The 144,179-nt window shown below is 39.9% G+C and overlaps 7 protein-coding genes and 1 long non-coding RNA gene across 11 annotated transcripts; 5 read left to right on the top strand and 3 right to left on the bottom strand.

Moving 5' to 3' along the window:
• Window positions 1-5,528: 5,528 nt before the first annotated feature.
• On the bottom strand, window positions 5,529-9,074 carry LOC124285316 (ankyrin repeat domain-containing protein 63-like). The gene is made up of 2 exons (XM_046721526.1): window positions 9,023-9,074; window positions 5,529-6,187 (listed from the first exon to the last, which is right to left on the bottom strand). The coding sequence occupies exons 1-2, from the start codon at window positions 9,072-9,074 to the stop codon at window positions 5,529-5,531; spliced, it is 711 nt and encodes a 236-aa protein (XP_046577482.1).
• Window positions 9,075-17,933: 8,859 nt separating this feature from the next.
• On the top strand, window positions 17,934-27,503 carry LOC124285329. Of its 2 annotated transcripts, none has more exons than XM_046721536.1 (6): window positions 17,934-20,417; window positions 21,082-21,201; window positions 22,169-22,251; window positions 22,799-22,918; window positions 24,177-24,237; window positions 24,662-27,503. In XM_046721536.1, the coding sequence occupies exons 1-6, from the start codon at window positions 18,707-18,709 to the stop codon at window positions 27,187-27,189; spliced, it is 4,623 nt and encodes a 1,540-aa protein (XP_046577492.1). In that variant the 5' UTR covers window positions 17,934-18,706; the 3' UTR covers window positions 27,190-27,503. The 2 variants fall into 2 exon arrangements, with proteins under 2 accessions (XP_046577492.1, XP_046577491.1); XM_046721535.1 differs by having other exon boundaries at window positions 18,051-20,417; window positions 22,172-22,251.
• A 3,541-nt stretch (window positions 27,504-31,044) lies between these two features.
• On the top strand, window positions 31,045-43,237 carry LOC124285328 (ras-related GTP-binding protein A). The gene is made up of 8 exons (XM_046721534.1): window positions 31,045-31,210; window positions 34,584-34,683; window positions 36,446-36,512; window positions 37,328-37,550; window positions 39,606-39,701; window positions 40,899-41,021; window positions 41,807-42,014; window positions 42,611-43,237. The coding sequence occupies exons 1-8, from the start codon at window positions 31,199-31,201 to the stop codon at window positions 42,703-42,705; spliced, it is 924 nt and encodes a 307-aa protein (XP_046577490.1). The 5' UTR covers window positions 31,045-31,198; the 3' UTR covers window positions 42,706-43,237.
• Window positions 43,238-51,926: 8,689 nt separating this feature from the next.
• On the top strand, window positions 51,927-52,809 carry LOC124285327. Its single transcript, XR_006900790.1, has 3 exons — window positions 51,927-52,104; window positions 52,181-52,321; window positions 52,738-52,809. It is a non-coding gene; the product is annotated as an uncharacterized LOC124285327 (long non-coding RNA).
• Window positions 52,810-53,002: 193 nt separating this feature from the next.
• LOC124285325 (G2/mitotic-specific cyclin-B3-like) lies at window positions 53,003-65,335 on the bottom strand. Its single transcript, XM_046721533.1, is given in 11 exon segments — window positions 53,003-54,441; window positions 55,892-56,022; window positions 56,204-56,353; window positions 57,216-57,371; window positions 57,827-58,057; window positions 59,387-59,488; window positions 60,341-60,414; window positions 61,933-61,998; window positions 62,000-62,153; window positions 63,804-63,914; window positions 65,101-65,335. Coding segments are annotated over 11 exon segments (1,242 nt in total). The 5' UTR covers window positions 65,116-65,335; the 3' UTR covers window positions 53,003-54,389.
• Window positions 65,336-78,771: 13,436 nt separating this feature from the next.
• On the top strand, window positions 78,772-101,878 carry LOC124285315. Its single transcript, XM_046721525.1, has 11 exons — window positions 78,772-78,837; window positions 82,286-82,384; window positions 86,332-86,496; window positions 87,860-88,129; window positions 89,075-89,142; window positions 89,685-89,819; window positions 90,947-91,124; window positions 91,811-91,910; window positions 97,727-97,833; window positions 99,422-99,553; window positions 101,252-101,878. Exons 1-11 carry the CDS (start codon window positions 78,778-78,780, stop codon window positions 101,372-101,374), a joined length of 1,437 nt encoding a protein of 478 aa, XP_046577481.1. The 5' UTR covers window positions 78,772-78,777; the 3' UTR covers window positions 101,375-101,878.
• A 4,192-nt stretch (window positions 101,879-106,070) lies between these two features.
• On the bottom strand, window positions 106,071-115,263 carry LOC124285331 (vacuolar protein sorting-associated protein 4-like). Of its 3 annotated transcripts, none has more exons than XM_046721538.1 (11): window positions 115,177-115,263; window positions 114,240-114,252; window positions 113,445-113,574; window positions 112,970-113,114; window positions 112,234-112,431; window positions 111,240-111,393; window positions 110,962-111,010; window positions 110,240-110,466; window positions 108,570-108,760; window positions 107,596-107,672; window positions 106,071-106,260 (listed from the first exon to the last, which is right to left on the bottom strand). In XM_046721538.1, exons 1-11 carry the CDS (start codon window positions 115,199-115,201, stop codon window positions 106,135-106,137), a joined length of 1,335 nt encoding a protein of 444 aa, XP_046577494.1. In that variant the 5' UTR covers window positions 115,202-115,263; the 3' UTR covers window positions 106,071-106,134. The 3 variants fall into 3 exon arrangements, with proteins under 3 accessions (XP_046577494.1, XP_046577495.1, XP_046577496.1); XM_046721539.1 differs by having other exon boundaries at window positions 112,234-112,419; XM_046721540.1 differs by having other exon boundaries at window positions 112,234-112,410.
• A 12,865-nt stretch (window positions 115,264-128,128) lies between these two features.
• On the top strand, window positions 128,129-137,838 carry LOC124285332. Its single transcript, XM_046721541.1, has 4 exons — window positions 128,129-128,261; window positions 131,131-131,247; window positions 136,157-136,276; window positions 137,206-137,838. The coding sequence occupies exons 1-4, from the start codon at window positions 128,190-128,192 to the stop codon at window positions 137,521-137,523; spliced, it is 627 nt and encodes a 208-aa protein (XP_046577497.1). The 5' UTR covers window positions 128,129-128,189; the 3' UTR covers window positions 137,524-137,838.
• Window positions 137,839-144,179: the final 6,341 nt, after the last annotated feature.

Here is a 144,179-nt window from a genome sequence, read left to right as displayed (position 1 = left end):
GTTTATTGCAGATGGTCGAGTCGATTGGCAATTTCACACATCATATGCGTTGAAGTATGTAAGATATTTGGACGCCTTTCGATTCATATTGAGAGATTTCACCATAGCGAGATTTGAGCGAGATTTGACCCAGCAGACCGTCACAACTTATGGCACATTTTACGACATCAAACTGTCTGGACGTCACACTCGACGGCACTCTTTGCGACATTGACCTTGATGGCCTCAACAAATCCCAACACAAATTGGGTAAAACTGAAGCAATTACAACCCGCTGATAGATGTCAATTTTCATCACGAGGCCAGTCATTTGTGACAGTTTTCTGCCGAAGTGATCTTTTCACGTCAATCCAGCGCCGATTACCCTCCTCTGCACAAGAACACGAGGCCACTTGAACTGTAGACGGTAAATTAATAACCGCCGACGAGCGGTTTCATCCAAAAATTGGATTCACTTTTCTGGATGCGGAAACGGCAAAGGAGTGCTGAGGGGAACGGCAATTTCCATGCAGGGGTGAGAAGGTTGCCTTAATGTCGACGGAATTAAACTCCACGCGCTTCCAGCCAGACTTGATGGCACTTCACATGGCGTTTCAACTAGATGGATTTTATTTTCAAGTTGTTTTGATTACTAGTAATTGCAGCTACTAGTCGTCCTCTGGTAGATTTAGAGGAAGTCGAGTCAAGTTCGTACAAAGAAACAAAAAATCCTTGAGTGTCGGTACTCAGATGATTTCAACACAGTGCAAACTGCTCGCTAGTTCTTGCCGTGTTTATATTTGTAAAGTCACATTTCGAAACATCATGTTAATATTATCATGTTATGTTTTTCGGACGTTTGAGAAACATTCGTCCTTTTATACTAATCACAAATGTAAAACAAGTCATTAACTTATATAAGACAGCATTATCTTAAACTCCAGCCAACATCAGTATTTATATTACTTGTTCGACCTAGCACACGTGGTTGTAGTCCATGTAAACACCACCGTTCTGAAACGCGTGCTGTCCGGCACCTATCCGGTAATAGAGATATTATTTGATCATAGAGAATGGCGAAAGTTCTTGTATATATTTCTCAGTGAGCATGAAGTTTGAATACGCAACAATAGGACCTACTTCTTCTTCTACCGTAATATTATACCGTTTTTCGTGGCGGTTTTTTTTCCGATATGTTCTATCATGTTAATTCATGTTTTAGTAAAAACTGAAGAAAGGGTGCAATTTTCAACTATTAAACGATTACTTCCAAACATGTGCCTGATTATAAATATTCAGTAGTACACGAACTTTTGTAAAAAGAGGTGCAGCAGGGCAATGTTTCAGCTTGGCTCTGTCGGGACCTATGCAGGAAGCAAGAACATAGACCGTCGCCTAAATTATTTTAATAGGTGAGTTATCACCCTTTAGGACAAACGATCGCTCATTCTGGGCAATTTTGTCCAAGACGGAATACGTTTTTGATTCCTGTCGAGATATTCTTTTCACTGAAAGGAAGCTTGAGCCATTAATTTCTAAAATGAGTGAGTTTGGTTTCATAATAATGATGAGACTATTTACCGGAATAACACGCCATTTCCAGGCTGGATATCCTGCTCAAAGCGCACAGAATTATTACCCCGGATAACCCAAGCTGCCTGTTAGGCGCTAGAAGGTTATGGTCTCACGTCTTTTTCACCGGTACCCATTTTCTGCTGGGTGGACACAGGCAATTTTGAACAAAATCACTTGAGACCATAGGGTGCTCCGTTGTGGGGCAGGAATGAAGTGCTAGAAACTCTCATGAGCCAAGCTGCCAAACACGGTCACCCATCCAAGGATTCTCCGCGCCCACCGTTGCTTAACGTCAACTGATTATGGCCAGAGCGCTATGCGCAGGACCACACGCTACCAGCTGGATTAACTCAGCTTTGAGCAGTATATCACTACGTGTCTGCTTAATGATGGAGGAAACCCCGAAGTGATGCAGTCTCAGACCTTTACCACTTTTGTGAAACCAAAAGCACGGGAATAATGATAAGAGCCTTAAGCAGAATCTATGCAAACAAGGATTCGAAGTCATAGGTTTCTGGCCGAGGGGACGCAACTCTTCACATGGGAGGATATCCCAGGATGTGTATCTAAGACGTTTTTGTTGTTAAACATGAGGCAAAATTTATATATATATTTTTTGTGTTGTTTTTTTTTTTTTTCTTTTTGTATTCTTCAGAATATTCGTGAGCAATGTATCCCCTTCACGCACGCGCGCACACACACACACATACACACACGTAGTTCAGCAGGTCAGATAGGCAACAAACATAAAATATAAGGTTATTATTCTGTACAAACACGGCAATATGTCATGTTATCTACAAAGCTTCCTAAACATTTCATTTCATCATATGTCATATAACTGCTCTGTGAAACTACGGTACCAGAACGTGTGTTTTCTAATCAATTTTTGACCAATGCAGAACTTAATCAAACCCTTATAGGTGCTCAGTCCTTAACAGAACGTCGGGCATTCATCAAAGTGTCAAATTATTTCACCGACACTAATATTACAGTTTTGAAATAACATTTTTTCAAAGTGTTCCTCTTCCTAACTGATGAGCACTTCACAAATAAAAACATCCCATAGAGCAATCGAGTAGAACATTTCTTCGCCATTTTGCCCTAACCCTTCTGAAGAAAAGCATGTTCTAAAATATATTTTATAGTGTAAAATGTGTATAATTCAGCTGGTCATTCAATGATAACAGTGCAAATTAAATATATAATTTATTACATTCATCGAAAATATTTATACAAAGTTTGGTTGAGGTCAGCAGAGCAACAGTAAAGGTTTACCCCAAAACAAGTTACTCATGATTAGATTAGAAATTATCAGTGCCAGTTAATTCCTCATGAATATGATATTTAGAGCCCCGGCCAAAGCACCACAAAAACACTAAAAATATTAATCAGCTTATTAAACCGCCAGGTTTGTGGCGTTATTGTATAATATATGCAATAACTAGTATTATCTTATCTTCATGTAAAATATTTTAATTTCATTGGTCAGTGACGCTTTAACAAGTTTCCGTGGGAGGGGTGACAACTGGAAAAAATATTACCCGCTGCCACGGTACTCGCCAAACTCTCCGCCGATAAGGTGCATCGCTAACAATCGTATGACGTCATAATATGACGTATGCACTGCCCGGAGTTCGAAAACCGTTCGATTAGCTGTTTTTGAGTTCATTATGTACAGATTTATTTGACCGACTTTCACTGCTTTATTTAAACTATTTTATACATTGAATCGTTTTCACACTCAACTTGAAGATAATTAACCATTTTTATAGCGGTTTTAAGCTTGTCAGAATATGTTTAACCGATTTTAAAAATCCAGTCGAGAGGCAGACGCCATTTTGTTTACATGTCATATAGTCGGTAGTTTGTAAAACCTACTTTATTAAGCACAAACAGTGATACTTAAGTTGAAAACGTTTAATAAAATTTGAAACAAGCATTTACACGCATTACATCCAGCCATAAGCTCGCGCTACAGATCAGCACGAAATATTGTTATATGAACCTGTATAGCTATATATGAAATGTATGAACCTCAAGTGACAGAAGTAACAGACAAAGCAGGAGTGATATGTTTAGTTTCGTATTTTTAGTTTCGTATCATATTTTTAGTTTCGTGTCACTGGGCTGTGCTTATAACTACTGTGATCTTCAAAATGAAATAATTCACATTCTTATGGCAAAATGAATGGGAGAAGCGCCACAGTGTTCTTCAACTATGACGTCATTCTGTGGTGTCCTTGGGATGGGTGTCTGTGGTGTCTTCAATGGGAAGTCGTTTCATATTGAAAATTGAGGAAACTACTTAAATCCGCACGTTTTTATTAACTTGCATTAAAATCGGCACATTAACATATGAAGAGTATGGCGTTTTCACAAGTGAATTAGCCATGCGTGATAATAATATTTAAAATTGTTCAATATTATATCATTGTCCGATATTAATTTTAAATCATTGCAAACATGTAACGGAGGAGGGTTATGTCGTTAAAAGCTTACATAGCATGAACTGAGATATGGTATGAACTCTACATGATAACTGGGCCAAGCTCAAGAGAATACACACGTGCAATGGGCAGTTTTTTAGTTGAAAAGTTATAAGAAATAAAATTAGAATTCCTTGAATAAAGATCACTAGACTTCTATAATGTGTGGAAACGAACACCCGGATCTTCAAGTATACAGGGGTGCCTGAGATGTAGATTGTGTCTCCATCTTCCAGGAGCTGTGAAGGCAAGCGGTAATTAATATATAGTAATACTGCATTTATCATTATATTTCCTCGTCGCCCCGGGTAAACAATCTGTCTATGAAAACAAAAACGTATATCTTTTTCTTGGCACAAAATATCAAATTGGCATCATTTTTAATCGACCCTTTCGACAAGCGTTTACTGTGAGGTTTATACAACCCAAATAGTTGTTTAAGGAAACACCAGCACCCAAAACCAGCTTTATGTAAAGTAAGACCATGTCAAGGAAGTCCATCCTCAGAGAGAAGCATGTAGTATGTCTAATACGTCGAGTGTGTGCGTGAATATGTCTTTATGATAAACCTGTGATCCTGCTTTAACTCTCCACGGTTATAGGTATAATATCTTTTCGCTTTATGACCTATGACAATCATTTGTGGATATCCTGTCGAAAAGCTTGGTATAAGATGAAAGCACTCTTGTGTCAGACAAGAGTGAGCGAGAATGTTTTTTCGCCGCTTTTAGCAATATTCCAGCAATATCACGAGAGGGGCACCAGAAATGAGTTTCACACATCGTACCCATGTGGAAAAACGAACACGGGTCTCCGGTGTGACGAGCGAACGATTTAACCACTAGGCTACCCCGCCGCCGTGTCAGACAAGACTACGGGTATGCTGAAGAAGTTAAGGGGGTGAGAGATTTCATGCATGTGGAAAGGGTTTTGTCACTTTTTTTTGCTGATGTATTTCAACTCGACCTGTCGTGTACGTATCAGGAGTCCCTTTGAGACATATTTTAAGTCAGTCAGTTGCCATAATAATCACAGACTAAATGTCAAATCGTCAAAACGTTCGCATCTCAAAATGAATGAGAGTAGCGCCCAGCGTTCTTCAACTACGACGTCATTTTGTGACGTCTTTGGAATGCACGGTGTCTTCAGTGGAGAAGTAGGTAACGGTATCCATCACGCGCCTATTCCAAGAGCAGATTATCCCAGAACGAGGCCTGCATTAATGTGTTAATTCATAGCGTCACTGGTGTTTCTACACATTCTTCCTATCGGGTTTAGAGAAAGAATGTCATTGTGGTGTAATTGGGTCCGTTACTTTCGGACTTGTGACCTAATCGTATCACTTGATGGCTTCCTTTAACGCTGTTCCACCACACTCCATATGATCACACACCATATGATCCGTATGATTACACGCCATATGATCCGTAATGGGCATACAACCACACATCAACGATACAGAGTTCATGTTTCAATGCATATATGTCATACTGAAGACTCCGACGTCACTCCGTTAGTTCCAAGAAGGGCAGACAAACCTTCCTCGTCTTTGAAAGAGGTTATTTTATGGCCTGCCTGATCGACAAGAAGCTTGCAACATTCTTTCGACTTGAGCGATATTGCCATGTCCAGAGCGGTCAGTCCTTTGGAGTTAGTGATGTTCACATTCAATTTATGACGTACCTTTCTGTGTTTCAGAAGTATATAAACAGCAGTTACGGCATCAGCTGCCACGGCAAACATCAACGCCGTGTTGCCTTCGCAGTCTGCAAGGTTCGGGTCACATGATGGCTGCCTTATCAGGTGACGCACTGCGTCATCATTGTGACGGTCTGCGCATGCGTACATGAGAGCAGTGCGTCCGTAAACGTCCTGTACGTTGATATCACTGTTGGCTTGTATGAGCATGCGCACGAGCTGGCTGCAGAGATTCCCGGATGTGGAATGTGTGGCGTGTATCAGTAGCGTCTGCATGTCGTGGTTTCTCATGTTGATGTTGTCAACTTCCGGTAAGGCGGCAGCAACTCGATGGATCTTCCCGAAGGATATCGCTAAGAAAACATTGTGATCCTGCTCAGAGAGGTCACACATGATGGCGTCGCCCTTCACAGATTTCCTGTCCTTCAGCCTCACGTCTCTCGACCCTGAAAGTGAAATATGTACAAATAAAGTGTTCTTCAACTGAGAATGATGACAGAGCAAAGCACAACTTAATTACACTCGGGCTGTCAGTATAGGAAGTTCACAGAAGTCATAATTGTTCAATGAAATGAAGATATATAGGCATACACTTCAGTGCGTACCCGTGAAGATCCGGGTTAGAATTGATCTTCATGAACCCATGCTTGTCGTAAAAGGCGACTAACGGGATCTGGTGGTCAGGCTCGCTGACGTGGTTGACACATGTCATCGTATCCCACTTGCGTAGATAGAGATGCTCATGTTTTGATCATTGTATTGTCTGGTCCAGACTCGATTATTTACAGACCGACGCTATATAGATGGAATATTGCTGAGTGCGGTGTTAAACAATAAACAAACAAACCAGTCAACAACGCGTTTCTGAAATATAGTTTTCTGTAGAAAGCAGACATATAGGTCATATGTATTTTTGTGAGTGAGTGAGTGAGTGTGTCCGTGTTTGTACATAGTGCTAATAAAGGTGCGACAGGCATTCAACACAGATACATTAGTGACAATGGTTCTCACTCTCCGGAGTTTCAATGCCACCCAGATAGGAAGATCTTCTGTTGTACCCATTGTAGGGACATACAAACCCAGCCTTGTTAACGCGAGTCTGTCTTTGTCCCTGTTCGTGTTCCGTTCCAGAAAGCATGATTTATCTGCACTCGAATGCTTTCTCCCGTCCTTGTATGCTGGCTTAATTAAAATAACCAATAACTGTGTGCAGCATACCACGTGGAAGAATATTTGGGATATTCACATGTCACCCATGAAAGGGTGTTTGAGGTACGCATGTACGACGTTTGGAAAGTCGTTCTGGTGAGTTCAGAATGACTTGCAGGAGGTAGTAGGGTATACACGAACGACACTTGGAATTGCATTCTGGTGTGTTCGGCATGACACGTAGACGGGTTAGGTATACACATACGACACATGGTGGGGTATGCTGTGGTATTCATCTCGACACGTAGAACGTGTTTGAGGTATTTGCACATGTCACATAGAAGGGCATGCTGAGGTGTTCAGTTTGACACATAGAATTGTATTCTGTGGTGTTCAGCATACCACATGGAAGGTTATTCCGAGGTGTTCAGTATGACACATACAAGGTATTCTGAGGTGTTCAGTATGACACATAGAACGGTATTCTGTTGTGTTCAGTATGATTGATAGAAGAGTTTTCTGGGGTGTTCAGAATGATAGATAGAAGGGTTTTCTGGGGTGTTCAGTATGATAGATAGAAGGGTTTTCTGGGGTGTTCAGTATGATTGATAGAAGAGTTTTCTGGGGTGTTCAGAATGATAGATAGAAGGGTTTTCTGGGGTGTTCAGTATGATAGATAGAAGGGTTTTCTGGGGTGTTCAGAATGATACATAGAAGGGTGTTCTGTTGTGTTCAGCCTGACCAAGGAAGGGTGTCCCAGGTATACACCAAAGGGACACAACTCTGTTCGGAGACAGATGTGTGAAAGGTATTCTGAGGTTTTCAGCATGGTACACAGAAGGGTGTTCCGTTGTGTTCAGCATGATATATAGAAGGGTGTTCTGAGGTGTTCAGAAAGACACATAGAAGGATGTTCTGAGGTGTTTATTATGACATACAGAAAGGTATTCTGACGTGTTCAGCATGACACATAATAGGTATTCTGAGGTGTTCACCGTGACATATACGGGTTTTTTCTGAGGTGTTGAGCATGATATTTAGAAGTTATTCTGAGGTTTCCAGCATGACACATAGATGAGTATTTAGAGGTATTCTGCATGATATATAACGGGTATTCTGAAGTGTTCAGTATGACATAAGAAGGGTATTCTGAGGTGTTCAGCATGACACATGGAAGGTTATTCCGAGGTGTTCAGTATGACACAAAGAAGGGTATTCTGAGGTGTTCAGCATGATACATAGAAGTTATTCTGAGGTGTTCAACATGATAGATAGAAGGGTGTTCTGAAGTGTTCAGTATGACACATAAAAGGTATTCTGTTGTGTTCAGCATGATACATAGAAGGGTGTTCTGAAGTGTTCAGTATGAGACATGGAAGGTTATTCTGAGGTGTTCAGCATGACACATGGAAGGGTATTCTGAGGTGTTCAGTATTACACAAAAAAGGGTATTCTGAGGTGTTCAGCATGATAGATAGAAGGGTGTTCTGAAGTGTTCAGTATGACACATAAAAGGTATTCTGAGGTGTTCAGCATGATACATAGAAGGGTGTTCTGAAGTGTTCAGTATGAGACAAGAAGGGTATTTTGAGGTGTTCAGCATGACACATGGAAGGTTATTCTGAGGTGTTCAGTATGACACAAAGAAGGGTATTCTGAGGTGTTCAGCATGATACATAGATGGGTGTTCTGTTGTGTTCAACATAATAGATAGAAGGATTTTCCTATGTGTTCAGCATGATAGATAGAGGGGTTTTCTGAAGTGTTCAGTATGACACATAAAAGGTATTCTGAAATGTTCAGTATGACACAAAGAAGAGTATTCTGTTGTGTTCAGCATGATCGATAGAAGGGTGTTCTGTTGTGTTCAGCATGACCAAGGGAGGGTGTCCCAGGTATACACCAAAGGGACACAACTCTGTTCGGAGACAGATGTGTGACTGGTACCTCCCCCTGTATCTAAGGAGCTCCCTTTCCAAAACACATTTTAAATTCACTACAGCTAAATAAATCCCTTGACAACATACAAATGACAACACATTCGTTACGAGGGCCCGTCAGTTGGAGCCCTAAGTTAACACAGCTGGTGTCCAAGCGCCATTTTGTCTTTTAAAACACATGTGTTTGCTTACCTTCAGCCATTGCTGGCTTGGGATCCGTGTTTTGAAGGCCTGCTGACGTCATGGCGTTTATTGATTCCCCTATCCTATGCCCACTGTAGATATGATTCTGTGAAACTTAAATCCCCCGCAGGAATAGATGCTCCCGGAACAAGAGCATCCCGACTTTGGTTCTCCCGAATAGATTACACTAGAACAGTGTACAGAGCTTCACAAAATGTCTCGCAGACTTATTCAGCTCACGTATAAATCCGGAATGTTCAGACCACAATAACTGCCTCTTTTCTTGGAACATATGTGGTCAGAAATTGCCATATATACCCTCGTGTAACGTATTGTATACAAGTACGAATCTTACGTCCGGGCAACCGCCTGACCGCTGAACATCGCCTGAACATCTGCCATTATACCACCTCAAGTCCTGTATTCTCCGTCATGGCCATAACGAACCATGCACCAATTATGCATAAGATCCCTTTCGTCTTCTTCACCTGTCGTTTCCAAAGCAAGTCCCAGTGAGTCAGAAGTCCAACTCCCAGTCAATTCACTTAAAAGACGGGGGTTCCCTTCACAGAGGTGAATACATTCAGGTGGTGTTGTAACTATGTTGCGCCAACAATGAAACGTTAACCCTTAACACTCAACCACACCACCTGCATACCCGTTGCTCCAAATACCATTGCAGTGAAAGGGTTATCTGCATGAATACCTGGCAGACGTGTACGTCATCAACTGTTGGTACTACGATCTTTTCAGGACAAATTAGGTGAATACCCCTTACGATGAGGTTTCAATCAACCATTATGATGGTAAACATTGTCCAACACCTCTGACTTATATGTGTTTAAACACATCCTTTGTCTTCGTGAAAGGACTTCTTCTAAAGAATATTCTTAACTTGGTTTAACAAAGCCATAAATCCATTCACGTATTGTCAATACTGGCTGGATATGTTGCCATAATGTGGCCGTATATCTCCTGTAGACAGATTGCCGTTCTATTAATGCAGTAATCTCTTTTAATAGAGGAACCATCATGACAGATCCTTTGGTTACAGGTATGTCGTGAGGGGTAGGAGGGGTCAGTGGGAGGGTGGGGGTACGTTCGAGAGGAGAGGGGGAGAGGTTAAGTCTATCATCAAAGATCTACCGTATTCCGTCTAATAAGCGCCGGAGGTAAAGCAGCTCACTAACAATTCCAGTAAGAGCAAAAGCGCCGGGCATTTGATAAACGCCGGGTCTAGATATCCATTGAAAAAATAAGCGCGGGCGCTTATTAGAAGAAATACGGTGCCTTACTTTGGTCAAGGGTTACACGCGGACTGAAAACGTTACGACATTAACTCCAAATATCACCATGGGCTGGGATGGGGAAGGTGGTATATGGCGTAGCTGAGGTCGTTTAATGCTGGCTTGAATGGAAGCCAAATGTTCGGATCAACCACGGGACCACGCATCTCAAGCATGAAGCCTGTGTAACGAACCCGCTATTCAGGACGTGGTAACGTTACACGCCGTTACCGACGCTGGTGACGCACGAGCCCTGTGAAGGGTCATTGAACCGTATTGTTGAGTGACGGGTATTTCAGGTAAAGAATATTGATATCTTTGTTAGAATGAGAACATATAGGTGACGGTGCTACCGTGGGTTGGACAACGCGTGTGGGTAATGAGTATTCTATGCAGGAGGGAAATTAATTGTTCGGGGTATGAACAGTGTGATAAAAGAGAAATCGGGATGGTCCATGTGGGCGATCTTTTTGGGGAGGTAGACGGATTGGAGCGTTTGTTCATACTATCGGCCATTGGTTCGCGTATCCTTGGTTAATTAGTGGGAGTGAGTGAGTTTTACGCCGCTTTTAGCAATATTCCAGCACTATCAATGCTTGGGACACCAGAAATGGGCTTCACACATTGGGGAATCGAACCCGGATCTTCAGCGTGACGAGCGAACGCTTTAACCACTAGGCTACCCCACCCACACATCCCTGATTAGTTAAATGGGTCATGATAACATTGGAAAAGTTGCTGTCTTCGGAGTTAAACAACAAAACAACAACAAAGACTCTAAACAACTGATGCCGGTACGCCTGTCCATCAAACATACCATGTTATTTTGCATCAGTTTTGGTTAGGGGTGCTTGTTGTTTAACGTAGCTCTCCATTCCAGCTAAATGGCGGCAGCCTGTAAATAATCAAGTCTAGACCAAACAATCCAGTGATCAACAGCATCAACATCGATCTACGGAACTGGGATACGATCACATCTGTCACATCTGACCACCGTTAGTCGATATTTTGTATCAATGATATATGGTACTTACATGTATCAAGAATACCATCATATACTGTATGAATGATATATGCTACAGAAGTAGGAATACCATGTCATACTGTATGAATGATATATGCTACAGAAGTGTATCAGGAATACCATCATATACTGTATGAATGATATATGCTACAGAAGTAGGAATGCCATGTCATACTGCATGAATGATATATGCTACAGAAGTGTATCAGGAATATCATGTCATGAATGATATATGCTACAGAATGATATATACTACAGAATGATATATACAGAAGTGTATCAGGAATACCATGTCATACTGCATGAATGATATATGCTACAGAAGTGTATCATGAATACTGTATGAATGTATATGCTACAGAAAGTGTATCAGGAATGATCATATGCTGCATGAATGATATATGCTACAGAAGTATATCAGGAATACCATCATATACTGCATGAATGATATATGCTACAGAAGTGTATCAGGAATACCATGTCATGCTGCATGAATGATATATGCTACAGAAGTGTATCAGGAATACCATGTCATGGTACATGAATGATATATGCTACAGAAGTGTATGAGGAATACCATGGCATAGTACATGAATGATATATACTACAGAAGTGTATCAGGAATACCATGTCATGGTACATAAATGATATATGCTACAGAAGTGTATCAGGAATACCATGTCATAGTACATGAATGATATATACTACAGAAGTGTATCAGGAATACCATGTCATAGTACATGAATGATATATGCTACAGAAGTGTATCAGGAATACCATGTCATGCTGCATGAGTGATATATGCTACAGAAGTGTATCAGGGATACCATGGCATAGTACATAAATGATATATGCTACAGAAGTGTATCAGGAATACCATGTCATGCTACATGAATGATATATGCTACAGAAGTGTATCAGGAATACCATGTCATGCTGCATGAATGATATATGCTACAGAAGTGTATCAGGAATACCATGTCATAGTACATGAATGATATATGCTACAGAAGTGTATCAGGAATACCATGTCATAGTACATGAATGATATATGCTACAGAAGTGTATCAGGAATACCATGTCATGGTACATGAATGATATATGCTACAGAAGTGTATCAGGAATACCATGTCATAGTACATGAATGATATATGCTACAGAAGTGTATCAGGAATACCATGTCATGCTGCATGAATGATATATGCTACAGAAGTGTATCAGGAATACCATGTCATAGTACATGAATGATATATGCTACAGAAGTGTATCAGGAATACCATGTCATACTGCATGAATGATATATGCTACAGAAGTATATCAGGAATACCATCATATACTGCATGAATGATATATGCTACAGAAGTGTATCAGGAATACCATGTCATGCTACATGAATGATATATGCTACAGAAGTGTATCAGGAATACCATGTCATGGTACATGAATGATATATGCTACAGAAGTGTATCAGGAATACCATGTCATAGTACATGAATGATATATGCTACAGAAAGGTATCAGGAATACCATGTCATGCTGCATCATGTACATACCTGCAAGATTTGGGGGGCCCAGTGGGATGAATACCATGTCATGATGCATCATTTACATGTGTGTGTGTGTGTGTGTGTGTGTGTGTGATGGGCCCAGTGGAATGAGGGTAGGAATGTTACCCCTGTCCTCTGTTGATTGTCGTAAGTAACGACTGCGGTGAGTCGGGGGGTCAGGTACGGTAAGCTGGTTGACTGCTGGCAGTACCCTGACGGCGTGGATATTTGTTCACATTACCAATAACTAGATCGTCTGGTCCAGACTCGAATATTTACAGACCGCCAATGCAGCAGCGTTTAACATCAAACAATCACAAATGACCTACGAAACACGCAACTTCATTACCTCTATTTCCCATTGACACACGCAGAAGTAAATCTCCACCTGGCTCCCCTCATGAAATGGACATTGGTATTTTGGTCATACCCAACTCAGTGGACACAGCTCTTTCTGTCCAGCCTTACAACTATCTGGATCGGAAAGACGGCGTTCTTGGTGAACATGAATAATTATGCACCTTCGTGTTAATAATGAGATTAACCGATAATCCGTCGTAAGTACGCTACGTAATCAGTTTATTTCTGTGTGTAACTATATAGCAGAAACGACATTGACACCAGCGAGTCGATCGATTATAGTATCGCGGTTCGTTTTTTTGATAAACACTGAGTCCGGTTTGTGAGCGAGTTGTGTTTCGAGACATGATTTGAGTCATATGATTGAGTTTTAACTGAATGAAAGCTGGTAATGATGCAACAGTAGACATCTGTCAGTCGTGGAACCAGAGATCGGGTAGAAAGTCCACAAACCAAGGATTTGAATCCGGGTACACCTAAGGGACGCAACTCTGCAGAACATTTTGTTCTCGATAAGTGTCATTCGGGGCCAAGTCGTGTTATTCAAGGACAAGCGGCGATCTTCTTGCAGGTTACGGAAAGGGGCGAGTGGTCACGAACGGAGTACGGTACTCTGCGCCATTTAAGGTTATTGCAACGTTAAAAAATAGTATTGTATTTATCATAAACACAGATCCAAATAATGACAGACATTCACAGAGTCGGTGAAATAATGCTTTCAACAGACGTTAAGATTGACCCGTAATAACAAGCTATATGAACAAACATATTTATTGATAAACATGGACTTCAAGTCCTGAACATGTACATCAACAAACATATATTCAAATTCTATAAAAGCAATTACTCTAGGCGATATGGATCTAATGTCACGCTAAATCTAGCGTCATGCATGTTCGTGCATGTACGTGCATGTGTTGCTGTCTTGACTTATGCCAGCTTTACAGTTCTAGCCGACTGAGATACAAGGATCGGGTTAACGCTGATACCCTGATCAGACACATGTACATACTGACTCCTAGCCGACCAGTCTGTTTCATCCGCCTAATTCCGGGCGCCAGGTCGGTTAACAGCGAGTACCGTATTAGTCGTATTAAGTGCCCCTTTCCAATTACCGATCCTGACCATCGTGTACATCAACCAGTAATGAATGGGATGGTTTTGTAAAATATTATTTAGAAATATCCCAACAATTTCGAGGCAGCGAAACCAGAAATGAGAAACACACGTTGTAGCCATGTGGGAGAATCGAACCTATCACCTGAGTGCGTGAATGAATGAGTTGAATTTTACGCCGCTTTGAGCAATATTCCAGCAATATCACGGCGAGGGACACCAGAAATGGGCTTCACAAGTTGTACCAATGTGGGGAATCGAACCCGGGGCTTCGGCGTGACGAGCAAACGCTTTAACAGGGCTCTCCATTCCATCCTGAATTATTGCTAAAAGCGACGTGAAATTATATTCATTTACTACTCGATCTGGAACAAGACTATTCTCATCCCTCCGTACGCGTCGGTCAAATCGAGACTGGACATCACTCAATAAGCCACCATTGTCAATTTATGGGTTCATGATTGCTCTAACCTAGATACAGGTCAGTAATTTTATCGCGGAATACAGCGTGAATTCTTGAACGGTCCCCAAGTGTTAGGTTTTATGGTGGAATTCGAGTGATCTTTGTCTGCAAATTGAACCATATTCCCATAAATTGGATTGCCTCGCCGTAGTATCAGATCAAGGATAGGGATCACATGTCCCCGTAACGGGGTTGAGTGTGTATGCTGTCCAAAATGTGAGATAAATGTTCAGTATATTGTATTTCAGGTACATTACACATAGGTTATACGAATTGCGTAAGTACAATAGCCTCGATTATAGTATATACTGTAGACCGCCTCCGTGGTGTAGTGGTTAGAGCGTCCGCCCGGAGAGCGGAAGGTCGCGGGTTCGATCCCCGACCGCGTCATACCAAAAAGACGTTAAAATATGGTACTTGTTGGTCCCTGCCTGGCGCTCGGCATTAATGGGTACAACAAGGACTGGTCGGCTCGGAGTCAGTATAATGTGTCTGAGTGGGGTATTCATGCTTCACTGCGGCATGGTATCTCAGTGGGCTAGCACTATAAAACCAGCTTCAGTCTGGGCTAGTACAAGCAGCCGCACATACACATACACATGCATGCACGTCGTCATATGAGCGAAATATTCTCAAGCACGACGTAAAACCCAATTTCACCTCACCTCAGCATCAGGTACGGGTGAAGTGACAGTCAAACATGCCTGGAGCGTCTTGGGTTAAATCATTGTTTATGTGTGTTGGTTTTGTTTATTTGTTATTTAACGCCGCACTCCGCAATTTTCTAGCGGTTTGTAAAAAATCGAATCTGGGCCAGACAATCGTGTGCTTGACATCATGAGCATAGATCAACGCAACTGGGACACGATGTCCGACATCAACCATAGCAGCGAGCCTGACAACCCGATTCCGTTAGTCGTATGACAAGCATGGGCTACTGGAGGCCAATTCTAACCCGTACATTAATCATCCAGATCGGTCGAGAAATCAGTTCACTAATTCAATTCATTCGACGCGGACCGTGGCTCACAATTCAAATCACTGGATTGTCTAGTCCCGGGTTGTCTATTTGCAGACATCCAGCATATCAAATGAACACTACTGAGTGCGGCGTTAAACAAAAAATAAAACAAACAACATGTCAAAATCTAAAATATGACATACGATGATCGGCATTGGTTGCCGACAGTGAGTGAGTGAGTATGGTTTCACGCCGTTTTTAGCAATATTCCAGCAACATCACTGCGGGGGACACCAGAAATGGGCTTCACACATTGTACCCATGTGGGGAATCGAACCCGGGTCTTCGGCGTGACGAGCCAACGCTTTATAACCACTTGGCTACCTCACCGCCCCTGGTTGTTGACAGAGTTTTGCTGGGATATGCCGTATCAGGAACACGCGCTTGATAAATGGATTGATATTCTTGTCATCAATTCACCTTAAATCACTGAATAAATGCTGGATGTATAGAGATTATTACACGAGCATGTGTGTCATACGAAACGAGTGTGAAATTTTGTATTTTTTATTACGTATGTGGTGAAACATAACTAGTGTCATATATACATATCATATGTGCACATGTGCACATATCACTTTTGCCTCGCAACCATTGTTTCTGTAATTCGTAGTCTGTGACGTCATTAAACAATTCGACGTGATGTCAATGAAGAGGGCCGTCACACTTGTTTATCGTGTTTTAATGTAAATGAATAAGCTCTCGCTCGGGCAATACAAAATTTCACACTCGTTTCGTATACTTGCTCATGTACCAATAATCTGTATGTATTTTATATTATTTTATTCGGAAATTCTTTTTATTCCGTTTATTTCATCATAAGTTCATCTCAAATCTTTCCGTTCCTTTATAGCAATAGTAGAGAGGCGTTAATTGAAATAATTAAAGGGAAGGGGTGGCCCAGTAGTCTATATAGCCTCAATTCAATGTGTACACTTTCCTTCGCCCACCAGAAACGTACGATTGTGAGTTCGAATCCCGGTACGCCCCCAGTGTTTTGCAAGGTTTGTCCGCGCGATACCCTATGAGTAGCGTAGGGGCGGTGGGATAGCCCAGTGGTTAACGCGTTCGCTCGTCACGCCGAAGACCCGGGTTTGATTCCGCCGCCGTGATATGTCAACCGCCGTGATATTGCTGGAATATTACTAAAAGCGACGAAAAACTAAACTCAGTAGCATAGCCTGAAATACAACTGTAGTTAAACGTCTAACGTCTTTGACTTTCTGAAGTCACTTTAGGGTTTCATTCTGCATATATTTAGAGCCACACCTCGTTAAACGGCAACCACATACAGCTGACATACCCTGATTGATAACGGGTCCCTCTATAATGGTAATGCAATGGTAACGAGATTGTTCTACTTTAAGCGACGACCTAGTGTGGCAAAGCAAGTTCATAGCGATTACTCTTTACATAGTGAACCCCTGTTATTCTGGAAACTCTTATTTCCGGACAATCAGTATGACAAATGCATATACAGTGACTACAACACAATGTCTTTGTTCCTTAAAATAGGTTAACGCGGATAACATAGGTTTCAATTATGCCAATATCTTAAGGTTCTAATTTTAATGTTTTTAACGAATTTATATGTTTATAATTCAAACAATTTCCCAGATTTTTTCATAAGTATCAGCATATATTAAAGTCACTCATTATATATTATGGCGATGTCCATGTGCATTAAGTAAAAGGAATTTTGATGTTAGTTTGTGAGGACACCTTTGTATAAATACACCGATCTAAAATGTTCATGTTGCGTCACAATGAATGGTCCCTCTCATAAAGCGAAACATGTCATAACTGGTAGTCGTTATCTGTTGCGAAAAGAGAGCATCATGTGTGTTACAGAACGGAACATCGACAGGGAACTAGTTTACACTGGACAAGGAATCTGCACAGCGACTCCTGGCGGTGATGTTCCTCAAAGTGTAAACCGACGATGCCTATTTATACAATTTGACAACAAAGGAGACTGTTATTTATGTCTATAGAAAGTTGTGTATATACTAGGTGTTGCATACTGTCAACAAACCTTTCACGAATAAAATCAATGTAAAAGCACAAGGGTAATCGTGTTCATACGTTTTTCTTTAGCGGACGTTGTATTTAGAGTTATCTTTTCCTGATAAGTGCAGACTGCTTCCTGTGATGGCGGTAACGCTCCGTGTTTCTGTCAGAAGTGTACATGGTGGAATTTAAGAAGTTAGTGACAACAGCGCTTCAGTCATGAATATTCAAGAACTGAAACTATCGTTCCCCTACGATTTCTTGAACACTTAATCAAGACTCGTTATGATTCAAAGTCGCAATATTTCACTGCAAGCACGGGGGCAAAGGGAGAATCCATTAATTTGAATCGGACAACGACACCGATTTCAGTGATAGTCACGTCTGAGTTTGAAAACGTCAGTGTATCGATAACCAGAGACATATTTCAGTGTCAACATGGCATCTTACGCTGTGCATTTAAAGAATGGGAAGAATCAAATAAAAAATTAAAAACAAAAACAAATGTTGAACATCTGTCAGATTCACCTACGTTTGAAGTTAAAAAGTGCCATGTGGTTCTTCATGATGTACTTGACAACACATCAAAGAAACAGTTAGATCAGTCTAGCAGCTGTCACATAACACCCAGAAGAAAAAATGTCAAGAAGGAACTTTCTCAACTGATAAGAAACAAACATGTGAAAGGGTTAAAGTCAAGGAAAAGGGGATCAGAAACCAGATGTACAGGGCCTGCAATTAAGAAAGACAAAGTATCACCTACATTGAAAACAAGACAGGTGAATGTTGAACAGAAAATTTTAACACCCAAAGTCAGAAATTATGCAACAAGAAACAAACAGCTCTCCACAACAAGCAAAGAAGACATGAGTGCTGATGAATGTGAAAAACAACATTTAATGAAAAGCATAAATCTTCGTCCAAGCAGAAATATAGTAGATTGGTCATCTTTAGTTGAAAGTGAAAGTGATTCTCATGATGTCTGTGATGATCCAGGAGAGGTTAGTCCAGATACTTCTCCATTAAACCTGGATGTAAACAACACGTCTGCACCAAGGGACCCTGATAAGTTGCCCGGGGGACAGGATGAGGTTCAGATGCCAGTCCTTCCAATTATTATCACTGTATCCCCATCAGATGTTCCACTCATGCAATCTAAATCCCATCTTTCTCAAGCACCAGTGAAAACATCCACTGCACAAACTGGTCTGATTCCTCAACCAACTTCAGCAAAGCTGGCCCCAAGCATTCCACAGAAGACCTTTCCATCACCAACAGTTGGGAACCCACCAGATCATCCACAATCAGCAACACCTTCTGCATCAACACCAGCAAAGACTGTGCTAACTCCATCAACACCAACAACATGTCTTTCTGATACAATCCTAAAGACAACTCTGCTTTCAACACCATTAAAGCCGCTACTCTCTCAGCCAAATGAAACTGAGGTACTTCTTGAGACACCGACTTCAATGCATCCACCACTCCAGGCAACCCCAGCACAGACGCTTCATCCTCTGGATAACAATGGCAGTGCACAACTCTCTCAACCTGACCAAGACAATACAAGTCTTCCTCCACCTTCCCGAAAAAAACAACCTCTTCTTCAAGGAAAGAAATACAAGACAATTCTCCCTAAAATGGGAAAGAACATAGCAAAAGCCATTAAACCAATAGACAGAAAGGTTAACACAAAGGTTCAGACAAACTTGCTGGACCCTCACATGTCTATGTCTAAGGTATTTCCAGTACAAGTTGTTCCAGGAGAAATTCAGGTGACTGAAGGTCAAGAAGGGCAGTTAACTCTCACAGCCCAAAGTGAAACTAAATCTGATACATTCGAAAGCGTGGAAGACACAAAAGTGTCATTTTATACCAATATTTCCAAGGGTATTGAAAAGAAGCCACTTAATTATCCCAAAGAGTTCAAACCCGTCATGATGCAAGATGACATCTCTATTCCCATCGTCATCATTATTAAAGAGGTAAAGAAAAAAGCTTCGAAAGGAAGAAAACCGGTAACAGTACAGGAAAAAGTAGAACTTGTGTCAGAACTTCAAGATACATCAGAAACTGTTTATTCAGCTAATGTATCTGACGAGACGAACAGCTCCAGAGGAGCTATTGAACATGGTTCTCTGAAGGAGAAAATGACATCAGACACACTGAAAACATTCATCCTCTTCCTCCCGGGTGACATTTCATCTGAAGACTCAACCGAAGATTATTCTGATGAGACAGAATTACAAAAACGTTCAAGATTGTCAGTGGTGTACACACACAGTGCTAATATGACAGACCTGAACTCCAGCCTGTACACCAGACTAGGTGTCGGAAACGTCATTCCTGGGATAGACTTTCTTATCACCTCCTCTGTGTTACTGAAGACTGTTTCTGATGAGTGGTACTACATTCAAGGTGGAGTGGATGGTGTTGAGGGAACTGTTTTACTTGGGCCCTTTGCACTAATCTTTCATCCAGTACCATACCTAAACTTCATCAAGGTGACTGAGCCAGCTACAAGAGTACCTCGACACATCTATGAGAGACAGAGAAAGAGGTGGCTGGAGAAACATGGTAGGGGCTTTTGAATTTTGTTTCAATTTGTTAAGACCTAACTAAGGATATGCAGTCCATTTCCAACAATAAACTTCTTGACATAAAAATTATTGTCAATGCATGTGAGTTTTACCAAAATGGTAAATGTCTGAGAACTGCATCATTTGAGCCTTCATCCCACATGTCTTGATCTGACTGAAATACTGAGTTGTGACAAACCCTCATTCACTCACTCACTCACTCTCACAAATCTATAGACCGCCTCCGTGGTGTAGTGGTTACAGCGTCCGCCCGGAGAGCGGAAGGTCGCGGGTTCGATCCCCGACCGCGTCATACTAAAAGACGTTAAAATATGGTACTTGTTGGTCCCTGCCTGGCACTCGGCATTAATGGGTACAACAAGGACTGGTCGGCTTGGAGTCAGTATAATGTGTCTGAGTGGGGTATTCATGCTTCACTGCGGCATGGTATCTCAGTGGGCTAGCACTATAAAACCAGCTTCAGTCTGGGCTAGTACAAGCAGCCGCACTTACACATACACATATCAGCGAAAAAATTTCAAGTACGACGTTAAACCCAATTTCACCTCACCTCACTCTCACAAATCTATATATAAATGAAAATTGTATCGACTATGCACTTAATCCCAATCTGTTCCTAAGTTTATATTTTGTCTTTTCAGACAGGAGGCGCTTTTCCCGCCCAAGAGGTGGTGCTCTTGCTGACCAAAACCTTGTCAGTAAGGATCATGACTACTTCACTAACCAGTCAGACAGGAGACAGAAGATGGAAACAACAGAAGGTATCTTAGCCCTGATGGCAGTAGTTCCAGCAAGTGCACTGACCAGCAAGCTTTTTAAATCTTTGTCACTTTGCAAAATGTTCAACATGTCACAGAGCTAGCACTCCCGGCTGAGCCTAATTAGATTTCCAATTCATTCTTGTATGCTGCCAAATACTACTGGTATATTTTGTAGAGGACAGTTAAATATATTCCAAAGATGATTGTCCCCAGTACACTCAATGACATCAGAGGGGCGGTGGGGTAGCCTATTTGAGAGTAATTCTTAAAACGTCCACTTGTTACACTGAAGAACCGGATGCAATTCCCCACATGGGTACAATGTGTGAAGCCCATATCTGGTGTCCCCCACTGTGATATTGCTGGAATATTGCTAAATGCCGCGGCGTAAAACCATCAATGACATCAGACAGCAAACAGCCCAAATTTTCAATGATGAATCACAAATGATTTTGTGCCCTCTCTCAAGTTATCATGTTAGTATCGATTCACTATCTAGATAATCATGCACAACAATATGTAAAGAATTGGCAAAAGGCCCACATGTTCTTATTTCAAAATAAGAATCTGTTTACAAACAAGAAAAAGGTAATTTAATATCCTACATAGTGTTGACATTGGAGCAGAAATTTCTCTCACAGAATGTTTCTGGTGGCGTCGTCCGTCTCTCTCTCTCTCTCTCTCTCTCTCTCACTCTCTCCCTCCCCCACCCTCCCTCAATCACTCACAGAATGACTGAGCAGAGCTAAGTAAACTCAGGGTATCAGCTATTGTTTGCAAACATTGCTTCACAGCAATCAACAAATTAGCCCTTTGAAATCAAATTAAATATTTATCATTATCAATTCTCTCATAGAGTACATCACCCCAGCAGTTGGACCTAGTCTTGTGAGTGATGTATGAACAAACTATGAAGGTTAGTAATAGTTTCAGTATTTGTTCACAATGTTTATCTAATATTTCTTAGCAGGTTCTGAAAAGGTGAATGGTGGTCCAAGGGAGATAACTCCACACCAAGGATCAGTTGCAGACATCACTTCAAAAGACGAGGTACAATAAGGAAATGTCAAATTTAAGTGTTACAATAAGGTTCATTACCAGACATGTTCAAATGCCTGGCAACTGGCTCTTTGGTTTTCTTCAATTTGGCCAGGATTAAACCAGGACTGGTCAGCTCAAATTCAGTATACTGGGTCTGAGTGGGTTTTGTGCTTACAAATTGCAGTTTGTGCTGACTGCAGTATTTATATAACATAGGTTAACTGAGCATTTACCAATTTAAGAAATATAGTATTGTGTTTCCATAATTGACTGTTGAAAGGTTCTAAAAATCGGTTTACTGATGCCAAGCAATCCATGTTTGTCGAAGAAGGTGACTAAGGGGATTGGGTGGTCAGGTTCACTCACTTGGTTGACTTCATGTTATCATCTCTCAAATGCATAGATCAATGCTCATGATGTCAGTCACTGTATTGTCTGGTCCAGAGATGATTATTTACAGCGTGCTAGGATTTAGTTGAAATATTGCTGGCAGTAAACAGCAAACAAACAAAACATGGTAGCCATTTTCTCTCACCATGTTGATTCTCTGCTACAGGAGGTGGTCATTGTGTCTGTGCGAGGTGTAGACCCATTTGTGGTCAAGGAAGTTGCAGATTCAGCTGCTGTGGCGGAACAGGAGGATGAAGACCTGTATACATACAATGAAGACACCGAGGTAGGATATACCAAGTCTTTATCCCACACAGCCATCTTTGTTATACAACCATCATGTCAGTGTGTTTTGTCTGTCCCAGTGCTAAGAGTCAGTGAGTGAGTTTGGTTTTATGCCACTTTTAGCAATATGGCAACAATATCACATCGGGCTTCACATATTGTACCCATGTGGGGGATTGAACTCTGTCGGCCAACACTTTAACCCCTGTCTGTCTGTCTGTCTGTCTCTCTGTCTCTCTCTCTCTCTCTCTCACTCACACACACACACACACACACACACACACACACACACACACACACACACACACACACACACACACACACACACACACACACACACACACACACACACACACACACACACACATTCCCCAGGTGCTGAGAACACTGTGATGAGGCCCTGTTAAATCTGATTCTTCAGATGCTATACGGATGTGCTAGTTGTTCACTTCTCGGATGAAAGAGTCGTCCAGTTGTGCAATGTGTTTCCTTTTCAGTGTTAATGCCTGCTGATTGGTTGGTTTGTTCTTTAACGCCACACTTAACAATATTCCAATTTCCAGCTATATAGCAGCGGTCTGTAAATAATCGAGTCTGGACCAGACAATCCAGTGGTCAATAGCATGAGCATCGATCTACACAAATTGGAAACGATCACATGCATCAACCAAGGCATGTGTCCCGTTAGTCGTCTCTTATAACAAGCATGGGTTACTTAAGACCAATTCTAATCTGAATTTTCACTGGTCAACATCTGCTGACTGAACCCCAGGTAGATCCAGAACATGATTCATAGACCGCATCAGCATCCTGAAACTCGTGGGTTTCTCCTGAGTTGTTTCACAATCTCTGTCTGGACAGACTTGATTATTTGCAGGCTGCCATCTTATTGCTGGAATATTTCTGAATATGGTGTTAAACAGCAGGCAAACAAAGCATTTTCACCACAAACACTTCAGGTGCAACATGTGTAGCAGCACCATTGAGCAACACAGCTTGGATATTACATGCTCCATAATCAGTTAAAGTAGAAATTCAGCAACAGTGGGTTGGGTGATCCTGGGTGAGGCCGACTTTTCTGGTTCACCATCAGCTCAAGGCCCTTGCCCCCTCTACTCGCAGCCCAGACAGCAAATGGGATAGTCGAACACATAAAGAAATGTCCAGTGAAATCTGCAGCCTTCTGCTTTGCCCTTATACATTATTTTGTTGTTGTTGTTGTTGTTGTTGTTGTTGTTATAAAATTTAACATTTTCCAGCTGCAGATCCCAGTTGTTGGTAGCTTAGTTGAGGCCTTGGGAAATAAAGAGAAAAAGAAAGGTAAAAAGAAATTTCTTGGAGTTTTATCACACAACCCCATCAAGGAATTAGTCTGTTGGTTGTTTGTTTCAGAATGTTACCTAATCTCCAGCGTCTGATCTATCAAATGTGCTCAAATATACAGAGCAGACTGGTCGACCACCATTTTCCTACTCATTTTTTTTGTCTGATAAGGATGAAGTTGCTTGTCTGTCATTCACTTTGTGTCAGTTATCATTAACATCTCCTCTAACACCACAGAATCACTGAAGACTAAACTTCACATAAGTGCTTGCTCCAATCATGACCCCACAATTTGTTTAAGATCTTCTTATCAGATTTTTAATATGGACACTCCAGCAGCCATATGTTATGACCATTACTGTGCCACGGCTGCATAAATGTTGCTGACCATCACTCACTTGACCTTGGCTTTGTTTTTCAGTTGTACCTCAAGTTGCAGACAGCATCTACGAGGATGTTCCCTTTGATGAAGTGCCTGCTGTTGTTGCCGAGTCTACACTAGCATCTGTTGGTGTACAAATAAACTACCGGCTGCTAGGAAAACAGGGTATTGACCTGTCCACACAGAAACAGACTCCAGTTGTTGAGAATGATGACTCGCATCACTTACCCATGAGATTCACCTGCAGATACTGCCTGAAATCTGTATATGACAATTTCCGACTTGCTGAGCACATCCGCACATGTCATCAAGATAGACCTGGATTTATAGAATATGCACGTCAAGTCAAGTTCAAGGAAGGCTTCCGTTGCCAATACTGTGACAAGGCTCCTGTGTTCCACAGTCACGATAGCATTCGCAACCACCTCCGGGTCCATCATCCCGATAAAGTCTCCATTCCAGAACCATTTGTTTCAAGAAGGACTTGTCAAACATGCAAAAAGGTGTTCAGCACAAGAACAGTTTTGATGACACACATAAGACGAATGCATGAACATAAACGTCTGCTTTGTGACAAATGTCCAGCCATCTTTAAAAGTGAACAAGGACTCCGAGATCATATGAATGGCATGCACGACAACATAAGGAACTATATTTGCCACATTTGTGGAAGTGCTTATGTCATTAATGATTATTTAAGAAAACACATCAGACGTGTTCACAACAAATCACAGAAATCTGACAAAACCAAGGACACAGCCAAACCAGAAAAGAAAAAACCAAAACCAAGAGGGGAGACGAAGAAATGCCCCCTATGCAAATACAGCTTTGATTCCCTCAACATGAAAAAACATCTCAAACAGATTCATGGAGAGACCAAATCAGTTGAGAAGAGATGTCCAGACTGTCCTGAAACATTTCCTAGTCGCTGCTTGCTAGAATATCATCGCAGCACCACTCATGACTATGCATACCAGTTAAACTGTCCCTTCTGTGGAATTGCCTATGTACAGTCTAAGGCAATGCAAGATCATGTATTGTCCGTTCATTTAGACATAAAGCTCCATCAGTGTGCCATGTGTGATAAGATCTTTCCACGGCCAAGTCCACTGATAGAGCACATGCTGACTGAGCATAAGGGAAAAAGCATCCTTGAAGAGAACCGGAAGCTGAGGTGTCCACACTGCTCAGACATTTTCAGGACCCACAAGGACCTAGTGGAGCATGTTCTGTCACCCAGTCATCATGAGATGTTTCCACACAGGTGCCCTACATGTTCCAAGAGGTTCATGCATGAGACTGTACTGAACCATCACATCAGTATCTTACACTCCAATGATGCAGAGTTTGAGATCCGATGCAACTCGGACAAAGACAAGTTTGTTCAGATGGTGGTTAAGGAGGATGTTCAACACCTTGGGGAACTTCCACCCAAGGCTCAGGAAGCTTTGAAGAGGCTGCAGAATGAGGGGAAGCATGTGATGATCGTGGCCAAGAGAGTTGTCCAGAAGGATCAAGGCAGCTTCCAACAGACTCATGACAAACACCAGACAGTACCAGAGACTGATATCAACCCTACTGGGAAAAATGAAGAGTTTACTCAAACCGCTTCTCAAACGGTGCAGGCAGTGACAAGCAGTGCAGGTTTCCCATCTGATGTAGATAGTGCTACACCAAAGGTGCAGCTGGTGAGTAGCAGTGCAGGTTTCCCATCTGATGTAGATAGTGCTTCACCAAAGGTGCAGCTGGTGACTAGCAATGCAAGTTCTCAAACTGATGTTAACTATACTGGTGTGATTAAAAAATCCGACATTAAGTCTCTGAAGAAGAACAAAATTGCAGCCATATCTGGAGAAACAACAAATGCTGTGTCTGTTATTCAGCACCAGATGTTAGAGGAGGAGGGGGCGATTGTGGTGATGGAGGAGACTGGAAGGCTTGAAGGTGGTGGGAGTGTTGAGGACAGAAGGGAGTATAGTTACACACTGACACAAGACCCTGGAAGGCAAGATGGGAGTGAGAGTGGTCTGGAGAAGTATGTAGTAGAAGAAGACTCTGGCAAAAAAGAAGAGAGGGTTGTTGAGGAATGTGTGGCAGCAGAACACATTGCGAGACAAAACCAGAGCGTTCCGGAGAAGCATATTTTTACACTGGACACAGGGACACTAGAGGAACCACAGGAGATCTATGTTATACAGGAAGATGGTAGAATGCTGAAGGTGAATGACAGTGTTCTTGGGGCACAGTTTATGGTAACTGAGGACATTGGAAGTACGGGTGAAAGGGAACACATGGAAGCTGAAAGGATGCAGGCATCTGATACACTCCTGGAGGAGAGATACGTGGTCGGGAAAGACATTGGGCAGCAAGTTGAAGGTGGCAACATTGTAGTGGAAAGAATAGAGAACTACATGGTGGCCGATAACATGGGTAGCACGGAGCCTCATTATCTGGTCGCAGAACAGATTGGAAGGTTGGATGAGGATGGGAATATTATTGAGGACAATGTGGTGTTTCAGGAGGAAGAGCCTGTCTCTGATCTTATGTACTTTTTCCAAAACCAGTAATAATATCTTTCATTGCCAGCTTTGTGGATCTGATGAGCCTATCATGCTGGGAAAATGAAATGGAACTGAATATAACAACAGATCATTTGCTGTTATGTTTTCCAAAGGGAAAAGGCACAGTGGGGTAGACTCAGTGGGTAACATGTTCCCTCGTCACACCAAAGACACGGGTTCCACTCCACTCACTCATGTCTTGGTCACATGCCTTGGTAGATATACCGATTGCAGAAGTTGGTTTCTGAATATTTACCCCACAAGTCAGGAAATGTTTCACATTTTCAAGGTTGTTTCTTTCTTCCTCCACTTTGGTCCATGAAGAAAATGGCCTGACCTAACCTGACACATTAATCAAGCATTAGGATGAAAATGATTTCAAACATGTTTATATTAAGAAGTAATGTTCTCTATTTGTATATTTACAAAGAAAATTACTGTGTGTCCTTGTAAAATCCTTAGCAGATTGTGAATCTGTGTGATTATTCTTGTAATGTCAGGATATAATTTAAGGTTATGTTACAATACAATGTGTCAGCCAAACAGTATAGGATGTGGACAGTACCATGGCCTCCTGGTAAAGGTGTCCACTTGCTACGGGGCGGTGGGGTAGCCTAGTGGTTAATGCATTCGCTCGTCACGATGAAGACCCGGGTTCGATTCCTCACATGGGCACAATGTGTGAAGCCCATTTCTGGTGTCCCCGCTGCGATATTTTTGGAATATAGTGGCGTAAAACTAAACTCACTCACTCCACTTACTATGCTGAAGACTGGTTCAATTCCACACATGATCATAGTATGCTAACCCATTCCTTGTGACAGCTGATATTGATGGAACATAGTGTAAAGACTCACTCATTCACTATCTTTAACTGACTGACTGAGTTTAGTTTTACGCAGCTTTGAGCAATATTAGAGCAATATCAGGCGGGGGGACACCAGAAATGGGCTTCACACATTGTTGCCATGTGGGGAATCGAACCTGGGTCTTCAGCATGACGAGCCAACACTTTAACCTCTAGGCTACCCCACAGCCCCTCACTATCTTTAAAGTGAGACTGAGAGGTCATATGTCTTTTGTCAGGTTGTCTGTTGATAAATTATATCTTTTCTACATATTACATTTTGCTGTTATTCATAATTGTTACTGTTATTCATGTATCAAAACCATGATGTGGATTTACAATAAATACGGTTTATATTTGACCTGGTTGTATTTTCATTAATCTCATCCTTGTTCAGGGGACATCAGACAAAAGTGCACCTGGGTGAATGATTCATGAAGTACCACTGGCAAACTGAGCACCTACTATTCTGTTATAGTTCTTCATGATATGCCTGATAGACTTGAGTGACTCCCTAACACAGAAACTGCCTCCGTGGTGTAGTGGTTAGAGCGGAAGGTCGCGGGTTCGATCCCCGGCCGCTCATACCAAAAGACGTTAAAATATGGTACTTGTTGGTCCCTGCCTGGCGCTCGGCATTAATGGGTACATCAAGGACTGGTCGTCTCGGAGTCAGTATAATGTGTCTGAGTGGGGTATTCATGCTTCACTGCGGCATGGTATCTCAGTGGGCTAGCACTATAAAACCAGCTTAAGTCTGGGCTAGTACAAGCAGCCGCACATACACATACACACGCATGCACGTCGTCATATGAGCGAAATATTCTCAAGCAGGACGTTAAACCCAATTTCACCTCACCTCACCCTAACACAGAGGATAGAGTATCTGCTGTGTGAGGGTGAGGGGAAGTTTGATGGTGAGGTGAGGTGAAATGGGGTGTAAGGTCGCAGTTAGGAATACTTCGCTTATATGAGGACGTGTATGCGTGTCTATGTGCGGCTGCTTGTACTAACCCAGACTTAAGCTGGTTTTTAGTGCCAGCCCACTGAAATACCATGCCCAAGTTAAGCATGAGTACCCCACTCAGACACATTATACTGACTCCGAGCCTTGATGTACCCACTAATGCCGAGCGCCATGCAGGGACCAACAAGTACCATATTTTGACGTATTTTTGGTATGATGCCGCCGGGAAACGAACCTGCGACCTTCCGCTCTCCGGGCGGACCCTCTTACCACTACACCACGGAGGCGGTCGGTTCAGTTGATGGAATATTGCTGTGTTTGGTATGACACATCAAACAAACAGACCCCAATGGCTTGATTGAGAGGAGCAACCTTGTTTTTGCCTTACCGATTCTCTTTGAATTTAATCAGATTTTGGATTGCTTCAGACATCAAGCGTTGCTGTCACGCTGAGACACTAGTGTTGTCATGGAAAGATAACTTTCAGGAGTGCCACCCACCGTCTCTGCTTAATGCAAGTGTTTCTAGTACAGTACCATTAGGCGGGCTCCGTTTACCCACGGGATATGAGGGTTAGAATAGGTCCGCCGCAACCTGTGCTTATTGTACGCGGTGACTCATTAGATGGGTGGTGGGTTGGTAGATGAATGTTACCATACCCCAACGGCATGGGACATTTCTTATAAGTGAGTGAGTGAGTTTACTTTTACGCCGCACTCAGCAATATTCCAGCTATATGGCGGCGGTCTGTAAATAATAGAGTCTGGACCAGACAATCCAGTGATCAACAGCATGATCATCGATCTGCGCAATTGGGAACCGATGACATGTGTCAACCAGGTCAGCGAGCCTGAACACCCGATCCCGTTAGTCGCCTCTTACGACGAGCATGGGTTAATAAAGATCAATATTCTAACCCGGACCTTCACGTGTCATTTCTTATAAGGCTATCCGGGTTATTTCCGTGTTACCCCATTACCCCTACGTCCCTGAACTTTTATTCCAACGTGAAATATTAGAAAGTTTTCTCATCTTAAGTTTACGCTGTGGAAATGTATGCCCTGGAAAAAAAACTCTCACTCTTGCACACACATAAAAAGACACAGTCAGCTACTAAAAGAAAAATAAAGTAGATCTCTCTTCATCTTCATTTATTAAAAATGTTTCCGAAGCGAAACGACTGATATCACCACTGTTAGTACGAAATAGTGTAAAATACGTGTAGAAATCTTTCGGAAAATTCAATAGTTGTATTTCAACATGTCTTTAAATACTTTTCATCACTATTAGCAATACGATTCAAGACGTTAAATATTTCAATTAATTTTCCTGACCACTCACTTTGGAAGGTACCAAAAACATCTCAACTGCACAAATTAATCAACAGCATTCCCAGACATAAATCTACAGCTGTGCGGCCTGTGCCCTTAAACCTACAGTATTCTTAACTGTACAGAGGTAGGCGCTATGTCGGGGGCGGATAGAGCATTTTGAGAAAGTGGGGGTGCACACTATTGAGAGAGAGAGAGAGAGAGAGAGAGAGAGAGAGAGAGAGAGAGAGAGTATGTAATCACGTGACATAACGTGTCAGACATGTTTCACTTGCAAACTAGAGAAGGGGTCAGGAGTGAGTGAGTTTGATTTTACGCCGCTTTTAACAATATTCCAGCAATATCACGGTTGTGGACACCAGAGTTGGGCTTCACACATTGTACCTATGTGGGGAATCGAACCCAGATCTTTGGTGTGACGAGCGAACGCTTTAACCACTAGGCCCCACAGCCCATTCATGAACAATGAATTTTACACTCAAGCGCTTTTTTCATTGATACTAAATATCTATACATGATGAATGAAAGTCCACATGAGTATATATGAACAGATAAACTGTCAAAACATCATGTACCTTGACATTTATCTTTTCTTAATTGGAAAAACACCATAAACTTACTGGTAGAAGCACAATTTTCAACGATCGTCAGAAAAATCTCTGAAAGGAGCCTGGGCAAGTCTATGAAGTCGGGCGGAAGTGAATGGACGGCTGGGCGACGGTCCAAGTCATGTGATCTTGGCGGAAGTGTGTGTTTCCAGAATCCCGAGGTGGTATCTTGAGTGTAACGGTTATGTACATAGCACCTCACGAACCAAGATCTACGTTTGTCTGAGAAGGTAACTAGTGAAGAGGATTCGTCAGTGCCACCATGAAGAAAAAGGTTTGTTGTACAGTATATTCCTCGCCCTGTCGACATCTGTTGAACCCGCCTTCCAACTGCAGTGCAGTGTGCATGTTGATCAGCTGATTCATTGATTTGTGATCGCTAGGTTTGTTTTCATTTGTCAAATGCGTAAATAAAACAAACTGAAGGACACACCATTCACCCATCATCAGGATGTGTGTTCATATTGATATAATGTTGACCACAAATGGTCTGATTGTTGGAAGTCTAAAATACTGATGAGTTGCTGTTATCTTGATTATGAGCACAATAATGATAATAAAAGATTTAGTTATTTCGTGGTATTTAGAATAAATATTCCTAAAATAAGATAGCTATGGATACCGGGGAATTCTCCTGTAATAATGTCTTTCTTTGTCTTTATCCTCAGTAAGGGTGGGGGAGGGGTGGTGTTCTATATAGTTATGTAAGATGTTCTAGTTATGTAAGGTGCTGTCCAGGACCCGGTTGTATCAAACTTTAATGAGGCATTAACGTGATATTAAACGTTTATTAAGTAATGTCATTAAATTCTGTTGTACTAAGATTTTAATTACGTTGTTTTGTCATTAGCGTGTCATTAACTTAAGGGCCACTGATCCAGAGCGATTATTGTTTCCAGCCAACAGCCTAATTACGAAACTTAGCTGCAAACTGGTCAGCCCCTGCTCCCTCGACCGTGACGGACACGGGGACTGGGCTACTGTCCACCCTGGCAGAATTTCTTCAACCTAATCAGTGGGACATTAGGAAGGGTGGATGCCCATCGGTTGCCGTTATTTGAAAATATCCCCGGTAGTTCTTGACTGATTGTAATAAAGTATCCCAGCAGTGTAGGCTTTTTCAGATTTTCAATTGTTTGGATGGTAAAGTGACAGATCCAATTTGATCCTATTTCTGTGTTTTTTTACCTCAATATTTAATCATGCAAAAATATGATGTCTATTACATATGCTATGATATCAAAAACACACATTTGATATATTTGAATCCATAAACTAAACAACCCCACTTTGCCATTGCAAAATAAATCTGAAATTTTACTTAGGTACATAGGTATATACAGTTTTTAACTAAGTACACAGCAAATGCTTGTATATATTTCTTATGTAATAATGAAGTTCCGTTCGTATCCTCAAAACAGTGTCTGCCCATAAGTTGTTGTTTTTTGTCAGGCAATCAAACTTGCATGCAATACAACGATTACTACTCTCTTGCTGTAACCCTTGTTTGGTGGTAAACCTACACGTTATTTGTCATCATTCACTTGATGGTCAGTTAATGAATTTATAACAGGTATAATTAGTGGTAACACCACTCAGATTACCCGAAAAAGGTTCCCATTTGGCATTTCTTGTGTCTGGAGTAAATACTCATCATTATAAATTGACGTGTGATGTGGCAAATGTATTACATCTTATGTAATATGCGCATGGAAGTGCAGTAAGAGGAATTATCAGCTGAGTTACAAAACAAACATCGATCAAAGGATTAACCGATAACATACTGATTGATTAATTGCTTTTATTTTTGCAGCGGATTTGTCAAAAGGTAGTGTTTATGTATGTATATTTACTAATCTATACTGAATACCCCTGTCGTAAAGTCTCTTTGTAAAAACAACGTCCTTCCTTCAAAGGATTAACCGCCAATACATTGATTGATTGCTCATTATTGTCTAACTAAATGTTAAAAGACACATGACATGGAACAGGATTCTCTGTCAGCTGCAGATGAATAGCATCTCATTCCTTTATGTGGATATTGATGGATACATTCTCCGAACAAGGTAATAGCCTGATAGTGTGAAATTAGTTTCCTGAAACCATGTGTGAACGATACGCAAAGTATACATTAGTAATAAAAGTAATCGGCAGGACAGTGTGATTGGGTTTACTCTTATTCAACTGACCTTCACCTCAAAGAAATTGCCACATATGTCCAACAATGTTGATGTATGACATCACTACCGATGACCGATTTCTCATGAAATGGCGGCTTTGTGGATATCTGTGCCCACGATTTTGCGAGGGAACCTTTGTCCATAAATATATGACGTAAGTTATCGGTAACATTCTGACTATCTGCGTATGGTTATTTGTTTTTATTGTTTTCATTGAAAAGGTCAGAAATGCCGATAATTGCCTTTGTCGTTCTCCATGATTTTGCGTCTGGCATGGCGTATCGCTGCACATGAATACATCAAATTCAAATTTCTGTATTGTATCTGTTTTTAATTTTCTAGTTCTTGCTACGATACTCTTTCCGTGTATATTCTAAAAGTATTGAGCTAATGCATTCTATGAATAGACAAACTGATGTCCAAAATCTTGAGAAAATGCTGCCCAGTATAAAATCTGATTTTCGCTTTTCTAGCAAGCCACAACGCTCCGTTTTCACACCCAATATGTTTCGGTTTTTCTAGACACTTAGTTTTAATGACAAAGACCATTTGTAAGTTAATTCTAAAATGTATGAGGAATTCAGCGTTGTATTTGTCACAACTGAATATGAAATATACGTAATGTAATAGGCGTCATATCACCGGCTTTAGCGAAACTTGATTTTGTAAACCCAATCCAATATGGCGGAAAACTCACTTCAGCGTTCGTGTTCGCATATTTTCCAAAACTTCCCAACCGATTCTAGGTTTATCGGCGACGTTTCAGAATTATTTAGATGTGTTTCTTCCCAGCAGTCGAAATGTTTGTTTTTGTTCCAAGGTTTAGCCGTAAAGATGCCATTTGACGGACGACCGAGAGTAACCCTAACGTGTTTATGTTGCAGAATTGTGGGAAATATTAAGGGGAATCCCCGAATTTAATGAAAATATTTACGTTAGGATGTCATTAGATAATGATACGCTAATAAGTGTTTGATACAACCGTTTTTAACGTTGCCATTAACTAATGATGCATTAAGGATTTAATGTATCATTAGGGTTTAATGTTGACATTAGTTAATGAAGCAATGATACAACCGGATCCAGGACATTAATTGTAAGATCTTACATGTTGCTTGTCATCAGTCACTCTGCTTCCCATGAAGATCCGGGTTAGAATCCATCTTCAGCAGCACATGCTTGTCGTAAGAAGCGACTAGCAGGATCGAGGTGGTCAGGCTCGCTGACTTGGTTGACACGTGTCATTGTATCCCATTTGTGTAGGTTGATGCTCATGTTGTTGATCACTGGATTGTCTGGTCCAGACTCGGTTATTTACAGACCGCAGCCATATAGCTGGAATATTGCTGAGAAATAACTCAACTGAACTCACTCACTTCAAATAAATGTTGAAACTTTCATACAGCTTCACTGTCATGCCTGCGTTCAGTTGCCATGGTTACATACAGTTTTGTGTGACTATTTCAGGTGTTGTTGATGGGGAAGAGTGGGTCAGGCAAGACCAGTATGAGGTCCATTATCTTTGCTAACTACATCGCCAGAGATACCCGCAGACTGGGAGCTACAAGTAAGACCAATTTTCATATCGTTATCGTTAATAATTCTTCTCATTTCAGATTATCAATCTTTTTGGCCAGCCCTAACAGAAAGTGATTTAGACTCCATTGTGGGACAGGTTGCATAATGATTTTGGTAAACATGACTAGGTTTAGCACTGTAGTGTTCTTTAGACAATGATGTCACTGCACTTTGACGTGATGTCAGATGTCATGTCACATTACAAATTGATCACTTGCTGATGGAAGTACGTCATGCAAATGTCCACACTGACGCTGCGCTGATCCAGAAACCAGTGAAGATCCGGGTTAGAATTGATCTTCAGCAAGAGGCAACTAATGGGATCGGGTGGCCAGGCTTGCTGACTTGGTTGACTCATGTCATCTAACCATGTCATCCGGGTTAGAATATTGATCTTAAGTAACCCATGCTTGTCGTAAGAGGCGACTAACAGGATCGGATGCTCAGGCTCACTGACCTAGTTGACACATGTCATCGGTTCCCAATTGCGTAGGACAATGCTGATGCTGTTGACCACTGGATTGTCTGGTCCAGACTTGATTATTTACAGACCGCCGCCATATAGCTGGAATATTGCTGAGTGCGGCGTTAAACAACAAACCAGCCTACCGAACTGATCCAGTGATACAGGATTTTATAGCAATATGGATCCGGCTGTCTGTCAATAACAACTTCTAAAAGCAAGAATATCAACAAATTCTGTGAAAATATTGATGCAAATCATATCACACCCTAATTATTGGGACCAACCATATTGTCACATGTCAAGTACACACTTTCAAAAGACTGCCTCTTGGAAATAATGACGTTAGACAACATATTCCAGGGTTTTTGTCAGTGTGAAGTCAGGTGATAATGTGGCGGGTCCAAACTTTCTACCCAGGTACCCCACCCCCTAGTACCCTCTCCCCTACCCTACCCGGATACCCGTTATGTTATTGTTAATTCCTGACGTCAAATTTGTAAGAAATGGCAATATATTCTCAGAGGTACAGATAAGCTGTGTATCTGCGTAAATTACGCAAATATTTATGTGAAAACTCAATTCATATTTAGTATATTGCGTACAAGTACGCTTGAATTTTGTAAATACTCAATAAATTTGATCTTACATGCGTACACACAAAAATGTCGAATCATAGCTTGCGTAGCAGTGGATAGATAAAATAACTGAGGTATATTGAGAGGTTCTATTTCAACACATGAACTTGGCAACTTGCAGTCTTTCTTATCGTTTCTCATATTACAGATCCAATGTAAATAACATTTAAACTTTATTATATTTTTACAATTAATGGAAAATGGCAAAATACCCAATTGAGTTTGAGTGAGGTGGGTACAATTTATGTGGTTACTCAAGGAAAATTCGGATACCCAATTGAGATGAACACAAGCGAGTGCATAACTCAATGACCCAAAAAGTTATCTTATAGTTATCAAAAAGTTATTGTAGCTCTGACTCTTCAGCTCGGAGGCTAAAATGTTTAGACAACTTAACCATGTATTATATTCAAAACAGGTGACTGTAAATTATGTCTAAATCTTCAGAGACAATACAACCTTTTAATCATGAAAGAACAACATATTACAATATTTAATCTGTTAGTCACGTGGTCATAACGGGTCCGAATGTTGAGATGGGTACCCGGTCCAACTTATTACCCACCCGTCCCGGTATCCGGGTAACCCCTCCCAGCCCTAACTGTGGCTATATATTGACTAGTATAAATGACATGAATGTTGTGTTTCAGTTGATGTGGAACATTCTCATGTGAGATTCCTGGGCAACTTGGTGTTGAACCTGTGGGACTGTGGAGGGTAGGTCGATATCTTGAACCTGTGGGCTTGTTGACACGAATAGATTGATCATGTACATGTATATTGTTTGATACTGTAGAGATGTAGGGTGGGTTGAGATACGGAACCCGTGGAACTGTGAAATTTGGGTTGATATATTGGATTCTGGATGGGGTATTGATGTGTTTGTATTTATCCTCTGGGTCCTTCAACATGTTCATAGTTTGACTTGTATATATCGAACGTGTGGCAATGTGGAGGGCCGTTTGTGTCGATATTGAATCCTGTGTAATTTAATCAAGTAATAATTCAGCGTAAATTAAAGCATCGAGTCACTGCATTTTATGTATCACCACAAATGTCTATTTACCTGGATCTGATCCCACACAGCTATCTTAGTTCCACGACAATTGTAAGCCTATGTTAAAGTATGGAGTTACGATTGTCGTGGCACTAACATTGCTCTGTGTAAGCAGGCCCTGATGTCTTATGCCTTACTGCTTGTTAGTCATAATGACTAGAGGTGTGACGATACAGAAATTTCAGGATACGATACGTATCGCAATACCATGGAACGATACGATTCGATACGATGCATACCACGATATGCTATCTTAGTTATTTTCTTTAAAAAAGTGTATTTTGATAACAAGTAACAGTGTAAATTTTGACATAACCATCAATTTCTAGTGAAAATTCACAATTTTAAGGTCAACAATACATATCACGATACGGAAAAAAGTATTGATATATTTATTGCCAGAAAAAGTATCACGATTATCGTTACTAAGATATGTCGTCACAGCTCTAATAATGACACACCTTGTGACCTGCAGACAGGAGGCGTTCATGGAGAACTACTTCGCCAGTCAGCGAGACAATATATTCCGGAATGTGGAGGTGTTGATCTACGTGTTTGACGTGGAGAGTCGGGAGCTGGAGAAAGACATGCACTACTACCAGTCTTGTCTGGAGGCCATCTTGCAGAACTCCCCCGAGGCTCGGATCTTCTGCCTCATCCACAAGATGGACTTGGTGCAGGACGACCAGAGAGAGCTGGTGAGGAGGGTGGGGGAGAGAGTGAGTGAGTTAATATTTAACGTCACATCGGCAATATCTCAGCCATATTGTGACGAAGATGGGGGAGAGAGGGTTGGGGGAGGAGAGTATGGGGTGGGGCAGCTCACTAGGCAAGGCTCTTTTGTAGATTAGTTTGGTGTTTCCGTCAACCTCATCAGTGACTGAATTGTGGGCAAATGTTATCAGGGCACACAAGAGTACATATTCAGTTAACATTTTGAAGAAGAAAGTATATAACCTGTATCAACTCTTGTATTATTATTTGTCAAGCATATCATGCAGGACTTATGTTTTAGTCATTAAACCAAGCAGTAAAATGATTATGATCATACAGATACATACAAATGCTGAGCTAGTGCCATTTGTGTCATCCAACAGCAAATCAACTGGGTAGTTTGTTTTTTTTCAAAATTGGGATTGGTGGGGTAGCCTAGTGGTTAAAGCGTTCGCTCGTCACGCCGAAGACCCTGGTTCGATTCACCACATGGGTACAATGTGTGAAGCCCATTTCTGGTGTCCTTGCCATGATATTGCTGGAATATTGCTAAAAGCGGCGTAAAACCAAACTCCCTCAATTTTTCAAAATTGGCTGATGGAGGAGGTTTCTTGACATGAACCTTATGCTAATTTCTGGATTATACTAGCATTGTACAAGTGGCATTGCTATAGTATGTAATGCAATTAATATAATCCATAAGAAATAATTTTCTTAGTAGTATAAAGTAACATCATCCATGACAGTTGACAACAGGTGACTCAATGGATGATCACTTGAATGATAACGTGTCATCATACTCCTATAGCATGATTGTGTAGATTGATGCTCATACTGTTGATCACTGGATGTCTGATCCAGACTCGATTATTTACAGACCGCCACCATATAGCTGGAATATTGCTGAGTGCGGCGTTAAACAACCAACCAACCAACCTGTAGCGTGGATCTTTGCTCATAATATCATTCACTGGATTATCTGGTCCAAACTTGATTGTTTCCATGCTTGTATCCTATAGCTTGAATATAGCTGAGTAGTAGTTAAGACACAAGCAGAGGTACAGATAAGCTGCGTATCTGCGTAAATTACGCAAAAATGTATGTGAAAACTCAATTCCTATTAAGTCTGTTGCATATAAGTATGCTTGAATTTTGGTAAATACTGAATAAATGGGATCTTATATGCGTACATACGAAAATGTCAAATCTTAGCTTGAGAACCGGCGGATAGATAAATAACTGAGGTATACTGAGAGGTTCTATTTCAGGACATGAACTTGACAACTTGCAGTCTTTCTTATCGTTTCTCATATTACAGATCAAATATAAATAACAAACACTAACATTTAAACTTTTTTATATTTTTAAAATTAATGGAAAACAGCAAGATACCCAATTGAGTTTGAGTGGGGTGAGTACAATTTATTTGGTTACTCAAACAGGGCTCCAGATAATTTCTCAACATCAGGAGTACTTACTCCTTATATTTTCAATATAGGAGTACTGGAAAAACTTAAAGTACATTTAGAGTACTGAATGGAATTTAATGGTGTATCAGTAATCTTGTGTTTTGTTTCATATATGCACCACAACATTGCTACTCTTGTGTAAACAGGTCAATGTACAATAAAACAATAATTTTTCAGATAAATACGTCTGTAAATGATTCTAAGACCATACACCATTGCTATGGTGCGTATCTGCCACGTATCCTAAATTATTTCCTGTCGTATCGTGCTTATTTTATATCCGTACATACGCCAACACAGCCTTTATCTGGAGCCCTGCTCAAAGGAAAATTAGGATACCCAATTGAGATGAACACAAGCGAGTACATAACTCAATGACCCAATAAATTATCTGTAGCTCTGCACAAGCGAGTACATAACTCAATGACCCAAAAAGTTATCTGTAGCTCAGCACAAGCGAGTACATAACTCAATGACCCAAAAAGTTATCTGTAGCTCTGTACAAGCGAAGAAATGTTGACATGAAGGCATGGGTGCATGAATATTCATTGTATTCAATTGTGTTGGCAGATATTCAGGGAGAGAGAAGAGGACTTAAAGCGACTGTCGAAGCCCCTCCACTGTACATGTTTTGCTACCTCAATTTGGGATGAGACATTATATAAGGTAATGCTGTTGGGTTAATTCCAGACATAGTCACGAGGAATATGGTCAACAATCTGGTGCCTATCGTCTAGACATTGCAATAACCTCAATGCATGATTATAGCCATTCTTGGAGGGTAATCAGGGTATTCATTCATTATCAAATCAGATCTTTTTCTTTGTATGATACCACCCAGCATCTTCTGAAGACATCGCCATAGGAATCAATGTATATTTTCTTCACCAGTTTCAAAGACGAAGCGTGGGTTCTTGAGACAGAAATCTGAGTAACTTTCTGAAATGATTTGATTTGGTTTTCGTCACCTTGATTTGGAAATTTGATTTGCAGAAATGAAAACACAAAACTACTTTCCAGGGATGGCAATTTTCCGCGGATCCGCAGAGTTTCGCCGATTTTGTTTCAAATTGATCAATTCTGTGAATCGTCTAAATCCGTTGAATCCCCCTCAACCCCCAAATCTGGTGACATAATATTAAGTTTGCAGCTGAAAATTGATTTTCCTGTTGCCATCCCTGACTTTCAGTGGTTTTCCCATTTAGGTGTAGAGGCCAGCTAAGAAGTGACAGGATTTATTGAGAATGCGGTTAGGTAGCCTGGTGGTGAAAGCGATTGCTCGTCAAGCCGAAGACCCGGGTTCGATTCCCCACATGGGCACAATGTGTGAAGCCCATTTCTGGTGTCCCCGGCCGTGATGTTGCTGGAATATTGCTAAAAGCGGCGTAAAACCAAACTCAGTCAGTCAGTCGATTCCCCACATGCATATCGTGTATGAAGTCCATTTCTTTTGTCACACCACCATGAAATAGCTAAAAGCAGCGAATAACCATACTCACTCACTCATTCACTTGAAGGAAGAGATATACCGCACTAGATCAGATTTGAATGAGATAATCATTAGAACTGATCCCATGTTGGAACAAACTTGTGCTTTTCTCCCACTTACTATGGATTTTTTTATGAATATTACATGTCAATACTTCTCTCTCTTCTCTTGAATGACTATTTTGCGATGAGGCCAAATAAAAAAATGTTGTTCGATTACACCTCTTTAAAATCTAGGGTAGGTAGGTAGGAATATTTTTTTTTTTACATATTTGTTTTAGAAGGAAAGTACAAACTAATAACACATGTATCAATGTATTTTTTAGGCCTGAGACATGTTTAATGTAGAGAAGTAATAATGTTGTTTTTATGTAGGGTTGGTCGTCCATCGTGTATCAGCTGATCCCTAATGTACAACAACTTGAGAACAACCTAAAGAACTTCGCTGACATCATTGATGCTGACGAAGTGCTGCTGTTTGAAAGAGCTACATTCCTGGTGAGTTGTCTCATGTTACCTCAACCGGATATCGTGGTCATGGTCTGGAAATAGGCTTATGTTGTCTTTTGTTCTCTTATTTAGTCGGCCGCCTCCATGGTGTAGTGGTTAGAGCGTCCGCCCGGAGAGCGGAAGGTCGCAGGTTCGATCCCCGACCGTGTCATACCAAAAGATGTTAAAATATGGTACTTGTTGGTCCCTGCCTGTTGGACTGGCAGGCTCGGAGTCAGTATGTGTCTGAGTGGGGTATTCATGCTTCACTGCGGCATGGTATCTCAGTGGGCTAGCACTATAAAACCAGCTTCAGTCTGGGTAGCACTATAAAACCAGCTTCAGTCTGGGCTAGTACAAGCAGCCGCACGTACACATGCATGCACATCGTCATATGAGCGAAATATTCTCAAGCACGACGTTAATCCCAATTTCACCTCACCTCACCTTATTTATTCCTAATGTATAATTACAAGACAACCCCTGTGTTGCAAGTGATCTGTAGCAAGCCATGCTTGTTCTGAAGTTGTGGTCAGGACTTTGATGAAAAATGCAATGATCAATGCATCAAGACATTAATCATTGGATCGTATGGTCCAGACTAGATTATTACGGACTGCTCTCGTATAGCTGGAACATTCCTGAGTGCTACATTAAAACAAGAAACAAAACAAGGCTTAAGAGACCACAGTCTTTTTTAACCAGATCAACATTGTATTGCTAGTGATTTATGAAGCGTTGTATTGAAGGTGACCTGTAAAGGTATATGGTATGTGACCTGTGAACATTTGCAGGTGATCTCACATTGTGAACGGAAGCCTCATCGAGACGTACACAGGTTTGAGAAGATCAGTAACATCATCAAACAGTTCAAGCTGAGTTGTAGCAGACTGGCCGCATCCTTCCAAAGCATGGAAGTCCGTAATTCATCCTTTGCTGCCTTCATTGACGTTTTCACCTCCAACACATACGTCATGGTCGTCATGTCGGACCCAGCAATACGTAAGTATGGCCCACATCTGTAATCACCACACCCAAGCAGAGTCGCCTCCCTTAGTGATACCAGTATAAGCTGATCATAGGTTTGAATCTCAGATGGCCCTGGTCATGCTGTAGGTTTGACAGCACCACACCCATGCAGAGTTGCCTCCCTTAGTGATACTAGTGTCAGCTGATCGTAGGTTGAATCTCAGATGGCCCTTGTCAGGTTCTAGGTTTTGACAGCACCACACCCATACAGAGTTGCCTCCCTTAGTGATACTAGTGTCAGCTGATCGTAGGTTTGAATCTCAGATGGCCCTTGTCAGGTTCTAGGTTTTGACAGCACCACACCCATACAGAGTTGCCTCCCTTAGTGATACTAGTGTCAGCTGATCGTAGGTTTGAATCTCAGATGGCCCTTGTCAGGTTCTAGGTTTTGACAGCACCACACCCATACAGAGTTACCTCCCTTAGTGATACCAGTATTAACTGATCGTAGGTTGGAATCTCAGATGGCCCTTGTCAGGTTCTAGGTTTTCACCAATTAGCATCTTACACCTTCATTTCTTAATTAGCATCTCAAATATTAAGTGTATTGTATTTCTTTATTCTTCCAGCTTCTGCCGCCACGCTCATCAACATCAAGAATGCTCGCAAACATTTTGAGAAGTTGGAACGTGTTGAACAACATCCAGCCATAGCCAGCAGATGATGGGAGTAGACACACAGTGCTAGTGTAATACAACTTGCTGACTTGACATTAATGTATGTGTGTCTGCAATGGACGTACGATGAGTGCGTCGATGTACATGACGCGTCTATGATGGAAAGTGTTGACAGATGTGATTTTTCAGTGAGGAACTGTGGTTCAACATTGAATCCATGAATGTTCCCAAATAATAGAACCATTAAAGGGATACAGGTCCCGTTGTCACATGACCAAGTTAGGGGAGATATGCCTCAATTTTTCAGATAGATTTGCAGGGGTGATGAATATTCAGTGAACCAAATTTTCCCTCAAGCTTGAAGACATATGTTTATTGACATTGTACAATACAACCAGCAGTAACTGTCTTTGTAGCACACTCTCTTTGACATGAAATGCTCTCCACCTCGGATATCATGTTGGAATGACTTGTCATCCCAACGTCATCATGTTTTCTGTAATATGTGAATCTGCTTTGTTAGCAGAATGTGAAAAATATTTACATATACATGTATTGATAAATATTAATCCAACTTTATATTTAATTTATATATTATGCATTTTGTGCTGATTTTTCCAAATTTGAGATTCATGAAATTCAATCTTATTTCATTTTTTTTCAACCAATCAGATTCTTCACACTGCTTCATTTGGCAACTTTTCACAAAACCAACATGGCAGGCCATTTGTATGAGGAGCCTATTTGTATGTGGTTCATTACAGAACTGGACTGTCTCAGTACAAGCGGAGTTGCATTCGGGCCTGTCTGGTGTTATAATTCTTAAAGAAGTAATCATACTGTATTTCTTATTTCAGTGAAAATAAGATTCATAGATAGGTTGAAACAGTCAAGACCCATGTTTGAATACTAATTATCTAGACCTGTTATTTGGGTTTGATGTTCCATCCAAAATCCAAAGCAGATGCCAAATCGTAAATACAAGTTGCCTGATTCAAGACATTATCTATAAGGGACTGTTCATAATTTATGGCTAGGGGGGGTGAGATGATGATTTATTTTTATTTATTTGGGGGGGTAACACCCATATTGTTTTAGGAGTCAGCAATTTTGTACACACGTACTGGGGGGTCAGCAATTTTGTACATAAAAATATGTTTAAAATTATGCTAGAAATTATGGGAAGGGGAGGGGGTCATTGATTTTGTACATGACATTCTGGGGGTGTCACTTATTTTGTACATGAATTTAGGGGGTCATTCACATTGTACATGCTTCTACATAAAAATCATTTTCCCCCACCCCCACCCACCCCACTCATAAATTATGAACGGTACCTAAGTACATTTTGCTAATATTACAGCTTTATGACTTTGTAGGTGTGAGTTGTACAACACTGGGAACTGGACCAATAAGTTGAGGATTTAGTCCTTTTATTTTCATTTTTCCATTGAATGTAGTCTTGCAATACGCCTTAAGTCAACATTAAAGCGACTTTAAAAATATTCCAAGTTTGAAAGATGTTTTTCCAGCCAATTTTGGCCCAATAAGGAATCCTCAGTAATTAACTGAAAATGAGAAAATACATTCAGAAATTCTTGTTTTTATGGTCTTTAATGCTGCTTATAAGTCAGGTAGAAGATGTAAAATATATTCTAATCACATTCAATTATATTGTTAAAGCAATACAAGTTTCACAACATACCTACCCACTTGTCAATACTATTATAATATTTGAGAAAACCTGAGAGCGCTCCTGTGGAAGGGAAATAACCCTGTTGAACCAAACTGTGATTAGTTAGCCACAAAAATATGAAGAAAGTTGTGATTTTGGGTCTGTTGCCAGGATACTTACTTTATGTATTTATTTTTAGCAATTTGTTTTGTTTGTGATACAACATGTGTTACTGTTTTCACTTCTCTGTGTGTATTTATATCCCAAACACTGACAAAAAGCACCATGTATCTCTGCTAAAGTAAAACTTAAAACAAATTCAAAATGTTTGTCTTGCTGAATAGGTATTGCGGTCAATGCCAGTACATCATGGAACATTACACGTGTATCAATATATAGGTCCGTCTCCTCTTCTCGCAGGTTTCCTATTCTCGCGGCAAACACGTTTTCTGCTGAAACCGCCGATGCGCGACACTTACCGGTTGTTAACATCAGCCGACTGGTAACTAGGAAGTGGACCAAGTCTGTGAGTGATCAAAATCTTGCAGTGTCACGAATATTGGGGAGTTTATACCAACTTGGACATATCATTACTTTTTCCCGCCCTTTCCGGCAGGATTGCCCTTACATACACTCAATAAAGTTGATTCCTGGTAATACCGCGAGAATGGGAGAAGCCTCGTTTCATCAATGGCGGATGGCATTGTTTATCACTGCGCTCACGAGTGGTAATTCACCTGATGGATCTAGCAGCTGATAGATGTAGATGTTAGAGGAGAAGGCCCTTCATTTAAAAACAATAAGCATTCATACGATAAGAATTGTTTGTGTTATTTTTTTAGCCGATATCTGTAAGTACCGCGAGAATAGGAAATGCCTTCCTACTACTTATCACCAAACAACCCAACCCCCTACCCCCAACCCCCAACCAATTTATCGTAGCCTTATAATACTAAGCACTCTGACTGATTTCATGTCCTGTGTTTACACTAAACTCCATCAAATATGTATTTATATTCCTGTTCATATTCAAGCCATTCTTACTAAGACTGATTATCAGCTGTATTTGCTTTGTGTCACCTATATGTTGGGTCATTTTATGCCAATTACTATTTCATTTTAATTTTAGGCCAGACCAATTTTATTTCTTGTTTTACAGATTTTTGTCCTCAGAAAACCTAAAGGCAAGAGGGAAAAAAATATAAATAAAATCACCAGTCAAAGTGATATTCCTTCTAAATACTAAAAGTAGTTTACTCTTGGCAGTGTACATGTATATGGGGAGGGAAAAATAATCTAGAAAAAATTCTTGTAAGTTTACATTTTTTGCCAATAAAAGCATTAGGATTTTTTAATTTTTGGGGGGAGCAGGGAAACTTAAATTTTTTATCTTCTTCTTCTTCTTGAAAACTTACGAATGGTGGATCCGTGAAACAAGAAATAAAATTGGTCTGGACTTATGTGAAATTTCCGAGTAGTGAGGGCGAAACATCTTGCATATTTTTTCAAATACAAAATAGAACTAATAGAATTGGTGACCACATCCAATGACTGTCAGAGTGTTTGAATTGACAAGACATGCTTGTCTTCCCATCCTGAAAGTCTGTGGACAGACAGGATACATGTTGTTGTCACAGAAATAGATATGACCGAAGAGCAAATTTGTCACTTGATACATTTTAACATGTCAACAGCAGCATGTACTTGATTACAGAGATGGGCGGAGTTACTCCGATTTTCAAATACAAAATCTGCTGTCCGATTTGTCTTTAAAAAACTCTGATATCTTTCAGAAAGAATTCTGAAAAATGTTTTTACAGCATACAATTTCGTAAGTCACCGGTGATTTTATTTGAGTCGATACCAGTAAAAGCTTTCAGAAGCTTAGCTTGTTATCTTTTGGATATCGATTGTGTATATTGGGTGTTATTGGCGACAAAATTTCACGAAGTTTTTCCAAATGTATGTCATAGCCCGTATGTAAGTGAAACAAAATGGCAGAGCTGACCACGTGTTTACCCCCAACTTGCAGCTTCTGTACTTGGGCCTTACTTCCAGCCAGGCATGACACCGCTTTCATTAGATTCAGGGTTGGCATCTCTGTGATTATAAGAGAGGAATATTAGTGACCACCCATTTTATGGTGTACATTGTATTCTTTTGTACTACTTGTAAAATCCTGTACACCTGAGTCTTGGGGGTGGGCGATACAATGATAATAGTACTAAGTCCAGGTGTAATAATGTGTGATTTTGGCAGTTTCTTCTACTTTCAGGATTTTTAGTTATTAGAATTCGACCACTGCATAATGTGATCACTGCATAAATTATGTGTCATTCTTTGCAGATAAGCATTGCAGCTGACAAATACATAGAAAAACAGAGTTACATCCCTTTTCTCTGCTTCTTGACTTATGACCGCCATTTGTTTTTCTTCTTTTTGTGTGGAGACCCCTAGTTTGCAATCATTGTCCTCTGTTTGAAGTTGATATTTCTGCTAAATATCAGTTAGTGTAAACAGTAACTTTTTCAAGTTGGCTGAGGAATATTTCCCAGATGAGTTTCTTTTCACTTGCGTCGTAATGGTCGTAACAATCATACCCATCTGAAAGATGGTTCAGCTCCTTACTACAGAAGAATATCAGGCAAAGCAGCACATAATTGTTTTGATGATCATAAATTGTTTTATCAAAAATAAAACTATTTCTGTCAAAGTTGAAGAAAGTGGCCTCTGACCTCAAGTCAAACGAGACTGTCTAGATTGCCTTCTGCCTTGCTTACAAATGTAGCAACCTGGCTTCAATAGAAAAATATTTTAGCATGTTTAGCCAAATATTTTTTTGATAATCAGCAGTCTAATTTTGAGTGCCATGCATCCATAAACTCCACATTCTTGTTCTCTTGTGACAAAAGTTTGTATGTATGATTTCCAATGTTATTTGGCTAGAAATGCATTTCAAATACAAAACAAATACAGTTTGTCCTGAATGGTTGAGAGCCCTTTCCTTCTCTGCATATGCAGAGTTACTCCCCTTCTCTGTACCAGAAACCTATGACTTTGTTTTAGATCCATGATTTACCTTCTATACATCAAAGCATCACATTGGGATTATCTCTCACATTAAGCTGAAACATGATATCACTGGAATACTGTAAAAAGCATCACCAAGCCAAACGCTATCACTTTCTCACAATAATATAGTGTAATAGTCCATGTCATCATATCCCGTTGTGCAGATCGATGCTCATGCTGCTGATCACTGGATTGTCTGGTCCAGACTTGATTATTTCACAGACCACCATTTTATAATGCTGCAATATTGCTGGAGTGTGGCGTTAAACAACAAAACAAATAATATGGTCCATTTGCTTGTTCCAGTCTTACATGTATTTCTGAAAAATTAATGTGATTATACATTGAAGCTTGCAAGATGCTGTTCGTGGCAAAATGTTGCACAGCACAATTTGAGAGTTACGATTATCACAAGTTTCTGTTGAATTTTTATTTTCTCAGTGCTAAAATGGTTTTGTACTGACTGAGTTTAGTTTCTGTTAGCAATATTATATCAAGGCTTTCTCAGTGCTAAGATGGTTTTGTACTGACTGAGTTTAGTTTTACGCTGCTTTTAGCAATATTCCAGCAATATCACAGGCGGGGGACACCAGAAATGGGCTTCACACATTGTACCCATGTGGGGAATCGAACCCGGGTCTTCTGCGTGACGAGCCAACGCTTTAACCACTAGGCTACCCCACCGCACCCAGATGGTGTTGTAAAATGGACATGGTGCCATGGCAGATGTAAGTTTGTTTATTATAGCACTACACTGAAATAACATAGCGTAGTAGAGGGTTATTACTAGATAACAGATGGCACTCAATATAGTCGTCCCAATGATATTCTCTATTTATTGTGTGTACAGCTGTACATATGTTCATATATATAGATATATCTGTGACCTGTACGTGCCCCTGATGTCAACTGTCTTCTTTCAATATCTTCTTCGAAAAGACATGGTCACTACCTTACAGGTTTTAGTTACAATACATTCCTCCATTACCTGTGAAGACCATTTGTGGTGTACTCAGTAATTTTAGCCATATCCTTGCTGCCATCTTTTCATTGGTTGCTTCAATATTATGCAGAGTTAAGTCCCTTGGGCATGCCAGTAACATGATTGTGGGTTCGAATCCAAGTTTGACTGATTATTTTAAGGTTTGTCAGCACCATACCTGTCCTTGTGCCTTTCACCAAACTGGAATCACTTCAGGCTTCTTTCCCCACTATTGCACTAGGGACGGGGCCTAGTGGTTAAAGCGCTCGCTCTTCATGCTCAAGACCTGGTTTGATCCCACATAGGTACAATGTGTGAAGCCCATTTCTGGTGTCCCCACAGTGATATTGCTGGAATTTTGCTAAAAGCGGCACAAAACTATACTAACACTATTTCACCACACATTGTTTCGATGTATTCTCAGTGATGGAGGAATGAAGTGTACACAAAACCAGTGACCACCCCATTCAGACACAGTATACAGATTCAAATATGACCTAGGTGACATTGTACAAACTGATGTTGGCACTAAGGTGATCGTAACTCCTTTACCTTATAGACTTGAGAGAGTCGTAGCCCTAAGGTGATCGTAACTCCTCTACCTTATAGACTTGAGAGTCGTAGCACTAAGGGTGCTTGGTACAAAGGCATGCTGCCCTTGTTTTATCCTCTTAATGATGATTGCCAGGGCTCTGTTGTACAAAACAACCTTAGCACTATGATCGCTTTGTACAATGACACCCAGGGCCTAGATTTTCGAAGCTGTCTTAGCGCTAAGATAGTCATAAGTGCCATACACTAAGAGAGCATCGAAACTCTAGGCCCAGGTATGACGCAACCACAGGAAGGAACCACCAACTTTTCCTCTCCTGGGCCTAGATTTTCGAAGCTGTCTTAGCGCTAAGATAGTCATAAGTTAATGTTAAGGTATGGTACTTATGACTATCTTAGCGCTAAGAGAGCTTCTGAAAATCTAGGCCCAGGCAGATACTCTATTTGCTGGAGACCACAAAATAAGGAATGTTTTGTCTTTAAATGAACCTGAAAATCGATTACCAATCTTTTTAAGGAAATGTAATGAAGAAGATTAATTATGCAACTGTGACACTAAGACTAATGAAATTGTGTTAGTTAGTCTGTTACAGAATGTATTAATGCTAAAATATGAAATAAAACATAAAGAGAAGCTGATGTTGTTTATATACTGATATTTGCAGACTACAAAACCACTCCCAGCTGAAAGTTGTACAATTTGATCTGTATGCTTCTAGAGATTGACCTATTATTGCAGGACATGTTTGCTGATGTCAAGAATCAAGGGATCAGTAGGATGCATGTCCTTGTTGTAATTCGGAACATACCCATAAGATAATAAGTCATTGTTCAGCGATGTTTTTTATTCCCTGCAACAGTGAAGAAGTGGATATAGAAATGAGTTCCATCCGTCCGTGTGTCCATCACACTTTGTCCGAAGCGTATCTCCTAACCTATTTGTGATAACTTAACCAAACTTGGTACACGTCAACCATGATGACCATTTCTAATCAGGCATTTCACAGGTGGTAACGATAATTGCCATCTTGTAACATCAATTGGTATGATGCAGCCAGGTGCTTCAACCCCAACCTACTGCTGATCAGACAATGAAAGAAAAAAACACAGGTACGATGTGATACTTTATTTCTTTTGTTAATTTGTGAAATACACGACAGGACTAGACCAATGGATTACACTTGTTCATGATTAATGTTTTATCTTCTGAAAATATACAGTGAAATAGATGTGAAGTAGGAAAGAATGTAAATTCTGAGTTAAATGTCCAAATATTCTCAGTCATAAACAATCTTAAGCTGTTAAGTATGTATAACTCAGGCAACTTGCTGGCAAACAGTTTGTTTCAGTGAAAGTATAGGACAAAAATACAAATGTACTAGAAAATATTATAAAAAATATACATGTATGATGAAAATTGCACAGGTTTGACAATTTGAAGAATTACTTGGATGTGGCATCTATTTCACTAGTGATTCCGAGAAAAGTAATAATAATGTCTGAACAACTTAGTTGGATAGTGATAAGCTATTAGCACGATTGTATATCACATTTTTATACAGATAACATTCACACAGATGACACAACTGGCATTTACAAATCCATTTCTTAACAATGGCACATCACTAAATCATATATTGTTCTAATAATGGATGCATATTAATGCTTTAATTTGATTTCACAAGACAGCCAGTCACACGCTCTTTCACTCATAATCATGACCGTACTTCACACGATGATATCTGCACTACAACTACTTCTAGACAATGTTCAAATAGAGGACTCCTGATGGTTGTAGCACAAAGACAGCTGAAGTGAATGGAAAGACCCCAAGATCTATTGCCTAAAGCTTTTAAACACTTTGGATATTTTACTTACTTGATTTCATAATCAACCAGCCCCAAATCCAGAAATGTGAAATAACAATTACCGGAAGTGCTTTTCGTTAAGTAACAAAAGCAGCCAGGTGGTGGAAATGAAATGAGATTTTTCTTTTACCTGACCATCTACTTCATGTGTTCAAATTAAAAGAAACATAATGAAAATATCATGTAAGTTGCCAGTGATTTCATGACATCTGATTGTTGAACCAAGTAATTGATGTGCTTTTGTTTCCATAAAGACAAAAAAAGATAGCCAATGCCCACTTGCTAATTACTGTTTCCCAATTGAAAATGGGCATGTTTTGTTTGTTATTGCACTAATATGTCACTAATTCTGTAAAGCTGTCTACAGTTTTTACCTTTCAATGATTATGCAGTCTGAAGGTGTTATAGGCTTACTTTATGTCAGGGATGGCAACAGGAAAATCTATTTTCAGCTGAAAACTTAATATTGTGTCATCGACTTGAGGGTTTCTCAATAGATTTAGACGATTCACAATTGAACAGTTTGAAATAAAATCAGTGGAAATCCGTGGATCAGCGGAAAATTGCCATCCCTGTTATGTACTGACTTTGGTATTACTTTGAATTTGTGGAAGTATAAACAAAAAGCAGTGTGCACATTCTGCACAAATCAGCTTCATAAAAGCTTGAGTGCACAGTGGATAAATACTCTTAGCATACATGTACACAGTGTGTATACTGGTTTTAACATATATACCTCCATAAACACAAAACAAGGTGACCACCAACCCTCAAGTCTTCCTAAAAATACCCTTAAACCAACTGCCAAAATCAATTTAAAAACCGTATACTACAATGTTGAACTAAAACACTTTCAATTAGTCCCTAAGCTAAATTGTTGGAGCAAAACTATGTGGAAACTGAACAATCCCATCCAAGCACTAGTCTTTCATGATTTGGACACTTCTTATAAGGGATCATTTTTCTATTTCTCTATCCTATAAAGTGACATTGGCTTCAACTACAATCATGGTTCTTGCTTCCACAAAGAGACTTAGCGTCATAAGACCAAATTATTTCTAGCTAAAGACTAAGATTAAATGGCTCCTACAAAATAAATATGTTTGTTTTCAAGCTCCACTTCATCAAAGTCATCTTAATGCTAAGACCTTCATATCTATGAAGCAGTAATAAAGCCTAACAAAAGTCTTAGCACTAAGATTTGTATTTTACTCATGGGCAGGCTACAGGACAGTGAATACTGAATATATTGCCAACTCAGCTGTTTTTGTTTGAGTGTTCATTTCAATAGGAAGAGGTGAGGTGAGGTGAAATTGGGTTTTACGTCCGTGCTTGAGAATATTTCGCTCATATGACGACGTAAATAGGAAGAGGTTTTATTTCAATCAATAATCAGGTCTATTCGACTACAGCAAATTTTTGATAACCTGAGTGTTGTGCCAAGATTGGACAGACTCAATTCTAAATATACAACATTCAGCAGCAGATGGTGTAACATTAAACAATTCATTCAAGTGAAGTCGATGCGATATTTTTCCTTGACTGGCATATTATCCAAATATATCTTTGTAAATAAGTTGGTAATTCACAACAAATGTGAAGAATTTGGATTAATTAACACTTCCGCAGTAGCAATCATTAATTCTCATCATATAATATTTGTTACACAACACCCAATATGTGGGTTTGATTTTATAATTACTTTGAATAAGACTGTTGAGATATGCGCATGAAGTAAAATACCTCTTCAGAATGAAAGCAAGTTTAAATAAGCAGCTGCAGTTCTCCCTGTAGTCAAGTTTACAGAATATTCTCCACGACCTGATCCATTGATTGAGCATAGACATCAAACAAGGAATGAAATGGATAAAAAAACACACATTCAGACCATGACCTCTTTCCCTTATTTGGGCAATCTCATTAAAATCAGCAATTTTACTGATACGATACCTTTCTGCATGACATCCACAGAAGATTACCGAGTCCAGTGAACACAAACCTAACTGAAGTATGAGGTGTTGCTTGAGCCGATCCAAGTTCTGGCCCCGATTTTCGAAACAAACTTAAGTCTGAATTTTTACTCAAATTTGAGAAAACACAGGAAAATGCATTTCCCAGAATAAACTGAAATCAATATTAAACTCAAACTTAGCAGACAATTTGAGTTTGGTGGATAGATTACTTAAGTTGTTTGGGCTTTTTTAGTTAAAAAATGCAGTTGAGTTAAAAATTCAGCTGTTTCAAATTGTCAAACTCAGTTTGAAATTTGAGAAAAAACTTAAGTTTGTTCAGAGAAATCGGGGCTGTGGGTTTTAAAATGATTTGGACTTATATTTGGAGAGGTATTGCATCAGAGTAAAGATCTGACGGTAATGAAATTGCCAATTTGATAAGTATATTTCTACTATAGCAAAGATTCAGTGAACCTGTCCAGTAGACTTCCTATAGAGCATTTGAGACAAGACAGCACAGACTGAGAGAGAGAGAAGAGGAAGAAAGATGAATGAAAAGACAGTCACAAACACACGTCATGTAGCACACAACAGGGTAAAAAGTTACCCGATAGGCTGAATTTGAATACAGGAATTTTGTGGTGAGTTGCATATATCGTGATTCTATTCATTGACAGATTACTATCAGGATCCCATGTAGCGTAACTGCAAGGACTCATTAAAGATATTAATGATCTTTTACTTCAGAGGCATGCTTTTAATTTGATATGACAACTTTAAATGTCCTCATTTCATCATTGTTGGGTTTTATAAGCATATACCATTCCATAATACTTCTATCTTGTAACGGTGTGGTGAAGCATAATCTCCTGCTGCTTTAACATAGTGAACCTAAAATAGGATAAAAATATCTAAGAAAGCATGACGATACTTCTGTAAAAACCCTATCAGCAGGGAGGTAGCAAGTGTACTATACAACACTGTGCCCCTGCTTGGTAGAAAATCTGAGGTATTCTTCATAATCCCAATCTGTCCAACATATCATGCTTAATTTTGATAGACATATTATGTACACATTATGTCTCCATACAAGTTAGATCTGTCATTACCTAAACTCTACTTTTATACAAAATGGAATTACTTTTAGCTCTGAACTGAAAAGTTAATGCCCAAATTTTATGCTTTCATTTTTGACCCATCAACGTAAATGCTAAATTTGTAAGATATATTTGAAATACTTCATATCTAATCAATTATTTAAACTTTTCACATGGGTCCTAATTTCCTATAAATTATTATTGCAATTTTGATCTTCTTAAGGTACCGTCAAAAACAATAAATATTTAACAATGCATATATAAAACATATTCAGCCATTCAATAATAACTAGTTGTAATCGACATGGGTAAACATGATGCGAAACTGTAGTGCTCGGCTGAGTGTCCTTGTCTGTGTACCTCCATCAGCTGCCATCACAACACTTTGGGGGGCCGTCAACTGGCGATATCATTGTCAATTTCAATGTGGCCACTAGGACGTGTGTACGAAGCACAGAGGACAGTGTTCATGATTGACACTTGCTGTACTACATAACACATGCTGCCAGCGATGAAACACCTTCCACATCAGACTATAAGTCGTTGTTGTCTATTGTGGTAGTCTTAGCAACTTCGTAGAAAACTCTGCAATAAAGATTACAGCATTGGAAGAATTTGTAAACATTGAGTTTCTGGAATGAAGCAATATTACATCTCATATATTAATTGGTTGTCTGACAACATGAATGAGTGAGTGAGTGAGTTTAGTTTTACACCGCACTCAGCAATATTCCAGCTATATGGCGGCGGTCTGTAAATAATTGAGTCTGGACCAGACAATCCAGTGATCAACAGCATGAGCATCGATCTGCGCAATTGGGAACCAATGACATGTGTCAACCAAGTCAGTGTGCCTGACCACCAGATCCTGTCAGTCGCCTCTTGCGACAAGCATGGGTTACTGAAGATCAATATTCTAACCCGGACCATCACGGGTCGACATGATGACAACTCCCATAATTTCACAGACACTTTTGATAATCAAAGTGCTAAAATTGTTTTGTGGAATGGAATCCAGGATTTTGTAGGTCACAGAGTTCCAGAAGGACAAAATATCTTATATCCAAAAAGGTCATGTCAGTATACTTCATTTATATTTTGGGACTAGAAATGTAAGGGAAAGCTGTAAAACAAAACAATCTGATAAGATAAATATAAAATCTATATTCAGATAATTACTGAATCTTGACTTCATTGGTCTTGCATGTTAGTCGAGTAGAGGAAAACTGGAACTGATGCAGATATTTACTATTTTGGTGAAACACTTGAGCACAGGTATGGTATTGGCACAGCTGAGATTTATTTCGACAAGGTTGATGTTACATCTTTTGTGACAAGGGTATGTGCATTCCGCTGATTTTTACCAGATTCAAAGTAAGCTGTCTAATATGCATGCAAACAGCGAATGGACGTAAATAACCTAAGCCAGTCTTGGAGCGTGCAAATATGTTTTGCTGCCTGATTCATGGAGTTCAGAAGTGGACAGTTGCTTGTCACAGAAACCTGAAAGTCTGATTCTGGTAGACAACACACCTAAAGTGTACAGCATCAACGATTGCTTTTCTTCTATCAAACATTGAAATCCCCCACTATAATGGGTTTAATGATCCTGATCATGATAATGGCATAAGTAAAATTATCAGAAATCAGGCCCCGATTTCTCGAAACAATCTTAAGTTTTTACTCAAAGTTCAAACTGAGTTTGACAATTTGAAACAGCTGAATTTTTAACTCCACTGCATTTTTTAAATAAAAAAAGCCCAAACAACTTAGTAATCTATCCACCAAACTCAAATTGTCTACTAAGTTTGAGTTTAATATTGATGTCAGTTTATTCCCGGAAATGCATTTTCCTGCGTTTTCTCAAATTTGAGTAAAAAGTCAGACTTAGTTTGGAAATCAGGGCCAGGTGAAGCTTGCCACATGTGGCAAGGATGAGACCACCAGAAATTATGAAATAGTCGTCTCTACATGAACATAGAACAGTCGAGATAACTGCTTTGTCATCATGTGCATCTGTACAAATGGTACTCACTTGTGTGCATACTTGGACCTGATGGTTGTGAGCTGTTTGTTTGGAGGTGACTTGATCACAGTGTTCAACTGTCTGCTGAGGTCTCTCAGCTCGGTCACCTCGTAGCCGGTGAAGTGAACCATGGTCCGAGTCTGAAAATTCAACAATTAAGTCCTTTTCTTTTCAAGTGAATAACAACCCTGAATCATATATTTTAATTTCATTGATAAAACAAGGGATATTCTACCATAAATTATTCAGTCAGTTTCTCTTATCTATTGACATATTTTTAAATTTGTATATTTGTCACACATAATATGAGTTGCTTGTTACCCATGTTCCTTCCTTCTTCATGCAGAGAGCGAGGTAGAGAGTGGCTGCACCCAGCTTGGACTCCTTCACCGACAGCAGACTGTACTCCATGAGGGACATCTCCAGAATGTAACGAGCAAGAGTCAATGTCTCCATCGCAGCGCGAGCACACTGGAATACATCACCATAGATAGGCATCACAAACTGCCTTATACTCTTTGTACAGTCTGAATTAATAAATCATAGGAGAAAATTTCAAAGATCCCATTAATTTACAATGATCATTTAATAAAAAAAAAATCCAAGCCTTGTTCAAAGTTGTTGCAATAGACAATGGAAGATTGCATCTGCTGCTCAGTATATTACTATGTTTAGAGCAAGAGGTTTTGTATTGATGATTTACTGACTGAGTTTGGTTTTACGCCGCTTTTAGCAATATTCCAGCAACATCACGGCGGGGGACACCAGAAATGGGCTTCACACATTGTACCCATGTGGGGATTCGAACCCGGGTCTTAGGCGTGACGAGCCAACGCTTTAACCACTAGGCTACCCCACCGCCCCTGATGATTTAGAACATTTAACAATATTATTCTGAATCCAATAAGTTCATTTTAAGAGTTCATGACATGAGCACTCAATCAGTGCCCATATAGACATCAGAGCCGCTGCTCAAAGCAAGTTCCTCATCATTCTGTTTTCCAGCTGAAGTCTTGTTTGATTCCTGAACATCAAAATATTATCATGCACTGGATGCGAGTTGGTATAACTTGAGGTTGCATTTTGCAGTTTCAGGCTGCACCAGTGCAAACGCTTAAATCCACGCCCTGATACAACAAACCACAGATCATAAATGAGGCAATTTGGATCTGAACCCAACATCTACAGACCCTTCCCAATACTACAATTTTGCCACCCACAGCAAATACCAATGATTAAAACAGGAGCCATATGCAGTAATTTAATATTTTGAAATTAAAATTGTGTATTTCATAAAATGTATGACTGGTGATTTGCTGCACAGCTATCCAACCTTTGCATATCTCCTGAGGAATCTGTAGGATAGGGGCATTCCAAGGTCGAAGCCAACAATGCGAAGGATGTTCATCTCCATCTGAATAAACTCCTGGCGAGTGTAGGCATCGTCACAGATGTACAGAAAGTCCTCAATCAGAGGAGGGCAGCGCTCCTGCAAGTCAATGCGCACATGAAACATACTCTTGATATATATAACTGAACAAATGTTTTATGCCTACATCAGCAAGTTGAAACTGTCATTCCAGCTATAGCATGTGAGAAAATTCTCTTCAAAGTCTGATTCTCGGGATGATAATGTGATCAGCAGATCCTGGCACAGCCAAGGGACAAAACCTCAACAGTTATTTACTTCATAAACCACCAGCATGTCATCTTACAAAGTTACAGTGCAGTAACATTGATAAAGAATATGTAGTTTTGTAGTTTGATGTCAAAACAAAAATCACAGGAACTTCTGTCAATGTCAGCAAATATAACATGCTTTAAACCGAGAAACAACTTCAAGCTTGAAAACAAAAGGGTTCCCAGAACAATGTCTGTGTATGTTTAAAATATACCACACAGTATAAAAGCTTCAAGTTTCAACATGTCAGCTGACCAACTCACATCAAATTTACAAGCTACAAACAGTGACACAGCCCCAACCAGCTGCAGCACTTCCTTGAGGATCTGTTTCCGTGACAGGTAGGTGTCGACCAGCTTGACGGCAAGGTACAGAGTCTCATGGTTCAACTCGAAGTTCTCCTGCACCTCCACCAGCCAATCCACCAGGATACTCCGCATGTTGGGAGTCAGGTGTGGCTGTCGGGACATGTACTGGTCCACGTTGAACTTCACCTGAAACACATTCAAGTTATCGGACTACAGTCAAAATTTATATATTAGAGACTTATTAACAACAAGATCCTAGGGCTGAAAGATAAAAGAGTCATTAAGTACTTACAGTAATATTCACTGAACAAAATATCATCAGATGATGACATAAAGCCAAAAGGTAAGGTGAGGTGAATTTGGGTTTTACGTCAAACTTGAGAATATTTCGCTCATATGACGACGTGCATGCGTGTGTATGTGTATGTGCGGCTGCTTGTACTAGCCCAGACTGAAGCTGGTTTGATAGTGCTAGCCCACTGAGATACCATGCCGCAGTCAGGGTTTTACGGGATGCAAGATTCCTGCGTATTGGATGCAGAAATTTGGTGAAGTACCCCAAACTAAAATCCTGTGCGTCCTTGTGGATGCAATATAATTTTTTTCTGGGAAAGAACTTTCTGAGTTTGTAATGATATCTCATATTAAAATATAAACATTCTATTTACAATCATTATTCTAATGACATTGAAACTAATACATATCTTAACATAATCATTATCACACGGGAAGCATTCATTATCATTGATTTAATGCAAATTGATGGACCCCCAATTTTGGAAATGGACTCTCAAAAAAATATGCCCTGAGTCCTCAGGACTCCAAGTTTCGGAAGAGCTATGTAAAACCATGCCACAGTGAAGCATGAATACCCCACTCAGACATATTATACTGACTCCGAGCCAACCAGTCCTTGTTGTACCCATTAATGCCGAGCGCCAGGCAGGGACAAACAAGTACCATATTTTAACGTCTTTTGGTATGATGCGGTCGGGGATCGAACCCGCGACCTTCCGCTCTCCGGGCGGACGCTCTAACCACTACACCACGGAATCGGTCCATAAAGCCAAAAATATATCACCCAGACTTCCTATATTTTTGTGGCCTCATTTGTTACATCTTAACAGGTTTTTTAGGTACAGCGACAACCAACATGCTTTAGTTAAGGCATTTGTTTATGTGAAGAGCCCTGGGTCTCGATCCACAAACCATTCATAAGATTACAACATAGCATAACTCTATAGTTTGTTGTAGGCTTACGAATGTCATAACGCTACCAAACGTTATGTAGATCGAGATCCTGGGTGGCAGTAAAGATGAGACAATTATATAAACGATGTGTCCTTAACATTTCATCAGGATAATAAATGTTTGCCACACCAGGTTTGCAGTTAATAAGAACTAGCTCTTAGGCATTTTATTTCTCTTGCTCAGTTGAAAAACAGGAATAGCTTTGACTGCTGGTGACCAAGTACCGGTACCCACAAATATACTAAGCTCTTTTAAGCTGCATACCTCTCTCTCTTTGTAATATTCAAAGATGTCCTTAGCATACACAGCAGCTTGTGCAGGGTCTCCAAGGTTCTCCTTGTCAATATCGTCTATCTGCTCTTCCTCCTGTAAAACAAGTCTGTGATTAACCTTGGTCCCTCGCTATATATGCCTGGGACTTAGAGGCAGTAAAAGTAGTGTGTGATATTGACAGCTGCATACACTGCTTTTAACACAAAACACAAAGTCTGTGTGATACTGTATGCTGGAGAAAGGCATTTACTTCTCTGCATCAAACCCTTGTAAAGAAAAATCTACACAAAAATGGTCAAAGAATGACTGTTTGTTCTCAGAACAGATGTATTAGATAAATTTGACATACATGTTCAATATAGTTACTGTAGATTCAGTTATCAGATATTCCAAATAATCATAGAAGATTCCAAACTCAGTGCCCTCGGGCAGATAGATTTGGAATAAACCTATATTTTGTTGAAGATTAGACCTAAAGAGCAGCTGGTGAAGCCTGCAATGACTTTGTAGAACACCCAATAACATTCATTATCTTTAGAAATTATCACTGGTTAGTTCAGTCCAGCTGTTTCAGTCCAGACTCTTTTTATTGTTTGTGAATGGACACACAGCAATGTGAACTGTTGTGAACACACTGATGCAAGTACTTCTAGACAATGTCACGCAATCTTCAGGATACCACAAACGTGTAATGTGACATCATTACATTTACAAGAAAGGGACTCTGAGCTGTCGTCTCCACTTGAGATAAGCAAATCAATATATTTCCATATTTTCACACACAATAAATACCTGTGAATATCAAGAATAACCTCACAAACAATCACAGATTATTGATCCCTGGTGAAAACATCTGGAAGGGATTGTGACTTCAAAACAAATTTGGAACAGACATCCGAAACTCCTATAAGCTTGGTGATCATCCTGGTTGTGTGTTGGTCTTACCAGTAGCAGTTCCAGCTCATCAATCTCCTCTGATATGGATCTCTGGTGTTTGCTTGCTTCAGCTGGACTCAGAACTGACAACAGATGTTTTACACTTGAGAAGATAATGAAGATAGTTGTACGCTTAGGACTGGTTTGATAGTTTTTTGGTTGTTTTTTGTGTGGACCGTTTGGTTTACTTTTGTGTTTACAATGTCGATAAACATCATGTGTTGGCCAACCTCCGGGTGCCACTGAGCACCTGAAGCATGGGAATATTTCATTTGAAACCTCCGGCTGACGCCGACGGTTCCAAATGAATTCCCGTGCCTCAAACACTCAACAACACCCGGAAACTGGCCAACACACAATGTTTATCTCCTAAATACACAATGCCATTTAGAAAGTGGTCAAATGTAACACATGTTATATTTGGGATTACACTTTCTTAGTAAAGTACAGATTCTAGCACCTTTGTCGGGCCGAGTCCCCTCCGGGACTCGAACCCACACCCTCAGTGTCAGGCACCCAATCGCCAGCACACAGTCAGACGCCTAGTTTGATAGTTATATAACACATGGTGACAATGCCTGAGATATGTTTGAAGCAGTCTTTAACAGTTGATAAGACAAGTCACAGTGTGTACATAACTGATGATACCAGTCAGTCTGTAAATAATTGAAAATACAATTGACAGTCAGTAAGTATTTGATGAGACATGTCACACTCTGTAAATAATTGATAATGTCAGTCTGTACAAAACTGATAATACAAAGTCTGTAAATATTGATAAGACAAGTGACAGTCTGTAAACATGGTAAATAACTGATAATACAACTGACGGTCTGTAAATAATTGATAATACAAGCCACAGACACACATAACTAATCATGCTATTAAGACAAGTCACTGTCTGTACATCATTGATAATACAATCTGTAATATTTAACAATAGAAGTCACAGTCTGAGAATAATTGATAATACAACTGACAGCCTGTCAGCAACTAACAATACATTTTACAGTCTGTGAATAATTGATAATCATGATAATACAACTGAAAGCCAATAAATAATTGATAATACAATTGACAGTCTGTAAAGTCAATTGATAATACAATTGAGCCTGTCAGTCTGTAAATAATTGATAATGACAATTGCCAATAAATAATTGATAATACAATTGACAGTGTGTAAATAATTGACACTAAACTTGACAGTCTGAACAAGTCTCACTACCCAACCCTGCTCTATCATCATAGGAGGCTGGGGACTCTTGTACCGTAGATCCCTAAACCGTGTAACATTACAACATGACCCAACAAAAGAAAAGATAGTTCTGATAATGTAACGTCCCAAATGTACACAGATTAGGGTGCTGTCATACAAAACAACCACAGCGCGCTACATCTATTTATGCTTATTGAAGAAACTACACCAATTTTGCTCAGTAAATATGGTAAACTATGCCATTGAGTTTTCGAAGCAAATGTGTTGAGTTTTTCACTTGCAAATTCTACACGTCTACATACAGTCTCTCAACCATTGCCAGAAAGGTATTTGTGACTGATTGTATATTGAGACCTAGTGTTACCTAATTGTGTTCAGTACCAACCTCTGTGATGCAAAATCTTGTGATGACAGAACCTCCTCAGACAAAAACACGACTTCTTCTTCAGAGCTGGAACTGTTCTCCTTGTCTTCAGTTGTTGGCTGAAGTTTGGGTCGAGGTTTCTCTACAGCCACTACTTTCCCTTGACTTGGTTTCAACCCTTTCTGACCGGAACTTGTCTTTTTCTTTTGACCATCTTTTAAACCTTGGTTCTCTTTCACAGACTGAAATATAATCACCCAAAAAATAAATTGATAAGCTTTAATATTCTAATTAAATGTTCCTAGAAATAATTCTAAGAGATTAGCCCAATCAATACTCGTGCCAGTCGTTGATCCCATAAAATATGTGAAGGGTGGTCATGGTAAAGTCAGGGCCCACTTGCACAAAGCGATCTTAGTGTTACGATGATCGTAACTAAAATACAAATGTAGTCTACCTAGACTTTAGGTTGTCTTAGCACTAGATTGCTTTGTGCAAGTGGGCCCAGGCCCCGATTTCTCAAAACAAACTTAAGTTTTTACTCAAATTTCAAACTGAGTTTGACAATTTGAAACAGCTGAATTTGTAACTCAACTGCATGTTTAAAATAAGAAAGCCCAAACAACGTAAGCAATCTATCCACCAAACTCAAATTGTCCTATGTTTGAGGTTAATTTCACTCCATTCTGGGATATGCATTTTCTCAAATTTGAGTAAAAATTCTAACTTAAGTCAAAACTCAGACTTACATTTGCTTTGAGAAATCGGGGCCTGGCCATTAGACATGCTCTGATGAGGACACAAACCACCTGACCTCCCGTCATAAAGTCTTATCAGTGAGGTAAGGTGAAATTGGGTTTAACATCGTGCTTGAGAATATGTCGCTCATATGACGACGTGCATGTAAGTGTATGTGTATGTGAGGCTGCTTGTACTAGCCCAGGCTGAAGCTGGTTTTATAATGCTAGCCCACTGAGATACCATGCCGCAGTGAAGCATGAATACCCCACTCAGACACATTATACTGACTCCGAGCCGACCCATTAATGCCGAGTGCCATGCAGGGACCAACAAGTACCATATTTTAACGTCTTTTGGTATGACGCGGTCGGGGATCGAACCCGCGACCTTCCGCTCTCCGGAAAGTCTTATCAGTGGTAAATATGCATGATATGGGAAAGGTATATTGAGGTTGTCACAATACCTTACCAAATTGTAATGTGTAAGTGGAAAGTAATAGGTGCCCCTAGATTCGAATATCATTGGAGAAAACTATTGGGAAAAACTATGTTAACATCAAACACTGCATACCTGCCCTATCCATAAGGATGTCCATAATCTCTTCAGTGTCTCCATCTCCTTCCTGAGCAGGGTGGGTTGTTTTTTTTACGAGAAATAATATATAAGGTACCTTATCTTAATTTTCCATGAAGCTGAGAAAATGTATGTCCTGGCGTGATGATGATACTCTTAGTCTTACCCTTGCATGCTCATAGAAAAACCTGGTAACCTTAAACTTTCTTTGTCTACATATATTACACAATTGGTTCCCAAGCAAAACAAGTTGATCTACATCATCATGAACATACATGAATTTGAAGATTACCAAGTGATCTTAATTTTAATATTACAGAAAATATGTTAAACAGTTTGTGCAATCATTTATTCTGGGGTTTTTTCCTTCCTTTTTCAGCTGGTTGAGGTTGGAGATACACATATAAAAATATGAATGGCCTAATACGTAAGTTTATAATTTATCTTAAAAATGAAAGTGTTGCTTGTATTGTGTCTTTTGCTAAAAACAAATGTTTTGCACTTAAATACCATTACCAAGGCCTGTTAACAGACATTACAAATTGTAACGTGTACAAAATGTGCAAGAATGTACTGACGTTTGTGATGTCTTCAAATGCTGCTCTGCGTTTGAGTGAGGGGTCAATGAGAAGACCACCATGTCTCTTTACTCCCATGTTCATAGCATTGCTGGTGCTGTCATGATGAATCTGAAGTAGAAAACAAAACAGCATTATCAGATGACGTTCTTAAGATTTCACACAAGAATCACGAGCATATGCTGAACAAATCGAACCGCCAATCTTTGATGTTGATACTTTATCTTTTATCAATGTGAGCACAGACTGCTTATCACTTATCAGTAATAAAGCATACAACTCGATGGATGACAACTTCTTGTTTATTGACCATGCTGACTTTTCAGTGTAGATTGCCTGTCAAACAATTATCATTTATTTTATCTGTCTCATCTGAGCTTTTATACAAGAACTACAATTTCAACAAAGTCATAACAATAAGAATAACTGTTCTTCAGATAATAATGTTCCCAATGAAGAAACATTTTATTGCACTCATTTGCTGAAAAGGGTTGTGCATAAGGAAGATTTGTGTAAAATATTCAACCAGGATAATTAGGTATTGTTCACCACATAACAATAGTGATGAATGAATACAGAATTTTTAGCCGCCTACGTTTAATGGGCATAAACATCAATGATTATGCTTATCCCTAGTCATATGCCTTTGGCATTATAACTACGAAATGTGGGTGAAAGAAAATGCAAAACGATTTGCCTTAGACTGTTGAAACTGGTTAAGACTGAAGGCCGAACGCTGAGCACTACAGACTCACAGAATTACAATATAATTGTTCCTAGATAAACTGAAACAATTAGGGGGGAGTACTGCACTTTACCGGGCGCACTTTTTCAGATTAATTAGCGATGCTGGGGTTCCCAAACCCTAAGTTCAGTTATATGGTAAGCATGATATGGGTACTTCAACGGTTTGATACCTTGTAAACAATGTCCATAAACTAGACGCCTCATAGGAGTACAAACTTTCTAATTCGTGATTTGAAACAATCCACGTACAAGGTACACCATCATGCAATCATTTCTTCATTATGATGCCTACCTATAAATAAGTATATCTGAATTATTTCTAGTTTGCTATCCTTGTTTTCAACAGGACGTTTCGTTGTGTCCTCGGCTCTGAAAAATATCGAGAACGTTTGCGGTTTTGTTTAGGTCAGGTTCTTGGATGCGTGTTGATCAAAACTTACCCCCACATCGAATTTTCTTTAAATTCTTATGCTTACGATGGAATTATGTTTTCAAGCGCTAAAATTACAATGCATCTGTAAAATAGTCACCGAAGTGAAACCATACACACCTGATCAAGCGGCATTGTTGCCTTTGATCTCAAAATTCGATCTTTCCTCTTGTTCATTTTTGGACGAAACAGCAGTCGAAAATCCGCAGTTTCTCTCTGGTAACACTTCTCTGCTTAAGATCAACACACATTAACCAGCAATGTTGCGAACAATTTCAAGATCCAAAAAATATCCCCTCTTTAGTTCTCGCACACTGTAAACAATCTTCTTCTCAGGGTCGTGGGCCGTTTGAAATTCGTGAGTACGATCTCGATCCTGATTGGTCCAAATTTCAGAGTCAACCAATCAAATTCAAGAGAGCGCCATCTGTCGGAAGGACTATTCAAGGGAAGGCCACTCTCAATTTGTTTTATTCCGCACGTGAAATAGGATGGAAAACTACTGTTTGGGATGTCACGTTAGTGATGGTAATACTCCAGTGTAAATATTAACTACACTTTACGACGGTTGTGATGCTAACAGAAAATTAGTTTGCATGTCAAACAATATTACTGAAACAGTCGACATATTAAATGAGTCATACATTTTAGAATACCGTTCATTGTGCATCAAGACACGCCCAACAAATGATGTACTTGTCGCAATATTTTAGTGTTAAAATAAAAGAGAACTCTTTTCTTAAAAAATTATGTATTTTTTTCAAAATTCAAATTGACATGCGTGAAATTATGTCTAGTTTGACCTTATAGCTGTGTATTTTTCTGTCATGATTTGTAAACGTTGCCATGTTTCTGGTAAGGTCCTTTATATTTATGCTTATGTAAGAGAAAGTTGAATAGGTGTTAGGTTGTCAGGTTTAATGATTTGGGTGTTGTATTATGTGACTGATGCTTAAATGATGCCAAACACTGATATGTCTAGTCCAGAGTTCATATTTACAGACTCGTCATATAGCTGGAATATTGCTGAATGCCATGTTTGACAACAATTAAACCATAACCCATTCTAATATTTGTACACATGCATGTATATATCATAATCATTATTATTGATAATAATTCATAAATATTAATGGCCTAATTAATTAAATATATCTGTGAAATTAGAACTTGACTTTCCATACCCATGAGATCTGTACCCAAACTTTTTAGACAGACTTGTACCTAAATGCTGACTAACCTGTAGCCACATGTCAGATCAACTGAATGACTGATATACAAAAAGTGAATCCGCACCCTGTGAAAAAATATAAGATTTGAATTGGTGATTACTTGTATTATTTCCTGCTGCAATGTTCTATGAACATATACATAATTTTGTTTGATTTGCGTTGCATATAGCATCTTATGAAGAGGAAAATCACTTAGAAGTTTAATAGTAAAGTTTTGTACCACAAGTTAACACTATTTATCTAATAATAATTTTGTAAGATGAGTTAAAGTTTGAAATGTGATATGAATTGTGTTTTTAAATTCAGAACTGCTAGGAGTGAACTATTAACACTTGTATTATAAAATTGATGAATTTCCAAATCAGTTCCAATTGCTGCAAACAATTGACTCTCCACAGTGTTGCACAAGACACTGCCATGCTAAAGTAGAGTGTCATGCTACCCAATGTCATTGTCATCCTTCAGTTCTCTGTCATCCTGAAAAGTGATACTACATGCCACAATATACAGCATTATGGTAAAGAACCAATATAGCATTTTAAAGACATTTTCATGCTAAGGCATTCCGACATATTTCAGTGTCATGCTCTAAAGGTTCCTGCTGAATGTCATGCTACAGTGTCATGCTGTAAGGTTTCATGCTGAGCATCATGCTACGATATGTGTAATGCATCTTTCATGCTTCTTGCATGTGTACCAGGAGACTGATCTTTGCTCATCAGCTGTAGGTCAACAACCTGCTATCAGAAATAGGGAGGCTGCAGAGGGGGAGGACAACAATGTCACAAGATCAATTTTACACATTCATGAAATAATTACAAAATTCTCAATTCATGGAGAAATTTATTTGTGTTCAGTGTTCAGAAATGTACAACATGAAATAAATTTTCATCAATATTTTTTCTAGTGATTCCACCCCATTGATGTCCTCATCATGAAGATATCACACTGTATAGGTCAGGGGATCAGGTTGTTATCTGATAGTCATTCTTAATATTGACTCTAGAAGTCAGTGACAAGTATGTCCTATTTGTTGAGTATTAATAACAATACACAATGCCATTTAGAAAGTGGTCCTATGTAGCATGGTATGTCTGGGTTTACACTTTCTCAGTTAAAACTGTAGTGTTTTATTGGGTTGAGTCCCATCCAGGATTCGAACCCACAAAAACAGTGCTATAGTGGTTAAAGCGTTTGCTCGTCACACCGAAGACCCGTGTTCGATTCCACACATGGGTACAATGTGTAAAGCCCATCTGTGGTGTCCCCTTCCGTGATATCGCTGGAATATTGCTAAAAGCGACGTAAAACTAAACTCACTCACTTACTCTTATGTGACGGCTTTGAATCCTACTTTCTCCAAAGCAGTAATCTGTCAGCATTATGCCCACGGTCACCGAAGTGTAAAACTTCTGACACAAAGTGTCTAATACATTTCTTCTGTATAATTATGTTGATGGATGATCATAAATTGTTGGTCAGCACTGAACTCAACAATATTTCTGATATAATACATTGACATTTTTTTTATACCTTCTCAGGGGTGGTGGGGTAGCCCAATGGTTAAAGTGTTTGCTCGTCATGCTGAAGACCGGGTTCGATTCCCCACATGGGCTCAATGTGTGAAGCCCATTACTGGCGTCTCCTGCCGTGATATTGCTGGAATATTGCTAAAGGTGGCTTAAAACAATACTCGCTTACCCGCTCATTCTCTCACTTGTTTACTCACTTGTTCACTCACTCACTCACTCTGTGAACTATGACACTGTATCATCATGTCACAGAGTCTGACCACCATCCTATTTATTCGTCCCTTAGAACAAACATAATTTGCTAGGACCAATTCTAACGCAGTATCCACTGGTGATTGGGAGCATGAAATGTGTTTAATCTGACTTTGAGTTCACCTTACCACAGATATGCCAGTGATTATTTAGGCCAGCAGAAATATACAGAAAAAAGACAAATTAATTGACCTAAGTTTCCCCAAGTTCATCACTCACACCATCTCTCTTCATCAGTTTCTTCATCACTCATACCCTTCATCCGGTTTTCACATCACTCTTTCTTCATACCCTTCATCACTTTCTTCATCACATCAGTCTTCATCACTTTGTTCATCGTTCACTACACCACTCTCATCATCACATCAGTCTTCATCACATTCTTCATCATTTACACCATCACATCAGTCTTCATCACTGTCTTCATCATTTACACCATCACATCAGTCTTCATCACTTTCTTCATCATTTACACCTTCACATAGGTCTTTAACCCTTTCTTCATCATTTATACCATCACATCAGTCATCACTTTCGTCATCATTTACACCATCACATCAGTCTTCATCACTTTCTTCATCATTTACACCATCACATCAGTCTTTATCACTTTCTTCATTTTACACCATCACATCAGTCTTTATCACTTTCTTCATCATTTACATCATCACATCAGTCTTCATCACTTTCTTCATCATTTACACCATCACATAGGTCTTTATCACTTTCTTCATCATTTACATCATCACATCAGTCTTCATCCCTTTTTTTCATCATTTACACCATCACTCTCATCATCACAACAGTCTTCATCAATTTCTTCATCATTTACACTGTCACATCAGTCTTTCATCACTTCATCATTTACACCGTCACATCAGTTTTCATCACTTTCTTCATCATTTACACCTTCACAACAGTCTTCATCACTTTCTTCATCATTCACACCATCATCTCTCATCATTCTTCATCACTTACACTTCATCACTTTTCTTGCCATCACATCATCACATCTGTCTTCATCATTCACACCATCACTCTCATCATCACATCAGTCTTCATCACTTTCTTCATCATTCACACCATCACTCTCATCACATCAGTCTTCATCATTCACACCATCACTCTCATCACACATCTGTCTTCATCATTCACACCATCACTCTCATCATCACCACCATCACTCTCATCACATCAGTCTTCATCATTCACACCATCATCAGTCTCATCATCAGTTACACCATCTGTCATCATCATCATTCACACCATCACTCTCATCATCACATCAGTCTTCATCACTTTCTTCATAATTTACACCATCACATCAGTCTTCATCACTTTCTTCATCACTCAAACCATCACTCGTATCATCAATCATTATCACTCACACCGTCAAACCACTTTCTCCATCAGTCCCACCATGACTCATTCCATTACTTGCTAAATTACATTTTCCATCATTTCACCCTAACTACTCATTCCATTATGGCATCACTCACTCCCTCGATCCACCGCCTCCGTGGTGTAGTGGTTAGAGCCTCTGCCCGGAGAGCGGAAGGTCGCAGGTTCGATCCCCGGCTGCGTCAGACCTAAAGACGTTAAAATATGGTACTTGTTGGTCCCTGCCTGACTCAGCATAAATGGGTATACTGGTCACGGGGTCACAGACTGAGTGGGGATGCTTAACTGCAGCTTGGTATGTCAGTGAGCTAGCACTATAAAACCAGCTTAAGTCTGGGCTAATGTATTCCACACAACATGCACATCGCCATAGGGGAAACACTCAAGCACGACGTTGGGTTTCACCTCACCTCACCTCACTCCCTCGATCACAACAGTATGGATTATTCAGTCTAACTATGTTGGCACCTCCCATGGTACACAGGGCAAGGGAGTAACATTGAATGGGTGTGAGCTAGAACTGTCAATCTTGAATTCAAAGTTCTGAGTGCTTATTAAATAAGTAGTATTAAGCATTAAAATAAATCTTATAACGATCATCATTATGATAACAATAGCTGAAAGACCAGTGAAAATCATCTCTGCGTAAAAGAATGTTCTTTTTCTGAAATAATCATGGTAGTTTTCCGACCTTGGCCAGACATTACCCTGGATACCTGGTCCCCAGACACCAATATAAAACTAATGCATATATTTATCCCAATAAATAATTTTATGTTTTATCGAAAAAAACTTTACTAATATTTATGGGTATTTCACAAAGAGACAATTGCTTTGTATTGTAACTGGATACATCATCTTCACTATGTCATGTTCCAATTACTCGATATAGGACACCACTGATTACTTGTGATTGTACATGCAAGACCAGGGTGATATCTGTACCTGTACGTACTATGTACTAACCTAGCCAGTCTGAACTACATACAGCACAAATACATATCTCACTCTCATCGTACTTTGGCTGCCAACAACCAGGTGTAGTCCCCATTAGAAACCTGGAGAAGATTCACAGTACACATACTTTCTAAGGAAAGTATAATTATTAAACAGGAAATAATTTTCAGTAAGGAAGAGGATTTCTTTGGAGGATTTGTGCCGTTTAAACTCTTTGTCGAGTGACTAGCGTTTGGCGCTGCAGATAAACCCGTTTTGATGTGTGCAACATTGTGGTAGATAGCCTGGAGTCCATGTTGCATGTAGGTCGGATGATGATGGTGATGTAGGTCAGATGCTGGAGGAAACATGATGCTAGTATTGTGTTTCAGCTGTGACAATATCAAAGATCTTCAGTGACTCTCTATCTGCCCTGTGTTGATGATAGTTTATCTTGTTTCTTGATTTCATCGACCCCGTGAAGAGTCTATGCATGAAGATTAAGGTAGGTCGGAATGGTTGTGTTGTTGAATATGGGGGCAAGTTGAGGGCAGCTGTGACAATGGGCATTGTTAGTGTGACAACTTATAATTGTCTTAACGTACTGGTGGTCTTCAGTAGAGTCTGACTCTTCATACAAATACAAGTTAGTGTTTGAACTTTGTTAATTTAGGGTAAGATGAATGCTTCTCGTTTCCAGGCTCTCTCTAGCATTGGAATCAAGTATGGCATTGTTGAGACTCTATGAGTCCTTGGGGTAGGCGGTGTTATCTAAGTCTAGTGGTTAAAGTGTTTGCTTGTCACAGCAAAGACCTGAGTTCGATTCCCTACATGGGTACAATGTGTGATGCCCATTTCAGGTGTCTTCCACCGTGATATTGCTGGAATATTGCTTCTACCAGCATAAAACCACATTCCCTCACTCATATACTACCCAACCGTTGATATTGGTACTTGAGGTTTTCACCAAAACTATTCTAGAAAATATTAATGAATCATTTGGTTGTGTTTAAATAATTTGATGTGAAGCTAAACATGCACCAGTTCTGCTGCAGTTTCAGATACTATTAATATAAACTCTGAACATTTCTCTCAATAAGTTAGTTGAATATAATAAATAATGAGTACACATGTTTGCTGTTTTATGTGATTGGATTTAACCCCTGAATTGGGTTCATTAAAGAAAATGTATTGGGAAATAAAGGTCAAAATAGTCACCTTTGTGGACAGTAGCAAGATACTAGTTCAGATTGAACAAGTCCCACCAACAACTAATTATGATAAAGCCGAATTCACACTTGAAGAGCATATGTTTTATGGCTGCATTCAAGCTTTAAACACCTACCCCGCCGTGATGTTGCTGGAATATTGCTAAAAGCGGTGTAAAACCAAACTCGCTCGCTTTAAACACCTACAGACATTTCATCTACGTCTGGTGTTTTATTTCATTGGTGATACTGATATTAGGCCACTAGCAGCCCTCCCATAACCCCTTCCTCATAATCTGAAACTTTTAACTCTCTCACAAATGCATGTAACATTTTTAATGACACCATAATAAATGATGAGGCCATAGCTGATCTTCAAATTTATACTTATAAAATTGGCCCAAACAATCTCTAAGACATGAAGTTGGTCTTCAGTTCCTAATAAATTTAAGAAATATGTAATTTATTTTTTCTAGCCTCCTAGCGATTTCATTCCTTGTTTCTTTTTCCCTTTTGACATGTGTAACCTAATAAATCAGCCTAACTGCAGTCATGACAACACATACTATTCAATTTTCTGGCGGATTGTTTATGAAATATGTAGGGGTGGGTATTGCAGAGAATATTCATATTGCAATATATTGCGATGCGAAAGCATGTATTGCGATATGTATTGCAATATATTGCATGAAGTATTTTTAAACAAAAAAACTACTTATAATCGAGTTACTGCTTGATTTATGGAGCGAAAACACAACAAAGTCACTATGCTTGATTAAGCTTTAATAACAACTTTTAATCATGATAAAATAAACATGTGAATAATATATGGCACAAATGAAACAAGGAAATATCCGAAGATTTCCGAGTGTTACGACGTTTTCCGATTGCAAGTCAAATACCGTTTTCGATCAGCGTATGCGCAATACGTATCGTTTTCATGTCTGAACCGGTCAATACTGGTAAACTGGTTATATTGAGCAGCCCTAGAAATATGTCGCATCTATCCACTTAAGCCTGCAGATCACATTTTATTATAATAATCAGTATGAATGAAAACTATTGACGGACAGACACTCTAACTCCTGTCTTGCCAAAGGATTAGTGTTGTACTTACCTGAGGGCAAACGATGAGAGACAAAAGGCCTTCTCTGACAACATCAGTCGTTAACACCATCGTGTGAGATGGCTGTCTGAGGGAGTAGCTATCACGTCTCTTACCATTGATAACAGGTGTGAAACATTTCACTTAACTGGAGGAACATCTTGTGAAGCAGCTTCTTGTTGATACAGATATCCTTTATTCTTTATAGTACCTCAAACATTGATGGCTCCTGATATAAGCTGGCTGAGACTTCACCACTAGTCAGTCAGTCTGTGACAAATTAATTCTTCAAAGAAATTGTCTCCTATTAATTAGATGGGACCCATAAATCTGCAATAAAAATACTAGAATCAGGTTAAGAAATCTTTAGAAACTACAGGTAACTCTGACCCTTTCAAAACTTAATCTGATCAATGCCTTCATTTAACATGAAACTGATGTGATATTAAATAGAATCATTGTAACAGAATTTATTGATTCCGTTGCACACTTATGTTCAATATGTACATTAAGGATTGAATATACTGCATATTTGGAATTACACTTTCTAAGTAAAGTACAAATTCTAGTACTTTTTAGGATTGAAGTTGTGTATTGCATATTGTCATTAGCACACAGGCAGGCAGACACATAGGTGTCAATAAAACAGACACTGAGTTTTGTCTGTGACAGAGGCACATCTATATCACAGTTAGAAATTCTGTCAATGCTTAATAATGACATTGCTTTTAAGTATCGAACTGGGAAAGTGACTTGGTAAGAAGAGAGTGTGGTGAAATAGACAAATGAAATTTATATAAACAGTTAAATCGGTAATCTACTGTCATAACATATAAAAAGCTAGTGCCTTTGAAATATCAACAAAACATTAGAAAAATAGCTCACACCAAAGCCTTCACCAAGTATTCACCGGACAACCAGCTTCCAAGCTGCGCGAACCTATTTCACTGCGCATGTGCTATGAGCGCAGCCCAGCTGTTGAAACCACTTTTCCCCAAGCGCTGGGGGAAAATTAGTGAATCGTTTGAACTCCGATTTCGCATGGTTTTTTTAATCACGTTATTTTTCAACTTTATAAGTTGAATTTGCATTTTTGATGATTTGTTTCGGTAAGTCCATACCGAAATTGGTATCAGAATCTGCAAAGTTGTGTTTTATGTTGCATGTGACCTTTAAGCTAGGCTTCCATGTGTATGTATTGTCTGCCTAATCGCGTAGTGCGTAGTACGTAATATGTGTGCATAGTGTCCAATTCCAGGTGTACATGTATAAAGGCAATGTGATGCGTTAAATCAAGTTCTTCCTTTCCTGGAGATCGTACTGATCACAATTGCTGTCTACAATGCCAGCTTGTTTCTCAAAGAACGCTAGAGAACTAACAGAAATAACAGAGGATGTGATTAGTGCAGGTTTATTGTACTGTTATGTGAAAAAACGAGGGCCTCGGTGGTGGGTGCGTGAACTCCTGATGCAAAGAAGGAGGGTTCAATTAATTGTTCAGTATTCCTTGGCATTTTGCAACTTGTGTGCACAATGAAAACCACGTAACATTTGGAAAACCCCTTGGGAATCCCTACTTCCGTCCTCTGTATAGCTGCATGATGCGTATTTGGACACTTTATGTATCCACGCACTGCGTAAGAAAATTACTATTGTAGTATAAAGTGTTGTATGCTTTACACACTCACGCTGCGCACTGCACATGGAAACCCGGCTTTACCCTTGAAACAGGTTGGGCTTATATCAATGGTCAAGGTTGAATAGTGGAATCAGTGTGTTGGCATCTTAGGAGTCAGGGGTCAGGGGTGCCTGAATCCATTATGGAAAGTTGTGTCCAATAGAGGATCCAGAACCTGTGATGGCTGCAAGTTTAAATCCCAAATTCACCTTGATGATGTTGCAAGATCAGCATCACTTCAAGTCCTCCTCTCTCATACAGAACCTTCTCTCACGGGACTTCTTTTGGCAAGTGGGTGGTGGGTAGCCTAGTGGTTAAAGCGTACGCTCATCACGTTGAAGACCTGGGTTCGATTCCCAACATGGGCACAATGTGTGAAGTCCATTTCTGGTGTCCCCTCTCATATTAATAAATACAGGGCCTCTCGTACAAACCCAACTCACTCACTCACTCACTCTCTCTCATATAGGACTGTCTCTCATACAAGACCCATCTCTCATACAGGACTCTCTCATACAGGTCTGTCATACAGGGCCATCTCTCATACAGGCCCTCTCATACAGGGCCCTCTCTCATACAGGAGAGTCATTCAGGGCCATCTCTCATATAGGACTCTTTCTCATACAGGGCCCTTTCTCATACAGGCCCTCTCTCATACAGGAGTGTCATACAGGGCCATCTCTCATACAGGCCCTCTCTCATACAGGAGTGTCATACAGGGCCCTTTCTCATACAGGCTCTCTCTCATACAGGAGTGTCACACAAGGCCATCTATCATACATAACCTTCTCTGATATTGGACTGTCTCTCATACAGGGCCCTTTCTCATACAGTCCTGTCTCTCAAACAGGGCCATCTCTCAAACAGGGCTGTCTCTCATACATGGCCCTCTCTATAAAGGAACCCTGTCATTGATACAGAGCCCAATCATTGAAGTTGCTGCAAATTGCTGTGATGAGTGTCATCCCTGAGAAGTCAAAAACCAGTGCCACCTCGGGCTTTACTCCCAAATGATGCAATACTGTTTACACTGGCATAAACCCAAACTGACCCAGCAAACTGACCCACCAACTCCCTCACTCAAGTTACCTTTCTTTTTGTTTACAGGAGAAAAACTCCAAAGAGGGCTGTGACCCTGACCCCTTCATACCTGGCTCCTTCTCTGACGACCGCAGTTACCTCCTCGTGATGCCTGTAGCCAACAGCCACGACTGCCCCAGCACAGGGGGGACAACATCAAAAAGTCCAACCTCTCTTAAATCTCAAAGCAGCATTCCAGCCACAATTCAGGAAGAGTTGTACGGCTCTGAGGAAGTCTACTCTAAATTCCTCCTCGCTGACCACAAGTGCAGTCAAAGTAGAGGTAATGTTGGCACTTTTCAGTAGCTGCTTGATTCATGAAGTACACTATATTTATTTTCATTATAATTGTAGTTAGTTATATGCTTATTGTCTGAAATATACATTATGTGGCCAGGAATATAAGAAAAGTTTGTTATATCTGTCAGTTTGTTGTAAGCATGTATGTTTTGAAAATAGTTTTCTGTGTATGGAAAGATGGTAACAAACACATATACTATAATTATTATCAACATTTGATAAGTATATTTTCGTTGTGTTCATTCTGATTAGTTGAACCCGTGAAGAACACGGGTTAGAATTAATCTTCAGTAACCCATGCTTGTGGTAAGAGGCAACTAACAGGATCGGGTGGTCAGGCTCGCTGACACATGTCATCATATCCCATCAGTACACATGCTGTTGATCACTGGATTGTCTGGTCCCAACTCTATTATTACAGACCGCTGCCATATAGATGAAATATTGCGGAGTGCTGTGTAAAACTAAACTCACTCACTCACCCACTGTGATTAGTTGATCTGGTTATGTGTGGTGACATTCATATCATAATCAGGCCTTCCAATTCCATCTACTTTCACCATACAGCTTGCCCATTATTTTCTTGATTTATGCCTCAAAGAACGGAATAACATACAGAGACAATCCTTAACACTTTTTCAAGGAAGCATATAAACTTTATAATACCGATAACTAGATTTTAAAGCAATGTGACATATTTCTGTTTCTCTTTCACCATAAGTTTGAGTAAATTAGGTTCTCCAAAGCATATGGCATGTTAAGAAACTATTTGTGATTTTTTTATATTTATATATTTTATTATGTTTATTCAGTCTGTCAAAGTAATATTTTTATGATGAGCCATGTGGCTTCTTTTGGCAAGTGAGGTGAGGTGAGATGAAATTGGGTTTAACGTCGGGCTTGAGAATATTTCACTCATATGACGACGTGCATGCGTGTGTATGTGTATGTGCGGCTGCTTGTACTAGCCCAGACTGAAGCCGGTTTTATAGTGCTAGCCCACTGAGATACCATACGACGCAGTGAAGCATGAATACCCCACTCAGACACATTATACTGACTCAGAGCCAACCAGTCCTTGTTGTACCCTTTAATGCCGAGCGCCAGGCAGGGACCAACAAGTATCATATTTTAACGTCTTTTGGTATGACGCGGTCAGGGATCGAACCCGCGACCTTCCGCTCTCCGGGCGGACGCTCTAACCACTACACCACGGAGGCGGTCTTGTGGCAAGTGGGCGGTAGGGTAGCCTAGTTGTTAAAGTGTTCGCTCGTCACGTTGAAGACCTGGGTTCGATTCCCCACATGGGTCAAATGTGTGAAGCCAATGTCTGGTGTCATCCACCGTGATATTGCTGGAATATTGCTAAAAGCGGTGTAAAACTAAAACGCACTCACTCACTTTTGGCAAGTTGACTTTTCATCACTTTCATATGCTTTTCGCATCAATGAAGTTCTTATTTGCAAGAAGCTATTTCCCAGTATTATTTTTAAACACATTGTATTGGACATTAAAGGTATTGGAACATGCAGTTGTTTTTGATACTGGTAATACGGTCTTTGATGCAGTATTACCGTTAAACTGTGAAACAAACCTTCATCTCTAAGTATGACAATATAAGCTAATGAGCGTTATGTTTAAAAACATAAAAAATTCTGTGTTCCTTTGATTTAAGCAATAATTCAAAATAAGGAATTTTTCTCTAGAACTGCTCATCGCAGACGAATAATATTTCAAGGTTAACAGGTTTACTGCAGTTACCTCCCTTGATTATTCGTTACTATGGTAACAAATCATGAAATGGAGTCCAGCTATGGTTCCCAACCAAAAGAAAGGTGTTTTCCTGTTGTATTCTGCGTAAATATAGGGTGTTCTAAGGTGGACAAAACAAAACATAATGTTAATGACAATATATTGCAATATTAAAAGAACCCACGAATCCGTTGGTATATGACCAGATGGTGGCCACATGAATACGTGCAAACACCTAGTTGCGGGTACACCAATATGCAGTGAACTTGGACAAAGTACTGTATGGGTACCTCGTTAGGATGAGAAAGCCACAATAACTTGGTGCGTCTAGTGGCTGCAAGAGTTGCATACTGCCCAGGGAGTTGAGATTGATAACACAGTGTGCTGTTGAGGTTGACATCCAATGATCGAGGGAAAAAATACCAGCGCCTTGAGCAAGCACTAGTTGCCTGGATATGTGCGCTATATAAATATAGTATAATAATATATAAATATCAGTATAATAATAATAATGTGTGTCAATACAGACCTAAGTGCCCAATCCACTGCAATACAAAATTCCAGACTGTGCACAGCCATGTTGTTTGTCCTGTTTGCCTCAAAATGTACATATAGGTCAAGGGGCTGTGGGGTAGTCTAGTGGTTAAAGCGTCCACTGGTCATGCTGAAGACCTGGGTTCAATTCTCAACATGGGTACAGTGTGTGAAGCCCATTTCTGGTGTCCCCCGCCATGATATTGCTGGAATATTGCTAAAAGCGGCGTAAAACCAAACTCACTCAATTTTTCAAAATTGGCTGATGCAGGAGGTTTCTGGATTATACTAGCATGGTACAAGTGGCATTGCTATAGTATGTAATGCAAAGAATATAATCCATAAGAAATTTTCTTAGTAGTATAAAGTAACATCATCCATGACAGTTGACAACAGGTGACTCAATGGATGATCACTTGAATGATAACGGGTCATCATACTCCTATAGCGTGATTGTGTAGATTGATGCTCATGCCGTTGATCGCCATGATATTGCTGGAATATTGATAAAAGCGGGTCACTCACTCAGGTCTAGGTCGAGAGCAAGTTGTTTTTCGGTCCACTATGACATCTGAAATCCATCGGGTCAAGTTGACCACAGTTCTTGGCAAGATATATGACGAGATATATGACGTAAGCTGCACACCACTCAGCCATGAGACAAGGCACAGACAACAGATATGGAGCAGGGCTCTCATTGATTTGACATTGACCTACACTGATAACTGTATCAGTTTCTTCAACGCGTAGTGAGTACTCGTACCACACAGATGGTAGTGGATGTAACATGCCAGCCAGCCATACCTGCATGGATGAGGCTGAAAGTCAGTTGTCTCTGCAGATGTCAGTAAGTGTCTTCCATACCTACTCATGGGATTCTGGGACAGAATAGGTCCAGAGTAATGGATTTGGTTTGCCTGAAAGTCAGTTCTCTGCAGATATCAGTAAGTGTCTTCCCATACCTACTCATGGGATTCTGGGACAGAATAGGTCCAGGGTAATGGATTTGGTTTGCCTGAAAGTCAGTTGTCTGCAGATGTCAGTAAGTGTCTCCCATACCTACTCATGGGATTCTGGGATAGAATAGGTCCAGAGTAATGGATTTGGTTTGCCTGAAAGTCAGTTGTCTGCAGATATCAGTAAGTGTCTTCCATACCTACTCACTGGGATTCTGGGACAGAATAGGTCCAGAGTAATGGATTTGGTTTGCCTGAAAGTCAGTTGTCTGCAGATATCAGTAAGTGTCTTCCATACCTACTCATGGGATTCTGGGACAGAATAGGTCCAGAGTAATGGATTTGGTTTGCCTGAAAGTCAGTTGTCTCTGCAGATGTCAGTAAGTGTCTCCCATACCTACCCACGGGATTCTGCGATAGAATAGTTCCTTGACAACCTCTGCTAGTCTTGAGAGGTAATGGATAGGTTGTCAGGCTCTTTCACTTGGATGATTCCATGGGTGGTGGGGTAGCATAGTGGTTAAAGCGTTCGCCCGTCACTCCAAAGACCAGGGTTTGATTCCTGACATAAGTAGAGTGTGTGAAGCCAGTTTCTGGTGTCCCCCATGATATTGCTGGAATATTGATAAACTGAACTCACTGTCACTCAGGCCAATGTCAAGTCAAGAATTACATCACTGAGATTTGTATCACTTCTCTTCAGATATGTCAATCATTGGTAACAATGTCAATCCCTGACTTAGATGATTGTCATGTCTGATGTCAATCATTTATCACAATATATGTTATGATTTATCACAATATATGTTATGATTTCATCAAACTTCCATCTGAGATTTGCATCACTTCATACTAACTCTGGTCAGGCTCGCTGACTTGGTTGACACATGTCATCAGTTCCCAATTGCGCAAATCAATGCTCATGCTGTTGATCATTGGATTGTCTGGTCCAGGCTCGATTATTTACAGACCGCCGCCATATAGCTGGAATATTGCTGAGTGCGGCGTAAAACTAAACTCACTCACTCACTCACTCACTCACTCACTCACTCACTCACTCACTCACTCACTCACTCACTCACTCACTCACTCACTCACTCACTCACTCACTCATCACTCACTCATTTTCTAGGTACAGAACTGATCAGGTGATAAGGCTTCACAACTTGCCTGATACTGTTTAATGATGGGATTGCTGTTTTGAAACATCCGTCACAATATTCATCGAAATACAAACGTCAGATATTTGTATCACACTGGATTATGTATTTTTGAGAACTCTCCTATATCAACAAGGCCAGTGAGGCTGAACGTTCATGGATATTAGCAGGTGTCTTTTTGCTTAATGAATTCAATTAGGCAAATGTTTAAGTATGCCAGAAGTAGGGGTTTCCCTTCATTTTGTTTCTGAAATTTCCTTTACACATTCTGATGTGTTTCAACACAGTGGCATATTTTGTTTACTGGATGAATATTAACATGTCCATAAGCATATAAATTGTTAATGGACTCAAACAGTTGAACCCCGTTAAGATTTCGGTTAGAATTGGTTTTCAGCAACCCATGCTTGTCATAAGAGAAGACTAATGGAATTGAGTTGTTAGACTCGCTGACTTGGTTGACGGTTGTCATCGTATCCCAATTGCATAGATTGATGCTCATGATGTTGATCACTGGATTGTCTGGTCCAAACTTGATTACTTGGGGTATGCATAATAGTCTGACAGTTTGAATTATTTTGTTTATCAAAGCAGCAGATTCTATGGTACATTTACCTGATTTTGTTATTCTCATCAGAAATACACACATATTCAGCATCTCAGTTGGTGGATTTTTCAGGTTTCCAACACAGGAGATCAGTGATCAGCCTGTAGGTCTGTAGGTCCTTCTGTCTGTTTAACATCAATCTGTCACTCCTCTCGTCTGTTTTCTGTTTCAAGGGCATAACTCCCAAACTGTTGAATATTTCTCAGACGATACTTACTAAACAGTAGTGGTGGGTATTGCAGAGAATTTCGATATTGTGATATATTGTGATGCAAAAGCATATATTGTGATATGTATTGCAATATATTGCAAGAATTATTTTTTTAACAAAAACTACTTATAATCGTGGTAATGCCTGATTATTAAGCAAAAACACAACAAAATCACTATGATTGATTAACCTTTAATAAAAACTTTTAATCATGACAAAATGATAATGTAAGTAACATTTGGCACTAATGAAACAGGGAAAAGAACAATTCAAAAACGGAAATATCCGAAGATTTCCGAGTGTTACGAAGTTTTCCGAATACATGTCAAAATACCGATTTCGATCAGCGTATCGCAATACGTATCGTTTTCATGTCTGAACCGGTAAATACAGGTAAACCGGTTATATTGTGCAGCCCTACTAAACAGACAAGTCTAGTAGTAAACTTATCATCCCCTGCAACATGTTTTGTGGTGGGTATTAAAACTGACTCCCTGCATGTGTCCGTTTGTCCATCTGTCCCTGTAAATTCGCCTTTTGCAGAACAGAACATAAAAACTGTTCAGTATTTCTTCACCAAACTTGGCACAAAGATAGGTCTGTGTCTTTTGGTTGTTTTTGATTTCTGAGTAAAATAGCTTTGTGTTTCCATGGTAACAAGTTTTACTTTGAAATTGGTGGTAGTGCTCCTTTCCGGAGCAGAACTTTAAAACATTTCAATACTCTCTTTCCACTTTGGGGGTATTCAAGAACCAACTATGGTCCAGACTCGATTATTTACAGACCACCGCCATATAGCTGGAATATTGCTGAGTGCGGTGAAAACTAAACTCACTCACACACTCAAGAACCAACTACAGTGATACCTGTCTAAAACCACACGCCACAGTACCGAGATTTAAAGCCGGATTTAGACAGGGTGCCGGATTAGACAGTGACGATCATTTTCCAACATGGCTGCCATTTACACCCGTCAGTCTTTCAATCTAGCGTCCCGAGAGGAATGTATTAGATTATGGGTCCTTGATTGGACTGCTCATACCCATGTCGGTTAAGACAGTGTTAATTACAGTTAAAATTGCTTGTTGGGACCAGAAAGTCATGCCGCAATACGGAATAGACAGGTGCCAGATTAGACAATGTTTTAATGATCATAATATCGTTGTAAAATGGCGGGACCAAAATTTTATGCTGGTTTTGACAGTGTGCCAGAATTAGACAGGTGCCGGTGTTGGCAGGTTTCACTGTAGTTTACATATTCATGAAGAGTATTTCTTCCATTGCAGGGGATATTGATGACTTTGTCTTCCTGTTGATTTGATTTCTATAATTGTTATGTGTTTAATGTTTTATGATTATAGATATCTGACATTGGAGAAGGAAGTCTCAACTTGACGACCAGTGCACTCAGGAGGTGCAAACAGTTGGTCCTGCGGCCATATTGGATGCTGCTCATGTTTGTAAGTAAATATCTCGTCAACTCCCCCTCAATAAAATCAGATCTTTCATTCCAACAAGAAGCCGCCTTCATAAACACCTGCGAACACCTCTACGAAGGAAGCATCAGTTACCCTGAGTCAACAGCCATTTCAATCTGAAACAAGGGCGGTGGGGTAGCCAAATGGTTAAAGCGTTGGTTCGTCACGCCGAAGACCCGGGTTCGAATCCCCACATGGGTACAATGCGTGAAGCCATTTCTGGTGTCCCCCGCCGTGATGTTGCTGGAATATTGCTAAAAGCAGCGTAAAACCAAACTCAGTCAGTCAGTCAATCTGAAACAAATCAAACTGCCTCAGAATAGAAATAACCATCTCTAACAATCTGGGATGCAGATAACATGATGTTCACAACACAACCGGTTGCCTAAAGTATCCACAATAATATCATTTGGCAGCATATTGTTTTGCGTTTGGATTTCCTTGTTAATGTTTGTTTTTGAGATGCAGAAATCAGATATACTTGTCAGCTTACTCATCCCAATCCCAAGACTTTAGAAGCTTCAGTACTGATTGGCTGAACTGAAAGTTCACCTGACATGACCTCCTATTTAAGACGCCATCTTGAATGAAATTTTCATGGGTTTTCTAAATACTGGTCAGAAAAAGTGAATTCATTGGCCACAATGGCTGCCATGTTGGAATTAAACTTGAAACTTGACCATGAGATGAGATTTTTTTGGTTTGGTTCGTTGTTGTTTAACGCCAGTGATCCAGTGATCGACATCATGAGCATCGATCTACGCAACTGGGATACAATGACACACGTCAGCCAAGTTGAGCCTGTCCACCCGATCCCATTAGTCGCCTCTTGGGTTGCTGAAGATCAATTCTGACCCAGATCTTCATGGGTTCTTGAGATGAGACCAGATTTCAGGTGTAGGGGTGTTACTGTTCAACGATGTTGTATCTGTTATAACATATTGTATTCGTTGATGATGTGATGCATGTTTCACCTACCCTTATAACACTTCTTTATATACGTCTGTATCAGTTTCCAAAAGTTATTATTTATGAGTGAGTGAGTGACTTTAGTTTTATGCTGCTTTTAGCAATATTCCAGCAATATCATGGCAAGGAACACCAGAAATGGTTTTCCCACATTGTACCCATGTGGGGAATCGAACCCGGGTCTTCGACGTGACGAGCGAACGCTTTAACCACTAGGCTACCCCACCGGACCTATTATTTATGAAGTTAAGCAGTAAACTTCCCAGTAAGAGGCAACTTAATCAGTATTTTTGATTTTACATTAGAGTCATAGAAACACATCACAACATTTCTTACAAAATCTTGATTGGGCCAGACCAATTTTATTTCTTGTTTTACGGATCCGCCAGTCGTATTCTTTCAGGAATAAGAAACAAAAATATAAATTAATTTTCCCCGCTCAAAACAAAAAATTCAATAATGGCCAAAAATGTAAACTTACACGAAAATCTTTTTCAGATTGTTTTTTTTGCCCCATATACACTTCATAAATTGCCAAAAGTAAAATGCTTTTAGTCTTTACAATGAATATTACTTTGACTGGTGATGTTTTCTTCCCTCCTGCCGTTAGGTTTTCTGAGGACAAAAATCTGTAAAACAAGAAATAAAATTGGTATGGCCTTATTGTAAATCTTGAAATTTAAGTGTCTCTGTAGCTAATATAACTGCTGTTACATCACAGAAAATGCGAGTCAATAAAATAGCCCCCTTAACCCAGCTCTAGTGGATGTTTATGACTTCCATGAGATATATCCAAGATGTAGTTTATCACATCTTAATCCTAATGCCAAGGAACTGCATATAAACGCTGGGTTGAGTACTACTTCCGGATGTCCATTACATTATTTCTTGATCGTGTTTGAATGACATATGATTATGTAATTATTTCAACTGCAGTACAGTATTATGTAATGCAGAATAGATATGGGATTGTTGTTTTTATTGCAGTTGGTATTTTTGCATTTCCACAAATTTGTTCTGTGTTTCATTCAGTATCATTTCAGTAAATTTTAGTAAAATCGTGAGTGAAGTGATTACTATGTCAGTGAAGTCACCACTTTCAGACCACCACGATATAGGCTGGAATATTGCTAAGTGTGGCAATAAACGCCAAACTTACACGACCAAGCCCCGATTTCTCGAAACAAACTTCAGTTTTTACTCAAATTTCAAACTGAGTTTGACACTTTGAAACAGCTGAATTTTTAATAATAATAATAATAATGTGTCCATTTATATAGCGCCAAAGTCCACACTAGGTATGCTCATAGCACTAACAATCAAGGCACAGCACATTATTTTTAACTCAACTGCATTTTTAAAATAAAAAAGCTCAAACAACTGAAGTAATCCATCCACCAAACTCAAATTGTCCACTATGTTTGAGTTTACTATCAATTTCAGTTCATTCTGGGAAATGCATTTTCTCAAATTTGAGTAAAAACTCTTAACTTAAGTCAAAACTCAGACTTAAGTTTGTTTCGAGAAATCGGGGCCAAGTCTAGACATCTACTGGCCATTTACTAGAGGGAATTGAAGTAGTAATGGAGAAGAAACTAATGAACATGTCTTAGTGTTTGCTTGCATCAGCAATGATCGATACACTCAGGAGACAAATCACTGTGTTAATCAGTATTCATAAAAGATGAAACATCAAATTAAACTCTAGAAAGTATGTCATTGTAACAACTGATGCAGTTTCCTGACTCGTAAAACCACAATGTAAACATCATACTTGCATGCATGTCTCAACAGGAAGCATCCTTGATCATCGTGAGTGAGGTATTAATCTGTGGGGGTGGTGGGGTAGCCTAGTGGTTAAAGTGTTTGTTCGTTACGCTGAAGACCCAGGTTTGATTCCACACATGGGCACTATGTGTGAAGCCCATTTCTGGTGTCCTGATAATGCTGGAATATTGCTAAAAGCAGCGTAAAACATTACTCACCTTAATCTGGGCCTGTTTCGTTTGCACAATGTTATGATTGTGTCCCATTACTGCCCACATGGGCAGAGCTACAGATAACTTTTGGGGTCATTGAGTTATGTACCTGCTTGTGTTCATCTCAATTGGGTATCATAATTTTCCTTTGAGTAACCAAATAAATTGTACCCACCTCACTCAAACTCAATTGGGTATTTTGCCATTTTCCGTTAATTGTAAAAATATAATCAGGTTTAAATGTTGGTTTACATGTTTGTTATTTATATTTGATCTGTAAAATGAGGAACGATAAGAAAGACTGCAAGTTGCCAAGTTCATGTGTTGACATAGAACCTCTCAATATACCTCGGTTATTTTATCTATCCACTGGTATGCAAGCTAAGATTTAACATATTTGTGTATACGCATGTAAGATCAAATATATTGAGTATTTACAAAAATTTAAGCGTACTTGTACACAATAGACTTAATAGGAATTGAGTTTTCACATAAATATTTGCGTAATTTAGGGACCGTTCATAATTTATGGCTAGGGGGTGATGATGATTTTAAGGGGTGGGGGTCACCATTTTGTTCTGGCGAGGAAGGGGGTCAGCATTTTGTACACATGTACTGGGGGTCAGCAATTTTGTACATAAAAATACTACAACATTATGCTTAAAAAATATGGGAAGGGGGAGGGGGGTCATTGATTTTGTACATGATATGCAAGGGGGGGTCACTTACTTTGTACGTACATTTTAGGGGGGTCATTCACATTGTACATGCTTCTGAATAACAATCATCATCACCCCCCCTTGCCATAAATTATGAACGGTCCCTTAGATACACAGCTTATCTGTACCTCTGGATAGGATGAATAAATGTTGCATCAAATCTAAGGATGGAGAAGCAGCAAAATATGATAAGATCCTAATACCAATCCCCGCTGTGATAAATGACCAGCCACTTACGTTTCCATGTATTGAATGTATTCAGATTGGGTGGCGAGGGTTTGGTCGTGAGTCTATCAACTCGGGTGGACGGAGATGGAAGGTGCTGAACGTGGTCTACCCGGTGCTCATCATCCTGCTGCTGCTGTACACATACATCTACGAGATGGTGGCCTGCGAGTGGAAGCTGGACGTCAAGAAGGACACACAGGTAGGAGGTCCGCCATGTACAACATGTATATTTGACCACCTCCATTGTCTAGTGGGGTAGCCTATTGGTTAAAGCGTTTGCTTGTCACGCCAAAGGCCCGGGTTCGATTCCCCTCATGGGTACAATATGTGAAGCCCATTTCTGGTGTTCCCCTCTGTGATGTTGCTGGAATATTGCTAAAAGAAGCGAAAAACATCACTCACTCACTCACTCACTCACTCACTCACTCACTCACTCACTCACTCACTCACTCACTCACTCACTCACTCACTCACTCACTCACTCACTCACATGCATGTGATGTTGCACTCACTGACAGATTATACATGTGTACATGCTAAAATAACATGTACTTTTCCTAGGTGGATCCAGAAGGGGGGTGCAGGGGTGCGCACACCCTCTTTTGTCCTGAAATTATGTTAATGACCATTGAAACTCTCATAAAAATGAAGTGTGCACCCCCTCTTTCTCAAGAGTGTGCTCCCCTTCTTTCTCAAAAAGCTGTATCCGCCCCTACTCTCTTTGGTTAACAGAAAACTGACAGCCAGTCAGAACAAACTTTACTGAAATGATTTGCATAAGCTATTCTATTTTTAGAAATGGGTTTTCCAATGATAATGAAAGTAACGACTTAGCATGGTTGGACAACTGAATGTAAATAATTGAGAAAGTATTGATGCAAAATTTGATTTTCAACCAATTGTATAGGTATCCAAGTGTCAGTGCTTTTCTGTATGTGTTACTAATCATGAGAATCGGTTGACAATGCATAAAATCACCCAATCATAAAATCAAAATTAACCTGAGTATTTTCAACACAGATTGCATGAAATACACAAGATTTCTGTATGAGAGCAATCTCCCTGTCCAACATATGACTTGGTTGATGGTGTGTCACCATGCTGACGTCCCAGGGCCTAAGAAAAATGTTGTGGTTCCGATTACTCGACCGACCCTTGAATTCTGGTGCCGACCCTATTTTTTTAAGTGGTATGAATAAAATAAGCTTTCAGATGCCATTGTTTTTTCCTGGCACCAACGGACATCGGTCATTCTGATAGAGAAAGTCGACATGATGACCGCAAACTTGATTGAATAACAGTTACACAATGAGTTATTAGTTTGTACTTTACTTCTAAAGAGAAATGTAAAAAAAATCTTACCTACCTACCCTAAACTTTAAAGAGGTGTAATCGGAACTACAACATTTTTTTTATTTGGCCTAGTCCAGTGCTCATTGCAAAGTGTGTCATAAAATCTGTCTCACTTATTCACCATAACATGATTCTGATCATTTTGATGTTGGTCATTCTATATGCTGGAGTTGATTGTTTTTAACCTTTCGTTTTGTCGATATTTTCAGAATTCCCAAACTACAACGACAACAACAATAAGGCCCACGCCACCGTCTAACGTGACCAACAGCACAACAGAATACATTCCATTCTTTCCCATTGACCCGGCAGAGACCATTGAAGCCAACCTGACCGAGCCATCCAGCCCCCCGATAGCATGCGAACATGTCGTCACCACATACGTCATCCCAAACTTCCTGCACTTCATAGCTTACATCATGGGATTTATATATTTCCGTATCCAAGACAACGAACATCTGTATGCCCTGATGGAGAAGGTATGTACCCTGATACAGTAAAATATGGTTACAATTATTTCAAGTTTCGTTACTTGTCTGCTGTTTTGGAAATCCTGTTCATATGCTGCAGACACTAACTTTTGTATCCTTGACATTGATCATGCATATGCCCTTATCAGTGACACAGCCCCTATATCTGACATTTGGGTAAACCTACTGATCTGTACTGGTGTGACGATTCATCGATATGCATCAATGCATCGATCCATGGGCCGCCGATACAGTGAATCGATACAAAGTTTTACATTGTCGTGTATCCCGATCACGATACTTCAAATGGGCCACGATACATTGATCTTTAACTTTGAATATTGCCAAATCGCGATATCTGTCAACACAAAAGACTTAATTTGTTTGATGATTAAAATGTATGCTTACTTATTTTCCCTTCTTAAGTAAATGTTTTCTCGGAAATTCATGCGTCAAGAACTGTGTCAGACATAGAGCTCACATGTTATTTAGTATTCACAAAGTTCGTGATAAACATAATTATCTCGTTTCCGAATGAACCTTGAAAGACGCTGGTGGAATTTGATGAAATACTTTAAAATGGTTTTGTTTTAATCTTAAGGTGTTTTATAGTTGGTGTTAGAATTAAAGATTTTCAGTATCGTGATATGTATTCTATCGCCACCCTTGTATCGGGATTCGTATCGTATAGCAGCTTCAGTGCACAATACTCTGGCAATATATCGTCGTGACTAAAATGTTAGCATCGTGATGTATCATATCACAGGTTGTATGCCAATACCAGCACTACGGATCTGACAGTCATGGGAATGAATCCAGGGACTGGTTAAGGTATACTGATATGTAGTCCCTGGATGAGGACAAAAACTGTAAACCATTATGAAGTGTTAATTCAAGTCTTGGTTTGTTATCATACTTTATGCTCTGAGGATTTTTGTTGTATTTTTTGTCCAGGTTTTCTTACAAGCAACTCCTTTGCAAAGCCGAACAGCTTCACAGAAGAAAATGATAAGGAAACTGAGGTATAATAGTAAAGATGAAGTTAAAAAAGTGTGATTACTGATGATGATCCATTAGTCTTTCAGTTTTTCAGTCATAGAGTCAGCTGGTTCAATCAGAGGTGTTAATTGTGATTTGAAACCTCAGATTGACCAATCAGATTGAGTATTTATCAATCAGAGGTGGTTATTGTGATTTGAAACCTCTAATTGACCAATCAGAATTGAGTATTTATCAATCAGATGTGGTTATTGTAATTTTAAACCTCTGATTGACCAAGAGCATTTCCCAAATTCTTGGTAGAACATTGTTTGAGCCTTACCAACAGCTGTTTTTAGCAGCATTGTCACTCCTTCTCTATATATGGAGATGTTTTTGACCAGACAGAGTATAAAATCAGTATTACCAGTCAGAGTAAAGTGTAACATATTTTCCAAATTCTTGGTAATAACCGGGTTTACCGGTATTTACCGTTTAGAAAATGATGCATTGAGAGTTGATCCAAAACCAGTTTCGAAAAGCAGAAATCTTGTCTATATATGGAGATATATTTTTTGTGTAAAAGATGTTTCCTAGTGGCCGGTGGGACAATATGGGTGCTGCTTCAATATACCCTCTGTCTACAGGGTCTTAATATGAAAAATTCTGTGCAATACCCAACTTCCCAGGGCTCGCACCATCTTCCAGGAGATAGGGTCAAGTAGAGACTTGATGTACCTCTTAGAATTGTTGACATTTCTGGTCAACTCACTCAAGCATGATAATATGCTGTACAAAACGGTTCATGGCCGGGAAGGCTAAAATCGCAACGCTTCTCGGTTCAATGAGCGTAGCCTTCGCGGTACTTGCAATGCAATGTTATGGCTGAATGAACACAGTGCTCCTCACCCGGAGGCTCTGACAAATTACAAAGAAAACAGGATTACCGTGGACGCTCTTTCATTTGGGCACACATACAAATATAAATACAGTTATTTACTCATTTTCATGTCTGTTCTTCATTATGAATTGTCTTTAATTCGACATTAAATTATCATTTTACATGGAAAAACACATTTCTGTCAATCTACTTAACTGCGACTTAAATATAACATTACCGCAATGTTTTGAAAATATATTCTTATGAAAATGTATTCCAAGGTAAGTATAAGTATCAGACATGCTCAAAGGTAGATCACCAAGAAAATCTTTTTGAAAATTAACACTTGCAGTTCCAGAGCCTAATACGACTACTTTAGTCTTTTCGATATTTAATTTTAACTTCCACTTTACACCATATTAGTGCTATGCTGTAACTCATCCGGACTTTCAGCAAATGAGACCATGTCATCAGCATACATCAGTACAAAAACCCAAATAAGTCCAAATATATCATCAATTTCTACATCATCACAGGCATTAGTCGCTAGATATGATTCAACGTCATTAATAAACAGTGAAAAAAGGAGAGGTGATAAAACATCTTAGACATACATCACCTCAATTTTTCCTACCACATGAACCTCGCACACCATGATATTCAATAATCTATTTTACTATTGAACCAAACACACTCATGAAGTCACAAAAATGGCAGACGTGAGTGTCACTGGATCTTATGTGATTATGTATATATGAGCTGCTTCAGTTAATCTGTATCATATGAATCCTATTATTGCAGACGTGAGTGTCACTGGATCTTATGTGATTATGTATATATGAGCTGCTTCAGTAAATCTGTATCATATGAATCCTATTATTGCAGACGTGAGTGTCACTGGATCTTATGTGATTATGTATATATGAGCTGCTTCAGTTAATCTGTATCATATGAATCCTATCTTGCAGACGTGAGTGTCACTGGATCCTGTTTGTGTTTGAGTTGGTTGGTCGTATGGTTCTCAACGCTGTCAACCTGGCAGTGGTTGTCAACTACGCCACACAGTGTGAGATGATCCTGTTCTTTGTCCGAGGTTTGACCCTCCGGCTGCAGGAGAAGTCCACCGACCTACGGACAGCCATGAAGGTAGCTCAGTCTTTCCCCTTGACATGTATTACTGGTTTTTCTATGCAATGAAATTTTTCTGTATTTTCCTGCTTGTCACAAGAGCAGACTTAAATGGACCTAGAGCTGTTATAGCCAACAGGGTTGGTTGTTTTGTTGTTTAGCACCGCACTCAGCAATATTCCAGCTATATGGCGTCTGTCTGTAAATAATCAAGTCTGGACCAGACAATCCAGTGATCAACAACATGAGCATCGATCTTCACAATTGGGTTCCAGTGATGTGTGTCAACCAAGTCGGCAAGTCTGACCAGTGTCTCTACTTGTGTGTGTGTATGTATGCGTGCCCGCGTGCGTGTGTGCATGCGTGCGTGCGTGCGTGTGTGCATGTATATACCAGAGACAACTGTCGCGTTACTCCATGTAAGTCAATATGTGAAGGTAATGTGATCGGGTGGTCAGACTTGCTGATTTGGTCAACACGTCATCGTATCCTAAATGCATATTTCAATGCTCATGATGTTGATCACTGGTTTGTCTGGTCCAGACTCAATTACTACCAGACCGCCACATATAGCCGGGATATTGCCAAGTGCAGTGCTAAACATCAAACAAACAATACAACATGTGGAGGTGGTAATGGTAAAGTATTCTGTCCTAGAAGGCCTAGAAGTATTTACTAATACTCTGCATCTTCCTCTGTTTTAGGATGTTCTGATGCTGAGACAGACGCTGAGTATGTTGAACGGCAGCATATCCAAGATGACGTCCCTCACCTCGGTCATCCTGGCAGAGCTTACCATCATAGGTATAGAGTGACACCTAGTCATGGAATATATATCATTTTTTTCTTATCCTGACTTATGATCTTTTGCTTATCTCCCTTTCCTTTTAGAATGGTAGTGGAACACTTGAATCCCTTGAAGTTCCCGAAGTGGACATAAAATTACACTCACCCACAAGTTACCTCCATTTTGCCCTTTCCCGCGCAAACAGTCATGTGACCAGCCTTACTTGTCACTCTCTCCCTTTTCGCCCAAGTGGATGGTTGGACGAGCACTGGAGTCCCATATACGGCATTATATCCTTTTTAGGTCCTATTCTTCAAAATTACGCTGTGTATGGATTTGTCAATAACTACTTTGTATTATATGTAAAAATTATTTGTATTTGTGTCATAATTTCATCGTTATGTAACTTTGTTTACATTTCATGAAATCTTGCAGTGTTTGCAGGCACAGGTTATCCGTGGCTGATCCTCAGCCCCAATGCCCTTCGTGCATAAAACCATGTTCTTCCAGCTTGCGCTGTACTTATTGTGTTGATTTATCAAATCTACAATTTAATCAATATTTGTCTTATATCTATAGACATGCCATGGATCGGGTGAGGAAGTCATCTCAAGTCACGGCTGATAAAACAGGAGATCAGCCTGCAAACCGTATGTTGCTTGCTACTGCTGCAATTCATAATACTGGTGCTATGTTGAGTACGTTGCAGGGGCAGTCTGCTGGTACGGGGGCTAAGAAGAGATCAACTACAACGCAGTTGACTCCGACTCAAGCTAAGAAAAAGACGTCATCCTCTTCTACATCTCAGAAGAAAGCATCTGTTACCAGATCGGAGGGTAAATCTAGGCGGGCTAGTAAGTCACGCATCAGAAATCCTTCAACGAAGAGATATTACCTCCACATGAAGTAGACGTTTTTGATGATCCCCCATTACTTTACCCGAAGTACCTATGAGATCAGCGACTCAATTGACTTCTACAACTACTAGATCGTCTCCTGCAACGGTCACAGCAGGCCAGCTGTTTGACGAACTACCACCTACCTCTCAACGCAGTGAAGTCGAGGCACACAACTCATCATTCTACACCGCAGCAGCTTCAACCAACGCAGAACTTTGATCCGGGTGAATTTATGAGATAATTCACCAACCAGATGATGACCATGATGGAACGCAGGTTCGAGGAAGAAGCGAAGGCTCAGCGAAGCCTCTCATCTACCGACACTGTGCGCAAACCTACGGACCTGCGGACCTGTGCGAACCTACCGATAGCTCACTTTACTACGCAGACAAGGGCTACTTGCATCCTGTTCATGGAGTGACAGATTCACCCAACCGCTACTGAGAGCTCCATGGGAGGCGCCTACTATCTTTGGAGGACAAATAGACGATGCAGCTAAGGAAGCTACGCACGAATCTAGAGAAGTCATGATGATAAAATCCATAGATACTCTGGCCAACGTCATCCATCATACTTCGCAAAAGTATAACAGCAAGTCCAAATATTCCGGCATACAGAAGGCAAAGGAGAAAAAGGACTCCAGCTTCAGAGGCGGCAAAGGATCTTTTCGTCGCCCATCCGGAAATTACAGAGGAAACTCAGGGACAGGCTGCACTCCCAGAGGATCCAGAGGAACTAGACGTTGATGTCAGGGTTCGGAACGACTGGAGTCTTCCACCCCCAGCCGTTCCTGTAAAACCATCGACAGTGGGTGGACGTCTACAAAGGTACTGGAAAAATTGGGGAATACTAGAAGACGACTATGTCTCCTAAGGACTACGAGAAGGATACAGAGTACAACTCAAGGCCACACCTCCGCTAACCCTCAGCCAGATGGTCTTCGACTATGCAGAGGAGCAGGCAGACAAACTACAACAAGCCATCAAATCACTACTTATGAAGGAGGCGGTAGAGATAATAGATCAGCATCATCTCACTCCAGGCTTCTACTCCCCAGTTTTTCTAGTACCCAAGAAGAACTCCAAGGAGAAGTTCAGACTGATTTACAACATGCGCAAATTCAACAAAGACTATCTACTGAAACCAGACAGGTTTAGAATGATCCACCTACCTCAACTAAGACTACTCGTCCGTCCAGCAGATTACATGGCCAGCATAGACCTGCAGGATGCGTACCTACACATCCCCATACATCCGGAATCAAGAAAGTATACGATTCCTATTCAGAGGGTAGCACTTCCAATGGAACGTCCTACCGTTTGGAATATCTTCGGCTCCGTGGCTATTCACACGAATAACCAAGCCTATAGTCGCATATCTACATCATCGAGGTCTAACGCAATGCCTTCTACTTGGACGACGGAATTCAGGTTCACCAAGATGCCAGTCAACTCAAACTACAGCTGAACTTCACGATCAAGTTGTTCACTCAACTAGGATGGCTGGTGAACCTAATGAAGTCAGAGTTGGAACCAAAACAAGTCTACAATTTCTGGGGATAAGGTTTATCACAACACAGAATCGTATTGTCGTCCCAGAAGATCGTTGGGGCAAGATACAAGCCATGATTCCACTAGCAGTCATCTCTCCGTTAAGACTACGATCATGGCAAGTTCTACTCAGTCTACTAACCTCAGCGCAGGACTTGACTCGCACAGGAACGTTACAACTAAGACCGCTGCAACAGTTTTTAACAAAACATCTAGACAGCGTCAACCCAATCTTGCTGCTAGACAACCTCAAGAGCTATCTACTGTGGTGGTCGAACGTTTGCGGAGGGACCTATTTATAAGAGCCGGCCTTCGACACACATCACTACGCAGACTCTTCGATACAAGGCTGGGGTGCGCATCTCAACAATCAAGTTGCATCAGGCAGGTGGTCCAAAATAGAGCAGCATCTTCACATCAATCTGCTGGAGATGAAAGCCATGATCAACACCTTACAACTATGGTCGAGCTCGCTGAAAAACAAAATGCTGATGGTCCACACGGACAACTCTACAGTGGCATTCTCCATAAATCGGCAAGGATCCACAAGGTCTCCAAGCCTGCTACAGCTTACATTCCAGTTGTTCCACATCACGGAGGAAGCAAACATCTGGATAAAGGCGTGTCACATACCCAGAGCCAAGAACGTACTTGCAGATGCTCTCTCCTGACCACTGCACCCGTCACCTACGGAATGTATGCTCCATCCAAAAGCGTTCCGGCTCATCATAAGGGAAATAGGATCCCCTTGCATAGACCTGTTTGCCACGAGGTTCAACAAACAACTACAGACATTTGTCTCACCAGTTCCAGATCCTCAAGCCTGGGCAACAGATGCACTGAGCATATCATGGGAAGGACTAAATGCTTACGAGTTTCCACCCCCGATATTACTACCAGAAGTTCTTTTGAAGATCAAACAGACACAGGCTCTACAACTGACTTTGGTCGCGCCATACTGGCCAGCGAGAGTATGGTTCCTAGACCTAATAGAAGTTCTCGGAAGTCCAACAATCAAGTTACCAGATTGGCCGAACCTACTCATACATCCGCACACCAAGCAAGTCCACGGGAACCCGACAGCGTTCCAGCTATACGTGTGGACCGTATCAAACATGTTTGAAGAAAAGAGGATACTCCGATGGGCAGCCAAGGCAGTAACGCTAGCGTTACTCAGATCTACTCGTAACCTGTATGATTACAAATGGCTGAAGTTTGAGACTTATGCAAGGCGGAAAGGCTTCATTGCGATGAAAACTACTCATCCTCAAGTGGCGGAATACCTGTGTCATCTTAGAGAGACCAGACATCTGAAAGGTTCGACATTATCTACATACCTCGCTGCTATCAGTACAGTCATTACCATGAAAACAGGCATCAAGTTGACGAAAGTACCAGAATTACTTGCTCTGCTGAGATCTTTTAAACTGGAGGACCAGCAAAAGAAGTTCAGAGCTCCAGCCTGGGATCTGAATGTAATTCTACGTCATCTAACCAGTGATGCCTATGAACCTCTAGACCAGACTACACTCGAGCTGCTGACACAGAAGACTCTGTTCCTGCTTGCCCTAGCCACGGCAGCTCGGATATCAGAGATACATGCGCTGGACATGCTGCAGATTCGGGCAACATGCTGCAGTTCATCTAGGACTTAGTTGTGACTTCAATGCCAAGAACCAACTACCTGGTCAGCCAGATAGACAGTTCCACGTACCAGCGTTAGCTACAATCCTTTGACCAGATGATATAGAGGACCTATCCTTGTGTCCGGTCAGAGCCCCGAAGATATATCTTCGAAAGACTAAGACAAGGAGACGAAAATTCAAGCGCCTGTTCATCCCATTATCCACAGAGACATCAGCAGAAGTCTCAAGAACGACGATATCGTTCTGGTTGAGAGCCGTCATATTGAGAGCCTATAAAGCAGCAGGACTAGAACCTCCTAGGGCTTCCAACCCACATGAAGTCAGAGCACTGGCGTCAACACTGGAGGGCTGCTTTTGGAAGTCAGACAGGTGTTTGCCAACCACTACCTCCGAGACATAGCCACTGAAGATGTCTCAGGCATTCACCAGTTTGAGCCTCTCGTTGTAGCACAGCAACTAACAGTTCCACAAAGGCGCTGACTTGGAAAATCTCACCCTTTATCACGTTGACTTTTACTAAGGAAAAGTATTAGTTTGAAAGTCCATGCGCACAGTCTAGGACAGGCTAGCATGAGTGATTAAAGATCCTTTCCGGGTAAAGATCTTACCTGTACGTGAAGGGGTCGCAACTCATATTTGATAAAGATCCTATCATAATCTATGGGTTGTTATAAGATATCTAGTAATAAGAAGATACTAGTTTATCTGTAGCCACATGATTCAACTTGTCTGAGACTGAAGTAAGACAAGAAAATGGTCCCTCCGAGTTATAATGGAAGTTGGAAGAATAGGATCTCGGAAATGCCGTTTCGCAGTTTCCATGGGGGGGATACAGGACGTATCTAAGGACAGCTGTTGAATCCACAAAGTCGGATTCTATAAGAAGAAGATCATGTGTCAGGATAAGACAATATATGTAATTTTCAAGTAAAATTGATATTTATATACTTGTCCTGACTCATGACGAGAAACCGTCCCAACCTTCCCGCTGGAAACACTTCGGATTTCACAGCAGATCCAAGTGCATGGGCAGAAAATCAGGAGAGAGTGACAAGTAAGGCTGGTCACATGACAGTTTGCGCTGGAAAGGGGCAAAGGGAGGTGAGTGTATTTTTACCTCCGCGTCGGGAACTTCAAGGGATTCAAGTGTTCCACTACCATTCGCAAGGAAAGGGAGATAAGCAAAAGATCATGAGTCAGGATAAGTATAAAAATATCAATTTTACTTGAAAAATTACATTTTTGATAGTAACAAATATACCCATTTAAATTGAAAAGAATCCCCAGTGAGATTGGATTTTCAAAACCTGGTGAAATCTAGACTTGCTTCATTAAGGACTTTAGCATTTAGCATTGCAGGGAGGGCTAGGTAGTAGGGATAGTATGTGGTTCAGGGACTGTGAGACAGATTATCACAGGTATACACTAATAGAAGCATTCATAAAATATAACCTTTATGCCAACTTTTCCAACACAATACCAAGGAGAAAGTCATGTTTCAGTTTAACTGCGGCATGGTATCTCAGTGGGCTAGCACTATAAAACCAGCTTAAGTCTGGGCTAGTACAAGCAGCCGCACATACACATACAGATCGTCATATGAGCGAGATATTCTCAAGCACAACGTTAAATCCTATTTCACTTCACCTCTCTATCTAATATTACCCTTGAATTCATGTGATATGTTGTATAGTGCTATTCTGTTGATAATTATAACTAATGCTGGTTCCTGTTTCAGGTATAAGTATCCTGGCCCTAAACAAGTATAACATAGTAAAGGTGTGGACCTACAGGAGTATATTTCCTGTCATCTGGGCCATGATGCTCAGTTTTCCCTTGTTTCAGGTACTAAGGCTTCCTATGTGTAACAATCTATAGATTAGACCGCCTCCATTGTGGATTAAGCACTTACAGGGCGGACTGTCTGTGGTTAGATATCTTGCTGTGTCATAACAAATGATATTAAAATTTGGTACTCGTCATTTATCTGCCTTACATTCGGTACCCATGAAGATCCGGGTTAGAATTGGTCTTCAGTAACCCATGCTTGTCGTAAGAGGCGACTAACGGGATCGGGTGGTCAGGCTCGCTGATTGATGCATGCTTAGATGGATGCTCACTTGATTGTCTGGTCCAGACTCAATTATTTACAGACCCCCATTATATGTCTGGAATATTGCTGGGGTGTGGCGTTAAACAACAAACAAACCAACATAACACATGCTGATCAACTGTCATCAGTATACCGTCTCTAAGTGACGCCAATGTTCAACTGCACCCTAGTATCTCCATGGGCTAGAGCTATGAAACCAGCTTAAGGATGGACCTGTACTAGCATGCACATACACATCAATATGTATACATTCCTGAAGTGGATGGCGGTAGGTTAGCCTAGTGGTTAAAGCGTTCGCTTGTCGCGCCGAAGACCTGAGGTCAATTCCCAACATGGCGCTTGTGTGAAGTCTGTTTGTGATGTCCCTGCCGTGATATTGCTGGAATATTGCTAAAAGCAGTATCAAACTAAATTCACTCACATTCGCCACTCATTCTTGAATTAGAACCCTATTCCAGCTCACTTATAATATGTCAAAGATATGATTTTAATGAAATGGCAGACAATGGTATCAGATAATTTGATTGATTCACATATTAATACACAATGCCATATCACATATTGATCCATTAGATTCAAACAAGAAGACGGTTGTAGTAATAAGTTCGTTTACAAAATGACCAGATATAGCATTGTCTCAAAAACATTTTCATAGTCCATCCACTTCAAATTTGCATGCTGACCTCACATATTGATACATGCAATATAAATTATTGCACGTCTGATTGCAAAATGATTGCACAAAACTGATTCTCTTAATAAATCTAAACACATCTGATAAATAGAGGATGTTATATGAGTGCCCATGTCATACTATGTTTACGATCCGTGTGCCTAAATGTTGGTCTTTCCCAAGCAAGAGCGAGGGATATACCGATATTTAGGCATGAGTGTCGTAAACATAGTTTCATATGGGCATGAATACAATATTCTATTTATTACCAAAGTCGTCAAATTGAGGAAAATATACCCAAATCTTCTTTCAAACATAGGCTGGCTACCGGCCGTCGCTGCATGTAGAACACAACGCCATAGAAGAAACTTGACATCATAGCATTGTTCATGACAAAGTGATACTTTGCCCTAGGGCATCATATGAAAAATATGAACCAATATATTCGCCCTTGAAGGTAATAAAACTGATTATTATTATGAATAGTTAGTATATATGTTAAACAGTGAGGTCAACAAGAGAACACTACCTATCACATATTCAGATAACTAGGTCCTGTATGTTGTTTTTTGCCTAAAGATTTAACCAAGACTGACAGAAGTCTTCCCTGGTTTGGTTTTTAACTTGCTGATTTGGTTTGTGTGCAGGCAGCTCGAGTGAACTCTGTATGTCGGAGAATAAAGAAAATCTCTCTGGAGATGCGAGTGTTTGGTTACAAGAACAACTCGCAGCTAGATCTGGACTCATTCCTGTTGTTTGTTGGCCACACAAACCTCAAGGTACAGCATGTTCGTTTTTATCTACTGCTTAACTTTAAAGGTGCAACAATGCCAAGTTCTCTTTCATTTGGGGCGGTGAGGTAGCTTAGTGGTTCGGTCGTCATGCCAAAGACCCGGGTTTGATTCCCCACATACGTCCAATGTGTGAAGCCCATTTCTGGTGTCCCCCACCGTGATATTGCTGGAATATTGCTCAAAGCAGCGTAAAACCCAACTCAGACTCTTTTTCATTTTGTTGCTCCACAGACTGAATGTCAAGTGAGCTTACGTTATGGGCTGTGTGTCCTGCATCCATTGTAATCTGTCCAACGTAAACATCTTCTTCAATTCAAAAAGCAATGGATCAGTTGATATTTCCACCAATAATGGGGTGGTGGGGTAGTCCAGTGGTTATAGCGTTCACCTGTCACACAGACCCAGGTTCGATTCCCCACATTGGGTACAATGTGTGAAGCCCCTTTCTGGTGTCCCTTGCTGTGATATTGCTGGAATATAGCTAAAAGAAGCGTAAAACTAAACTCACTAAAGTACTGTCGGAAATAGAAAAAAAATGTTTTTCATATTTATATCTACAATTTAGGTAGTTAATATGTGAAAGTGTGGAATATCTGTTAAACTAACTACAGTCGCAGTGGGAGGGAGATAGGAAACGTAAAAGAAGGATTTTACTGAGGAGAGTTTAGTGCAGAAATAAGCTATGTGTTTTTTTCTAAGTCCAATGCGACTTATTCAGAACAGACCATGGCTTTATGCAAATTAGTGTGCAATGATATTGTATTACAAAGGACACTTTTTAAATGATCATTTTGAAATTAGAATTAGCTTAGTTATAAACGATAGCAGACGTAAAAAATAATAACTTTAATACTGAAACTATTAAGGATGTAGCTACCATGGCATCTCACTATCACTATAAAAAGAAACAGGTAGGAGGGGTCATCTCAAAAGCAAAATCAGGACAGGTGTCACAGACGGTGGTTGGGGGAACTGATATAAGCTAAGATAAGATAATCAATAGAGACATATTCAATACACATAAAAAAATATAAAATATCTTTGAGATGACCCCTTGTGCCTATGGGCAGCTCATGCATTTTATGCCATGTGAGTCGACGGTCCGTCGTCATACCCGACTGAGCATCCTAATTGCTATCTATAGTCTGATCTATTGTTTTCAGCAGCTATTCGTATCTTTTGCCCGATTTTACAAGTACACATGCTTTTCTGGATATCCTATTACGCATCCCCCTGAACGCCCAATTAGGCCGATGTGGGTTATTTCGACATATGCTATTTGCAATTGTGTAAATTTTAGTGATACAGAGTAACAGCCTAAAAACAGTTTTTTTCTGTTTCCGACAGTACTTTAACACACTCCACCAATAATTGTCAAAGGCGGTGGAATTTCGATTTCAACATGGCCGTCACGGTTGCCATATTGAAAACATAACACCATTACTCATCAGTTTCTTTGGGCTGAAGACATATGTTCCATTTTTGTTCCTAAACAGTCACAAGAAGTTCTGAAGTACATGCATGATGTTGCAGACAGAAGAAAATCAGCACTACTCACTCACTCACTCACTCACTTTCTTTTTCATCCATGTTATCTGTTAACTGACTTCAAACTGCAACTGCTGTGGCAATAGCCAACCAACTTAGTGTTGCAAGTCCTTGTAATATCCTCCCTTGTTTCAGGCCAAGTTATTCCACATTCCAATCCAGCCATCTTACGTCATATCCATCCTAGTGCTCGGAGCATTCGTATTACTAATCCTGTTTCAAACAAGCAGCATCGGGCCAGTCGACTATATATTCTAATGAACTGTGGTACAGATCGACCAACAAGGCAACAAACACGTCTAGGACCTGGAGACAAGAACAGGTGCTTTCTTTGGCATCCCTACTGAAGTGTTCATGATGAGGATGGACCAAAACGTGGTGAATGTGTGACTGCGATGGATCAATCAGAGTGTATCAGACAAAATATTGCAATGACATGGATTGAGAAATTGAGAATGTAGTCACACTTTTTCACCATAGCAGACGTAGCTGTGATATAACATTGATGGGAGTTCCGTAGCTGGTTTGACCCTCCGCAATCGCCTTGATCCACTGTCACTACCATACAATACATGCATATCCTCATCAGTGATATATATATAGCTAAGACCTTTGTCACTGTCCTTCCACATTAATAATACTCAAAGCCCTGTGATAACCTGGCTTAGAATTGGCCTTCAGCAACCAATGTTGTAAGAGGTAAGCAATAGGATCGGGTGGTCAGGCTCAAACTGGTTGATGTCATTGTATACCAAATTAGGTCACTGGCTCATGATTTCAATCACTGGATTGACTGGTTCAGCCTGTTATTTACAGACTGCCATCATGTAGCTGGAATATTGCAGAGTGCAGCATGGAACAACAACCAATAATAATACTCAATACATGATGATACTCAGACAACTTAAACTGTTATATCACGCCGTCATATGTATCTTTAATTACTGGAGGGTATTGTCTTATATTGTCATCTCACAACAGGACTCACAAACCAAGTAGTACCCAGTAGTATCTGGCTTTATATAACATGGCTATTCCTATAAGTGTGTGTTATGTTGGGGTGTTTTCGCCTTGTTGTAAAGATAGTCTCCTTATATCCTTGAACAATAATTGGTCAACAATTCAGCCCGTATTTTGTATTGAGTACCACTGGACAGCCAGCAGACACCTGGTGCTATAGTAATGAATTACTGTTTTCTGTTTCTTGTTTATTAGTAAACTGATGGATGATATGGTAGGCTTGTATTTAATGGTGCCTATACTGTTTGCTACAGGCACATACAGGTAGCCGGTTGTTAAAGTGTTTCCTCATCTCGCTGGGTACCTGGGTTTGGCTCCAGTGTGTGAAGCCCATTTCAGGTGTCCCCTGCCGTGATATTGCCACAATATTGCTAAAAGCGGTGTAAAAACATACTCACTCACTTATTATTTGCTACAGTGGAACTGCCACGTATGAATGTTGTCCAGTGTATTATCTCAAGAGGGTTCAGTGATTATAGGTCATCTTGCCTTCTTATATAGATCGGGGCGGTGGGGTAGCCTAGTGTTTAAAGCGTTTGCTCGTCACGCCGAAGACCCGGGTTCGATTCCTCACCTGGGTACAATGTGTGAAGCCTTATTTCTGGTTTCCCCCGCCGTGATATTGCTGGAATAGGGTTAAAAGCGGCGTAAAACTGAACTCACTCACTCACTCTTATATAGATCAATGCTCATGCTGTCAACCTTCTGTTTGTTAAAAGCATGGTTGATTATTCATTGGCCACCATGACTTCTGTGAAATATTGCTAACTGTGGCATAAAATAACATTCATCCCTCCACCTTTTCACAGTGCCCTTGATATTATGCTACTGTTTACACCAAATAGTACCTTCATGACAAATACTCAATACATTTTTGTACACATGTTTGAACTATATTTTCACAACAAAATGCTCAGTAAGTGTCTTTGTATGCAGCTTACATTGCCAGTACTTGTGTAATGAGTTTATTTAAAATGGGACAAAGCAAAAATGTAGATTTTGTTGTTGTTAATTCTAAGGCCTGGTTATATTTCTTGAACCTCAGTGCTGTTTCAGAGTAAATAGGGCAGTCACCAAAATGTGGCCAGTTTTGATAACTGTACTCTGCTTTGGAGGACCCTTGTGAATAAATGTTTCTTGTGAGAAATTGTTTTGGAACATTGTGAGATTCAGACATAGACAAGCTAAAAATAATCCATTACATCAGGGAGGATCCATTGTGTCTCAGTGTCTCATAGAGATAACACATTTTGATATTGAATGGTCCCTAATAATAGTGTGTTGATCACACTTTCATCTTCCGCAGACAAAGCGTCCTGTAGCTCAATATCAAATCTTGTTTCTACCCTTGCCTTTCAAACCGACTTTTGTTGGCTGGATTGTCACACAGTGTTGTTCACGACGTGAACAACACGAATTGTGTCCCATGTGATGAAAAACTATAGTAGATAACATTGTTGTATTATTTCAGATGACATATGACCTTCCTTCAGGTAATACAGGGGGGCGGTGGGGTAGCCTAGTGGTTAAAGCGTTGGCTTGTCATGCCAAAAAACCCAGGTTCGAATCCCCACATAGGTACAATGTGTGAAGCCCATTTCAGGTGTCCCCCGCCGTAATGTTGATGAAATATTGCTAAAAGCGGCGTAAAACTAAACTCAGTCAGTCAGTCAGGTAATACAGGATTTGAGATTTTATCCTTGATTACTACATTAAAATATTTATTACTGCGTCATTTTCCTCTTTGTTAGCAACAGAGGTGTACTGACTACAGTAACATCAAACACTGAGGTATTGTCATTTCAGTCACTGCAATAAGCATTCAGTTGTTTCAGTTTAAAATGAAAGAAATTCACTCTGATATTAAAAGTGCAAGGTTGATGAAAACCTTTAGCCACATTTAAAATTTCAGCACAGTGTGGACAGCCGATGGCTCTGGCCATTGCAGTGTCCTATTTATGGATCCTTGATGTTGCTTTTGTAAATTTTCTGATTGGGCTATCAATATACGATAGTTTTCTTAGATCTTAGCAAAGAAGAGTAGGCTTAAAATGACAAGGGTCAAAACTATTCTTTGATAAAGGCAAATGGACCCTTTGCCTCTTGTGGAATCAAATTAGCTGGATTAATGAATTATTCCAATTAACATATCTTCTGTACATATTTGACCCTGAAGTGCTAGAAACATTGTTTTCATCCATGTCTTTCATTTTATACATTATTATACAGTTCCTTTATATCAAATGCATCCTGTCTTTCATTTCAAATGTTTGTTTATACTTGTTATAATATTAGCTCCTGTACATGCAGTATTGTATCACATGCCTAGTATATGGCCATATATTTACAATGTATTGTGTAATGTTCCATATGGGTTGCTGTACCTTACTTAGTACTACTGTGATATTTGTACACCAGTGTAATTTATGGCATGTGGATAAAGTACAATTCAGCTCACCATTTAACTTGGTTTGTTAAAAAAATAATTTGTGATGTCAAGCAGCTGGCGGTAGGGTAGCCTAGTGGTTAAAGTGTTCACTCATCACGCCAAAGATCCGGGTTCGATTCCCCACATGGGTACAATGTGTGAAGCCCATTTCTGGTCATCCCCACCGTGATATTGCTGGAATATTGCTAAAAGCAGTGTAAAACCATATTCACTCACTAACTGGCAATGCTTGATGATAGAGGAACAACCAGGCAGTTAATGCTACCTTTGAGCTGAAGATATCCTATTGTATGTGGGGCGGTGGGGTAGCCTAGTGGTTAAAGCGTTTGCTCGTCACGCCGAAGACCCGGGTTTCGATTCCCCCCGTGGGTATAATGTGTTAAGCCCATTTCTGGTGTCCCCCCATTGCTGGAATATTGCTAAAAGCGGCGTAAAACTAAACTCACTCACTCACTCACTGTTGTATGTGGCTTTATGTGACATATAAAACAAAGGATGGATGATAGTTATGATTAAGTGGTTATAACAATGAGGAAAATCATGAAGGGATCAAAAGTATGAGTAATTGTAGGTGCTAAATTGAGATTACATCGCAAGTGTCTGCCAAATTTGTTCCAAAATGTATCAAATAAACTAAAACATGTTAGGTACGTTTTGTAACGAGTTTTGAATGAATGTTATACAACAGGGTTTTTGTGTTTTGTGTTGTGTTTTTGTATATAGCCTGGCAGCCCAAATGTGTGGTAGATGCCAATTTGATTGTTCTGTATAATTTGTGCTATGAAGCCTTCTACAAAAATCCATTAAAATTATTTTTTGTTGAAATGTTCTTTATTTCTATTTTCAGATAATAATATTTGTTGTACAATATATTTATGATATCATCACATAAACATATATATTTCATATTTGAATAAAATAGCATCTTGCTTTTCTAAGTCTTCGTGTTTGTCATAAGTGCTTTAGATTTCTTAGGGTACGACTCCCTCTGTGGTCTAGTGGATGAGGGTCTGCATAGAAATGTAGAAAGTGGAAGATTGGTGGTTTAATTTCTAAATCATCAGGTTTGTCATAATTGCATAAGATTTCTTGAAGTATAACTTCCTATGTGGTCCAGTGGATGAGGGTCTGCATAGAAAGTGAAAACAAACTCGCAAACAAAAATCATAAGAGTCTGGTTGTCAGTCATATGAACATGTACCCTATGCTCCGTCACAATCAGGGGCAGAGGGGCAGCCTAGTGGTTAAAGCGTTTGCTCGTCACGCCAAAGACCCAGATTCAATTCCCCACATGGGCACAATGTGTGAAGCCCATTTCTGGTGTCCCCTGTCGTGATATTGCTGGAATATTGCTATAAGTGGCATAAAACTAAACTCACTCACTCACTCACTCACTCTTAGTCAGAACTGCATTTGACTCCACACAGTCTTCCAGAATCTTGCACTAAAACAGATACAAAGTTTCAAAGACAACACAACATTAGATTGTAGGGGAGGTGTAAATTACACTGTAGAGGAGGGTGACAACAGTTGTCATATATGTTAGTTGTCACCCAGTTTCCCCAAAGTGTTGTGTAAACTTGTGGAACTTCTCCAGCTCATCATCTGTCACTGTCCTTCTGTGAGCCTGCAGAGCCTTCAGGAAATCACTCAGATTGATGTCTCGGGGGACGATCTGTAATTGATGAATTCACATGCTGATTTTGAAAGAGAAAGGGTCATCAGAATATGGTGTTATTCTTTCTTGAATCAGTAGAATATGAGCTTTTGTCTTTCCCATCTGTATGAACTTTCCACTAAAATACAGACATGCTTTATGTGTCCAAGCTTACAAATGTTTTAGTTTTAAATATACTCCATGCCCATATTGAAAATGACATGGTATTTAAGAGAAGAGTCTTTTCCCTCTCATTACCCAAAGTCAACCGAAAATTGTTTAGTTTCATAAATCTAGACAAAATGTTGAAAATGAAGTGATGTTAGATACACAGAGATATGTTAAGGTCATAGATGAGTCAGAAATCAGAATTTGCAAGAAAACACATGTATTTTATACCTATTCCATACCACATATTTGTTGATTCTTCAATCATAGATTCATCTATGTGAAAATGGCGGAATAAAGAGCAAAAAATGGCATGTATAAAATCGGAAGGTAATTCTCTAAATCTCTATTAGAGACACGGTAACTTTGATCATACATGGAACATTTACTCCTCAGAAAGGCCCGACCTGTGAAGGTCTTGGTTAGAATTGGTTTTCAACAACCCATGCTTGTCGAAGAGGCAACTAACAGGATCGGAGGGTCAGGCTCGTTGGCTTGGTTGACACATGTCATCAGTTCCCAATTGCACTGATCAATGCTTATGCTGTTGATCACTGGATTGTCTGGTCCAGACTCGATTATATACAGACCGCCGCCATATAGCTGTAATATTGCTAAGTGTGGCGAAAAACTAAACTCACTCACTCAGAAAGGCCCTGAGGAAATTCAAAAATACTGATGTAGAGTCTGTTTCTGAAACTTAGTCTTCATACATGGTATAGAAGCACTGGATGTCAAAATATCTTATTACATTTGAACCGCCATATAGCTGGAATATTGCTGAGTGCGGCATAAAACTAAGCTCACTATTACATTTGAACAAATACCTGATCTGGAGGTGTATCAGACAAGGTGAAGGGGAGAGCCCCCAGGAAGGATTTAGAAGAAATTCCAAAACACTGTTGCTATAGTATATTTCTGAATGTAAGTCTTCACACACTGCATAGAAGCAGAACAGAAAAGGAAAACTGGATGTCAAAATAGTTTATAATAATTGAACAAATACCTGATCTGGAGGTGTATCAGACAAGGTGAAGGGGAGAGCCCCCAGGAAGGATTTAGAAGAAATTCAAAAATACTGTTGCTATAGTATATTTCTGAATGTGAGTCTTCACACACTGCATAGAAGCAGAACAGGAGAAGAAAACTGGATGTCAAAATAGTTTATAATAATTGAACAAATACCTGATCTGGAGGTATATCAGACAAGGTGAAGGAGAGAGAACCCCGAAAGGATGAGTTGCATGGTGCAAGCTGACCATCTGAAACAACAATGAATACATTCCTTCTCATAGAGCCAGAGTGACCAACTGACCTAAGATTGCTTCACTGAGTTGTGTCTATGCCCCGGCCGGGATCCATCTGTTTTTGGCTTTAATCCCAGATTTGCCCAAATATTTTCTTCAGTTACCACCCCAGCTATTGTGTCACATCTGCATCATGCAATACTTTCTGCTGACCTTCATAATGTAAACTGCAGGAGTGGTTCCACACAGGGCTCGGTGGTTTAATAGATATGATATAATACTCAGCTTCTGAACTAACAGGCTGTAATATATTGCTGGTACCTGGATATGAATCGGTTAAAAGCTCAATAAAACACAACACTCACTGTATGACATCACAACTTTCGGCTTTCCTCCCTCCCACTGTGATTGATGTAATTCCTGACAAACAGCACTTTGGTTATTTCTACCGAAGACACCTTTACATATCTGTCGATCATTCAACCCATGAAGATCCGGGGTAGAATAGGTCTTCAGCAACCCATGCTTGCCACAAAAGGCAACTATGCTTGTCGTTAGAGGCGACTAACGGGATCGGGTGGTCAGGCTCGCTGACTTGGTTGATACATGTCATCGGTTCCCAATTGCACAGATCGATGCTCATGCTGTTGATCACTGGACTGTCTGGTCCAGACTCGATTATTTACAGACCGCCGCCATATAGCTGGAATATTGCTGAGTGCGACGTAAAACTAAACTCACTCACTCTGTCGATCATTCAGGCTTTAACAGCTCCTAAGATGAGAGAAGCACTACTGAAATACCTTGTCTCTCTGAAGGACCCAGCCTGACAACATTTATACCACTAGGATGTTTTTAGAATATGTCCCTATTACTCAGCAAGCCAGAGATGTCATATTCTGAGGAACTTACTTGCCAACTGTCTCCAGTGAAGAGACGCCTGTAGGTCTCTGACAGGTTCAAACAGTGCCCCAAGTGTGAAGGTGGCAATGTCGCTACCTGAGTACCCTTCTGTCTTGTCCGCCAGCACACCCCAGTCTTCCTCACTCAGGTTCATCTTTGTGTCCTTGCTGTGGAGTTTGATCAGCTGCAGTCGAGCATCACTGATAAGTAAGTGAGTGAGTTTAGTTTTATGCCACTTTTAGCAATATTCCTGCAATATCATGGTGGGGGACACCAGAAATGGGCTTCACACATTGTACCCATGTGGAGAATCGAACATGGGTCTTCAGCATGGCGAGCGAACACTTTAACCACTAACTAACCCACCGCCTTGTATCACTAATACAACCAAGAGTTTATATTCTTACATCATATGGTTATCATTGAACAGGGAGCCACAGATAATTATTCTGGCCCTAAACAGTAAACACATGAAAATTGGAATGTTATATTCATATTCACCACAAACAGTGTGCATGTGCTACAAGACATTAAAGTTGACATTTGACAAGACCAGCTTCATGGAAAATGGCTACAGATTCCAATAACTAAGAAGTTCAAACCTTAAAACTAAAACTGTTTTGTTTATGCCCTCATCCCACCACTAACCTGACAACCAGATGCACAGAAACATTGGGGACCAAGAAATAAGAACATTCCTTCGTAAAAGGATCATTGTCAACCCTTATGGCATTTTGCATACTATGATATCATTAAAACACTGTTCAAAGGTGTGTTAAGTGTTATCTGAGGTCATCTTTAGGCAGTGATTCAGGAGTCCAATCCAAACAGCAATCGTCTCACCAAGGTGATCCCTTTAACATGGACTTACAACCGTCAGGGTACTACGACCCTGATTTACCTGCTTTAAGACTATAAGATTGATATATCACTTTGCAGATAATACCATCATAAAATCTGTGATGCATAGAAATTGGCAGTTTACCCACTAGCCAAAAAGCCCAACACCTGTGAAAATATTCAGTTCAGCTCAGCTAATTATGCTTCACATGATAACTCTAAAATCTACTGAAAATGAAGCTTTAAGAGACAAACTTAAATGCCAAGTTGGACATGCAATTATTTGTATTTTGGGGCACAGATTGCTACTAGAAACCTGGGTCATCCACCAACCTACCCCACTGGGGAGCTGAGGACACTATCATCTAAAGTAAAACAATTTTGCTCTGCAGACTTATGTCCCTTAGACATGTAAGGATTTAATGATGGGTGAGTGAGTTAGGTTTTATGCTGCTCTTAGCAATATTCCAACAATATCACGGCGGGGGACATCAGAAATGGGTTCACACATTCTACCCATGTGGGGAATCGAACCCAGGTCTTCGGCGTGATGAGTGAACATTTTAACTATTAGGCTGTCCCACCTCCCGATTTAATGATAAATGGTTGGAATCCCCGATTCCCCCTAAGTATGTTTCCAGGTGTGTCACCACCATGCTTGGTGTCTTTTTCCAAAGTAGTAAATGTTTAGGAACTGCATCAGTTTGGGCTTTCCTACCCATTTCGTTGTATATAACAAAATACTCAAAGTGATGTTACTAAGATGAAACTATCAGGCTTAAAATGGAACAGGTTAATATTACTCCAACTTATATGTAAAAGTTATAACATCACAGTACCTTTCTGGTAGAGGAATGTAGATCCTTTTCTGAAATCTCCTCAAAAATGCTGAATCTAGTTCCCAGGGACAGTTTGTGGCACACAGAAGGAATATCTTATCTGAGCTGCCAGAGTTGTCTGCCCCTTCCATCTGTTTTAGAAGTTCGGTCTTAACCCTGCGTGTGTGTTCCTCTTCCCGACTGCTCCTCTGACGACAGATGCTGTCGATCTCATCAATGAAGATCACCTACAAGATCACAACTATATTCAATGACATTACAATCATAGGATCTGGTTAAAAATGTTTTGAAATATACTTCAAGGCATCTCCTCATAAAATAGTAATTCAATAATATTTTATGTGAGTCTTCTCTCCACTTCACTGCTTCATATCAGTAATAGATTGACTTATACTGTTGTTGGAACAGTGATTATAGAGTTGCACAGTGATTATAATTTCCTACCAGCAAGACCCGTGAAGGTCCGGGTTAGAATATTGGCCTTCAGTAACCCATGCTTGTCGTATTTAAGACACATGTCATCGGTTCCCAACTATGCAGATCTATGCTCATGTTGTTGATCACTGGATTGCCTGGTCCAGACTTGATTATTTACAGACCGCCGCCATATAGCTGGAATATTGCTGAGTGCGGCGTAAAACTAAACTCACTCACTCACTATTACCAGCAAACATCCTTTAAACATGCATGAAGTACAAAAAGAACTTAATCTGTGGACTTACAGATCTTCCAGGTTGATTTGTGGCATGACAAAAGAGCTCCTTTATCAATCTGAAAAAAACACACAGAACTACAACAGACAAACTTATGTCCCAGTGCTTAATTTACATTCACTGTATTTTATGTCACATTTGCAGTAACAAAAAGACAAGTATTTTGCTCATTACCCAGATTTTTGGGAACATGAATAGATTTTAATCATTGTGAGTTGTTACCGATAGCTAAAATTAAAAAATTGAACATGATCCAGACAGATTTGAAAAGTGAACATTAGAAGTACTTTTCACTCTCCCCGACCCAGCTGGAGATGAGGTCTGCACTAGATACACTGTAGAAAGTGGAGTTGATCTCTGCTGCCACAGCTTGGGCCAGACGGGACTTGCCAGTTCCTGGAGGACCAAACAGAAGGATACGTTTCCACGGTTTCCGACCTCCTGGGGAAGACAAAAAAATAGTTCTATCTTTACACATCATGTAATTATTTGAAACAGATCTACACCTCAAATGATCTTGAGGATATTGACATAATTTTGCTCCACATGTCCATTCTGCTTTGATATTCTGTATCTAATCTTTGTCTACAATTGCTTGCAAAAAACAATGCAATAACAAGGGTAATGAAATATCAACTATCTCCTACATGACCATAGTTGTTCTGGATATACATGAGCATGAAGTGAGGATGGTGCAGGCAGTGTGCGAAATAGCCCCTGGTGCGCTAGCCCATGGCTAGTAAAAATCCAATCGGGCCAGTATATCTCCACAGTCACTGGCCCGACTGGCTAGTGAATTTTCATGGGATCATTTTGCAAAATATATCACTCTCTCCGACTTGTTAAGTTGTAATACACTAAAACCATGCAAGATTATGGACTGATAAAAGTGTTCATCGTAATAGCAGCTTAATGATGAAACCCGTGTGATGCCAACAATATCTTATTCTTATCTATTTTTGTTATCTTTTGCTTAGTTTCTACATTCAAATTTCGGGCTAGTAACTTTCAGGCATAGCTAGCCCGACTGTCTAGCAAAATTTGGAAACTATTTCGCACACTGGGAGCAGGTCATACAGGTCGTGTATCGACATGAAGTGTGGATATTGTTAGGGCACAATATATGGACAATGTAGCAGCATGGAATGTGGATACATTTCAGTGCAAGAATAGCAAATGTGTTACTTATGAAGAGCTGTGTATTGTACCAGGAATAGTGAGTGTGTTAACTGTAAACTGTTGTGGATAGTGCTTGCCATTCAAAAATAGCTAGTGTGTTACCTGTAAAGAGCTGTGGATAGTGCAGGGGCATTATGATGGCCTCAGTGAGGGCCTGTTTAGCTTCAGCCAGTCCTGCAACATCACCGAACTTAATGTTCCTGCTGGTGAGAATAGTGTCCTCTATGGCTGATCTCCGTTCTCTCTTCTGGCTTGACTGACCTTCACTGGCACCTGGTTCTGGAACATCTGGAAATGGCCCTAATGTGGCACCAATTTCATTTATTACAGTGGGGGAGGTTTTGGATGCATAAATGCTTTTTCATATTTTAGGATGACCCTCCCCATTTCCATTTTTTCAAGACATAAAAGTTTAAAGACATAAAAATATCTTATTATGAAATGTTCCATTTTCCCTGACCCTTCTCAAATATATGTATAGTTTTACATGAACCCCTTCCACAGACTTTTAGTGTAATACACCTTATCAAGTTTTTCATTCAAAACTTGCAAGCTGGCTTTCAAAATTTATTTTCAAAAGGTAGCAAACTTCCAGTAACATCATGGAGGGAACACTACAAATTATCTTCATACACTGTACCCATGTGCAGTGAATCAAACTCAGAACTTCGGGTAAGAAGCGAATGCTTTAACCACTAGGCTTTCCACATAGCATCAGAATATTAAGGCAATATGACTGTCTAACAGTCAATTTTTCAGTTGGCTGCATATCCATTTTACAAATCAAGTTTAAATTAGGAAACTGATGCACAGTTATCTTGTTGAATCTTTGAAAAACCTGTTGTAGAGGTTGTTGCTGTTACTGGCTGATGTTGTGATGGTGGCAGCAGGCTTCCAGAGAGGTTGGTATTCAGCTGGGTTATCTTCCTTTCCAATATGTCTGCTTGGGAACATAAGTTTCTTCCAAGTTTCTCAAGAGCAGACTGAAAGGGACATAGAAATTTCTCAACTGATTCAGCGAATAAATAATGATAATAATACCTCATAAAATATTCAGCAATTATTATTATTTGTTTGTTTATAATTGCAAATACAAGATATATTTATTTTTGAATTGGCTATTAACATCAGCAGTAAGTACCAAATGCAAAAACTGTTTTGCTTTTATTTCACAATAAACAAATCCTATTACAACTCAGGGATACAACTCAGCACTGAAAAAACGTTGTGCTTGACCCTTTGGACAACCCATGTCTCCCAACTAGACATTACTGAGGGCTAAACCCATTCCTCCACTCACTCATCATGTGTACCTTAAATAACTGGTCTTCTTGATTGTGCTTCAGTTTCTCCACTGACGTCTGACATCTCTGGATGTTCCTCAACATCAGCTGTATGTCAACATTGGAGTCCTTATTTCCCTCATGCAGAGTTTGCTTCAGACTAGGGAAAAATTACACGGATCATATTTCCTTACAATAAAAGTCAAAATTAACATTTGTGAAGTTCATTGTTATGCCAAGCAAAATCTTAGACACTATAAACTGATAACATGTGTAGAACATTCAAGACTCTGACTGGATAGAGTGTGGGTTATGTTCAGATGGAGGAGCATACTCCAACCAGGAGAGAAAATTCAAATTAGCAGTTTTAGAAATGAGTGTCGCAGACATGAAACCATACAGTGTCTAGATGTTATTATCCTGAAAACAATGTCAGACGTTAACAAACAAAATGGTTTCAATGGCATATTGAATTTAACATTGCCAAGTTGTTAAATATCTGAACGTTAAATGAACATTATCTGGGATTAGTGTCAACAAATGGCTTTTTATCCTGAGAACAATGTCAAGATAACAAACAAAATGGTTTCATTTGGAAGCATATTGAATTTAAGTTCATTTTTCCAGTTGTAAAATTGTGTATCTGACACAGATTAAGTGAACATTTGTCCCATTAGTTATCGTAACCCTTTCAACAAAGGCTGGCTAAATGTTCTGACGAGTGTCAGTCACTAACTGAAATAAGGCTGTTATATCTTTTCTTTATTCATGCTTATAACATTTAAATCTATATTGAGTAAAAGTATAAGTGATAAATATACATACCATGCTATAGCATCTACCATACGGTTGTGAGAATATGAAAGACAAGAGGTGCAATGTCAGTGTTGGAAATTCAATACTTGGCACAGTTTCTTTCTAATCTGCAGACAATATCAACTTAAAACATGTAGAGTAATTAAAAGTCCCGATGAAGATGAAATTTGAAAGGGGGCGTACACGGGTACTCCAAATATGTACCCCACGTACAGTTGTTGGCCATAAGTGAGTCATCATTAGTGAAATTCCCATAGAATTGCATGTTAATTAAGTCTTGCAAGAATAATTTTCATAAATTTAGTTTCTGTCGAATTGCTTTCAATACTTATCTACCAGCTGGGAAATCATCTCATCTAGATACACATAACTTCCATTCAATTTCCGATGATTATTAAGAAAACTGCAACTATTTAAACAACATATATTAGACACACCAATCATTTTTAACATGGCTGTCTATGGGATAGATTAAAAGTTGTACTTATATACGGTGCTTAATCAGGTGTCATTCGATAACTAATCAACGGAAAGATGAAAGGAAAGTATGGATACACGAAGCTGAAGATGATTTCCAAGATGTTTGCAAAATATCAAAATAAAATAACTTCTACTCAATTTATGAAAATTATTCTTGCAACAGTTAATTAACATGTAAGTCTATGGAAATTTCACTAATGATGACTCACTTATGGCCAACTACTGTATGTTTCTGTATACGGGAACGTACCCAAACCAACTTCTGAATACAGAATCATAGCACAAATACGTCAATTAGGGAGACGGTGATTCCGTAGGCTGAACCAGTTCGTAGCCCAGACTAGTTCGTAGACGGTGATTTCGTCAATTATAGGGCTAATCAAACGTCTAACAAGCTTACATATCAAGGTCCGAAGTAATATCATTTGATGTGGAACGGACGTTTTCAAATAATATTTTACGTTACCTGTATACAAACCAATTTCTTCCATGACTTCCAGTCAAATTCAGATTAGAAAAAATCAGGCTGAAAATGTAAGCATTCGTCTGCTATGAAAAGGGGACATAACTCTCGATGACATACTTTATTGGAGACCGCTTTTTAATTGTTGTTGTTCTGTGCTTGTCCTCAGTAAGAACAGTAAGAACTTGTAGAGTTTCATTTTAAGTCTTTTCCTAAAAAAGACATTATAAATGTCCATAGATGTGTTGAAGGCTACACGCCTTAAAACAATTTAGTCAAATAATGTTCGAAACTCAGGAAATAAAGTAGGATAATGGCAAATATCCAATATGATTAAAATCAATGAGATCTGTTTATCCAGTAACAGTCTTCTCTGAATGGAGAAGCAAATTGTTTTCTTTTTATCGATATATTATTGTGTTCTCTTTCTTCTACATTTAATACAACCTGAGAACAACTATTCTCCAAATACATTTCCGACAAAGACTATCGAGTGGTTCAATACCTGATCCTATATAGCTTCGGTCCAGGAGGTAGAAGTTTCGCAAAGGTCTTAACTCAACAAACCTTTAGGTTATTTTAATTTTGCAGGCAGTACAATGAAACATAAATTGTCGTTCTTGTCAATTGCTTCTTAATTAACCAACTAATAATTATTGAGTAGAAAGTTGTATAGTGAAGGCATAGCATTCTACACAAAAATAAAGACTTCTTAACAACACCTGTTTGAACAATCAGTCAAAAGCCGCAAAAAATGTGATCAGAAATTTCAGTGTCTCTGTTTTCCCTAAAATTTCAAATAACTCTCCTTCTCGTTTTCTCGTAAATATACTCATGCCAATAATGGTTGTCACCCCCTTCAATTTTTTTAATTTGAGAGGGGGTGTGGGGTGGGTGTGTGAGGTGTGTGGGGGTTGGGGTGGGAAGGGGGTTGACAACCATTATTGGCATGAGTATATATTTATTACGAAACTGTTTATATTGTATTTTAAAATGATTGAGACGGACAACTTTTCAACAATATACTATACAACAAAGTAGGGAATTTTTGTCATTGTCAGCAATAGTATCGGGTGTTAGGACTGGCCGAACTGAGCTCCATATATTGCCTATAACAGATTCACAGGTCAGTACTAGCGGGACAACGTCATATAATTAATGTGATATTCGGACAACGCCCTGGACAACCTTCCCTTTTCCAAGATGATAATGCAGGTGCAGAATTTATATTCAATTAGTCTAACAGCATAACATCCAAGTCCTACCATGCCAGCACTCATTCCTGATCTTTATCCTTCTTTAAACGTCTTGGACGTCATTGCTAAAGGTTACGTTGACGTCAAAATCCACCCTCCACTCTCAATGACCTCGGTCGGGCACTGGCTGATGAGTGGAACAACATGAGTGAATGAGTTTAGTTTTACGTCGCACTCAGCAATATTCCAGCTATAAGGCGGCGGTCTGTAAATAATCGAGTCTGGACCAGACAATCCAGTGATCAACAGCATGAGCATTGATCTAATGCAATTGGGCACCGATGGCGTGTCAACCAAGTCAGCGAGCCTGACCACCCGATCCCGTTAGTCGCCTCTTACGACAAGCATGGGTTACTAAAAATCAATATTCTAACCCGGACCTTCACGGGTCGGAACGCATTAGACAGTGACATGCTTCTGGCTCTCCAGGGGCATATGTGACACTAGAATGTATGAGTGTTTGGTCCAGTGTTTGCCTTTAACCCTGAAAAGCTGCAGGCCCTAAGGACACAGAACCGTAAACAGTTGTGGGTCCTGATCAGAATGTGTAGGCCCTATGTTTTAGCTACAATATACGTAATTCCCAGCCAAAAAATGTGACAACTAAAAATATTTGTTCGAGGTTAAACGATCATATCTCAGTAATCTAAATTGTTTCTTCGAAAACTGATAGTTGTTTCATTTACAGACAATAACTGCTGATCGAGATAAAAACTAGAAATAACTGAATGATATTTTCCAAGAAATAACACTCTTAGTTATTGGGGATGACAAAGCTGTTGGCCATAAGGACCTGCAGAAAACAAAAGCTGTGGGTCCAAGGTTTTTTTTCAGTCGGCTTCTTGCCTAAGGACCGACATTAACCCCCTACTATTCTCGCACGGTATATGAGCGTCTGCTTTGTCACCAACATCAAGTCAGCGGTTTCAAAGCTTCTGAAATCTCTGACTCACCAAGCGGAATGGACTATTTCCTGTATGCACGATGAAAAATTGCCGGTAACGGTACACAGAAAACGACAATTTGATGATCGGAAAGTACACTTCTCTTAAAGCTGTCCGTATATCTGTATCCCATCTCCCACTCACCCTGCGATTTCATTTCGGCGTGAAACAATAAAAAAGGTCTTTTTACTTCAATTTCCTTGCCGCTTTCCAAATGTATCTATAGGCTGATATGACGTGAAGTAGAGAGTATTTTTACCCTTGCACTCATATAAAAACAGGCCAACTTGACCTTTGCTCATCCACATCTAGTCTGTCTCGCAGTCCCTGAACCACATTATTTTCCCTAATGCCTAGCCCTCCCTGCAGTGCTCAAGCCATAAATGAAGCAAGTCTAGATTTCCTCAGGTTATCTCTGGTCTCACTGGGGCTCCTTTTCAATTTAAATGGGTTTATTTGTTACTATCAAAATTATATATATTCAGGGACTAATCATTAGTCTAATCCACATCTATTGACAATAAATCCGAACCAAAGCGCCTCGATCTACTCATGAGTTATTTTAAAGATTATTAGCAAATTATCTAAATTTTTATTTTAATTTGAAAAAATAAGTTACATACGCAACTGGTTAAACATTTTTAAATTAAATTTTTAAAGTTAGAGATGTGAAATGCCGAAAACTACGGATGGCCTAACGATAACACGGATGATGAAGTTAACAGAGACATTAATTCCTGTGATCATTATCAGTACTACAACACAACATCCAGTAATAATAAACTTTTTAAAAAACCCACCAAAATATAAAAATAATGATCGATATAATAACTCGCGTTAAAATGTTATATTTTTACGTTACTCGTACATAACAAATCCACAGCTTGTCATATACAATCTGATTTAAGGGTACACCCGTGAAGATCCGGGTTAGATTGGTCTTCAGTATCCCATGCTTGTCGTAAGAAGCGACTAACGGGATCGGGTGGTCAGGCTCGCTGGCTTGGTTGACACATGTCATCCGCGGTATCCCAATTGCGTAGATCGATGCTCGTGCTGTTGATCACTGGATTGTCTCATCCAGACTCGATTATTGTTAGAGCTATAAATTCACTGAAAAATGCTAAATCAGGAGGTATGGATGGAATTCCACCAGACTTTATTAAAAAAGCATTAATATTAGTTCCTTATTTTGAAATTTTGTTTAATGAAGTTCTTGACAGTGGTGTTTTTCCTGACAGTTGGAATACTGGCATGATAGTTACTTTATTTAAGGAGGGCAATATCATAGATCCTAATAATTATCGTGGTATGTCTTTGTTGAACACCCTTGGGAAAGTTATCACCTCTATTATAGAAACTAGAATTAGACATTGGCTGGAATTAAACTCTATCATACATGAATCACAGGCGGGTTTCAGGAACGATTATGCCACAGTGGATAATATATACACCTGGAACTTAATTAAGCACCCCCTGATATATTTCATGATAGTAGAGCAACTGTTAACCATCGTTAAACATGAATGATATCTCTGTATTACAACACATCTCTAGTAGTCTAAAAAGGTGTTTCAGTTCCTTTGCACTCGTCACAACGCATCCCTTGTGCACGTGAAGCATATAACCCACACTTTTCCCAAAATTCAGTTTCTCTGACATGCAATTTATGGGTATAAAAGCAGAAGAATTTGTAACTGTCTCCATTAATGAATACTGAAATGGTGAGGAGAAGACTTTCTGAAGCACTAAGGTGGCAAATTGTTGCATGCATGCAACAGGCATGTCCTTCAAAGCTATTGGACGACAACTGGGCTACAGTCACTCGGTCATCAGCCGACTTGTCCGAAAACATCAGATGACAGATGTGAGAGATCGTCCAAGGCCTGGACAACCCAGGAAGACAACGGCCCGTGATGATCGCAGCCTGGCACGTCTGGTAAGGCGAGAACCCTTTGTCACAAGTTCGGTTTTGAAGCGCCTGTGGTTACCCTACAGACAATTATCCACCAGAACCGTCTGAAATCGCCTTAGGGCACTTGGTATGAGGTCCAGAAGAGTCATCAAACGTCCTGCTCTGTCTGATCTCCATAAGAGACGACGTCTGGAGTGGTGTATGGCCCGTCACCAGTGGAACCTGAGGACATGGAGGAGGGTCCACTGGTTAGATGAGAGCAGGTTCCTCCTCCACGTTACAGATGGTCGAATGAGAGTGTGGAGGCATAAAAACACTGCTTACGTGCCCAGGAATATCCACCCTACTGTTCCTTATGGTGGAGGATCGGTTATGATCTGGGGTTGTCTTTCACACGACTGTAAACTTCAAATGGTGACTGTCCGAGGAAATCTTGATGGTCAGCAGTACATCCGGGATATTCTCCATCCAGTTGTCGTGCCTCACTTTGACAACCACCCGTTGGCTACTCACCCGATATTCATGGACGACAAAGCCAGGCCGCATCGTTCACGTGCTGTGACCGCACATCTCCAGAATGAGGCTATCATGACATTACCTTAGCCCCCAATGAGCCCCGATTTGAATCCTTTGGAGCACATCTGGGACTTTCTTGGACGCCGTGTGAGGTTGAGAGAACCCCCTCTCCAGCATCTTGCACAGCTGGAAGCTGCTTTGCATGAAGAATGGCGGCAATTGCGACTTGATCGTATCAGAAGGTTTACCAGTAGCATGATGAGGAGGATTCAAGCTGTCATCCAAGCACGTGGGGGATACACCCGATACTGATGCCAGACCCATCAGATGTTAACATGTGACATTCCTTGTGCATCATTTCTTGTAATAGTCAGCCATTGACAATGCTACGACCATACTTGTTCAGTGACTATTTTCATCAAGAATCAATCGTGACCAAATCACATTGGTTACGCTATTAAAACAACACGTATTGGAATCATTGTCTTGTTTTTTCATTTGTCAATAGATCGTATGTTTCACAATAGCTAAGGTTCCACTATCTTTGGAATAGTGAGAGAGTTACAGCAAGTTTTGTTTCTCACCATCCAGAAAATAGGGGGGGGGGGTGCTTAATTAAGTTCCAGGTGTATATTTACCTTGCAGTCACTGTGCCTTATTTGATTTTCGGAAAGCTTTTGATTTGATAGATAGATATCAATTATTATACATTTTACATAGTAAGGGTATTTGCGGTAAATTGTACAATGTTCTCAGTGATATGTATTCTAAGCTTAAAGTTTGTGTTAAAACTACCAATAGCAGGTCAGATATATTTGATACACCGTGTGGTGTTAGACAGGGTTGCATGTTAAGTCCGGTTTTGTTTATATTATTCATTAATGAATTAATATCAGATTTTACACAGAGTGGTTTAAGGGATATATCATGACCAGTTAGATGAAAGTTTACTGTTGTTGTTTGCAGGTGATCTTACTTTGATTGATGACACAGTTATAGGTTTACAAAAGAATTTAGATTTTTTTGGAAAAGTACTGCTGCAAGTGGGGATTGGAGGTAAATTTGGACAAGAGTAATGTAATTGTATTTAGAAATGGCGGAATTTTAAGGAGTGTGGAAAGATGGTTCTATTCTGGTGTTGAACTAAAATGTGTCACATATTATAAGTATCTTGGATTTGTATTTTTTTCCAGACTAGTTTGTTCAAAGGCATGTGAAACTTTAGCTATTCAAGCTAAAACATCAAGCTTTCCAGTTCACAGGGTACTGAAATCGTTTTCAACGCTACCTTTTCATATTGTCCAAACTATTTTTTACTCTAAAATAATGCCTATTTTATTATATGGTTCAGAGATCTGTGGACATATACCTTTAGGTCGTCGATAGAAAAGATGCAGAGTGACTTTTTCAAGAGATGTCTTTGTGTTTCTAGGCGTACTTCTACTAATGCCATTTTAGGTAAGTAAGTAGAAGTTATTCACGTGTACACTACTACAGTCGTTGTATTAGCTGTATTGGTTGTATTGGTGTAGATTACTTCATATGGACAGGTCGAGATATCCTAAGGCCTGCAAAGAAATGTTGAAACAGATCGATGAACAAGGTAAACTTTGTTGGGTGTCACATATTCGTAAGTTACTCTTTGAAACTGGTTTTGGTTATGTTTGGAATAGCCAAGAATGTGGTAATGTCAAGATTTCCCTGTCTATGTTTACACAGAGATGTAAAGATATTGAGTATCAAAATTGGCATTCCAAGATTTCAACGTCATCTTTTTTTAATAATTATGGTAATTTTAAAACTCCTTTGGGAGTTGAGAAGTATGTATTAGAGCTGTTACAGTCAAAGGATCTCTTAAGAGTATATTGTAAATTTCGTTGTGCATCGCATAAATTAAATGTTCATTTACTACGTTTTAAACGTTTGAAAGACCATAACCAACTGTTATGCTCGAAGTGTAATTTAGGATCTGTTGGAGATGAATTTCATTTCTTTCTATTATAAGACATGTAGAGAACTGTTTGTACCACCATATTATTATAACAATCCATCCCATGATAAATTTGTCTCACTAATGTCAACAACAAATTCTGTTCTTATAAAGAGGATATCACTGTTTCTCAAAGCACTTCCTTCTGTTATGTCCTCATTATAAAACATGCAGAGAACTGTTTGTACCACCATATTATCATAACAATATATTTATCCCTCGATAAATTTGTCTTACTAATGTCAACAACAAATTCTGTTCTTATAAGGAGTGAATGAGTGAGTATGGTTTTACGCGCTTTTAGCAATATTCCATTAATATCACGGCGGGGGACACCAGAAATGGGCTTCACACATTGTACCCATGTGGGGAATCAAACCCGGATCTTCGGCGTGACGAGCGAACGCTTTAACCACTAGGCTACCTCACCGCCCTCTTATAAGGAGGATATCACTGTTTCTTAAAGAAAGGTATCATGTTAATTAGTCTTGCACTGTATATCAATATCTCATGCGCATTGTATTACTTGTAAGAAGTATGAATCAGAGCTGTACCAGTCAAAGGATCTTTTAAGAGTGTACTATATACACTAGACGCAAAAAGAAACGTTACCCTCCTACCTTTGTGAATTACTTAAAAACTATCAAAGATATGTTAGAAGGTTTTAGTTTACAAGAAAGCTTAACAAACACAGCTTTATGCAAAGCACGAAAATAAATTCTCAAATGCATTCATATTTAGGTGAAATCTTTTTCAGAAGAGTTAAATTGTCCCATATTCGTCCGTGCCGAAATAAACCAATAATAGTGATTTTGATATCCAAAAGAAAGGTTGAAATAATATTCTGCTTTGGGACAATGATATACCATTTAAAGTCACCATTTTTCAACTATTGAAAGAAGAAACAGCTGTTGTACAGTGTGTAAAAAATTGTAAAATAATCATTCCTATGATTTCAGTCTTTTGAAACATTTTCTGCTAATTTGCATTAGTGAAAACAAGTAAAACGTGTCTTTGATATTATGAAAAAATGTTTAGGAACATCTAAAATGATCTTTGTTAACATTGTTGCTTGCAAACTAACATTTTTTCCATTTTCTGTTTACACACAGCAATATCAATCGCCAAAACGCAGCAATATTCAAGCAATATTTACATCTATTTCACATGTAGAATGATTCTATAGGGTATAAATAGAGCCTAGAAGACTTCAGGGCTTTAGACAACCTGGGGTCACCGTAGACAGGCTAAAAAGTGGACGTCCACGCATCACAACTCCAACTGAAGACAGGTACTTCCGTCATTAAGGAAGGAGGGTAACGTTTCTTTTGGCATTTAGTGTATTTTGTTGTGCATCACATAAATGGATTGTTTAGTTAATACGTTCTTTGAAAGATCATAACCAACTGTTATGCTTGAAGTGTAATGCCTGCTCTGTTGAAGATGAATTTCATGTCCTTCTGTTATGTCTGAAAGGACTGAACACATCTCTCCTGCCCTCAAAACACTACATTGGCTTCCAATTCGCTTCAGAATCGACTACAAAATCCTGCTCCTTGTTTTCAAGGGTCTAAACGGTCTAGATCCAAAATACCTCTCGGATCTCCTTACACCATATCACCCAACTAGATCACTCCGCTCAAGAAACCAGTCTCTCCTTGAAATACCACAAACTAGAACTAAGTCATATGGGGACAGGTCTTTCTCTAGAGCAGGACCCTTCCTCTGGAACAATTTACCATCCATCCTTCGTTCCGAAACAGAACTGTCAAATTTTAAAAGTGGACTCAAGACGCACCTATTCACCTCTGCACATGGATAAAGTGGGCTCAGATAGCGCTTTTGAGCAATTACATTGATAAAAAGCGCTTTACAAATATTTGTATGTATGTATATATGTATGTATGTATGTATGTATGTATGTATGTATGTATGTATGTATGTATGTATGTATGTATGTATGTATGTATGTATGTATGTATGTATGTATGTATGTATGTATGTATGTATGTCCTTATTATAAGATGTGTAGAGAACTGTTTGGACCACCATATTACTATAAAAATCCACCCCATGATAAGTTTGTCTCATTAATGTCAATAACATATTCTGTTCAGGTATCATTGTTCCTCAAAAGAAATGTTTCATGTTAAGTGGTCTTGCATTGTATATCATTGTATCCTGCGATCTGTATGATGATTGCTGTATCTTAGCACTATGGGCAATGTGGCCTCAAATGCAAATAAAACTTGTCACTTGTCACTATTTACAGACCGCCGCCATATAGATGGAATATTGCTGAGTGCGGCGTTAGACAACAAAAAACCCAACCCATTCACGGATAGATATTTAACGGGAATTATAGAGTTCAGTGCGATTAGCCTTAGAGAGATATACGTGTTTGGACCCACCTCGCACACGTGTCAAGCAGCTCCCGTACTGAGGGACGAACTAGGGGCGCAAACATGCTGAAGTATGAAACGTCGTGATCACTGTTTAACCCTCGGGCAGGATGAGATAATATCTATTCTCCAATCTGTAGCAAACTATCTACGTTAGGAATGTAAAAGCATATGTCATCCTTGCGGTGATGTCAAACACAAATTGACATTCTTCATGCTGTGTAAATGTATGTTTCACGTTTTTAAGTTCAAGATTTAATTACTTTTTCACTTAATTTAATTCAGTAACATTGTATCTAAATTTAAGCCCTCAGCGTAAAATCGAAAAATGACAAAACATGATGTCAATGAAGCATATTCCAAATTTACGGAACCATTACTCATGAATAGAGAGACAGAACACGTTAATATACCAAATATTATTGCTGTCAAACTGAAAATATCAATTCAAGGACACGTTATAAATTGAGTTGACTTAAAGAATTTTCTTGACGCCACGGCAACGGAACTGAACAGCTACTTCCTGTAAAATGTTAGGGAATATGTTAATGACCTTTTGTCTGTCTATGAATATAAAAACACAGGAGTTTAAGTCCGCCTTGTGGCAGATTAAAGTGTGTTGGTTTATTTGGCAGAATTTCTGCTTGACTTACACCTCGACTGAAAAGAAAGTGTTTGCTCTAATTACTCTGTTGAACGGGAAGGGTCGTATCATGTCACTATTTACTACCGCAATGGCGTCTGTCGTTTACTTTTTACGTTTACCTTCATCCTCAGTATCCAGCAGAGCACCTGCGTTATATAGGGATCAACAGTTCTTGGAAATATGGAAACCAATAACGATGTTTTCATACACTGCAATCTTGTTGCAGACTGGATCGGTAGAAACATGCTACAAGTCAATATATAGAAAAGGATATCATTGAAATATAGGTTTTATGCTGTAAAAAATTCGAAAAGATGTGTTCCTTAATTCATACATATAAATCGTCAACCATTTTCGGTATTTCACTATTGTTGTACCTTTTTAATGTGGTGTGGCGGTCCTGTGTTAGTTTGCCCTGTTATAATGATATAATGAGGGACAAAAATAAGGGATCACATGAAAGCACAATTGTTCCTTTATTTCTTTCCAGGTCTTCTTCACAAGCCGCAAAGCTAAACAATTGTGCTTTCATGGCTTGTGAAGAAGACCTGGATAAAAATAAAGGAACAATTGTGCTTTCATGCGATCCCTTATATTTTTCCCTCAGTATATAATAATGCTACATGTGATAGAAATAAACCAAGCTCTCCGTTCGACCACTAAAGGATGTCCATGTTTTATATGCAGTTCTTATCAACAAATAAGCTCTAATCCACTGCCACCCGAGACGCGTAGGTTTCGCATAGAAAACGCGCCGCCTTCGCGATTGTTCATACGAGCTTAGGCAACAGACTGACAGACTGGCGGCGATATTTGGTTAATTTAACCGTCACATGATAAACATATCTAGAAAAAAAATTGGAATCTTAACGGTATGTCTACCGTACAAATATTGGCTTTCTGAACACTACAGCACATGTACATCCAAATAATTTAATAAAAAAATATTTAACAATAAAATAGTTAAAAAATAGAATTCAATTGAATCGTCGTGCCATGGTTTCCGACCGTTTCTTATATACGTCATGCAGTATATCGCCACATTGATAATACTTCATATAGGTCATGAGCAGCACTTTAAATGATTCTTTTTACTTAAATGTCAGATCGAGATGTTCGTGGAACCATAGTACGTAGGCGTCTGTTGGTTTATTCTCTCCTCCGACAATGAAGCTGAAAAGTGGTCTGAGGCGCAGCTTTGTTTCTAAATTAGGCAATCTGGGTTTTATCCCTATTTATCAAGAGACGTCACTTCAGACACCACACTGTGACAATATCCTGCATTCCGCGCAACTCTTCTGGAGGTGGGGCCACCGAGACAATATCGTCACTTTATGGTCGCAATGTGATGCATTCTTCCGTTATGTCAACACCATTCTTGAGATCTAACATCACAGCATGGCGTGAGCTACTGGTAACGGTTTATCTTGTATAACTACAGGGGTTAGTGACACGGGGGCTACAGGGATGATGTGGTTTGTGTACCGTACAATAGGGTAGGAGACATTGAAAACCTTGTCTTACTCCTTTAGGCACATTAACAAGTGAGTGAGTGAATGAGTCTTTACTCCGCTTTTAGCAATATTCCAGCAATGTCACGACGGGGGACACCAGAAATGGGCTTCACACTTCGTACCCATGAGGGGAATCGAACCCGGTTCTTCAGCGTGACGAGCGAGCGCTTTAACCACTTGGCTACTCCACCGCCCCACACATTAACAATGTGATAACATGGTATTTACATTAACGTATATAGATTATTGTCGGACAAAGGTTTTAAGTCGTCCCGTTAACATCGGCTTTTCTCAAAATTCAAAATTCTGTCGGCACTGAGGAATGACTTTCTAAGATATATATACAGCATACGTGTGTCTGTTGTTTAGCATAATTTCTGTTTTTCACTTACAAGTCACAGAGACACGATATGTCGTTAAAGCAGCTCCGGAAGCTTCCGGAAGCAGTCCTATAATCGAACTATTTAGAGTCTAAACCCATAAGGATATACAATTCTTCAAAATATATTTAAAGTGACACTGACATTAATGAAATTCATTTTAATGAAGTGTTCTTTCTCTCTGCTGCTTTAAATATGTCTAAATGTTTCAGAACATTGCAGTATTTGTGCTTGGATTTCGCGTGGACTTCGCAACGCGTCCGGGATCATATTCATTTCGTAATTATGTTTTGGTCCTACTGATACGCTAAGCCATGTTATTCTTCGAAGGCGTGTTTGGTTTGAGCTGGAGTGTAGATTATTTGTTGTCATATACAGAATATTTAAATAACCACGTCAAACAATTATATGTTATTTTGTCAACAGGAACCCACGCTCACCACGACAGCTTACGATTATATGCTCGCGACAAAAAGTTAAGGAACCCCCATCCCCATTTCTTTAATAAGACTTTGGTTAATCTACCATGCGGTGACAGATTAACAATAATAATATAAAAAAGGTGTTTCGTAATATATTTAGTTTTTGGCGTATCTGTTTTGGTATAAAAGACAACGGTTCAAAATAATATTCATCTCGCAGCCCCATTCATACATGACGTTATGTGCGTGCTCCAGGTACAGACAGCAGGTTGTGTCATCAGGTTTTGTTTAATTAATGATGTTTCATTACACTCGATGAACATTTTTTACGATCATTGCAGCAACCTGCTTTAATTCATAAAGCTCTCATTGAAGGGCGTCGTAGCATTATTATGGGAATACAATATAGCAGCACTGTGAGAAAATGCAGAAATACCACAACGTTTATGAATGAAATAAACCTGAATAAGTTCTCAATTTCCACAAATATGATTACAAGAAAACGTAGTGACGCTAAGCACAAGGGGAGAAAACTGATGTAAGATAAAATCATCAAATTAATTCCTCGCACCTGTTGAGCAAGGAAACGAATGCGGATTTTGAAATTTCTTTATTAAAACCGCCAACTCAAATCGTTTTCAATGACAATGAAAACACCGGTCTTTTTATCCCCTGTACGAAACGGGTTCACGGAGGTCCATATGGTCGTAAATAACATAAATTGAGCTAATTTGAAATCAGATTTAATCCGAAACGAAAATCGTCAATATCACACGATTTTCCACTCGAAGTAGTTACACTTGTTGCTGGCAGTCGCGAGTAAGCATTGATTCAACTTGAAATACTCTTAGTGTAAACATGTTTATCGGGGAGGACAAACACAGTACACATGGCGGCCATTTGCAGGGGTCATTTGTCATGTCTGTCAACGGGTATATATCAGGGGCGAGCCAATCATTCGGCCGCATACCCCTTTCAGTCTCGGAGCTGCTAACTTGGAGGAGAAAACGCGAGATCCTGAAAGTCTCACAATGTTGCGGATATTGGCCTGTCTGATTGTCTTGGCATCGTTTGGCGCCTCGCAGTCGGCGACACTTCACAGGGTAAATATGTTTTAAAGTTTCGTTTATTTTGAGAATTCTTCATTTACTTTTTGAATTTCTTGTACGCATTTTGACAGTGTTTGGACTTTTTACAGCTAATTTTAACAAAATCGCATTTTGTTATCTGTAGTAAAGAAGGGGCATTAGTAAGTATGAACAAAATAACTTCTTTGAAATTCAAAGGTGTACCTTCTTCAGTACTGGAGGAAACGCAAGATTATGTCCTGAAAAGTTAAATGTTGGAGATACTGGATGCGTCGAATGGTCTTGCTATCGTTTTGACCAAAGCTATCGGAGATACTTTCACAAATATAATAATTATTTACATTTTTTAAACATCTAGTGTAATAAGTTAGAACGTTGTAATTATAATTACATTCTGTTATATAAAAAATTGTAAGTAAGACTAGTTCCACTGGATCAATCGCTGACACACCGTTGATTTCTTTAAATAATTAAATTCTTGGACAAGTTTGTTATGATATTTCGTTATATGTTAAATTATTCAAAAGATTAAGATAAATAATAGTAAGGTTTCGCATGGAATCTCTTCCTGTCATTATTTCCACGAATGTGGTGGAAAGGGGTCGTCTGGATGCATTTTTCTTTTCTTTCTTTTTTAGTGAAGGTAATAAGGGAATAATCTTTTAGAAATATCTAAAATCTTTCATATGACAGTACGTCTCGACTTCACCGTGTAAACAAGTACACGGACACTTTAATAAATTAGTTCCGTAAGTAGCTTGATAGAAAAAGGACAGAGTACGATAAGAGCACTTTTACGCCGAGGGAAACGCATTTCAGACTCAGGAAACGTTTTACAAATCATTTTGAAAGTTATCCGAGTTGTTCATAATATTCTGTTCACTTGAACACATTACATGGGTGTTTCGAAATATTCAAACAGGGTCAAATCTTTGACCCAAGCTGATTTCCAAAGGATTTAGATAACAATTGAAACATTAGGCCCAAAAGTCGTCTTAGGTCACAGACCTGCTCCTACTTAAGCGTTCTCACAGTGTGGTAATCGGTAATGTCTGAAGTCCAAAACTTTTAATGGTAGGAAAGAATCGAAACACATATCTAGTCAAATGGACATCTGGGATAATTTTCATGCTGGTATTTGGAAAATTAAAATTATATATTTCGGTTCGGCCTTCTCTTTACACATGTCTTGTAGATTTGGACAATAACAGTAGTGTTTCATTTAAGTCTGGTTCAGAAGACTACAGTCGCGAAACGTCGGTGATCTCAGTCCAGACAATAGTTAATACACCTTTGAAGCCAATCCTCCCCGTAAATACAGTATAGGCTAAATATCCAGTCAGCAAAGCGAGGTGTAATATCATATTTCATTGGATGAATCTCATACTTCTATTGGGGCGGTGGGGTAGCCTAATGGTTAAAGCGTTGGCTTGTCACGCCGAAGACCCGGGTTCGAATCCCTACAATGGCCACAATGTGTGAAGCCCATTTCTGGTGTCCCCCGCCGTGATGTTGCTGGAATATTGCTAAAAGTGGCGTAAAACCAAACTCAGTCAGTCAGTCAGTCAGTCAGTCAAACTTCTATTTGGAATAAATGCGAAACATTCATTTTTTTGGTGCCTTAATGTGAAACAAACAGTATACGTTAGATTATGCCAACCAGTATTTCTTGTTATTAATTTCTATTAATTAATATAATGATGTATCTTAATTTACCCTACGTACTGTATACAATACACAATTAGGTGTACCATCAATAATAATGTGATGTATTTGTGCCTTGAAGATGTCCCCGTTTTTAACACATTAATGCTATGGCTTAATATATCGGTTCTATATCGTAGCAGTGTTTCCCATACACAAATAAGCCCATACCTAAGAGTCTGTACCTCATCTTGCTGTTGCGCGTTCATCGGCCGCACCAGGATATGGTGATTGTGGGTTTGAATCCCACGTATGATCCTTCGTCAGTCACCACCATAGTCTTGCAATTGGTTGTCTCTAGGCTGCTGAAACCCTTGAAGGTCCAGGTTAGAATTGATCTTCAGCAACCCATGCTTGTCGTACGAGGCGACTAACGGGATCGGGTTGTCAGGTTCGCGGACTTGGAATACACATGTCATCGTATCCAAATTGCGTAGATCGATGCTCATGCTGTAAATAATCGATTGTCTTTTCCAGACTCGATTATTTACACACCGACGCCATGTAGCTGGAACATTGCTGAGTGCGGCGTAAAACTAAACTCACTCACTGACTCACTCACTAGGCTGCTGAACGTCTAACGTAACACCTTTATATAGGTTTTCTCTCAGTTTTAGTGAGAGCTCCGTGATATAACTGAAATACGGTTCAAAGAAATGTCACACCCAACTCACTCACTTGTTAAAGTGAATCTATAACAGAGACAACAGTGAAACTCCTTGAACCATGTATAACCGGACTGGTCCATATATCCAGGGCACTGACATTTTGCGCATAGAGTTGCGTCCCTAGGTGTGCAAGGATCTATAGTTCTACTTGCGATTCCCATAATTGCCCATATCATAATCTATTGTTGGTTTGTCTGCTCCCTACCCGTGGGTGTCTCCAAAATGGAAAATGTATAAACAACTCAGCGTCCTCCTCTCCCAATAGGAAACTGCCACGCTCTCATATAACGGAAATACAGTATACAGTTATAACGAACTCCCAGGGACCATAGTTGTAGTTCGTTATAACCGTAGTTCGTAATATGCATTTCGACAAAGGTAAACAAGAGACCGGGACCAAAAAAGCCCAAACGAAGTTTACTGTATTTTTCAAAACGGTGTTGAACCTAACTCACCCACACATGTCCTCGATCGAAGTTCGTAGGTTTAACTAAACAACTGTTTTGCTGCAGAATAAGAGATGGAACAACGGCGGCGATGAGTATGCTGTTGCCCCTGACTACAAGCCCATGGCACTGGATGACCCGAGAAGACAGAAGCAGGTTGAGACCTACTCGGACACTGCTCAGGTAAATACCGACGGTTATTATTTTAAACTTCTTTTCTTTTCTTTTTTAATCAATTTGTAGATTGATCCTTTGTTATCCTGGACATGAGCCCTTCTCTTTATCTAGGATGTTTGGAACAAAAATCTGAATTAAATGAAAATACAAACGGTATTTTGCCGAGACTTGCGGCCCTTGGGTACGCCAGAATCTTATGACACTAAAGTGTTTCTCCCATATTGAGCTGGCATGGTGTGATATAACTGGAATATTGGTCACAACCCGTGAAGATCCGGGTTAGAATTGATCTTCAGTAACCCATGCTTGTCGTAAGAGGCGACTAACGGGATCGGATGGTCAGGCTCGCTGACTTGGTTGACACATGTCATCGGTTCCCAATTGGGCAGATCGATGCTCATGCTGTTGATCACTGGATTGTCTGGTCCAGACTCGATTATTTACATCCCGCCGCCATATAGCTGGAATATTGCTGAGTGCGGCGTTAAACAACAAACAAATAAATAAATTAAGCCCAACCCACCCGCTGCATATCTTGATATCCGAAGCACTGACAGGTGGGAGTGTTTGATCTAACGGAAGCAGTTTGAATCTTTAGGTCATATGAACTATATTTGGCTTCTTCATTTGACTCTGTCTTGAACCAGTCAAGAAAACTATATCTCTAACAAAATGGAACAATATTCTTACTCCATGCTTACAATCTCCTACCCAGTGTTCCATGCAGCCAGCCAGCATAGTACCTCTGCCACATGCCAGAAAAATGTGACGATTCGTCACATCTTGCACCGTCCATTCAATATAATGTACAGATGTGTTAGCCTTGTGGTTAAAGCGTCCGGGTCGTCACGCTGAAGATGTGGTACAATGTGTGAAATCAATTTCTGGTGTCCCCGCCGTGATATTGCTGGAATATTGCTAAAAGCGGCGTAAAACCATACTCACTCACTCCAATTTAGTCTTGAAATGCTAACGTACTGAGAGACAAGTCTAGGTAATTGGGTCCTATTTCCACCTCGGAAACCCGAGGAGAGACAAGTCCAGGCACTGGGGTCCTATTTCCACCTCGGAAACCCGAGCAGAGACAAGTCCATTTAATGGGGTCCTATTTCCACCTCGGAAACCCGAGGAGAGACAAGTCCATTTAATGGGGTCCTATTTCCACCTCGGAAACCCGAGGAGAGACAAGTTTGGGGTGTCGGGGATCAACTTAGAACTATAATACCTATGGAGAGACACTCTGTAGAGTGTAGAGATACTTGAGTGAGTGAGTGAGTGAGTGAGTGAGCGAGCGAGCGAGAACTTGAGCTTGCTTACCAAAACACTTCTCAGCAATATAAATTCCAAATCACAGCTGAACAACGTCCGTCGACAATACAGCCCATTATGCTGTTATTTGTTATCAGTCATATTGTCTTGCTTCATTTACCCAGCGACTGCTGGTGTCACGTCAATGAGTGTAAGGTCAATGTAATTGAGATGTATGGCGAACCTGGGTACACTACACTCCCACCTACCCCGCCATGTGTATTGTAATCTCGCTTAATATCTCGGCCGTAATATGCGTGCTGGAGAAGGATATGACTTTAATTGGGAATACTTGCCTCTCTGGGGATCAGTAGGAGCGCCCCGAATGATAAAGACGGTTCATTATGATAATCTGGATGCATTCGTCACCATTCGCATGTTTCCGTATCCTACATTCGGCATGTCTCGGAATGTCACGAGTGCGTCACGAACTAATCTCCACGCATGTGAGGATTATTTATTGAAAACAAGGGACTTAATCGAGTGTTTTCTATGCGTAGTGTAACTGGGATATTGATATATACGGCAGTGAATATTCAGGGACCTTTTTGGGGGATCGTGTCACTCCGTTGAATAAACGATCGTATTCTTTATGCCGCAAATAACAAAGGGACCCGGGGTTCGGAGTCAAGTTGTGAAATGCTGTGTATTGAGAAGCGTGTTATTGAATAATTTGAAATAATTTGAAACATACTTACTTACTTACTTAATCGTTTCGGGTTGGTATCGATCACATTACATAGATGAAGTGTTGGCCCAAGACAGAAGCCATATGTATATATTTCAATTACTCAGCCATTTCTATAAGGTTCGTCACGACATTATATATTATAGTTTATATTTAACAACTGGAATAACATGCATGTGTGTTGTATGTAAAGTGTATCAAGTGTTTGATAGGCATTAGAGGACTTAGGTGGATGAATCAATAGCAGATTCGCGTTATTGGTTATAGTGAGTGAGTGAGTGTAGGTTTACGCCGCTTTTTGCAACATTCAAGCAATATCATGGCGGGGGACACCAGAAATGGGCTTCACACATGGTACCCATATGGAGAATCGAACCCGGGTATTCGGTGTGACGAGTGAACGCTTTGACCACTAGGCCCGCAATCGCCCCTCACTAGAAACTGGAAAAACTTTATGGATAACGACGTCTATGTTGTTACTTCTTGTCCTTTCACCAGATAACAGCTATAAACCACCAAGACGTTGTTATCCGTAAATGTTTCCATTCTTTGCATTCATTTTTATTGGGCATAATTATTCTAAATTACCATAATGCAGAAAATACTCGAAGAAAATACAGAATGTGAAGGTGAGCTACAGACCCTGTGTCTTATTTCAATGACCCGAGCGGATCGTTGTTAGAGAATATCCCTAAATCGCCCCTCAACAAGGGTCATGCAATGATCAAATGGGTTTAAGGTAACGCAAGTATGTGTCTTCACAACTGGGTATTATGTTTTTAAACTTACTTCAACCTCTTCACGTTGTCACACGAGCGCCCTCTGTCGGCACTTGCATACCTTTACTACTGGAACCAACAAGTGCCACCTGACGTCCTTATGCCCCGTACATAGAAACACACAGGCCTTAGATGGATTTGCATTTGTCTTTTGATTGACATATGTAACACGTTATTCGGTCACAAGAAGATTGCAATATCTACTGTTATAACGTTGTCTGTTTTTATATTATCTTTTGTTCATAATTTTTTTTCTCGATAATCTGCTTCACGAACGTTGTGTCCAAACTATGACTAAGGGTATCAGACAGGATAAATTCTGATGTGCAAAACATTGAGCCCTGGATTACACAAGGTACTTGAAAATACTCTTAACCTGGTGAATGGACCAATGACTATAACTGTAACATACGCTTATATACTGAGGGAAAGAAATTTTGCAACTACCGAGGAAAGCCCGTGTTTGGTGTGCGGTTTGGTAGGAAATTAAATTATGTATCGCGGTGAATTTCAAAGTTTTTCGGCAATTATGTGATATGAAACCTTACACTGCCCATGAGAAGCTTATTCGTCGTTACATGTAACGTATTAGACAGTACAACAGCACTGATATATCATTGATAGGAAGCGTTTTCATGCAGTTGTTTATATGTATTAGTATAAATATGTATTATCTCCTTTTCAGGAACATTTTTATATTTCAGTAAGACAAATGAGAGTGTGGCATGTCTGTTACTCATAAATACTGAATAGGTCCATTTCGTTTCATCTCCCCGGCGATTTGAAATTTGAAATATAGGGGTGGGAGCAAGCTTATATGGAGCTACCTGAACGTGAGGACGTTTTACCGCTCCATTGAAACCAACAATCCCAGCTACAACTCGGACACACACGTAATACTTGAGGGAACTGACCAATGGACATCGCAAATGATATATTAAAAATGAAGAGGTCAACACAGAATTCAACTTGTTATATGTTGGAAGAACATTTCAAACGTACAACATTTTTTTCAAATTTCAGATTTCACTCCTACGCTAAAAAAAACCGGAACGCTAAGTCATCCATTAGATTTAGTCGTAAACATTCCTTATCAAAGTTGTCTTATTAATAACCCGACTCCAAGCACCTGTAATCTCAACATGATTGTTGCCTTATCGAATAGTTAATAAACGACGCCTTTAACCCTGTGTGGAGCACTCTATTTCTATACTCTGTCTGAGCGAGTCTAACTTGGTGATTTATGTGGGACTGCGATCGGCACTCCAACCAGATTTAAGTTTTTGCTCTGTCAACGCTTTTGACATACGTCACAAATTAATTGTTTTGTCAGTTTGTTTCCCTTTTAAGTCAAAGTCCGTGACTTGAAGCCAGTTTCCTGGGCGCCTGTCAAATTGGGAATAAATGTTTGTGTAGGCGCCATTCGCTACTTTCCCAGGGTGTTCCCTTCAGCATCGTTTTTTCAAAACTCAACGAGTTTTTAAAATTATAAATGCACTAACAGTTAGTATAAATTTCAATTAAATATTTAGTTCCAAGGTCTTTTTTTTCAATCTATATTGTTAACATTTAAACCGGTTGTATGATAGGTAAGGTGTCACGTGGTTCTGTGAATATCAGTTGAAGTCTGATGTTGAATGCTGGCGGCGGATAGTCTATGAATGGGTGACTGCGACTCCTTGAAGTCTCTCGGGCTTACGTTCAAATCTAGTCCCAGAATCCGTGTTTGGGTTCGTCTACAGTGCTGTTAAGTAGCCAAGTGCACGTGGTTCAAGTTGTATCCTGACCATGATACAAATGATGAAGCTGATTTCCCCAGAGTTGTATACTCCTGAAACTCTAGCAAGTCTACAATGGCCATGCTCACAAATTCTTATTGTAGGACTGACTGACTGACTGACTGAGTGTAGTTTTACTCCGCTTTTAGCAATGTACCAGCTACATCACGGCGGGAGAACACCAGAAATGGGCTTCACACATTGTACCCATGTGGGGATTCGAACCCGGGTCTTCGGCGTGACGAGCCAACGCTTTAACCACTAGGCTACCTCACCGCCCCCTTATTGTAGGATAGATTGTGAGTCTCTTGCTATCGATATTCCAGTAATGAAAATGTCATTCATATATGAACTCCTTGCAGGGTTTGACTGTGGTCAAGGATCCCTCTGACGGAATCAAGGCGTGCTTCATCACCGACCTTGACCCCGAGTTCTTCCTGGACACAGAGGAGAAACTTGGAATCGTTAGCTCTCCCGACCATGTACGTATCACGCTCCATCTTGATGAGACTACGGAAGTTTAGTTTCCACCCTTGTCGGTCTAGGCTTCATTTTCTTAGATGTATTTTTGCTGGATTAGCGAGACTATGTATCGCCCAATCAAATTCGATTATACTGAAATGGAGATCACGTTCGTACGTGTCACTGTGGCATTACTATATCTTTAATCTACATGCTTTAATGGCGTGAGGTAATCCACTTGTACTGGTGGTCTGTGAGGCAGGAACCGCGAAACTTTTCTGCGATAAACTTTATCAGATGGCGTCTTAAATGGGCGACCTCATTTGAAAGACAGGAGGGACATAGAAGAAACATACCTATCTCTCCCTCTCTCTCTCTCTCTCTCTCTCTCTCCCTCTCTCTCTCCCCCCCCTCTCTCTCCTCTAACTCTCTCCCCCTTTCTCTCACCCTCTCTCTGCCTCTCTGGCTCCCCTCTCTCCCCTCTTTATCTCCCTCCAACTCACCTGTCTCTCACTCTTTTCCTCTATCTCTCTGTCCCTCTCTGTCCCTCTCTTCCCTCACTCTCTTACTTCCTCCCTCTCTCTCACTCTCTTCCCCTCTCCCTATACCCCTCTCCTACTCGCCCACTCTTCCTTCTTCCCTCTCTCTCACTCTCTTCCTCCCCTTCTCTCTCTCTCTACCTCACCTACTCTCCCGTCTTCCTCCCTCCCTCTCCTCTCTCTCCCTCTCTCTCTCTCCTCCCTACTCTCCCTCTCCCCTTCTATATCTCTCTCCCTCCCCCACTCTCCCTTTCTCCTCTCTTCTTCCCCTTCTATCTCTCTCTCCCTCTCCTTCCCCTACTCTCCCTTTCTCTCTCACTCTCTTCCTCCCTCCCTCTATCTCTCCTCCACCCCCTTTCTCTCTCTCACTCAGATACATTGACTTACTCCATGTCTCAATTATATTTCAGGAGCCCTTCATCGTCAGCAGCCCGATAAAATTCGAGGAACTTCAAGACAGGGCTGGTCCCATCATCAGCAAACTCTGCAGCCGTCTTCACACTTTCTGGCTGAACGCACAACTCCCTCCTCCCCTGGCCAAAGGCCAAGCCCCGCCCTCTACTATCAAATCCACACCCGCTATCATCAGAACTCCAGCCCCAATCCACCTGGCCAACCACAACATAGTTGAGACCGTCCTTGCCCCAGGGGCTCAAGCTCATGTGATGAGAACCCCTCCCCCACTTCACCGCGACTTCAAGACCCCACCCCTCTGCCCAAAGCCATGAGGACCCCACCCCCACTCCCCACAACTTTAAAGTCCCCCCTCCCCTGAAGTAAAGACTTTCCTCCCCTGACCTACATGAAACGTAACATGCATTTTTGTGGAGAGATTTATTAGACGTTATGTTGTTATGTCGCGATGTATAGAGGCAGAGAGAGAATCACACTACCCAAGTCAGATATATATGGAGGTGAACTTACTTTAACTAATGTCCTGGTTTTAATCCACGCTTGAGTTTCTGCCTGCACTGGGAGTTTCAGGATCATCGATGTCATGTTAGCGAATCCACAGACTTAATCCAATAAATTCTCTTGTCATACCCAGGGTTATGTTCTTATTCACTGTGCGTGTTTGTGCTGATTTACTGGTGGAAGGATGTTTGAGGGATTTACACTTATTCTGTCGATAATTATTTTTGACGTATATAACCGGATGCAGTATTTGCCTTTAACCCTGAAATGCTGCAGACCCTAAGGGCCCAGAACCATAAAAGTTGCGGGTCCTGATCAGAATGAGTAGGCCCTATATTTTAATATGGAAATAACACTCTTAGTTATTGGGGATGAAACAGCTGTTGGCCATAAAGACCTGCAGAAAACAAAAGCTGTGGTCGGAGTGGTTTTAAGTCGGCTTCGGGCCTAAGGACCGACGTTAATTTCGAACGCTGACCGGATGCAAACACTAACATTGTATTAGACAAATGTTATGTAACATGTAAATATGATCGATTCTGGGCCACAAAGACAAGTGATTAATATTATGAACAAGTCCTCAAGGGGACGATGACACACCACACGATCGAGGAAATGTTACTAGTATCTATTACCAGCTGGGACGGTGGTGTAGCCTAGTGGTTAAAGCGTTCGCTCGTCACGCCGAGGACTCGGGTTCGATTCCCCACATGGGTGCAATGTGTGAAGCCCATTTCTGGTGTCCGTCGCCTGGAATATTGCTAAAAGCGGCGTAAAACCATTCTCACTTACTCACTCACAATTACCAGCGTTTCTTGGTCAGCTGAACAGTTACAAAAATCAGCCCTCAGCCCATGGAGACAAACATTTACTGTTACAGGTTAAGGGTAACAATTAACTGTATATTATAACGATATTATGCTGTATATCACAAGGCGTACATTTCACGCCAAAGTGGAACACGGAATGTCCAACACAGTAGAGGATGTTGGTAAGATTTGTAAACTACGTCGCCATAAAGAAAGTGAGTGAGTGAGTTTAGTTTTACGCTGCTTGTAGCAATATTCCAGCAATATCACGACGGGGGATACCAGAAATAGGCTTCACATATTGTGCCCATGTGGGGAATCGAACCCGGTTCTTCGGCGTGGCGAGTGAACGCTTTAACCACTAGGTTGCCCCACCGCCCTGACTGTTATAAGCAAACCCAGACACACAATAATTGCGAATCTGAGATTCGAAGGCGCTGGTACTGTTTCCGGCATACCTAAGGGAATGCATTTAAGAGGCTGGTAATTAGAAACGGAGCGGGGAATATGTACCCTGGGAGACAAACGCCTAAACAAGACTGTTATAAGCAATCCTAGCTTGTCAGAATGCCGTACATACCTTTATGGCGAAACAGTTAGGACTTGTCAAGTGGTCTGAAGTCGAAGGAGCTGGTTCCCACTTTCATGGATAAGGTTCTTGTAGCAGTGACAGAATTATACCGTCTCTACCAGATAAGTAAGAAATGACATGAATCTGTCTGATTTCCTTGGTTTTGTTTGTTTGTTTGTTTGTTTGTTTGTTTGTTTATTTGTTTGTTTGTTTGTTGTTTATCATGGTCACTCGAACAATTACACAGGCACTATGTATCATTGTCACTCGAAGGCGACGCTTATCTGGTTGATCCTGCCAGTAATCATATGCTTGCCTCAAAGATTAAGCCATGCATGTCTAAGTACCAACTCTAGCACAGTGAAACTGCGAATGGCTCATTAGATCAGTTATGGTTCCTTAGACGATACAATCCTACTTGGATAACTGTGGCAATTCTAGAGCTAATACATGCACAAGAGAAACATGTTTGTTGTTTATCATTGTCACTCGAACAATTACACAGGCACTATGTATCATTGTCACACGAACAATTACACAGGCACTATGTATCATTGTCACACGAACAATTACACAGGCACTATGTATCATTGTCACTCGAACAATTACACAGGCACTATGTATCATTGTCACACGAACAATTACACAGGCACTATGTATCATTGTCACTCGAACAATTACACAGGCACTATGTACCATTGTCACTCGAACAATTACACAGACACTATCTATCATCGTCACATCAACCAAACCAACCAAACAAACAATATGCATCACTGTCACTCGAACAACAAAACAATCAATATCTATCATTGTCACTCGAACAACCAAACAAACAATATGGTCATTGTCACTCGTACAACCAAACAAACAATATGCATCATTGTCACTCGTACAACCAAACAAACAATATGCATCATTGTCACTCGAACAACCAAACAAACAATATGCTCATTGTCACTCGAACAACCAAACAAACAATATGCATCATTGTCACTCGAACAATCAAACAAACAATATGTATCATTGTCACTCGAACAATCAAACAAACAATATGCATCACCGTCACTCGAACAATCAAACAAATAATATGCATCACCGTCACTCGAACAACCAAACAAACAATATGCATCATTGTCACTCGAACAACCAAACAAACAATATGTATCATTGTCACTCGAACAACCAAACAAACAATATGTATCATTGTCACTCGTACAACTAAACAAACAATATGCATCATTGTCACTCGTACAACAAACAAACAATATGTATCATTGTCACTCGAACAACCAAACAAACAATATGTATCATTGTCACTCGAACAACCAAACAAACAATATGCATCATTGTCACTCGTACAACCAAACAAACAATATGCATCATTGTCACTCGAACAATCAAACAAACAACATGCATCACCGTCACTCGAACAATCAAACAAACAATATGCATCACCGCCACTCGAACAACCAAACAAACAATATGAAAATTGTCACTCGTACAACCAAACAAACAATATGTGTCATTGCCACTCGAACAACCAAACAAACAACATGGTCATTGTCACTCGTACAACCAAACAAACAACATGCATCACTGTCACTCGAACAATCAAACAAACAATATGCTCATCGTCACTCGTACAACCAAACAAACAATATGCTCATTGTCACTCGTACAACCAAACAATTATATATGCATCATTGTCACTCGAACAATCAAACAACAACATGCATCACCGTCACTCGAACAATCAAACAAACAATATGCATCACCGCCACTCGAACAACCAAACAAACAATATGAAAATTGTCACTCATACAACCAAACAAACAATATGTGTCATTGCCACTCGAACAACCAAACAAACAACATGGTCATTGTCACTCGTACAACTAAGCAAACAATATGCATTATTGTCACTCGTACAACTAAAAAAAAATATGTATCATTGTCACTCAAACAAACAAGCAAACAATATGTATCACCGTCACTCGAACAATCAAACAAACAATATGCATCACCGTCACTCGAACAATCAAACAAACAATATGCATCACGGTCACTCAAACAACCAAACAAACAATATGCATCACCGTCACTCGAACAATCAAACAAACAATATGCATCACCGTCACTCGAACAATCAAACAAACAATATGCATCATTGTCACTCGAACAATCAAACAAACAATATGCATCACCGTCACTCGAACAATCAAACAAACAATATGTATCATTGTCACTTGAAGAACCAAACAAACAATATGGTCATTGTCACTCGAACAATCAAACAAACAATATGCATCACCGTCACTCGAACAATCAAACAAACAATATGCATCACCGTCACTCGAACAATCAAACAAACAATATGCATCACCGTCACTCGAACAATCAAACAAACAATATGCATCACCGTCACTCGAACAATCAAACAAACAATATGTATCACCGTCACTCGAACAACCAAACAAACAATATGTATCATTGTCACTCGAACAATCAAACAAACAATATGCATCACCGTCACTCGAACAATCAAACAAACAATATGCATCACCGTCACTCGAACAATCAAACAAATAATATGCACAATCAAACGTATCCATCAACAAACAAACAATATGCATCATTGTCACTCGAACAATCAAACAAACAATATGCATCACCATCACTCGAACAATCAAACAAACAATATGCATCACCATCACTCGAACAATCAAACAAACAATATGCATCACGTCACCGAACAATCAAACAAACAATATGCATCACCGTCACTCGAACAATCAAACAAACAATATGCATCACCGTCACTCGAACAATCAAACAAACAATATGCATCACCGTCACTCGAACAATCAAACAAACAATATGCATCACCGTCACTCGAACAACCAAACAAACAATATGCATCACCGTCACTCGAACAATCAAACAAACAATATGTATCACCATCACTCGAACAATCAAACAAACAATATGCATCACCATCACTCGAACAATCAAACAAACAGTCATTGTCACTCGAACAATCAAACAAACAATATGCATCACCGTCACTCGAACAATCAAACAAACAATATGCATCACCGTCACTCGAACAATCAAACAAACAATATGCATCACCGTCACTCGAACAACCAAACAAACAATATGTATCATTGTCACTCGAACAAACAATATGGTCATTGTCACTCGAACAATCAAACAAACAATATGTATCACCATCACTCGAACAACCAAACAAACAATATGCATCACCATCACTCGAGCAATCAAACAAACAAGATGTATTATCATCACTCGAACAATCAAACAAACAGTATGTATCATTGTCACTCGATACGTAAGGACACGCGCCATCATCAAATGATGTTACAGCACTATAAGAACCGTCACTCAAACCAATGAATCCTTATACTGAAATATTTCCTCGTCGAGAAAAACGAAAAATGTTACGAAGTCTGGTCCCCACATTAACTTTACATGGCCATCTCGGCCGGAATCCCACTAATCCATCGCCCCTCCCGTTGGAGAGGAATGTTTGCCCTCCTGGAATCCCAAGTGTTGTTTCTGTGGCCAAACTTACCCCCTGGGGCGCTGGAACCTCTCCACATCAAACTAAATTATAAAGTTTACCGCAATGCAAATCTTCTGTTGTAATAAACATTTCATCAAGATCCCAGACATGGGGAAACAGCTCGTCGTCAACCACCCCGTGACAGGATATGCTTGTTGATATGTCCTACTTAGAGTAAGGGGCAGAGGTGTTTTCTCTAAACATTCAACTCGAGAACGAATATCGCTTTGACTTTATGTAGAAAATGTGACATATTATCTACTGAACACATCTATTTGGCCGAGAACATGCCATTATATAGCGTTACAGATTAATAATGGCTTAAAATCTTATCTGAATAATTGCTCTTTAAATTTATTACTGAAAGAATAAAAGAAGTATATTCTTTAAAATTGAATTTGACCAATTACGTAAATCCAAACAAAAATATGTATCTTCATCACTCGAACAATAGCAAACAATCTGTGTCATTGTCACTGGAACTTTTAAAAACCCAAGCCAAATCAGTTTCGGAAACACTACAAACTTACAGTCAAAATCACAACGTTGATACCCGTATCATAAGTATGACAATCAAAGCACCAAACTGTATTAGTTTCAGCATCACTAAATATGTTTGTATGTTTTCATTTGGGCGGCAGTTTACACAGTTCCGACCCGTTGGCATTTCGAGTAAGAACTTAAGTGCCCAGTAACCCATGCTTGTTGTGACAGGCGATTATAGGGATCAGATGGTCAGACTTAGTGACTTGGTCCGCGTTATGCCATCGTATCCCAACTGCCAGGATAGATTCTCATGATGTCAATCACTCGATTATTTCCTGACCGCCTTCATATACTCTCCAAAAATGAAACGCATTGGTGATATATGAAATTTCAAATATTTTTCAAAATTAGTGTTTGATAGTTATACTTTCGCCTTTATAATGTTGGTTTGTGTACATGGAACAAATGCATATCGCAAAACGCATCTTCGGAAACATTTATGTACGCTTACGTTTGAAAGTGTCAACTTGAATGAAAATGTCATGGAGAAAAAGTCGTTCGAACACGTACGTGCAGCTCTTAGGGTCATTGCCTATATGAGCCCGTTTTGCTTTTAGACGGCCATTGGCCTATTTTGGCCCTGTGCTGCGACAACTACATCTACGTCGACGGATCCAGTGGTGCAATAACGTTCGATTCTGGAATCTACAAAACTGGCGACGTGTATGGTTCAGTAACGAATCGAGTACGTGTCTATCGACTTCGAAATGAACGCTTTGCCCTGAAACGTGTCGCCCAGGTTGACCGATATGGTGGTGAAAGTGTCATGATGTGGGGAGGCATATCCTACCAGAAATCTAACTTTGTGCGGCTTCAGGGCAATTTAACTGTTATTCGGTACAGAGACGAGATCTTAAGGATTCACATGGTTCCGATCATTGACCGCCAGAGGGAGTTATTCCAGCAAGATCATGCCAGGCATCACACAGCACATCCACTATTCAGTATCTTCAG

Source organism: Haliotis rubra, unplaced genomic scaffold, assembly GCF_003918875.1.
Source record: "Haliotis rubra isolate DU_JTF1 unplaced genomic scaffold, ASM391887v1 Scf359, whole genome shotgun sequence".
NCBI classification, from domain to species: domain Eukaryota; kingdom Metazoa; phylum Mollusca; class Gastropoda; order Lepetellida; family Haliotidae; genus Haliotis; species Haliotis rubra.
This window is presented reverse-complemented; position numbering and strand designations above follow the sequence as displayed.

What these genes read in the sequence shown, in the direction of transcription:
- LOC124285316 (XM_046721526.1), bottom strand. Translation starts at nt 9,074, where the DNA reads ATGACGTCAGCAGGCCTTCAAAACACGGATCCCAAGCCAGCAATGGCT. An exon ending in CAAGCCAGCAATGGCTGAAG is followed by an intron (nt 6,188 to 9,022) that starts GTAAGCAAACAC and finishes TTTCACTTTCAG; the next exon opens with GGTCGAGAGACGTGAGGCTG.
- LOC124285329 (XM_046721536.1), top strand. Translation starts at nt 18,707, where the DNA reads ATGAGTGCTGATGAATGTGAAAAACAACATTTAATGAAAAGCATAAAT. An exon ending in GAAGATGGAAACAACAGAAG is followed by an intron (nt 21,202 to 22,168) that starts GTATCTTAGCCC and finishes AATATTTCTTAG; the next exon opens with CAGGTTCTGAAAAGGTGAAT. An exon ending in AAATAAAGAGAAAAAGAAAG is followed by an intron (nt 24,238 to 24,661) that starts GTAAAAAGAAAT and finishes TTTGTTTTTCAG; the next exon opens with TTGTACCTCAAGTTGCAGAC.
- LOC124285328 (XM_046721534.1), top strand. An exon ending in AACCTGTGGGACTGTGGAGG is followed by an intron (nt 36,513 to 37,327) that starts GTAGGTCGATAT and finishes TGTGACCTGCAG; the next exon opens with ACAGGAGGCGTTCATGGAGA. An exon ending in GGGATGAGACATTATATAAG is followed by an intron (nt 39,702 to 40,898) that starts GTAATGCTGTTG and finishes GTTTTTATGTAG; the next exon opens with GGTTGGTCGTCCATCGTGTA.
- LOC124285315 (XM_046721525.1), top strand. Translation starts at nt 78,778, where the DNA reads ATGCCAGCCAGCCATACCTGCATGGATGAGGCTGAAAGTCAGTTGTCT. An exon ending in ATTGGATGCTGCTCATGTTT is followed by an intron (nt 82,385 to 86,331) that starts GTAAGTAAATAT and finishes GAATGTATTCAG; the next exon opens with ATTGGGTGGCGAGGGTTTGG. An exon ending in GGCAGAGCTTACCATCATAG is followed by an intron (nt 91,911 to 97,726) that starts GTATAGAGTGAC and finishes TTCCTGTTTCAG; the next exon opens with GTATAAGTATCCTGGCCCTA.
- LOC124285331 (XM_046721538.1), bottom strand. Translation starts at nt 115,201, where the DNA reads ATGGAAGAAATTGGTTTGTATACAG. An exon ending in AGCAACAACCTCTACAACAG is followed by an intron (nt 112,432 to 112,969) that starts GTTTTTCAAAGA and finishes GTGCCACATTAG; the next exon opens with GGCCATTTCCAGATGTTCCA. An exon ending in TGGGTCGGGGAGAGTGAAAA is followed by an intron (nt 111,011 to 111,239) that starts GTACTTCTAATG and finishes TGTTTTTTTCAG; the next exon opens with ATTGATAAAGGAGCTCTTTT.
- LOC124285332 (XM_046721541.1), top strand. Translation starts at nt 128,190, where the DNA reads ATGTTGCGGATATTGGCCTGTCTGATTGTCTTGGCATCGTTTGGCGCC. An exon ending in CCTACTCGGACACTGCTCAG is followed by an intron (nt 131,248 to 136,156) that starts GTAAATACCGAC and finishes AACTCCTTGCAG; the next exon opens with GGTTTGACTGTGGTCAAGGA. An exon ending in TCGTTAGCTCTCCCGACCAT is followed by an intron (nt 136,277 to 137,205) that starts GTACGTATCACG and finishes ATTATATTTCAG; the next exon opens with GAGCCCTTCATCGTCAGCAG.